General features: G+C 43.4%; 12 protein-coding genes and 1 pseudogene across 31 annotated transcripts in view; 10 read left to right on the top strand and 3 right to left on the bottom strand.

Moving 5' to 3' along the window:
• The first annotated feature begins 7,603 nt into the window (after window positions 1-7,603).
• LOC133910888 (LOB domain-containing protein CRL1-like) lies at window positions 7,604-8,687 on the top strand. Its single transcript, XM_062353126.1, has 2 exons — window positions 7,604-7,952; window positions 8,054-8,687. Exons 1-2 carry the CDS (start codon window positions 7,674-7,676, stop codon window positions 8,483-8,485), a joined length of 711 nt encoding a protein of 236 aa, XP_062209110.1. The 5' UTR covers window positions 7,604-7,673; the 3' UTR covers window positions 8,486-8,687.
• Window positions 8,688-12,149: 3,462 nt separating this feature from the next.
• LOC133910887 (LOB domain-containing protein 16-like) lies at window positions 12,150-13,235 on the bottom strand. Its single transcript, XM_062353125.1, has 2 exons — window positions 12,762-13,235; window positions 12,150-12,611 (listed from the first exon to the last, which is right to left on the bottom strand). The coding sequence occupies exons 1-2, from the start codon at window positions 13,056-13,058 to the stop codon at window positions 12,396-12,398; spliced, it is 513 nt and encodes a 170-aa protein (XP_062209109.1). The 5' UTR covers window positions 13,059-13,235; the 3' UTR covers window positions 12,150-12,395.
• Window positions 13,236-23,770: 10,535 nt separating this feature from the next.
• On the top strand, window positions 23,771-24,331 carry LOC133910431 (zinc finger protein GIS3-like). The gene has a single exon (XM_062352831.1). It carries the CDS (start codon window positions 23,771-23,773, stop codon window positions 24,329-24,331), a length of 561 nt encoding a protein of 186 aa, XP_062208815.1.
• Window positions 24,332-29,565: 5,234 nt separating this feature from the next.
• LOC133911597 (uncharacterized) lies at window positions 29,566-32,087 on the top strand. Its single transcript, XM_062353913.1, has 3 exons — window positions 29,566-29,891; window positions 30,006-30,117; window positions 30,196-32,087. Exons 1-3 carry the CDS (start codon window positions 29,727-29,729, stop codon window positions 31,770-31,772), a joined length of 1,854 nt encoding a protein of 617 aa, XP_062209897.1. The 5' UTR covers window positions 29,566-29,726; the 3' UTR covers window positions 31,773-32,087.
• A 5,381-nt stretch (window positions 32,088-37,468) lies between these two features.
• Window positions 37,469-42,166, bottom strand: LOC133911596 (calmodulin-binding receptor-like cytoplasmic kinase 2). 3 transcript variants are annotated; one of them, XM_062353910.1, is made up of 7 exons: window positions 41,672-42,165; window positions 40,415-40,677; window positions 40,169-40,337; window positions 39,979-40,068; window positions 38,611-38,903; window positions 38,205-38,460; window positions 37,469-37,739 (listed from the first exon to the last, which is right to left on the bottom strand). In XM_062353910.1, the coding sequence occupies exons 1-6, from the start codon at window positions 41,898-41,900 to the stop codon at window positions 38,236-38,238; spliced, it is 1,269 nt and encodes a 422-aa protein (XP_062209894.1). In that variant the 5' UTR covers window positions 41,901-42,165; the 3' UTR covers window positions 37,469-37,739; window positions 38,205-38,235. The 3 variants fall into 3 exon arrangements, with proteins under 3 accessions (XP_062209894.1, XP_062209893.1, XP_062209895.1); XM_062353909.1 differs by lacking the exon at window positions 37,469-37,739 and having other exon boundaries at window positions 37,866-38,460; window positions 41,672-42,164; XM_062353911.1 differs by lacking the exon at window positions 37,469-37,739 and having other exon boundaries at window positions 38,317-38,533; window positions 41,672-42,166.
• A 21,009-nt stretch (window positions 42,167-63,175) lies between these two features.
• LOC133911593 (uncharacterized) lies at window positions 63,176-67,654 on the top strand. Of its 5 annotated transcripts, XM_062353905.1 has the most exons (5): window positions 63,176-65,153; window positions 65,847-65,922; window positions 66,510-66,584; window positions 66,693-66,771; window positions 66,860-67,654. In XM_062353905.1, the coding sequence occupies exon 1, from the start codon at window positions 63,795-63,797 to the stop codon at window positions 65,046-65,048; it is 1,254 nt and encodes a 417-aa protein (XP_062209889.1). In that variant the 5' UTR covers window positions 63,176-63,794; the 3' UTR covers window positions 65,049-65,153; window positions 65,847-65,922; window positions 66,510-66,584; window positions 66,693-66,771; window positions 66,860-67,654. The 5 variants fall into 5 exon arrangements, with proteins under 5 accessions (XP_062209889.1, XP_062209888.1, XP_062209887.1 ...); XM_062353904.1 differs by lacking the exon at window positions 65,847-65,922 and having other exon boundaries at window positions 66,510-66,771; window positions 66,870-67,654; XM_062353903.1 differs by lacking the exon at window positions 65,847-65,922 and having other exon boundaries at window positions 66,510-66,771.
• A 771-nt stretch (window positions 67,655-68,425) lies between these two features.
• On the top strand, window positions 68,426-71,128 carry LOC133911595 (ubiquitin-conjugating enzyme E2 4-like). Of its 2 annotated transcripts, XM_062353908.1 has the most exons (6): window positions 68,432-68,822; window positions 68,913-68,992; window positions 69,311-69,425; window positions 69,522-69,574; window positions 69,709-69,837; window positions 70,817-71,128. In XM_062353908.1, exons 1-6 carry the CDS (start codon window positions 68,779-68,781, stop codon window positions 70,945-70,947), a joined length of 552 nt encoding a protein of 183 aa, XP_062209892.1. In that variant the 5' UTR covers window positions 68,432-68,778; the 3' UTR covers window positions 70,948-71,128. The 2 variants fall into 2 exon arrangements, with proteins under 2 accessions (XP_062209890.1, XP_062209892.1); XM_062353906.1 differs by having other exon boundaries at window positions 68,426-68,992.
• A 902-nt stretch (window positions 71,129-72,030) lies between these two features.
• LOC133910886 (uncharacterized) lies at window positions 72,031-73,831 on the top strand. The gene is made up of 3 exons (XM_062353124.1): window positions 72,031-72,454; window positions 72,539-72,667; window positions 73,416-73,831. Exons 1-3 carry the CDS (start codon window positions 72,146-72,148, stop codon window positions 73,560-73,562), a joined length of 585 nt encoding a protein of 194 aa, XP_062209108.1. The 5' UTR covers window positions 72,031-72,145; the 3' UTR covers window positions 73,563-73,831.
• Window positions 73,832-77,027: 3,196 nt separating this feature from the next.
• Window positions 77,028-78,133, top strand: LOC133910430 (UPF0496 protein 3-like; annotated as a pseudogene).
• Window positions 78,064-80,864, bottom strand: LOC133911592 (uncharacterized). Its single transcript, XM_062353900.1, has 5 exons — window positions 80,698-80,864; window positions 80,352-80,519; window positions 80,164-80,236; window positions 79,914-80,079; window positions 78,064-78,577 (listed from the first exon to the last, which is right to left on the bottom strand). The coding sequence occupies exons 2-5, from the start codon at window positions 80,503-80,505 to the stop codon at window positions 78,470-78,472; spliced, it is 501 nt and encodes a 166-aa protein (XP_062209884.1). The 5' UTR covers window positions 80,506-80,519; window positions 80,698-80,864; the 3' UTR covers window positions 78,064-78,469.
• A 174-nt stretch (window positions 80,865-81,038) lies between these two features.
• LOC133911591 (N6-adenosine-methyltransferase non-catalytic subunit MTB-like) lies at window positions 81,039-86,073 on the top strand. Of its 3 annotated transcripts, XM_062353899.1 has the most exons (8): window positions 81,043-81,176; window positions 82,095-84,071; window positions 84,172-84,255; window positions 84,570-84,674; window positions 84,784-84,892; window positions 85,338-85,489; window positions 85,578-85,763; window positions 85,873-86,073. In XM_062353899.1, exons 2-7 carry the CDS (start codon window positions 82,164-82,166, stop codon window positions 85,722-85,724), a joined length of 2,505 nt encoding a protein of 834 aa, XP_062209883.1. In that variant the 5' UTR covers window positions 81,043-81,176; window positions 82,095-82,163; the 3' UTR covers window positions 85,725-85,763; window positions 85,873-86,073. The 3 variants fall into 3 exon arrangements, with proteins under 3 accessions (XP_062209882.1, XP_062209883.1, XP_062209881.1); XM_062353898.1 differs by having other exon boundaries at window positions 81,039-81,176; window positions 82,156-84,071; window positions 85,578-86,073; XM_062353897.1 differs by having other exon boundaries at window positions 85,578-86,073.
• Window positions 86,074-94,709: 8,636 nt separating this feature from the next.
• LOC133911589 (silicon efflux transporter LSI2-like) overlaps window positions 94,710-102,426 on the top strand; it is a 9,538-nt gene continuing 1,821 nt past the window's right edge. The window contains exons 1-3 of one of the 11 annotated variants that reach the window (XM_062353896.1): window positions 94,710-94,913; window positions 101,115-101,167; window positions 101,312-102,426. The exon at window positions 101,312-102,426 is cut by the window's right edge and continues 84 nt beyond it. In XM_062353896.1, coding sequence (XP_062209880.1) covers window positions 101,362-102,426 — 1,065 coding nt within the window. In that variant the 5' untranslated portion in view covers window positions 94,710-94,913; window positions 101,115-101,167; window positions 101,312-101,361. Of the gene's footprint in view, window positions 94,914-100,260; window positions 100,568-100,887 lie in introns of those variants that run through there. The other 10 variants (XM_062353894.1, XM_062353892.1, XM_062353891.1 and 7 more) reach the window with 10 other exon arrangements.
• Window positions 96,127-96,498, top strand: LOC133910429 (probable CCR4-associated factor 1 homolog 7). Its single transcript, XM_062352830.1, has one exon. The coding sequence runs from the start codon at window positions 96,127-96,129 to the stop codon at window positions 96,496-96,498; it is 372 nt and encodes a 123-aa protein (XP_062208814.1).

Genomic DNA, 102,426 nt, shown 5'->3' with positions numbered 1-102,426 from the left:
GTCGGATGGAATCCGATGAGTTATGTTCTTATATTGTTGGAATAAAATCTAGTAAATAGGATTGCTAGGTTGTTTGAGTCTGTTTTAGCTGAGCATAGTCGCAGTAAATTCCCAAGTTGAACTTTCCTTGTCAATAGCCTGCATGTCATATCTTTCCTCCACTTGCTGGGTACCTTATGTACTCACGCTTGCCTTTTTCCCTACCCTCGGATGCTGCTCAGAAGGTGAAGTCTTCGAGGAAGTCCCGGGCGAGGACGCTGATTTCTAGAAGGAAGAAGGCGTTGATTGAAGACCATGTCCTAGGCTGGTGTTTCCCCCGGACAACGCCTGTGGATGGATGGGTGTTCCGCTGCCAATTGAAGATTTATTAGTATTTTCTTTCAGACCTACGGGTCCTTTTGTAAGGATTGTTTACGTTATTTAAGACACCGTTTATGTTATCACTAATGACGTCGCTGCATGTATGTAAACTTGATCCTGGCATACATGTGGAATACATCTGGTTGTTTCCTTTAAAACCGGGTGTGACACAGAACATTGAAGATAATCAGGAACAATGCTCGTATAAAAGAGCATGACACTGTTGGTATGGTAAAAGCTTGATATATACATTCGTCGCTTGGAACGACGTCACTGTGATCAAGCTTCTTCCATGTTTGAGGGCTTGAGGCTGACTGATCTTGAGAAGTTGCAGTCAGCAAAGCTGGTTCCGCGTAGATGCTGTGCTTTTATCCGTTGTGCAATTACACCGACAAATCTATGTTCTTGGTTAAGATGACTGAGCTATAACCTTTTTTCTGAAGACTTCAAAAGTCCAATCTCCAACTATATATTCAAGCCAAACGACAGTTGGGCGATCTGAATCCTGACGTATTGCATTTTAGGCAGTGCGCTGTCCTTCACTGACAAAGAGGATGCTAAGAACTGAAGTTTCCAAGGCTGAACAATGCGTGGGTGTCCATGCATGTTTCAGAAACAAACAAAGCCTAAGAATTACTCCATCTCCGTGGGTTTGATACTCGTCGACGACTGATACAGTGTTCATTGGCAGAGGCCAAAATGTTTTTATGTCCTTTTCTCATCTTTTGCGGCGAAAGTCACACGCACAATGCACAAACGAGCTGCAGCCACCTGGATTCTGAAGACCAACATTTTGGCTCCATTGTTCTGCGTAGTGGAGATGCTGGAATAAAAAACAGTTACTAATAGCCATCACATAGGAGATTAACGAAACAGCTGCAGAAATAAAAAATCATAAGAAGTGGCGAACCCTAATTTATTCTAATCTGATCTGATGAATACGTATAGTCTTAAGGAAAAGATGTTTGGTTGTTCGTATTCACTATTTTAGCTTGATTCGATACAAGCAAATATACATCTTTAATCTGGTTCGATAGGTGAGGCTTCTGCATCCGTTTATATAGGAGAGTCTATTTGTCAGTGTCATAAAATTATTTTCATACGAATAATCAATCATAATTTTAACTTTTACATTCGCTCAAACTACCTCAAATTCAATCAAACAAATAGAAACTCAACTCAACATATCTAGACAGATACAACCAACCAAACATTTTTATTTTCAACAAAGATAATCCTACTCAGCTTACTCTCACTCAACCAAACTATATGATGCAGCTTAAAAAACTCTATCCCAGAAACCAAATACATCTAGACTGAGGAGCTGGGATCGGAAGCCGGCAATCATGTGGCACGTGCCCCACACGTGCGAGCCCCCGGTTATGTGTAACCGAAATCTCAATTCGGAGGCCGGGCTACGGTTATCTTGGACCACCGACTACCGTTCCACGGACGGGGCCAAATTTGACCGGCCACCCAACCGTTTGGCGCCTTGCAGAGCTTATGCATGCCATGTGAGCCGTGACGACGCTCGCTCAGCCTTAGTTAAACCCTTCCATTGGCTTAGCGGCTTCTAATTCTCCATTTCTTTGACCGGTGGAGATGATCGATGAACATGCTCCCAACTCACGATGATCGCCTCCTGTTTTGTCCATTTTTTATAAAAAGAAAGTGAAACGATCCCCTCCTAGTTTCTTTTCCGGTTGTTCTAGCTGATGAACTGGAGTTATAGCCTCATTAGAGAAGAGATCCAGCAGTGCAAGCTATCGCCATCGTCGATCGATCACGAAGAGCGCGGTTCAGAACAATCTGATTTGATTTGATTTGATTGGATTACTGACAGTGTATTAATTGACTTGTGGAGGATTAAGAATTAAGGCCCTATATGAAACACAGATAATCATGTCTATTTTTCTGCAGGAACTGAACCGTTCTCTGCAAAATTCATGCGAAATCCCTGCGTTCTATACAAATCCAGGAGTTTCTTTTTCTGGCGTATGCACGCATCTGGTCAAGGCGAGCAAGTCTCTGTCTCTATCAGCCCCCAAAGTCTTGCTATGCAAAAACGCTGCAGAATTATCACCGCCACTATGCATCACACGTTGTGGAACAGCAACTTACATCAGCTCACGGTAATGGAGTAATAATAAGCTGAATAATGACTGTGTATTAGTGCACTACTATTGGGTCTTGATGATCGGGTCGCTATCAAATCAATATTCTTCCGACCATTATATGATGATCTGTTCGCTGGTGTGTAGAATATCGAAGGCCGTGTGTTCTACGGATTTCCAGGCAAACGAGCTGAAGCAACGTTCATTTGGAGGACAAATCACACGCTGCTGGCAATCTCATCTCAAGAAGGAAAGATTTTTTCGTCATCTTACGTAACTGCAAAGTTTGCTCAGTCAAGGGTCTTGGAGAGGTTGTTCTAAGAAATGGGAGTCTTGAAGAAAAGCCTTTCTAACCTTCTCTGGTGATTGGAGACACCTAATACTCTGATCAGTAATTGATGAAAAGTAGTGTAGTACTCAATCTATTCAGAAATAATAGGTGTGTTTCTTTTAAACTCAATGTTCGAAGTTAGATTTTAACTAAGATTTTCTCACAAAATATATCATATATAGCTTTTGAATTGTGAATCTAGTTGTATTATTTTTATACACTAGACATTCCTATAATTTGATTAAATATTAGTCAAAATACACCAAGTTTAACTTTTTTAAAATAAATATGTCTACTATTTCTGAGTAGTATATAAACATATATCACAGGTTTGGAAGTGAAATTGAGGAGAACCCAGGCTTCATCTTGTAAAGACTCCGTAAGAAGTTTTTTTTAGCATGAATGGTTATTCGTTCAGTTGATTACAAAGCTGACACATTAGTTAGAGACTGAATGTTCACTAGATAGCAAATTTCAAGATATTCATATATGTATACATATCTGCGTGTAATCAGTACTTCAGTTCAGTAGTCTCTAAAAGCACATGTCGGTGAGCATTTGAAGCTTCTATGTAGAGTAGATTGAATTTCAAAAGCAAACCAAGCCTAGTGCAGTAGCTAGCCAGTGCTGTACTACATGGCATCTGAAACTGACATAACATATACACCAATCCTATCTTGCTATTGGTATTTGGTATGAGTTTTTTCATATGTGTGTGCGCCGGGTCCATGGATGATAATGAGGTCAATACTGTTCATTCAATGGCTTGTGGAGAGCAGGCCAGCAATGAGAGACCCACCACTGAGCTCCCTGTCAGTGCGAAGGCACCGAAACTGCGAATCCCCAGGAATACTTGGGACATGTCCTTTCCCTGCTCCTCATCCGCATAAGCACACAATGCACGCGATGCCAAATCGCCAACCTCCTCAAAGTCTTTTTGGTAGTTTTTAGCCCCCACTTCTCTTGGTTTCCCGGCCGCTTAATTGGGCCCCAGGTCCGGCACATCTAAGCGCTACATGCCACGCATCAGCACAAGTTTCTAAACCATGTCCTGAATTATGAGGACTCATGGAATATAATTTGGATTTTCATCGGCTAGCAGCAGTAGGTACCCTTGATCATGCAAGTACAGACACCATTTCTTTCATTCAGAACTCCTGCTCACTGTTAAGTGATTAGTTCTGTGCAGTGTACTTTGTTAGCATCTCTGATTTGCTTTTGTTTGGAGCTTGTTCATGGACAGAATTTTTTTCTTTTTTTTAAAAAAAGAAAGAAAAATCGGTAGGAGTTGAGCCCTTAAATTAAGTAGAGAATCAGGAGAAAGTTGGATACATGAACAGAATTTTTCATATGTAGCCTTGTGGCAAGTGCAAAAGAAAGGCAGAACCTTGAGGCAGAGATGGAAAGAAAGGCTAGAGAAGAATGAATCTAAAAGTCAGTAGCATGATAGGAGGGTGTGACAGCAAGATGGGCATGCATCCCCGAGAAAAGGTTAGTGGCGATTGATGAAGCCAATCTCGATCAGAATTCAGGACTGAGGTGGGTAAAGTTGCTGGCTCATCGATCACATGACATTCACGTTGCAGGCTTGGTCGGCTGGCTGCTGGAAGATTGATTGGATTGGATGAGGAGGAAGTGACAGGCATCGGGCACGCGCAGGCAGCATTCCAAAGAGGCAACAATCCCATGAGGCCTTCAAAGGTTTCAGGTCCTGCTTGTCCCCTTCTGCTCCTGGGGCTCACCGGTCACCAGCGCTAACCAGTCTCGGCACTGTTCCTTCCTTCCGCCTAGATGCTCGTGCTCTGCTTTTGTCTTGGTTTTACTATTTTGATCTGATGAATGCAAGGTCGAGTTTCCTCTGCAGTGTAGCCAGCCACAATGCAGTCTACTATTCAGTTTCAGACTTTCAGGTCATTCCAAATGTAGTACTGCTACTGTATTGCAGATTGTACAAGCATCTCCTTTGTATTCTGATAACTGACTGCAGCAAGTTCCTAGTCGTGTACACGGCACAAGAAAGTCTCTGACAAACCAATGAAGAAATGGATACCCGCTATAATATGTCAGAAATATATTTGACAGCCGTTTCAAAAGTGAACAAAATAATGAATAGCTAGAATTGTTTCTCTTTTGTTTTGCTCCAATTTCCAAAGCTCGACAGATTAACACTAGTCCCCAGAGAAGGAACAAATTTGCAAGATAAACAAATAAACAATGGGAAAGAGTCGCATTAGTGGTCGTTGCGGGGCCAATAAACCTGCAAAAAAAATAAGCACGACCTACCCTAGCCTTTCCATTTCACTATTTTTTGCCACCACCTATACACGAGTTTGATGTGACACCGAAGCAAACAAACATGTAAAAACTACAACGAGATCCAACGAGGTAGCATGGTGAAGTAGTACCTATAGGTGTTTCTGAGATACCCCTACCCAGCGAATCCAGAGAAATCCACGTACTTCATCGTGAGAAAACCCTATGGCTATAGGCTTATTTGCAATGTAGGAACGAGGAGATTTGTACGCAAAATTTCTGGATAAAAATTCCAAACAGGGCCTTTTACGGATCTGAAAGAATCGCCGGATGTCTAACCGGGATGTATCCAACTCAAAACTATAAATCTACTGTAGGTTTTGTTATTATGGGTGTTGCCCCAACTGCACGCTCTTCATTGGGGGGGTAGGGGCTTGGTGCGGGACAGGAGTCTCGAACTCTCGCCGGTCGGGCTCCCACTTGAAACCTAACCACTAGGCTCCTTGCCCGTCCACTTATTATGGGTGTTACTGGCTTGAGAAACTGATGTGTTAACCTGGTAATAAGCATATCGTCAGTAGTTCGTACGTATTTTATCTGCGAGAGGTTGGCTGCTGAGCTACTACAAGTCTACCTGTAGTTGTTAGATTACATCGATACTGAACGGTAAACATGACTCTCTAGTACTCACAATGTAGTGCAGTTCAAATATTGTACTCTTTTCGTTTAGAAATAGATGTGTTTGTTTTTAGAAAAGTCAAACTTTGTGTACTTTGATTAATATTTAATCAAATTATAAGAATATCCAATGTATAAAAATTATATAACTAGATTTACAATTCAAAATGATTTCACACTATATAAATTTTGTAGCTATAAATGATATATTTTATAAAAAAAACCTTAGTCAAAATCTAACTTTTAAGACCGAACCAAAAAAATACATCTAATATTTCTGAAAGGGGGAAGTAATTACCAGAAGGTGCTGAGGCTATTGTATTCTTGAAAAAAAATACAGGTGAAGATACTTTCCTTTTTTTCGTTTTAGAAAAGATATTTCTCTTTTCGAGAGAATAAGATGCGAAGATACTGTGCAGGTGGAGATCTAATTACCTTGAAGCTTTTCATACCCAAATAACCCTAGTGTTTCGCAGCAATTAGATGTAAAAGTTTGGAACAACCGAACAAGTACACGAGAGAGAGGGGCATGTACTTGTTACTGCTCCATCTCAAGCTCCATCAAACAGTAGTAGTAATGAGAGCATACACACACTATTCCGACTTCTGATGCTCTGGTTGTGGTTTCTGTTATTTCCTCGCATTTGTGATTTGTTTGTCAATAATGAGAATTATTCAGTGCATAAGTGACCAGGTCCACAGGTCCACTAAATTTGGACATATAGAAAGGAAGAGAACAATTGAGGTATTCCTTTCCATCTGTCTTTGTTACTAATTACATGAGCCTATGAATCTAGGGTGCAGTATAGTGAGGTTTACAATCTAATCAGGGATGCAGGAAATGCTAGTTTTGGAATCACCATAATAACGTAATGATAAGCATAGGCCAAGAGGCCAGGACCAACCATCTAATAACATATTAATGTAGGCCAGGCGGCCAGCCTAATGTTGGTTGAGCAAACTCTGCAAGGGTTAGTGGAAGGCAAATGCCTGCTTCTGCTTAGGATAAAAATACCAGTAATCACTCTTCTGAACATTATGGGCAGCAGAGGCAACAGAGTTTCAGAATTTCTGCTGCCCTGTTCCAGTCTTTCATAGTGCAATTGTCATATTTTAGAAATAGTAGATCATAAACTACAAAGTGGTTTCTTCCAGACATATTCAAGCTGCAAATTGGCAGGCCATTGCTAGATTGTTTTCTCAGGGCTTGGACATTCATGTCTACAAAACAAAAATAAATCGATATATTTTTCCTGATAATTAAACGGAGATGTGACACCAGAACCAGTTCTTTCCCATCACTCATTGTTTGCTTTGAATCAGTCTCTCAAAAATAAAAAGAACAAAAATCAAGGGCTCAGAGAGCAGCGACAACTCCACGTCTGGAGCCATCCATAGCCAGGTGATGTATGAATGTATGTACTACACCATACACCGAAATTAAAAATCCAATTAGCTCCAAATTATCAACTAATCTGTGCTTGCTAGTCCCGCAGCATCCGAGCACAACTGCACACAAAAGAAATGGGTGCATGAGCAGGCAGAGAAAAACTGAAGTAAAGTATTAGACCAAACCAAAAACCCTTAAGCAAAAGATTATCAATGATTGCGTCTCCCAGCCCCATTGTCCTTTGCAGAAGTACTCCTGCTAGCCTAGTAGGGTGCCCATGCAATGTGACAGATTAATGGGCATAAAACTTAGCGGCAAGAGGCGAGCGCGATTGGAAGCTCAAAATAATGGAGCTGGTTGCCCATTGGGGAGACACGCCGGATTTGTTTAATCCCCTGGCCCTAATCTCGTCTCCTCCGGCTCCTCTCCTTATAAGCATATCAGGTGTTGCACCCCTTCCTCACCGCGCCACAGGCATTGAAACGCGCAGAAATCACCGTGCTCGATTCTCACAGAGTGATCAGTGATCACAGCTGTGTCTGCCGGGATGACGGGGTTCGGATCGCCGTGCGGAGCGTGCAAGTTTTTGCGGCGCAAGTGCGTGCGCGGGTGCGTGTTCGCGCCCTACTTCTGCCACGAGCAGGGCGCGGCGCACTTCGCCGCGATCCACAAGGTGTTCGGCGCCAGCAACGTGTCCAAGCTCCTCGCACACCTGCCGCTCGCCGACCGCCCCGAGGCCGCCGTCACCATCTCCTACGAGGCGCAGGCGCGACTCCGCGACCCCATCTACGGCTGCGTCGCACACATCTTCGCGCTCCAGCAGCAGGTGCCTGCCTGCCATCTCTCGTCGATCGATATGATCGACTTCTTGCGCGCGCGCGCGCGCCCGTATACATGTTTTGCTGATCCGTGTCGTCCATCGCTCAGGTGATGACGCTGCAAGCGCAGCTGGTGTCGCTCCAGGCGCAGGCGGCGCAGGGGCAAGGCGTGCACGAGGACGCCAAGGGCTACATGGGCAGCGCGGCGGAGCAGCTAGGGTACGGCTACCCCTGGTGCAACAGCAATGGAGGAGGAGGGGGCCCCGTGAGCGCGCCGGCCGCGCAGCCGTGCGCGTACATCAATGGCGGCAACGAGTCCTTGACCGCCCTGCTGGGGTCGGACTACATGCAGCAGTCGCTGTACCACGCGTTCGAGCAAGCCGGTGCGGCCGACGACGGCCGGCAGGCTGCAGTGGCCTACGAAGCGGCGGAGTCGTCGTCGTTCGGGGCGGACGAAAGCGGCTGGCGGCCGTCGTCGGGGTACCAAGACTGCGAGGACCTGCAGAGCGTGGCTTATGCTTACCTGAATCATCGCTCGTAAGAACTAAGAACTACTAGTGCAGAATATATATCACAAGAGATATATATATTCATAGACATATATATGTCCTCAATTCCGGATCATGTTTTGGACATGAGCTTGGGTAATATATGTGCCATTTTCAAAGCGTCGATCTATTAATATTGATCGGTCGATCTCTGCTAGAAATAATTCAGAAGCATGAATGTGGGAGACTGGGAGTTCATTGATATATAGATCTATGGATCAGTGTAGAAATTAAACCTAATTAACTAGACAGGAAAAAAAATCTTGATATGATCATGCTGCTATTTCTGTTAGGAGTTGTGTTTCTCCTCCAGTTCTCTTTCTAACTGCAGCAGTCTGCAGATAAGGTTAGATTTGCCATGCCGGAAAAATGCATGTGCTGCAAGGAATATTGAGAGACACCTGATCGATTCATGGCCACACGTGGAATGGTGGAACATCCAATTAGCCTACTATTTTGGTTGACTCCCTTTACTGAAACTCTTGCTGATGGGACACATCTTCTACATAGCTAGCATAGAGCCTTTTGTCTTACAAAGAATTCAATCTATGGATTTATTATCACTACTTAATTGGTTCAAGTAACTTGTAGCATGCAGTTGATACACTGGTATATGCTAAATAATGATCAGCGTCATCTTTAAAACAATATGATTAGTCCAAACTAGTATCTAATACTATGTGTAAACCTTTTGCGGGACTATATTTCATAAGATTTTTTTTTCTAGGTTTTCCTTGTACACAAATTTGTCAGAAGTTCCAATATGTAGAGATATATATTCATATACTGCCCTTCTAAGTCGATCAAAGGGAGCCAACCAATATGTAGAGATATATACCAACGCGATTCCCTTCATTAAATTCATATACTGCCCTTCTAAGTCTGTAGGGTAACTATGAACATAATTGTAAGGCCATGAATTTTTTCTATAAAATGGGTCAGTACATATTGCTGCAGGATGTAACAAGCAACTCATAATTAAGGAAGATAGATGGGGTCATGGGGCTCAACATGTTTATATATGTGCTGCAGGCCAAATGATATTGCTGCATATATTCAACCATAAAATTAGGCTAAAGACTGTGAATACACCTGAGAGGCTGAGACCAATATAACTAAGCGTGAAGTGCGCCCAATATGAAGTGTGTAATTATTCATCCAAAACTATTTTCCTGTATGAGGTAAGGCCATTGAAAAAAAAAATGAGATGTGTTCCAGTGTGTACCGTAACTATTTTTCCTGTGTCGAGTCAGTGTCGACTGTGTGTAAATCATATATATACAACCCTCCTGAAATGGTACAGAAGCAGTCCTGATGAACTCCTGTACCATCATAGCTGGTGAAGAATACCTACTAGATTTTGCTAGCTTGCAGTTATTTTCATGGAAGAAATTAAACGATACACACATCACCAATCTGTTCGCATGGATTGAAGCATTTCAACTGTATTATTTGTAACTTCCATGATTGCTTGTGGAATAACTTCAATACTAATGTTTTTTGTTTTTGTATATTATGCCAGCAGATGGCATAATATGTGCTTTAGTCATTACTCACTGAAAAAACAAATACAACTCATTTTAACTACTTTGTGGGGGATGAGTGTATTATATATATATATATATATACACCTATTCTATACTCCTAGGAGTATGTACTCCCACATGCAATATATCACCTAAACAAACACTTTATACTCTTTTATTATTTTTAGTATACTCTAATACTAATTCTAAGATACTCCAATATGAGTTGTATGAAAAAAAAATCAATGTTAGCATTTCATTTTTGCTATATACTCTTTTTTATACATAAAAGAAGTATATACACAAATTATGATAAAAATCGTGGAATTTCATAAAAAATTTCGTGGGATTTGTATTGTAGTATCTTATAATTACTAATGAAGTATATTTAAAGTGATAAAGAAGTATAACACACGTGTAAAAATGGTATATGAGAGGTGGGAGTACATACACTCGGGAGTACATACTAGTTTTCCTATATATATATATATATATATATATATATATATATGTATATGTATCAAGACCACTACTAGCTAGAGTACTTCAGTTGAATCGAGATAACCACAACGTGTATTTTCCTTTTGTTGGTTTAAATTAAAATCTGAGACAGGTCAACTAAAGTGGTAAAAGTTGTTTCCAGGAATACTAAAGTTATATACTCCACGAAGTGTATTTTGTAAATTGGCACAGGATCTACACATTGAATTAATGCAGCGACAAGGAAAGTAAAACATAATAAAATGATGCCGCTTTGCATCCTAATTTATCAACAACACAGGCATAACAAGAAACAAGAAACTTAATATTATATCACACTAGGAGATGAAAGCATAAATCATTGTTGTCTTTACAGTGAAGAACAACGCATAACTTTTTCCATATGCTTCCCTCTTCTCAATATATTTTATATGAGTTAATAAAATCGATCTATTTGACATATAATGAACATCATTATATACGACAATGTCTAGGAACATGAATTCCACAAAACCGATATTCTACCTAGTTTCTGATTTATATGCAATTTGAATATCTATAGATGCCAGATAAACATGTCTGGAGGCCCGACCTGGATGCAAATTAGCTTGATATATATATATATATATATATATATATATATATATATATATATATATATATATATATATATATATCTATAGTCAGTTTTTGAGCTATAGGTTTTCAGCGACCGAAGGGGATGAGCGTATCTTCAAAGGAGGGTATGGAAACACTGCATCGCTGGACTTGAATCTTTACACTCCAAAATGTGTACGGGAGTTCCAATCAGAATCAGTTTCTCGTGAACCTTTTTTTTAAAAGAAATCTTGTGAACAAATGTTGGAAGCGTGATGCAAAAAATGAAAGGAAGACGACCTATATATTCTTATTTCCTCTCGCAAAGCTCGTTTTACGGTGTTGCAAATGGACACACCAACATTTCAGCTTATTAGTTACACCATTGGGAGGAATTTGATGCATGCTGCAAGTTGAGCCTGAATTCTGTTAAGATTTGAGTAGTGACTAGTGAGTATGATCTAATATAACCTGAGTGATAAGCAGCACTAGTCCTAGTTTAGCGTATCTTGAAGTTGAAGAACAGGGCCAAGGTCCAATCTATATATACCATGTCCAAAGTAACAAAAAGGGTTTAAACACCAGGGTTTGATTTCAAACTTTTTTGGTTGGAATTGAACTGTTTGTTCTGAATTATCGTAAAAAAAGGAACTGTTTTTTAATGAATACGTGAGTTCCAAACATAATGCATGCCTTTAAACATGACATGACTGAAGCCTGTCAGGCCCATATGCAGATCAAGCGGCCCGACCATGCAGACACATAGCTAGGGCCAGGCGGTCTTGTCGTGCCCAGTCGATTGCAATCCGATGCGCTTTGCTCGAGTCTAGTTGCATGAATCAATCATCAGTCGCAGTCCAATCCTTGCTCTTCCCTTCGCTCGCCTATCAAAGAACCCGGCTCTCTCTTTTGCCATCGTTGTCAATTGGCGGCTCTGCTTTTAACTTTCCTGAATTCCCCCGCTTGCCCCATGAATGCTGCCATGCATCGGTCTGTATAAATCTAATTAACGAGCGACTTAATTATCCATCTGAACAATACGAAATTACGTCATTTTATTTTTTTTACAAGTGAAATTACGTGCATTTTTCTCTCTCGAATCCATATTCTGAGTTGCATGCACCCTTTACAGCTGACACCGGCGAGTAATACAGAGTAATCCATATTTTTTAAAACAAAATACACGATGCAAATTATGGAGAAGCTTTTAGCTAGGTGCATGCTCTTCTCTCTCTCTCTCTCTCTCTTTAGCGCCGGGGAGGAGGGGGTGGGGGTGAAGCGATGAGGATGGATTGCATGTTCATCTCGTGTAGCTGCCTTCCTCCTGCTCGCCGAAGCAGTACATCTCCTGCAGCGACGCCGACCCGTCGCAGCTCGGCGCGCTGTAGCACCCGGAGCTCTGCGTCGACAGCGACTCGGGTTCCATCGGCCACCGCTGCAGGAGAGGGCTGCCCGCCGCCATCGTCTGGGCAACCTGCGCCTTCGCCTGCAGCACCTGCATCTGCAAGGTCGCCACCTGCATATGCACGCATGCGTTCAGGGTTCCACTTTAATTCACCGGCGTCGCGCGCGAGATGATCAGCTAATCTCATGCACATGCAGGAGTGTTGCATTTGCTCGCGGCAAGAACGCCTGCGTGCGTACAGGTAGAGGTAGAGGTACGCACCTGCTGCTGCAGCGCGAAGATGTGGGCGACGCAGCCGTAGATGGGGTCGCGCAGCCTGGCCTGCGCCTCGTACGTGACGGTGGCCGCCGCCTCGCTCCGGTCGCCGGGGGCCACCTGCTGCAGCAGCTTGGCCGCGTTGCTGGCGCCGAACACCTTGTGGATGGCCGCGAACTGCGCCGGCCCGTCCTCCGCGCAGAAGTGGGGCGCGAACACGCACTCCGCGGAGCACTTGCGCCGCAGGAACTTGCACGCCCCGCACGGCGAGCCGGGCGCGCCGCCACCAGCCGAGGTTGCCATGCCCGCCGTTGACTGATGGATCGATCGATCGCTTCTGCACGTCTCTCCTCCACCTCCAAGCCCAGCTACCTCGTGAGGCGATTGCAACTTGCGAGCCGCATGAGGGTAGCTGGCTCGCGCGCTCGAATTTTATAGACGCGGACACGACAAGGGCTGTAAGGCTGCGAGGGGACAAGGCTAGAGAGAAACGCGCACGATGTAGAGGAACGCGAGGGACTTGTGAGGGGCGCTATTTAACACGCTAAGTCTTAAATAATATTTCAATTATCAGCATCTGAACCAGTCCAATTTGTCGGACCGATCCAATAACTTGCATCGAGAAAAAAAAGGAAAAATACACATTATAAAATAGGAAAATAAATGTTGCGAAGTAAAAAAAAACACATGTTACAGAACATGAAAACTTATGTTAGAGTGGGAAAAACAGAATTTTTCACCTACAACTGAAAAATCCTTATTGTAAAATAGAAAAATAAACATTATGAAATAGGAAAGCCAAAAAACATATGTTATAAAATAGGAAAACAACTTTTAAGAAACCAAAAAATACATGTTCTAAAACCGAAAAATACGTTTATTTATTTGATAAGCACCATATATAGAGTACGGAGGAATAACAGTCTACATGATTTCCTCCATGAATAAGGGAACTAATCATGTAATTAGAGAATATTCTTTAGCTAATCAAGGAAATAGATAACAACATGCGAGATTCTATCTCTAAATAAGAAAACTAATCACGTAATCAGAGAAACAATATTCGGGTAATCAAGAAAATTAAAATAGGTAAATAATCAAGTATCCATATATATCATGCTTTCCTGAGTACATTTATTATTTTATTGTTGTGGTCATATATGTGATGCATGAAGCACTTGCTTTTTTTAATCTCATGAAATTATTTGTTTTATTGATATTTATATTGTTTGTTGGTTCTGACAATTATCCTTTTCGATCGAGTAAAAGACGACTTCTGTGTTCAACATAAATATTTCATTATTTTCTTGGTACTTTTTTTCTAACAATTATTGTTTTCAATTGAGTAAAGAACACGAAGATAAAAAAAAATACGAGAAGAACATGAATTGAATGATATGTCCACTCAAAACTGAACCAAACAAAGATAAAATAGTTGTCAAATTCAACAGGTTTCTTTATGTAATACAGAATATTTCAGAAAAATCGCTAACAAATCACACTAATTTAAGATCAAAACTTTATAAAAAAGAAATCTAATGCCTGGACTAAAACCCACGCCGCTACCGCCATTGAGTACGTTGATTGAGTTGACGGTGGAGATTAGAGAAGCATGAACAATAGACGGAGGTGCCGATGGAGATTCCGCGTGTATAATTACGCTTACATTGATGGGCAGCGTCTTGCTTGTTGGTGAACTTCAGAGAGCGAGCACAATGAGATGGGGGAATTCACGTCCCTCTCAAATTGTCCCATCGGTATTAGCTACAAATCAGGATTTGAAGATCTTCGGTGCTTTATGGGGATTAGGGGGAAAGAAGGAAACAACCTCTATTTAAAGACTAGCGAGATGATTTTTGTCTGTTATGGGAATAAACTTTTGGTTTTTTTCTAATGCAGAATGGATGGTGCATTGATTTTCTGGTTGTGGGAGTAAACTTTTGGTTTTCCCATTGCAGAGAGGATGGTGCATTTATTTTCTAGTTGCATAAGTAAACTTTCGGTTTTTTCTAGTTGTGGAGGGGGTGGCGCGTTGAATACTTGTATAGCGCGTTGGAAGTTAAATAAAGGTGATATATATATCACATACTAGCTAAGTGTTCCTACGTTGCAACAAAAATATAAACATTAAACATGGTAAGATCAAACACAAACTCAAAGTATGAAGATGTGGATACACCATGAGAGCGTCACTAAATAAATACATCGAGAGCGATGTCGTAGTTTGATTTTCAATCAGATCCGAAAAAAGAAGACGATATTATTCGCTAATTCTCTTCCTAATTTATTTATTTATTTTTATTAGTAAAACAGATCTATATTTATAGTTGATAAAAGTCAGAGAGACTGGAGGACAAGAGTGAATATCAAAATTGAGTAAACTATTCAATTTTAGAGATTTTTATTAGATAAGAGAAGAATAGGAAAAGAGTGATGTAGAAAACAACCCATATTTTATATAGCAGAGATACAAGGGAATAAAAACATCGTCTTGAGTATCGACATCTCCAACATTGCTGACTCGCACAAGTTATGGCCCATGCATTTCATGAGAGGGATGGACACGTTCGCAATTTATGCGAGCCGGTTACACATGAACAGCTGACACTGACATGTTGGCCTGACTGAGATTCACATTGACTCTGTTAGTGTCAAACTGCCAAATGTCAATGCACGAACTTATCATCTAGCGCAAGTAGCATCACGTCTTGAAGGGCATGTGAGCTTGTCGAGGATCAGGGCAAAATTTTCACCAAGACGTACACGAGAGAAGGGGGGGGAAAAATAGACCTTTGATTAAACAATTTCTGAAACGGAGAAGGTGGCGTGTGATGAGTTCGGCTAAAGTGGCCGAGGCGGCCGCGCTGGGACGACGGAGGAAAGGGGCGGCCATGGCAACTTTTGTCCGCCGAATGCCGCGAGCTTTTGCAACGAGTCTGGGCCGCCTCAAACGCGGACTCTGCTGCCTTTTGCTGTTTCTTGTCCGATTGCTCTGTTTGTTTATCGCTTCACCTTTGGTTTGGTACACCGATGCTTTTGTTTCTTGCACAAAATTCCGGGGTCTACGCTTACGTGTACACCACATCGCACGGTCGACCCATCTGGACACGAGCTAAGCTACATCGACACCAATTATGCATCCGCAAAAGGCGAACAAACTAGACGGTACAGTTTGGTTACTGTACGTGTGCAGATACCATTAAAGAATCAATCTTTTCAGTAATAGATCATCAATTTATTGTATCCATCCAGACGACTTACGATGTTGCGACCTGTTTGGGAATTCACGAAGCTAAAATGAGTTTTGCCCAAATTTCACGCAGAAACAGATTAATTTCCCGTAGGAATTACCAAGAACAATTCACGCATTTCAAACGAGAAACACCAGCTGCCTGTTCCTACTTGACTCGAGGGCGAGGCCGGGATGATGACTCATGATTACGGACACTAGATTGTCCTTAACTATTCTTAACGATTCAGGTTGTTGCAATGCTCACCTCAAGTGCGCCAGCTCTGCGAGCACACAACTACCGCTCGCCCATAAACAAAGCCCGTGCAGCCGAAGAGATGATTAGGATAATGAGCGCGGGCGTCTCTCCGTGCAACCAGAACGCTTAATTTTCCATCAGTGGATGATTAGGATAATGAGCGCGCCAATGCAGCTTGTCTGCTTGCTCTTCTAGCTACTTTTCTTCTTCTTCATCTTCTTCTTTTTATGTGTGCGTGCAAGTTCGCGCCAGAAATGGAGTAGTATATGCATTAAGCAGAGCAGGTGCGTCCGTGTACATGTCCTCCACGACAAGAACACGGGCGACGCCTAGGAAGTGTCTGGGTGCAGGTGCGGGGAACGGAAAAAGAGGAGAGAAATTCAGAGGGGCAATGCCGACATCTTCAGATAGAAATATCAGGATTTGAAAATTAAGAATGTTTTCTTTCTAATTAAGAATGTTAGTCCTCAGAAGATAGAATTAAGAAGAATGGCGAACAGTCGAAGTAGGAAACACGAACCCAGGAGGCCCAACAAAATATGAAGCCGACGAAGCCCAATAGGCTTGTGGCAATACGAGTCCGTGCGTAGCCTACTTTCTCGGATGGACAGCCCAGTACGTAGCAGGAGTACTGTTCGGCAAAAGGAAAGAGTCTCCCTCAACCATCACGAAAGTTCGTTTTCCCTCCTTCAAATGTAATACCAGTTACAGAACCGCTTCCAACTATTAATACTGGACATCATTTCTCGCTAACTCCAGTATTGATATGCGGTGGCACTGAGGTACTAGCGGTTTCATCATGTTATCACGGTGTCAGTTGATGACATTGTGAAAATATGATGGGTCACATATGTCAGCCCCTATATTATTTTCTTGTCTCTCTCTTATTGTGTGCTAATTCGATCTTTTAATGATATGTAAAACCACTTTCAGTATATATAGTCAGAGTAACAAATTTATTAACACTCACCTTATAAAAATAACAAAAAGTTAAATACCCCGGTCATCTTTTTCTGCCGCCAGAGACGCGTGTCGCCCATGTATCTGGCCTTCCTATACAATCCCTACCACTGTGTCGCCCCCTTCCCCTTGTGCGCCGATTCCATGCCCATGGTCTTGGAGCGTGCCATCCTCGTCCTTCCCCGATGACTGTCGCGTCCGGATCTGGTGGCGGTCTCCACAGACCCGTCTGCCTCCGCCATGGCCGCTCCCCTAGCTGGCCGGCGTGCCTCCAAATAGTGCGACCCAAGTGTGCGCGAGCTCGCGTTGATGGAAGAAGCCAACAGACAGCAGCTTCAGCTGGGATGCTGCTGCTGCAGAGAGCTGCTCGTCAACGATGTCGACTGCGAATTGGTCGCCGCTGCTGTGGCCGGCATTTGGAACCGTAGATCATATGCCCTTACTTTGAAAGGAGTTAGGAAGGAATGATGTCCGATATTGTTAGCAGGAAAGCATTTATAACTGATATTGCATTTCAGGGACAAAAAAGAGATTTTTACCCTTAGTCGAGGGTGGCGAAACGGATTTTTTTTTCTCAGCAAAATGCGTGAGCCACAGCGCAACAGCCCACACGGTGCCCACATGGACCGGTTCCTCTGACTTCACCCTCCAGTGTCAGTGGCTTCAACGAGCTGTGAATCATTGATTTGAGATGAACAATTTAGGTTTAATGGTACTGTATTGTGAACAGTAAAAAGACGCTACAGTAATTAACGGATTTGTTGCAACCTGTTACCGTAGTACGTTAGATGCACTGTTCATCATCTCATAAAATACTGTTCCTCTCTAACATCATCTAGGTGAAATCAGAGGAACCGGGTCCGTGCCCACATATGGGGAAACAAGTGAGCATACAGACGCGCGGCTCCAACTGGCGAGAGGCAACGCTTTTGCGCGCCGCGGCACTGCACGCAGATGGCGTTCCAGCGGTGCGCGTAAGGACGCTCAACCGCACGACGGCTGGGAAGTTTTTTTAAATTGGAATCCTTTTCAAGGCCAGAGCCTATATTAGAGACTAAATTAGTGTTGTGCGACACCTAAGAATCAAACTCGGATGAACGTAATCACATCTGTGGCTTTGCCGCTGTACTCCGTGCACCTTCGCACGACGGATGGGAAGTAGCCTCGCGCCGGGCGAGCAACGTTGCGAGACCCCATATTTAGTCGTCACTCCCCGTGCGCATCACGCGTCGAGTACGCACGCGCGCGGCCTCGCCGCACCACCGGATCCCCGCGTCCTCGCACCAAGGGAGCGTGGCGCTGCCGCAGCGGCCACTTTACAAGCGCGTTGGCGGGGGCGTCACATCCTTTCTTGCGCGGCTGCGCCCAATGATAGGACACCTATTCTATACTCCTAGGAGTATGTACTCCCACATGCAATATACCACCTAAACAAACACTTTATACTCTTTTATCATTTTTAGTATACTCTAATACTAATTCTAAGATACTCCAATATGAGTTGTATGAAAAAAAATTCAATGTTAGCCTTTCATTTTTGCTATATACTCTTTTTTATACATAAAAGAAGTATATACGCAAATTATGATAAAAATTATGGAATTTCATAAAAATTTTCGTGGGATTTGTATTGTAGTATCTTATAATTACTAATGAAGTATATTTAAAGTGATAAAGAAGTATAACACACGTGTAAAAGTGGTATATGAGAGGTGGGAGTACATACACCCAGGAGTACATACTAGTTTTCCTATATATATATATATATATATATATATATATATATATATATATATATATATATATATATATATATATATATATATTCAGGGTATATATAAAGCGAGTATCGGGCTCGATTAATGCCTTCTCGTTTCCTGTCTTTGCCCATCTTGAATTGGTGTTGCATTTCTTTTCACCTATCAATATATGGAGTCCAGTCATGAAACTATTTTATTCGAAGGAAATGATTTATTTCAGTCTCGACTTCAAAAATGATATCGCTCAGACAGCCAACATTGCCATAGCTTAGATAGCTAGAGCTCCCATGTCAAAGAAAGAGAGTACTCATTCCAATCCCAAATAAATGTCAATTTTAGGTATCGACATAATCCATAAAATACATATTTGATTATTTTTAATAATATAGTAATATAATAAATTTATATTATTATAAAATAATTTTTCGAGATAAATCTATCGGTATCATTTTTAAATATCTAAACTCAATATATAAAAATAAATTATAGCTAAAATTTAAAAAATATTAACTACACGCAATTTAAAATGATACTTATCTAGGTGTGTTTGATGTTCGCCAAGGATTAGACGTCTGCCTTGCGTTGATTGGTTCATGCTCTTGTTTCGCCTTCTAATAGGTTGAAGGACCGATAAAGACGATTCTATAAGTTGAATCGGAGCTTTACTAAATTTTTATATGATTTATTCTAATTTTTTTACCTAATGTATCTCAAATTAATATGTGGAAGCAAAAAACCAAAAGAAATAAAATACAACAAAAATATCTTAAAAAATATGTCTCTCATATATGAATATGAACTCTAGGTTACATATAAATCAATTCCAAAAGTCACCGTAAAAAACTTACAACTTGATTCACTTAGATTTGAAAAAATAGGCATGAGATGAATAGAGTCTTCATGTTAATGATCTAGAGACAATTAATGATTTAAGACTAACTCATAAATAATTCTTATCCCTCTAGTAACAAGAAAAATAACTCCAACGTGATAGAAAAATTCAGCTCTTCACAATAGAAAATCGAAAGACTCGCAAACTTGCAAGTGAAGCCAATAAAGAGAAACTAGAAAGAGATAAACATAAGAACATGATGAAACATAAAATTTATTTCTTGCAGAAGAACACCATATTTTCAGCATATTACAAAATCTTTTGCTTAAAAAACTCACACATAATACATAGACTAAGCACTCGCCTCTCTCACTTTTAAAATCCCTTGCACACACTCTCAAATGACTAGCTCAAAAAGGATTCAACCAGCTATCCCCCTCTATTTATAGCATAGATTTTTTTTAACCTCTAAGCTTACTAGATTGTTTCCAAAATGACATTATCTTCTGATACACTCTTACCTACTACTAAGGTATTTTTGTTCATCTTTTTTCTCGTCCATCAAACGACTATGGTGCTTTCATGACTTAGCTTCGTCTCGACACAAACTTCACGATGATACCACGTGTACTTCACACTTTCTCACGGTTTTGAGGCTAAACCGCATCGCTTAGAACTTAAGCAAGGCACCCGAGGTCGACGTGTGTACTCTGTCTTGCGATCTTGATCGTCCGCAAATCTCTCCCACTCACGATGCCTCGTGCGCCTTGTCACTTTCACCGGTATCCCTTTCGCTTGACTTTGTCAACATGCCCATCTTCATCCACCATCTCATGCTTTGCTTGCACTCCACGAGTAAATCTATGATCACGCTTCACACCGCCCGACATCCTTGGTCGTCCAACACTAAGACCCCGCTTAGCCTCGATAATCCCACCATCGACTGTTAAGTTACATCTATCACATATACATGATAAGACAAGCACACACGTTTCTCCAATGCCATCTCTGATTAGTCAAACTCACAAATCTCTGTTGAAAAGCTCATCACACAGAAAACGTAAACACCGGATGATCCGATGTGTACAGCCTCTGAACACTGGACCATCCGATGTATACGAGTCATGTATCCTCTAAAATCCATCTAAAAAAAGCTCTATTGAAGCCTCCGGTGTTCACATCATCAATAGCGAGATCATCCGGTGTGTACAACTACACTAGACAAGCCATTTTACAACTTCTTCTGGAAAATACTCCGATGATTGATTCGAAAAGAATATTTGGAGTTGGATTCAAAAGAAATGAATTCAATTGGATCTTCAGATGAAAGAATCTAAGAAATAGATTTGAATTTGAGAGATGTTCAAATTCGAGTAGATCAAAGTTAAATGGATATAATTCAATTGAATAATTGAATTATATATTTGAGCTGGATTGGAAGATCGACTTTCATGGATTGATTTGAAAAAGGAAATTACCGAAAGGAACTAAAACAGATTCGAATTTCGAATCGCCACACAAGAACCATAAAAACAATTAATCCATAATGCATATGATCAATTTATTGCAATTATTAATTTAGAAATTAATTTAGTGATATTTGGAATACTTAGACAAAATTATATATATATATATATATATATATATATATGAGTATATATACATCAAATATACATGCCCTTAATTTTATGTTTGATTAATAATTATTTTTTTAATTTGGAGTGAATTTTGCTATTTTTCTAAAATGCTAAAACCTAGGTGTTACAGTCACTTTGTGAATTGAACATATATACCAAGAGTGTCATAAAGCAATACAGGTACATATGAATATGCAGCACAAGCATGGTCAACTATGATCCATTCAGGTCTGATTATAAAATACAGACCAATGCGCGCACCTTGATTCCAATTAAACAGAATATTAAAAATAAGTTCAAATAACTTCACCATAGAGCACTATAGTTTCAGAATACCTTTGAAATTTTTGTACCACTTCCTACTTCTTGCTTGTTTAGATTGTTTCCACTAAAATTACCGGGGCGGACGCGCGGGCATCAACTTGTTTTGTGTCTTATGGCACTCAATTAATACCTCATGTAAATGTTTGGCTTTCTTTGTGTTGCACGAGCATTTAACTATAAATTTATTAAGGAAAAAATTCTTTATATGTGTGCTTTTGATGTTAGCTTCAATGTTGCATGTGACATTTTCATTTTAAAAATACTATATGTTTTAGATATACTTCATGCCAACCACAACTGATAATGATGATCATGTTAGTATATAAAGCAATCTCACGATTCGAGTCTGACAAAATTGTTTGAATGCTTCACATGTTTCCTTTGATGTAAATTCGTGTGCTCGACATAAGGGTCATGTGCAAAATACACTTTTCATGAAAAATATAAGTTCTCATTACAACACACAGACATGTACCTATATATTATCATATAAACGTTCTAACTTTCTTTGGAAACTTTTCGCTTCATAGATAGCCACTTCTACGATCACTATTTGATTTCTATCCAACCAAACAGCTAGAGGAAAAAGAGAAAGACCCACACGCTTAGACCGCCCCGTTCGGCCGAGTTTGGGCTCCTTGTTTTAGGCTTTAGAAGCAGGCTTCCGAAGAAGGTGGCTCCGGCCTCCGGGGCCTCAAAATAGGTGCCATGAAACAGCCAACGTTTTTCTTCTAGAAACGAAATACTAAAGAAAAATCAGAGGGGCGCGGACTTCCAGAGCTGTTCTCCATGCTATCAGTGAAAGAAGAGACAGCAAAAGAGAAGCCTAAGATCGCTAGGATCTAATAGCAACGCATCGCAATTGCACACCTGCCGTGCCGTACATGGTCTGTCGCGTTGCACCCATTCCGATCCGACGCCGAAGTGCACAGAGAGTACACAGGGATCAACTTTCCAGTCACGAATATGATTCACAGTCCAAATGCCGGGCGACGAAATAATCGCAGTGTATTAATCCACACAAGGAGAAGAATTGATTCCAAGACGAAACGTCGCAGGAAAAATAATTAGCACGCTGGACTTGATGCACAAGGTGTCTGAATCCTGTATCACATTTGCCCATACATGGATAGCAAACCAAGCTCAATTCGATTAAATCAGCTAGAGTTTAAGCATCATAATTCTATAATTGGCAGTGCCGCGTCAGCGCGCGATGCCTTCGAGGATATGACAGCAACACCAGAAGTAGCAGCTGCTGCACCCAACCGAGTGCAAAAACAGCACCAAGCGGTACAACAAAACGGATTGCGTACGTGTGCATCGGAAGAATACTCGAAAGAAAATGCATCAGAGTGAAATTGCCATGCTAGGAAAATATATTATCGACTTGGATTTTACTAATTACCATGCTCTTGAGTCTTGACGCAATGTAAAAGAAATAGTGTGGATAGTGGAGAGCTTCACAGGAACGTGTACAGTGATGCATGTTAGCCAGTAGTACGAATAAAGCTTTTCCAGTCACCCATTTTAGGCCATGTTGTGCAACGTAACCAACCGCAATTCGAGCACTAGTGAAGCACCACAGGGCCGGTACCTCCATCCATGGCTGGTCGGCTGCACCTCCGTCCATATGAAGCACCCTGAAAATGGCTGGTTGGCTGCACCTCCATGCATTCCATGCATTGCAGTGCAAGAAGGACACGCCACAGCTTGAGCTAGCTAGGGCACAGATATAGGTAAGGAGGCAGCTGCTAGGCACCATGGCCGGCCGGCCGGCCGAGCAGCCGTCCTCTCCAAATTAAAACTGGGTTGTCAAAACCGTGTTCCATCTTTTATTCAGTAACCGCTGAGACAGTAGTGGCGATCGATGCTCCCCCATTTGTCACCGTCCTCCCTCTTCTCTTCATATAGCCCCCCGTGTGCACACACTTCGCCATCTCTTCGTCAAACTTTCGTTCATCACCAGCGGGCAGTATTCTCCCAAACCTTCCGAACCATCTCAGAGTTGCAGCATATGGAGCGCGGCAGCAACAGCAAGGAGGCGCCGGTGGCCTTAGAGGGGGCTGGGGGCGACGTAGTCGACGCGGCGCCGGCTGGCAGCAGCCGGCCGTACCATGAGTGCCACTTCTGCAAGCACGGGTTCACCACGGCGCAGGCGCTGGGCGGGCACATGAACATCCACCGCCGCGACCGCGCCAGGCTCCCCGGCCGCGACCGCGACACGCGCACTGGCATGGCCTCGGCGGCGTCCCGGAACACCGAGGGCTACAGCCAGTACCGCCACCAGGGGTATCCACCGGCGCCGCCGATGAGCAGCAGCTACGCCATGTACTACCCTGGGGCGCCGTATGCGGCCGGGGAGACCCTGGGCGCTGGCAGCCCTAGCCCGAGGGAGCTGAGCCTGTTCGGTGCGGGGGGCACTCAAGATCACGACTTGAGCCTGGGCCTCGGGTGGCATGGGCACGGTTGCCAGGGGTCGAGCATGCTGGAAGGGTCGGAGTGGCAGGCCGGCGAGACGCCGGAGAGGAACCTGGACTTGGAGCTCAGGCTCGGGCGCCACCCCGGCTGGAAGTGATCGCATGGTAGTGCAACTCAAACACACGCTGCATATATTGCATTCATGTGTATCGGGTTTAAAGGTATACACATGGTGCTCGATTTATTGGTGTTTTTTTTTAGTTTCTTTGATCTTTTCTGTGTTTCTTTTGCTTATGTACATACGCGTGTGCCTGTTAAAATGCCTTAGCTGTACAGATATATTGTGTGTCAATTTAATTGATATTGTTGATCATTTTATAGGGCAGAATTGAAATCTGTCGCGATCTTGCAGTAATGATATGGGAAGTTTATGCATGCATATTGCTGTTTAATTTCATTGTTGGTGCAAATTAAGCCATGGAGATTGGACGAACAATGACTAAATTCCTATGGGATTAGTCATGACATACTTGCCCGGTCTGATCCGTTGCTTGCCTCTAGCTATCAACCGGCTACTACGTAGCACCGTATGTCTAGACATCGATGACCCTTCGATTTTTTCCGCACCCCTGAAAATTGCACTCCATCAACACTGTATGTCAATAAATACGTAGCACGGTCGATCCTGTGTTCAATATCTTGTTTCTGAAACAGAAAAGCACTGCATATAAAATTACTTCTTATTTTCGAAATTTAAACTTATTTCTTTCTTTATTGCCTTTGAATTGTGCCTTTTCACTTTGCCCGTTCGAACACTCAATTCCTACAAATTTATGGATGCCTTTTCCATTTCTGTATCGCTAAATTAATATGCAGCCATATGAATTTCATGCGGTTTTCCATATTCTTGTTTTTCTTTTGGATCCTTCCTATCCTCCAAACAAGCTAGTTTCAGTAATCTAGGATGCAAGTATCGCTGAAATTTGTCGTAGATTCTACGTATACTTTGTGAAGTTCAATTGGGATTGCGCGAAAGAGCAACATAGAGGTGGAAGGGAAGGATACTGCTGGGTGTAGAGGATGAAATATGTGTGCCTGAGTAGGGGTAGACATTACAACTGACAAGATTTTTTTTAGGTGTAACAGCTGTTTTGCTTCGTGATATACTACTTCTTTGCGAGATTCCTGATACACGCGTCCGTCGCTCGCGCATGACGCGCGGGCCCACAACAAAAAACATTCCATTTTTTTTCTTAGGATAATTGCTCTAATTAACATGAGCCTGCTGTGTCCTTTCTTTTTTTCTTTCCGCTGGCGTCGGCCGCCTCCTTTCCATTTTTGTGTTCCCGTATCCGAGTGGATGAACCAAAAGTGTGGGACCCACTGAAGATCGCTAAACACAAAAGTGTGCTCTTTTACCACTAGATCAACCATGAAGATGTAACTTCGTATTTCCTTTTACCTTTTTTTAATCAAGGAAATTCTCTATTTCAGCTTCTGCACGTTTTTCTTTTACTTAATGTGACTGTGTCTAAGTTCTTTTTTATCCTTGTCCAAGTTCTTTTTTTATCATACTTTTTTTATTGCAACAAAGATGTATCTTTCGATTAGCAAACTTCTTACTTTTTCTCTAATTTTGATTGCAAAATTTCTTGTAGCAAATAGTTTTCTCTATAATTTTTTAGAGAACTTTTGTTAGAGAAGTTTTGTCTCAGTAGAAAATTTGATGTAAATTTTTTAAGACAATGTATTGGAGAAAAGTTTCCCATCAAAGTTTTCTAGAATAGTTTCCCATCAAAGTTTTGAAGCAAAGTTTTCTAGAAAGCTTTTCCATCCGGTTTTCTAGCAAACTTTTACAGAAAAAAAAGTTATGTAACAAAGTTTGCTAGCAAAGTTTTCCATAAAAGTTTTCTAAAACAGCTTCCCAGAAAAGTTATCCATCAAAGTTTTCTAGAATAGTTTTCTATTAAAAATCTACATATAAAATTGTAGAATAGTTTTCTAGAGTAATTTTTAATCAAACTTTTCAACAATAGGTTTGAAACAAAGTTTTCTATAAAACTTGATTTTCTTGAAAGTTTTCAAGCAAAGTTTTCCGAGAAGCTTTTTAGCAATGTTTTCTTGAGCAAAGTTTCCTATCAAATCTGTGTAATGAACTTTCTTCGGAAATTTCGTTACAAAGCTTTCTGGCTGAGTTTAGCGAATCTTTTTTCAGCAAAATTTTCTCATAGTTTATTACAATTTATTTGAAACTTGTTTTGTCTTATAAGTTTGTTCAAAAAAATTCTTTCCGTTGGCGCCCCGCCCGTTACTTACCCCACTGTTCCGTGTCCCAAAATTAGAGCATTCCTTCGCAAAGGGATTTTCGTCCCCTTCAGCATTTCAACGGTTTCACTTCACGGTTCCCGTCACAAAGGGATTATGTCATTCCTTTTAGGACGAGATTATTTCTCATTTCACTTCACGAATCCCTCCAAAGGAACATGTAGGAAAGAGATCAGTGACTAAAGGGGTATGTAAATAGGTGCATCAATAATTTTTTACGAAATCGATGGTCTCCTCCTATTTAGATCACCCAACGCACCTCAAAACTCAAGCAGAAGTAAAAATTGAGACAAGTTTTAACAAGAGAAAATTGAGGGAACATGACACCACGGATAGTATATGAACCATAGGTTCCATTTAAGATCAATCTATACGTCTTAGCACTCGAAAGATCACAACTAGCAAAGAAACAAGAAAAGATGAACACCGAACAATGAAACTCTTCAAATTGATTATATAGAGGCAAGGAAATTTAAGATCCCGTCACATAAGTGTGTGTATGCAAATTTTATGCCTCTAGCAACTGGAAGAATGGTCTCACAAGTGCTGAAATTTTAGCCAAAAACAAAAACAAAAATCAAAATCGGAAAGGAAAGGAAAAACTTACACACAAGGCAAGAGAACCAAGAGAAATAAACTAGAAGGAGTGGAATTCAAGCATATGAAATAAAATAAACTTTATTAATTAAAGAGATCAGTCCTAGTTTAAGCGTATTGTAAAGATTTTTCTCTTAAAACTCTCACATATTACATAAGCTAAACACTCATCCTCCTCTCCAATAAACCCTAACATAATACTCTTATATGGATATTACAAGGGGCTCAAATGGATGGTACAATCTCTCTTATAGTCCTACCCCTCAATTTATAGGCCAGAAAATTTGTCCCTCAAGTTTTCTTATTTTTTTTTTCCAAAATACATCTCTCTTATAATACACTTTTACATAACACCGAGGGTATTTTAGTTCATTTATTCTCCATTCGTCGAATGGTCGTAACACCTTTACGATTTAGCTTTGTCTCGATGCAAGTTTCGTGATGGTGTGATGTAATCCTCTAGTCCTCCCACGATTTTGAGACCAAACCGCGAAACACTAGCACACTTCTCAAAGCGTGACTAGCTACCACTTGCTTCTACCTTAAGCAAGCGCTCCGATGATGACGTGTGTCCTCCGTCTTGCGATCTTGACTGCCGGCAAGTCTCTCCGGCTCCCGATCCCTCGGGCTGCCTTGTCACCTACACCGACATCCCATTCGTTTGATTTTGTCAACATGCCATCTTTATCCTTTTTTCATGTTTTGCTTGACCTTCATGTATACAGCTAGGATCACTCTTGAGTTCTCCAGGCTCCTTGATCATACGGCACCAAGCATTCGATTAGTTCCGATCACCCGCCAAGTTGCATCCATCACCTGCACACCTTGAAACAAGCAAACACATTTCTTCACACTCTAAAATATCTCTAGGTTAGGATAAAATAAAAAAACTTCAACTCAGAGTACATCCTGTAAAAAATGTGAATACCAGATGTTCTAATGTGTTCTGCTCTTGAACACCGGACCATCCGGTGAGTATAACACTATCTGTTCCAGAATTTTTTTGCTCTTTGCAAGAGAAGATCTAGTGAAAACTTCCGGTAATCTCATATCTATCATCGTATAATCTGGTGTATGCTAATCCACCAAACCATCCTCCTACAACCTCACTACAACAAAAGTTTCAGTGCATTCTCTGGTATTCATAATCTCAGCACCAAACTATCCGGCGTACATAATTAAACTTGGCGCAAAAAATTTCCTCTCTGCAGAAAATACTTTGGCGCTCTTAAAGTCTATCACCGGACAATTTGGTGTTTGCTTTTATTTCTGCTTCAGCACTAAAAATACTCCGGTGATACCCTCCGATGTAGCCACCACATTCATTGGACCTTCCGGTGCATTGATCTCCAATTTCGCCCAAAAAATTGCTCTCTGCAAGAAATAGTTCGACGAATACACACTGCCCACACTGGAACTTCCGGTGAACACCGGAACATCCGATGTTCACATCGAACATTCCGGTGTGTGCAATTTTTCTACATACAGAGAAAAATTCGTCAATTCCAAATATCACCAGCTCGAGTTAGATATGAATAAGATCGAACATCTATAAACACATGTTAAACAAGTTCAAGACACATCAATTATTGTTAATACCTCATTATATGCAAACCAAGATACCTTTCCATTTAGTTTCTCAGAAATTTATTGGAGATGAGAGAAAATTAAAAAAATAGAAAGAGAAATAAAAAGAAATGAAATGAAGGAAATATAGTTAGGGATGGTCCGATTATCCGATTTGGGAGGGAAAAGGGAAAATGAAATAATCCGCCACATGCAATCTCGTAGAAGTTGAACCATCCTTGTGGTATGTCCAATGTATAGCAAAAAAAAAAAGTCTTAGATTAGGATCGACGTACAATGACAAGGATAGTAAGTATATAAATGAAGAATTTAAAAAAACTCATTTTTTTCATCATATAAATTAGGATTGAAAATAATTTTATAAATTAGTTTATTATATAAGAAGAATAATAGTGAATTTTTCTATATTTTTGGATTTTATTTGAGGCACTAACAATTGTTAGGAGGTAAAAAATAGTTTTTTGAGAATTTTAGTTTAAATTCTACACAATATCTTTGGATAAATATAATTAAAATGGGTTGCACATGGATTATGGAATAGATACAAAAAGTTCAAGGATTTTTAATGAAAAATAAGACTATTTTTTGATATTAAAATTAGATTTTGTGTGAAATTAATGCACAATACTTGTAGTTTTTGTTAGTAGACATGATACTTGTAGCTTTATGTTACAAATGACACACTATTTATGGTTTTGTATAATTCATTCTAAATATTTTGAAAGCTATTAACAGCTAAAATTTTAAAATTTTGATATAATCTTAATTAAAATGATGAGTATTTATAACACGAGGAAAGTAGAATGACAACCCTAACACTAGCGTAGTAGCGTAAACACTAGCACAAGAGGGCCGAAGCGAAACACAACACAGCAGCACAAAACGGCGCAGTCCGGACGCGAAAGGCACACCTCGCCACTAGAAAATTCTCCCCGCAGGGCCAGGAGCTCCCGGCCGAAATTCCCCAACCCTCCGCGGTCCGTCCGCGCGCGCCCCCTACCCCACCGCCACCACCGACCACCGTCTCGCGGCCGCCCACCGCCATGCGCATCCGCCGCTACGCCGCGCGCCTCCTCTCCTCCTCCTCGGGCTCCGCCACCACCACCACCAACCCCGCCTCGCCCCCGCCGCCGCCCGCCGCGTCCTGGCTCCACGCCGCCACCGAAGACTGCTGCGCCTTCTGCGAGCTCAACCGGTCCGCCCCGCAGGTAAGCCGATCCCCCTCCCTCCACCCTTGCCGCATTATTTCGCCGCGTCGCCGTTAAGGGAGTAGTGTTTTTGCTTGGGGGTTCTAACAGTTGGGGTGTCCGGCGGAATTGCAGGAGGGTCCGAACGCAATCAAGCACAAAGGGCACATTGCCGGTCGGGTGCCTGAACCCGAGGTCAGGGGCGAAGAGCGCGTCGGCCTAGCCCATCGGCCGCCCGCTCCGGAAGGTTTGCACTGTACTGCCATTCGAGGGATCATTTGTATGTGCAATTGTGTTCTTTTTAATGTTCTGCGAACTATTTCAGCTAAAAAATGCAAGATTGATCATGGACCTCATATGAGTGAAGCTGCCGTGGGACTGGTAGTTACAAGGGTTGGTTCTGGGGTTAGCGAAGCTGCCGTGAAGCTGGAAGGTGCAGGAGGATTTACTCTTGCTAGTGAGGTTGATGCTGAGCCTGCAGTTAACGCTGCAACTTTCATTATCAGTGATGCTGCCATTGAGCAGGACGTTACATGTATAACTTCTGCTATGAGTGAATCTGCCTCTGAGCCTGAGGTTACAGGGGGTGATTCTATTGTGAATGGATCAACCACTGAATTAGAATTTTTAAAGGGTGTGTCCATTGCTAATGAAGTGGCTACTGATCCGGAAGTTAAGAAGCGACTTTCTCTTGAGAGTAAAGCTGCTACTGTGCCAGGGGTTACAGGCATGCTGCCAGAAGTTACAGGGGAACCTTTTCTTAACAATGGATCTGGCGCGGAACTGGAAGTTGTAGGGAAAACTTTTTTTGTTAATGAAGCTTCTATTGAGCCAGAACTTATGGAGAGAGATCCTCATGTGAGCAAAGCTGTCACTGATCCAGGAGCTACAATCTCTGTGCCGGAAGTTGCCGGGACAGGAGCTTCTCTTGTGCATGAAGCTGCGAAACTGGAAGCTACAGGGGTGGATTATATTGCTAGTGAAGCTGTTTCAGAATCGGAAGATACTGGCAGAGCTTCTAGCAATGGAGATGGTGATGCTGCTTTAGACGATACATGGCTGCCTGATAGCGATATTGAGTTAGACAATGTGCAGGTCAGAAATGCTAGAGAGACTGTTGCCAGCACAGTGCATCCTTATCAATATGATGCAGCAGATGTTGGTGATTTTGTGAAATCCACAAGCAACGGTCATGTTAGAGCCAAAAGTTCGACTGTTGAGAAAGGAGCACCACATGATACATCTGTTGCACCCAGTGTTTCATGTGTAATAGACATAGTGGCTAGAAGCATCGGTAGGTCAGGGAGAACAGATGTTATATGTTATTCTAGGCGCAGGGGTAAAAGGAAGCTGGAGCTGCTGGAGGTAAAGAAAGAAAACATTGCATTGGATGATGATGTTCTATGGGATCAATGCGAGGAAGAGTTGGCACTGGAGAGAACTGATCCTTGTGAGAGTGCAATGTCAACAGCTGGATCTGCAGATGTTAAACTTGCCGACATAAAGAGAGAACTTGTGGATAATTCAGCCACAAGCAAGGTTAAAAAGATGAAAATAAACAGATTTGAATGCAATATTGATTACTGCCGCATGACATTCAAGACAAGAGCAGAGCTTTCTGTCCACAAGAAAAACATGTGCATGGTCAAGTCGTGTAGCAGACATTTCAGATCCCACAGATACCTGAGGCGTCACCAGAGTGTTCACAACGATGATATGCCTTACAAATGTCCATGGGAGGGTTGCAGTATGGCGTTCAAGTGGTCTGGGGATCGGGCTGAGCATTTCCAGGTCCATGCTGGGGTGAAGCCTTATAAATGCACAACACCTGGGTGCAGCAAGATATATAAGTTTATTTCAGACTTTAGCCGGCACAGGAGGAGGTGCAAACCTCGGGGGTAAAATATTGTTTGATACTACAAAATTAGGATATTAGTAAAGTTTGTGCTTGCTACTGTATATGTTTTTATTTATTTGCTAGAAGATCTATCGCTCAACTGTTCTGACAACTTATAGTGGGATTGTTCGTCTCTTTGTTGAGAAAAATGCTGCAATCTTTAGTTTAGAAACTTTAAGTTTCACAAATATTGGTGTACGTTTGCGGAAGCTAGTTGATAATATTCGCGTTGTTCGTTCGTCACAGTGTGATATATGGAACCTGAGAATTAGAGCTGTAAATAGGAATCTATTTTTTATTTACTTCTATTATTTATTCCAGCAACTTATCCCATGCTTTTTTATTTACTTGTCTTAATATGTTTGCATCAAAGCACAATATAAAGCTTGTTTATTTTGATTATTCAACCACTTATATTTCATAGATGATTTCTGCTACATTCATCTGTATGCTCTTAAGAGATGCAATATCTTTGAATAATCTATGATGTTGTGTGCAATTTTTTGTTGTGTGATTATATAAATTAAGAAAAATCATCAGCCATTTAAGCTTCTTCTGGGTACCCAACAAATTTCAAAGTTGTTCAATCATAACTAATCTGATGTGTCCATTTCATGGCAAGCTCAGATAAGCAAATATCACAACCTTCTATTTGAAGTGCTTCTTCTGTGCTTTCCAAGAAGACAATACATGAATCATAAATAATTGAGGCGTTGATTTCAACCTAACTATTGATGAAGCATTCTAGAATATGCGACGTTGTCAAGTGGGAAATTATGGAAGATATTTCTTTGAGTTTACCTGCTAAGTTTTGAAGTACAATGCTCTGGATTTTACTTGATGTGTACGCTGATTTAGATGATCTTTTTGTTAGGAATATAGAGTTTTTATCATTTAAATATATGTTATTATAGTTTTTTCTCTATACTCTCGTGTACTCTATATATTATCTTATTAAGGTTACTATTGAATATAAGTTGTTATTTCTAACATTTATGAGAGGTATGATTCTCCTCGAGGCACCGCAACACACTCTAAACCATAATTTTTTCCATCGGTTCTCTCTATGCCGACTCTCTCCCTTCCTACCGCGCCGCGCACTCGACTGGCTTGCTCCAATGGGAGTTGCCGCCGGTCTCCACCACCGCCGCTTCCCCTGGGATTGACTCTTTCCCATCAGAGATACAACGCTCAAAGGTCCTCTCCTACTGGATATGCCAACAACTCGTGTTCGATTTGTTGGTTGTCGTTGCTGGTCCTCGTATGTTCGCGTCGATTGCTAACATCGAGATCCTCTCTTCTGTTGTCGGATCTTGCTACCGTGATCTCGTTCCACCGGGTCACCTTGTCATTCACCTGATCCGCCGCTGCCCGATGACAGCTCCTCTGCCGTCGGTTGCCTCACTTGTCGCTCTACTCCTCTTCTACAAGCACGTGCGGGGCCGCACCCCGCACTCGCTCGATGCGCTGCTCTCCCTCGCTGCTAGCTCCCTCGCTGTCTCTCCCGATGGCTCCATCTCTGTGGAGCCATCTGATCACTAGACCCATCTGATCACTAGATTATTCGGTGCGTAAAACTTATCACACCTCTGAAAAACTTTAGAAAATTCTCCGGTGAAGTCTTTGGTGTATTCTTCTATTTATCGTCGGACCATCCGGTGAGTTCAAAGCTCTTCTGTACTGAAAATCTTGCTCCTGAAAAATGCTTTGGTGTGTTCACCAATCAAAGCACCGGACCATCCGGTGAGATCTTCACTTTTCTTCTCTAAGTCAAACACTTCACTGAGTACCGGATCATCCGGTAAGTTCTTCTTTCTGAGCACCAAACCATTCGATGAATGCATTTTTTTTGAACTCGTCCAATTTGACCATTCTTGAGTTCAATTTCGGTGGCTTCTTCATATATTGTATCCATAAGACCTACTAAGACATATACTTGATAAACAAGTTAGTCCTATTAACTATGTCATCATTAATCACTAAAATCACATACATGTTCTAAGAGGGTCATGTTTGCTAAAGGGCTCCATTTCGGCAGATCCACAACCCGAATATCGAGCGGAAGAATCCCGCAGATACCTCCTGAAGCATAACAAAGAAGTCCGATATTGCAAATTTCTCCACCTCCTACCGGCGACTCCACGATCACCGGCCTTGATCGCAACATCAGGGGCAAGTTGGGTGCATGAAACAAACACTAAACCTATGCGAGAGCACGACCAGCACCAAAACCCAAACCAGGGCACGAAAAGCAGGAGAGATATGCAGGTCGCATCGAACCAGTAGCAGAAACCACGGTGGAAATAGCAACAACAGAGTTGGACAAGGGTTAGGGTGTTGGGACGGAGTCTACCTTGGGATTGAGCGCATCGTGATGCGCAGTCCACTGACAGTTCAGCGCGCAAACCACCACAGGCGTATTCGCCGGGACAGTAGAGTCTTTAGCAGCAACGATGGTAGAGCGTGCGGGCGGCGTCGACAGCGTTGGAGGCGGGAGTACAGCCTTAGGCGGCGGCGCCTCAAGCTGCACGGTGAAGAACACCAGGTCCAGTATCCTTGAAGCATTCCGTTAGGTCCGCATGGCTGGATTAGGACTCCGGCAAGTGGCGGAGCGAGTGAATCTAAAGTCTAGGGTTTAGGATCGATTGGGTGGACAAAAGCTGGAAGGGGAAATTTCACTAGCACTTATGGACGTATGGACGTATAGGCTATTAGGATAGTTCATTTATGTTGAGATTCGTGTTGAAGAAGTAGTTGAAAAAAATTATAGAAAAAATGAGAGAATTAATGGTCGGATAAATAGATATCAGATAAAAAAAATAAACGAACCAGCTAACCCGTATATCTACACTCTCATACAGAATTGCCTTTCTCGGCGGAAGCTGGGCGGCGTGGGGTTTTTGTCTGGCTGGTTGTGCTTGCCTTTTGTCCAGCTGTTTTAATTTTCCTCTCTCCATTTCGAACAAATTTGGTGACACTATATACAAGCTTGGACAGTCGGTTTGGAGGTGGGTGCAAATACATTGCCCTTCCCTTTCTCAGAACTTTGTTACGGTGATTTGGGTCTTACGAGGGACATAAGAAGCATTTGTAAACCAAGTATGATTAAAATTGCGTCATATTCCTCGAGTTTTTACGTCATAATTTGCTCAGTTTTCTTGCAAAAGAGATCTTGCTTCGTGTTTCCATATATAATTGCAATGCATGAACTGACGTGTATAGTACTCGAATTTCTAATTTCCAAGTCATTCCCTTAAGAGGATGCATTTATCACCCATTGCATATACTTTAATATCCTCGGGAAAGATATGGTGGGTTAATTACTTCCAGATAGCAGTATGACGTGTGTTGGATCCTGTTTCGGCACATTATTCCGCATGTAGGTTGTGGAGCATGTGGGCAGCTATCTTCTGAGTGGCCCGTGATTTAATATATACGTGTGAGTTGTGGACTAATAACCCATACATGACCAAGTCCCTCGTATACGAAATAGTTTGCATTCTTTTAACTATTACGGATACACGATGGTTATCTCTATAGGTACATATATGGGAAACTTCTATCTATGCCATTTTCTCAAAAATGTATCTACACCACCATGAACCCATCTGTTTGAGCTTCAAGAAAGCCATCTTCCTCTTGAGCTTTGGCGCTGCAATCTTCCTCTAGAGCTCAGCACTTTCTAGTGCGGATTTCTCTTCGTCAACATTGGCAACACCTTCCACACGGTTGCTGCTGTTGTAATTGCTACGTTGCTTTTGAATGGCTGCCATATTAAATTTCCTTATAAATTTGTTTGGAGGCCTTGGATTCTAACAGCTAATAGGATGTTGTGGAGGACGAACCGCTGACTTTCCTGCGGAAATCCGAGCCGTCCAATTTTCTTATGAGAAGTTTGTGTCTATGCCATTTGCCCAAAAAACATTATGTATATGCCACTCAAAGATCGATGGCTATATTATACTGCTCCAAAACTTCATATTTGTTCCTATGCCGCTGTGTACACCAAAACTTTATGTATCAGACCTTTTCAACCGGTTGGGCACCACCTAAAAAGAGGGTTGGACTGGTTAGAGATAGGGGTGAAATCGGATCGGATAATTACCGGCTGACCGACCGAGCGAGCAGGTTCGGATCGAATTTGACTATACATTTTTTGGATATTTGCCGGTTTTGGCATTGGTTTCCGAGTGTTCATATCGGATTCGGTTACAATTTTGTTATGTCATTATCCCTCAGATTGGGATATACCAGAGTCTTTCTCGGATAGTTTCAAATAACAGCTTTCAGATATCTAGCTTTCATGACTCAACAGCCCTGCCTAGTACACATCACACTCCAAGGCAAAATAGCTGGTGTGTATGATTGGTGAGGTCTATGTTCTTTTTTTACCACCTGCCAATGACTTAATACTCGGTACTAATACTTCTAGTTACTTAGTGTGATGTTTATGTAATGTCAGCGTGTCAAATAGTCTTGTGTCGCTAGGGTACTAACCATACGGATATGTGCTAGTTAGACTCCTCGTAAGATGTCATATATTGCTATAGTTATCGGATAGTTAGGATTAAATTTTTGGCATGTTGAATGCCAAATGATTACAGCGTGTCAATAGTCGTTTTCGTGTGCCACCGATAAAAAATTATCCGTTACTGCATCATTTTTTATATGTATTCGATTCATACTCATCACCGATACTATCTGTAACATATTCATGTCCGACAATATCCGTGTCTAACCGAGAAAAAAATATGAAATAGAATTTGGATAGAGTGATATATGTCCAATTCCGAGCCAATTTTGCCCCTAGTTAGAGGGGATATCATGAGGCGTCTTTTAACCAGTTGAGCCATTTACCGGAGGAGAAGAAGAAAAAATAACCTTTTATGGCCAGAACAAAAAAAAAAATAGAACGAATACCCCTCCCTGTATTATTTCCCGGTACTGTTCGGCTTCCACCCTCATCGCTGTACGTGCCGCTCACCGCCCCTGTGGCTGCCTACACCCGAGGCGGCGGCGGCCCCGCCTCCTCCGCCCCTTAATCGCGGCCCCGCCTCCTCCGCCCCCTTAATCGCGGCCGCCTCGCCTCCTCCTTCCCCCGAATTGCGAGGTTGGTGGCGGTGTGGTCCGACGGCGCGTTTTGTCCCAAGTTGGTACACTTGGTAGCTCTGTGCGCGAGAAACTCGACGGCCGGCCGGGAGCGCGGCTGCTTCCAGCTGCCGCGGCTGTCCCGCGGGCTGACCTAGGCAGCCCCTTACGGCGCCTGCTGCCTGCACCACACCACGTTCCAAAGAAACAGCTAGCGACGCTGTTGATACGAGGGTCGGCGGCGTCAAGGTTGGGATGCTTTGATCAACGTGGTCGGTGGCCTTATCGTGCATGCTCCCGTAGATTTTCGTATAGCACACTCTCTACCACACTTTTCACGTCAATCTTACGGCCCATACGTGATCAAATTGATGTCACGAAACAGGGGACGAGGACGAGACCATGCATGGGGCCGGCGCCTCGTTCGAGGCAGCAGACAATAGCGCTGCGTTGAAAGAGTAGTGAGGGTGGAAAATCGGCCGTCGAACGCACAGTCGCTAGTTGTTCCGATGGTTTGGAGACGCACGGAGGTTTTGGAGACCGGCGACGGCGAGGGCTCGGTCTCGGCTAGCGCCGGCGCCATCATGTTCTGCGCGTGACCTCTTGTCGGGCACGTTGTCGCCAACTAGCCATACTCTTTTTCTTAGAGGAGTCAAGCTCGGTATACATGACAGTGTTCTGCATCCTTCGGCCTACCGTGCCAGGAAATACTACATGGCACAATGAGGCCTATTGGGCTGTCCAAAAACTCCACAGTTTGCGTCTTCAGCATGATTTCTCTGCAAAGGATGTGTTTGACACTAGGCCATGCATTGCGCTTCCCTCAGTCTCTCCCGACTTTTTCTGGAGAAGCATAAGCTCCTTTTAGCAGGTGCTTACTGGACCTGCTTTTCAATAAAAGAAAATTCATCAAGAGGTAGAAGCTTTTAATGATAAGCTGCTTGTCAGGAAGTTCTCGTTCCAAAAGTACAACAGTGAGTTCTGCGCATCTGTGTCGTAGACGAGGCACAGAATGAACACCAGGCAAATAAAATACAGATACTGAATATTGTTCATCATACAGAATATGCATTTACTTCGTGGGAAATACATCTACCAGTACCAAAAAAACCTACGAGATACACACACCATTATATACTCATATTCATGTCTATTTGCTCACAGCAACCGTTTACGCACACTGCGTAGGAAGACTTTAAGAAACCCTCTCTGGTTGGTAGCTAGTATACACGCAACATCTAAGAAGGCCATCAGTCCCAGTCACAACTACTTACAGCGTAACTGAAAGAATCCCAGCAATTGGGTGCTCTATAGCGCCAAGCTTTGAAGATAGGCAAACTGGAGCGCACCTTTTCTTTTGATTACTCCAGATGAGCTGCTTCAGTTCATTGCCGAGGTTGGTACAACCAACTCCCTGTAATCTTTGCGTATGCTCCAAAGGATCTCTGCGCAGCGCCTCATGCTCGGTCGGTTCCTCTTTGTCGGAGCTAAGCATTGCAGAGCAAGCTCGTACATCTTTTCGACTGCCAGGTTGATTGCGTCCGTTGCCTCCAGATTTGGATCCAGTGTCTGGATAGCATTGCCCTTCACAAAATTCTCCATTGCCTATACAGACCGTACAATAGTACATGGAGGAAGCAGATTTGAATACTGGTTGTTAAGATATTGTACTGCATAACTGTGTTTTATCCGTTTCATCAGATAATGGAAGTCAATGGAGATGCAAAGATAATGTTTAGAGTGACAGAAACTAACCCATTTTGCGGTAACACGCTCAATGATTGCCCTCTTTGGCTCTATAGGGCGCCTCCCAGTAACTAACTCCACCAGCAGGACTCCAAAGGAATAGACGTCACTCTTCTCATTGAGTTGGTACGTTCTGAGATATTCTGGATCAAGATAGCCTGCTGTTCCTTTGACTTGGGTAGAAACATGGCTAGCATCAGTTGGAGCAAGTTTGGCGAATCCAAAGTCAGCAACCTTGGCTCGACAATTGTTTGTTAGTAGAATGTTTGAGGATTTGATGTCCCTATGGATGACTGGATGGTCTGCATGGATAAATTATCTGAGTCGGCATTAAATCGCTAATGATTCAAGTGGTTAGATCAATGTTCAGAGTTGATTTCTTTAAAGTTACATTTCTGTATTTAAATGTAGAGCTATGCAACAAAAGAAGTCTGCACCCCACCATCCGCAGATCAAGCCCTACAAAGCCTAAGTTCTTAGTATCCAGATTTTGCTTCAAGATATTTAGCATAGAAACTTGCATCTAATGGATATCTGAAATTTTAGCTTAATCTCTTGTAATTAGAGGCCTGGCTCAATGCTAGTCACAAATTTGTGGGCAGGGGGCTTCCAGTTTTAGTTACAAGATATTCTCTTTCATAGAAGAAGTCTTGGATGCATAGCATGTAAAAATATCAAAGATAGTACACACAGTACTATTGTGAGTGTATGTACTGTAGTAACAAAAATAAGAAACAGACATTTATCCAGTGTCATTCATTGCAGGAAGTCTAGTGCATTAGAGCAGGTTACCAGGCACTACCATTCAAATGGGGAATAAATGGGAATAGATGGACATACTAACGAGGGAATTACTCTCACAGAGCAAATGTTTGTTCCTTTCTACTGTTTAAGGACATGATGAAGCAAGTAAAAAATAATATTTGGAATAGAGATATCATTTCTTCCCTGTTAGCATGCCGCCTCTGCTGGTCCAATTATGGGTTGGACAGTTCAGTCCCAATTAAATATTGGCAGCTTTCCTATTCGTATTAGAAATTATGAATCTTGAATATTTGTTATATGAGGTGTTGATTATTCTTGCCATAGCTGTTCCAGCAGTATCCAATGTTGGTTTCAGTCAGCAAAGGTAGACAAGCATAACGCATAACAACCTTTTTTAACTATGAATGCTACAGTATAATTTCTGAACCGAATAAAAATGAAGCGTTGAACTACGCAACTTTTAAAGAATTTTTTTGAATCTGCAGATACATACTAGAACGTCAAAGATTCATGTCCTGACACTATCTAGGAATAAAATACCAATTAATCTGGCAAATTACGGAGCAAAATGCAGCTGAAAGAAGATATAAGAAGTTAAGAACTTCATATTACCTGAGTAGGTATGAAGATATGTAATAGCATGAGCCACATCAATTGCAATATCCAATCTCAGTGAGAATTCCAGAAGTTTACCATTCAGACCTGCATATGGCTAACCTCATGTAAGACACAGATAATACAAACCATTGCACTTCTACTGCAAACGAGACATTGACAGGTCACAGGACCACGGCATTCTTACACTCAAGGTGCTCTCGAAGATTCCCATTGGGAACATACTCAACAATTATCAACTGCTCACCACCAAACTCCAAGTACCCAAGAAACCTAACCAAATTCAGGTGCTCAATGCGTTGCAATGTCTCAATCTCGTTCCGGAACTCACGACCCATATGCTTGTCATACACATTCTGTAAAGAAAGACAACCCATATAGCCTTGTAGCGAGAAACAGCTTACACAACAGAACACAAGAAAAAAGAACAAACCTTCTTGGCCCGTTTGACGGCGATGAGAGAACCATCAGCGAGCTGACCCTTGTATACAGTCCCAGAACCACCCTGCCCAATCTTCAAGTTTGGCGAGAAGTTCTTGGTTGCTTTCTGGATCTCTGTCAAGGAGAAATTTGTGCGGCCAGGGATCTCTTTATCTGAAGAATTCCTGTGCATGGGACTGTACAGTCCTCTACCTGATGGCTTGCTCCCAAAAGTGCTTCCACTGCTAGAACCATGTGAACTTACTGACTGTGAGACTGCAGATTTAACAGAGGTAAGTACCTGAAGCGAAACATATAATAACACGTGTAGCAAAAATAGTAAAAAGTGTTTTACGTGTATTGCACAATGAATTCAACAATGCCCATTCCAGGCAGGGGCGGACCCACCTTCAAAGGTGGAGGTGCACAAGACATCATATAATTTTTCGCTTTTTAGTAATTCATCATATGTATCAGATCTATATAACACTCTCTAACCGACAAGTGTAACATCTGAATCTCTAACCTAATAGACACCTGGTCATTTTTGTTCTGGGTCCTCACTGATTTGAAGATAACTTATGTCTACATCAGTAAGATATTTAATATCATCAGAACTTTGAACTAAACGGGTAGGGCACAATTCACCACCATTTATAGATTCTCAAATTCTCTTTCAATCAGAGAGGAAATTGACAAATGATACCTTGTGGAAAGGGGATTGCTTATATTATGGTGAGTCGTATTAAAAATTGACTGAGATAGGTCCGGGGGGGCATGATCAAAGGGTGACAAATGGAAAACAAACAAATAAGAAAACCATAGAGTATAAACAGGCGAAGAGTGTCGCACACGTCCGATTAAAGTAAAGCTCAGTGTAGAAATAATCTTATTGCTGTAGACATGCTACTAAATGAGTAATGAGTAATGAGTAAAAGCAAAAGTAATCAAAGATCAAGATCAAATCTTTTTACAAAAAAGACAGTACTAACTGGAGAAAAAAAATATTTCGAAAATTGTTCATCGCACGATGGCCCTTTTCCAGCATTATCATCTCAATTAAGTCGTCGTACCATAGTACTCGTTGACCTGAAATAGTTGACGAACAAAGATATTTCCAAAATTTTCCGTTCAGAAAAGATATTTCCAAAAACGCACATAAAAAGGACTAACTTTCACGGCAAAAAATATCATCTTGGATTGAAATAGGCACCTAAAAAATGCAAGACCAGTGGAGAAATGGAGAAATAAGATGCCTGTGTATACGTACGTTGGTGGGAGGGGTGGAAGTCGTCGGACAAGGATGTCTCCGGCGAGCGCGCCTCCGGGGGGACGAAGCAGGAGCGGAAGGCGTCCAGGAAGGAGATCCCGCGGCCGCTATTGACGGAGCGCGCAGAGGCGGACGACGCCGTGGTGTCCACGGAGAAGCAAGACAGGTCCCCGCTGCCGCCGGGTTCGCTCCGCCTCCCGGCCGGGCCGCCGCCGCTGCCGCTCCTCATCTTGGCCTTTTGGGTTGCACTGCACGAGTGGCGAGGCGCCCGCCGCGTGCGGAGACGAAGGGGAGGGACGGGTCTTTGCTGCCTTGATGGCTTGGAAGTTGGAAAGCAGCGGTTTGATCACGAGTTGATGACACGGAGGAGGAAGGAGCCGGGAGAGAGAAGGGTCAGAACCGTGGGGTTTCGAGATCTTGCTTCGGCGCGTCGAGGTGGACTGGTTCGGGTGGGAAGGAAGACCTGGTGCCTTTCGTTCCATGTAGACACAGCATATGTTTTTTCATCTTAAGCTCCGGTTGCATAGGTAAAAATAGAAAAATAGATAATATATATATCACCGTATTTGTTTAAAAAATAACGGATCGATATATTTACAAATCTAATACTCGTATTTGATATTCAAATTTAAAAAACTTTGGAACGGTGGGCTCGGACCATAAGTATCAAATATGGACAATAGTATCGTATTCGACACCTTAAACACCGAATATGGCATGGGCTGCTGCGCGGTCACATCTTGTCTCTGCTTTTGATGCGGTCACGTCGAGTTATCTCACCGTCATTTCGTGTCTCTGTCGTCCCCGGTAATTAGTGATCCTCGCGCTACCATTTTTTGCTATAAAATGAGAGCGCGCTTCTGAAGAGTAGTATTAGCACGAGAGGAGAGCAGAAGCGCAAGGTGAGGAATAGCAGCAGCGTAGCGCACAGGGAGGAGAGGAGAAGCAACGCAAAGTGAGGAGTAACAGTAGCGCGAGAAGATGAGAATCAGCCCGAGACGAGGAGCAGCAGCAACACGATATACAATAAGTACTTAAATTATGTTTTTAATTAGTATTTGCAGCAATAATAGTAATTAGAGTAAGTAGAGTGTTTAATCTATTTAATTACATTTATTCAATTATTTGCTTAGTTTGATTATATGAATATGATTATTTGCTTAGTTAGTGTAATAGTAATTAGCGTCAATTTGTACAATAGTAATTAGCATGATGTTGTATAATAGTACTTATTTTCTTAGGTTAGTAGATTGTATAATAGTAATTAGCACGAATTTGATTAGTCAAAAACCTTGGGTTGGACAGAAAGATTCGATTCAAATCACAATACACCGATAAATTATCAAATTGATTTTTTTAATTAATAGTGGTGTGCATTGGTTTCATTAGTTTTTTTTAATACAATCCATTAAAATAGTGATGCACACATGAACTCCTAGCCTTAGTTAAATAAAAGAAGCAGCTATGAAGTAAAATAGAGGAATATTTTTGGTGTCTTGTACTCACCGTAGACTCAATTACTCCCCTCAACTCACTCAGCATAAAGAATCTATGAATAGATTAATAGTGCAGTGTCAATTTATAATAAGATTGAATATTTGCTCCATATAACTTTCATGTTAGTTTAAATAATATTTTAATTCAATATTGAATATTAATTATTTCATTTTTATTCAATAATAATGATTTAATTAGCATTGTTAATTACTTAAATATTTAGCATGTGTATTGTGCAAATAACTTAGTAGTAATTTTATTAGATGTACCTTTGCTTAGCAGATATGCTATGACTTTCCATATTTATTATTAAGAATGTCTCGTAGTTTTGCATGGGAGGCTCATAACAATTCAGAACTGTCAGCACATAAAGAGTTCGATTGAGGTAACTAACGACTTAGATGACCTGAAATCATATATTATGACCCTTTTGCGTGTAAAACAGCAATCCTATACTATTGTCATGGAGGGTGTGCGGTCATAGGTTGCTCCAAACAGTTCGGTTATTGTCCATACGTTATTCGAGATGAGAAGGAACATCGCATATGCTTTGTACTCACACAAGGTATTGGAGGAGAAGTTTGATATGGGGTGTACGTAAATATAGTGCCACGACTGGTGCATGGTGATGCAGTGACTACCGTGGAAAGATGAGGCCAGCAGGTGATGCATGAAGATGATGGAGGGCATGTAGGGAAGAGTAGTTCTGGTAAAGAGGAAACTAGAGTGGACCCTTTTGATGTAGATGCAGGATGCATGGATGATGAAGCCGGTGGTAGCGGGGATGAAGAAGATGCTGACAATGATGATCGGTGTCGGACGATCTAGTACTTTCGTGATGCTGGTTTGCTAGATTGTACCGTCGTTGAGTATAACACCTTATCTAACTGGGGATACCAGAATAGGGACATCCAGATCTAGCAACAGTTTCGTAAAAGGGGGAAGGTCATCTACTTTATTAGCAACTATGCTGTAATGACAAGAAGAGACCACAAGTGCGCCTGATCTAACCCTACGGAGTATGAGGTCAGGTGTATCAAGCATCCGATTTGTCCTTACTTCGTACAAGCACATAAGCCGAAATATGAGAACTATTTTGTGATCAGCAGAGACACCCCACGTACATCCAGCAAAGAGGCTATTAGGAATATGAGCTACACCGTTGATGCGAGGTTCATAGCCCAACTCCTCATCACCTTTGTTGGCGCGAACATTTATTTGTCTTTAAAATCCATTATGGAGGAGATGCAGACTAAGACGGGTATGCTAACCAATTATCACATCGTATGGCGAGAGAAGCAGAAGGCGTTGAAGATGTTGTTTAGAAGCTTCGAGGAGTCTTATAACTATGCTCCGAGACTACTGCAGAAGATTGCCATGATGAATTTAGAGACAGTGGGCGATGGCGGATGAGCCGATCAAACTAGAGAATGGGTCATACAGCACCACTGATGGATACCTCATTAGGTTATTCTGCTCCTTTGGATAATGCATTGAAGCTTTCAGATATTGCATACCGATTCTATGCGTCGATGCCACATTTTTGAGTGGCAAGTACTATGGTACCTTTATGACAGTGATGACGGTGGATGCAAATAATCAGATAATTTCTCTCGCTTTTGCAATGGTTGAGAGTGAGGGCAATGATAGCTGGTTGTGGTTCCTCACTTTGTTGAGGACACGTCTCGTGGGCAATAGGGAACGAGTTTGCATCATCTCTGATCGCAACAAGGGCCTTCTGCATGCGTTGGACGTATTGCATGATAGCACAAACTACTCCATTGCATGACCTGATGTGGAGAGAAGGTGGTGCATGCGCCACTTGGGAGCAAACCTATACAGAAGATACCGTAGCAAGTCTCTTGTAAAGAAATTCGAAGGTTTGTGTCTGTAGAACCAGCATGCGAAGTTCAACGAGATATGAAGAGAATTAAATGAGACCACTCACAAGATGATGATAGATCAACAAGAACAGGAGGACCATCTGCGAACGTAAATAGTTAGGGGACAAACTATCATTAGCCGTTCACGTGCTATGTTTAGCCAGTGGATAGTGGGGAAGCCCGCGGAGCGATGTGCCATAATCCATGACACTCACAGTGCTAGGTTAGCACTTAGAATTTAAATGATCATATTGAACAATATCTTATACAAATAGGCATTCTAAATTTTTTTTATCCCATGTTAGGTACACCATCATGACAATAAATATAGCAAAGGCGTTCAACAATGTCCTAAAGGAAGTACGGGGCCTTCCGTTGTGTGCCATCATTGAGCTCATATTCTATAGAACGGCGGTTCGCACCTAAGGTGGAAACAATCTTATCCAGAAGGAAGAACAAGGCATACTTTCATCGAATGAGAATCTACGACATGGCCAAGAATGACTTCGAGGTTATGTGCCACCATAGGGTATAGCGCAGGGGACTCCATGCAGCAATGTCAACTTGGGCCTCACGAGGTGAAGTGCACATGCAATAAGCTAAAACTGCATCATATCATGTGCTCGCATATCTTAGCTGCTGCAGGGACATAGGTGATAATGATGGATCCCAGTACGTAGTACCGTACTTCATGATAGATGCATTGAGGAGCACATGGCTTCCAAATATACGGTCCTTCAACATCGAAAGTAGCTACAAAGTGATTGAGAGGCCTATGTGGGTACCTTATCCCCGAGCACGACACACGGATTCTAGAAGGCCTAGATTCACAAGGCTGCAAGGTGACATGGATAAAATAGATATTGTTGACAGTTTAAGCAAATACAAACTTTGCAAACAACCTAGCCATGACAGGAGGACATGCCCGACCCGACAGTAAACTATCATGCACTATCAAACTGTAGTGTTTTAGAGTTGTTGCATTTTATTGAACCATGAAGCTTGTAACATATTCTAATTTGGTATTCGCATGCTTATTGAACCATGAAGAGTGTAGTATATTCTTTTTTGTTATTCACATACGTATTGAACGATGAAGCTTGTAATATATTCATATTTGTTGTTCACCTACTTATTGAATCATATAGCTTGAAATCATTGTCATGGCTCATGCTGGTTTTCCTGAGATTCTTCAGTAGCGGTATGACGAGAACCATAGGGGACAGATGATTTTCACAGGGCAGCAGGTACCACAATTATATGTGATTTTTAATTCCAAGATAATTTGCTACTGACTCAATACATGTATTTGATACCTTTTGTAGTTCCTTCCATTGCGAGCACGGAGTGTCCACACGATTAAGGAGTTGAACTCTCAATTCCACGAGCCACTCTCACGAGCAGGCTTACTACCTTTCGCTCTCATGATGGCTGGAGCTCCCATGGCGGGTGGTGGCAGGACACCTCTCACGTCAATTGAGGAACCACTGCTAGCGGACAGGTCTCGTCGACCGGTGGTGTCCTGAGACGTACACATTCCATTTTCCTTTTAGCGAGATGGCCGTAACATTGAGAGACGTGGTCATGCTAACTGAGCTGCCAATCAGGGACGCCCCATTAGTAGTTCGCGACCAGCGAAGGAGCAGTGGAAGGGTTACGTTGAGGGCATGTAATTATTTTTTATATACTGCACTTCAAATATTGTAGTGCTATTCAAGCTTCATTGACCATTTGCATCTTGTAGGTTTGGTATACCATATGAAAAGATGGATGTTGGCTTCTCCATGTCCTGGATTTATGGGCTGTCATAGTTCGGTTCATGCCTACCAGATGCGGACGATGCTACAGTTATACAACACTATAAGTTGTACTTGTACGTCCTGCTGGGAGGCATCATGTTTTGCAACACGACAAGCGATTATGTCGTTCCTCATATTGTATGGTTAGCGAGTCAGCTCACTCACATCCTTATGAGCCGACATCTTACAGTTAGGGATATATTGTACTGGCTGCCACCTACAGAAGATTGTATGATACAACCCAACGATCAAAGAAGAAAGAATCCGTAACAGGTTGCCTACACCTCTTATAGCTATGGAGATGAAAGTACCTCCCGATTTGTCGGTCTTAGGTGCTCAAGAGCTACTATCTAGTCCACATCTCTAATGGCATTGCAAATGACATGAGGACTACGATGGGGTATCGGTGGGTGCATGCTAGGCTGAGATAGAGTCAACAATAAGACTATGGTAGCTACTCTCGGGTGATCAATGATTTGGACGTCCTTAGCGCAGATCTCGTGGAGTGGGATCCATGACGTATGGCACGAGTGGCCGAAATTGCGACTGGCGGGCTCATCGCATCATATAGTTGGCGTGACTCAGGCTTATGAATGACCAGATGCTTCTTGTTGTACATGAACAACGTGGAAGTGTATTCGCCTGAGCATGTACGGAGGCAGTTCGGGTACCGGCAGGTGGTACCAGTACCTCCCCCACGGGATGTCGGTCAGGCGCACGAGTAAGTGTGTTGTTGTAGGTAGCATTAGTATCTTAGGTGATCAATGTTAATATATTATAACTGTGTATGTCACGTACAGGAGAAGCGCACAGGGGGCCGGAGGCATGTGGGACTAGGCATCCTTGAATGTCGAGCACATATAGAGGTGGACAGAGTCAGCCGTAGTGGATATCGTCGTTCCCGCTGGACAATACGATGATGGCACCTACTGGGAGTATCTTTCGTGGTACCATCCACGCACGCATGCCACCTTACTCAGCAGACTTGTACAGCCGGTCACCAGACCATTCTCCGAGAATCGTGCCCGCCTTCTTCATGTTGTGGTAGGTGATGCGGTACTCATAACGATTTCCATTGGTTAAACCTCCGTATTACTAACATGACCCTCATCTTATACAGACCGAAGAGGCGTACGCGGTGCATACGCAGGTGGAGCAAGCTTGTGGGGAACCAAGCGTGTCATCAACACAGAGGGATCGGAACCCTCTCCGAGAGTACATGAGGATGAGAGGGTCCCGTTTCCTATCCGCTATACATGGTCTAGGTGGTTGTGACCCGCGTTGGAGGGGGTATGACATACCAGTAGTGGACTCGTCCCGTGCCTCCCACAAAAGGCGCTCGTCCAGTGCTCGCGATGAACCTGTTCGCGCACAGTCGTGGGAGGCACCTTCGGTTTCAGAGCATCATGTGTCACACCCGGTGCTGAGGACATGGAGTGCATGCAGGAGTCTAAGCCCAAGTAGTGTACATTGGGTTCGCAGGCCCCCAGTGGACACAACCTCCTCATACTACGATGACACATTCGCTTGCAACTTCGATACATCATGAGAATGTTGTTGACTGTACGCAGCAAAAACCTAACTAGAGCGGTACGTATGATTTTGACTGGGTTGTTGCAATGCAGACCACAAGCTTCACCGATCTCCTCAGCGGCACCCCCAATATCCCAATGCACCTAGGGGTTCACATTGATACCAGCAGGGCGAGCCTTCGGGACACCGAACTCCATCAGAGCACGTTCTAGGGGCGTCGACACTTCCTTATGAGGACCCGTCATCATAGTACATGCAGTGCTGAGTTAGCGGCTCTGGATACACGTTCAGTAGGGGTCACATAGGGCAGGACGATGATGATGACAGGCAAGGGGACATGAGGCAGGGGCCAGCGCAGGCAGCTGGGATGAGGGCCACACACCCGCCAGACGCTTACACTCCTGAGGACTGCGTGCGTAATCATCGTCATCGTTGAGGAGGCAGTGTTGTTGTTCGGTGTACTTGTAATTCTTTATGACACATGTATTATTCACTATAATATAGTAGTCAGTCATATTATGTCTTATTCATTGTATTGTTGTTGTAATTACTATTCATTTATCTAATATTTGTCAAATAATTTTAGCATATAACTTTATTTAGTAGTTATTTCTTAAGCATGGTTACATTTCAATTATGATATTTAATATTAGTTTAATGTTTCTTAAATAATTAGGGCTTCGTGCTTTTGTGCGGAGCTAGAATTTTGCAGTCAAGTATCAATAAATCAAGGGGCAAATCCTTATATGCCATCGCTAAAACTCACAAATCCCTTATATGCCATCACGTGTCTATGACATGCGGGGTCACCACAGACAATGACACATGGGGCCTAATGACATATCGGGGATTTAAGTTTTAGCCATCGGCATATAGGGATTTATCCTATAAATCTATGGTAGGATATTCTACTATATGCTTTCTATGGACACCTACAATGATCGATATAGCACTTAATGCTTCATTGCTGTTGTGCGTGGAGGAAAGAAGACCCCTTCAAGGAAAACAACATAATCCAAGCCACGTCCAAATTGCATGCAAGACCATTCTGCTATGCGTTAACGGCTCCACTCCAACATGTAACCACTTACGACCTTAGGGCCCTCTTGCACGAGCGTCGTCAAGGGTACCTAAGGATGTGCGAACTAGCCGATCATCCTTTTGTGCTAGATTTCTCTAGGAGGCAAAGAAGGATATTAATATTGCCCAACCAGTATGCATCCCACACTCAGATTCATTTTCTATTTGATTTCTATACTTACCTTTTTATTATTATTCGAATGCTCCTCTTTTGCGTTAGGCGTTCCCGGAAGACGCGGAGTTGATCAACCAAGAAATCCTAAACTTCTTCGCATAGAAGATGATGAAGATCAGTGAACCTAAGAGGTACAAGGCCGACCTCTATTATTCACGTAGAAAATGATGAGGATGATGCGGATGATGATTTCATGCCACCAATGTCTCGACGTTCAAGGAGCAATACAGAAGAAGGTTCAAGAAACAATACAAGAGGACGTCCACACACCTCATCGAGATGGCATAAGAACAACATCAAAATAGGACATGCTCGTACGGTGATCGCTCAAGATGATCACGATGACGATGATTTCATGCCACAACGACGCCTCCCTCTGAGGCCTACATCTCTGAGAGACACTGATGACCCTGAAGATGATGGTGGATCTGCTTGTACCCGTCATTACAACTACCCATCACCACCTCAGAGATGACAACCATCTTACCCTGACAGTATTGACTGGCACAATGAGCATTCTTCCACTATTTTTCGTAGATACTTTCCTCCGCCATCTTGAGATGATCTAGGTATTCAGCATCTATCCACTATGCACTATGAACTATGCAAATGCTCATGAAAAGTCACCACTCTGTATATATCATTTCCCCTCTATGCAAATAAACATGTACGAATCAATTATTGCTGCTGAGACACGTGACCTTATCCTTTCTTCTATAAAACCACGCATCTTTCTCTCTCTGTTGTAACATTGTTCAAAGCATCACATGCAAACACAAACTGCTGCAACCACACTCTACTGCCAGCACAACACCTCTGTCATGAGTCAAGCTTTAGACATGAACAACACAAATGGCTTAAGCATGTCATTAAGCATCATAAACATCATTGGCATCATGCTTAATTGTTTTGGTGATTTATGAGCATGCATTTTCAATTAAACATAAATTGTGAAAATCAATGTTAATTGGTGCATTGTTAAGAAACTCAAAATATTTCTATACAACATAGGGTTGAAAACTATTTTAGAAATTAGTCCCTGTCATGTAAAGAATATAAATGAATTTTTCCAAATTTTTGGGAATTATTTTGAAGGCATAAAAATTATCACAAGTTAGAAAAGGTTGCATATTTGGTGAATTTTAGTTTGAAATTGGATCAGGCATTTTGGGTCAAACCAGTTAAAATAGGTTGCACATGAATTGTAGTTTCACACAAAATTTGTCCCATGATTTTTCAAGCAAGGGAAGATATTCTTTTGAATAGAAGAAGTGGAGATGATATTTTCTTTAGTCAGTCACTGTTCATCGGCCCCACGTGCCATCCCTCTCTCTTCCTCTCACCTCCTCTCACTCGCCGGGCTCTGCTCTGGGGCGGCTGCCGATTTCCTTGACTTTGGAGGCCAGCCACGTCGTCAGTCGAGTCGAGCATGGCGCCGTGATCCTTCCCGAGGTGCTGGCGTCGCCCTTATCTCCTCCCCCTCGCTCTCTTTGCTCTCCTCTCTCTCTCACTCAGCCGCCCAGTCTAGAGCAAAGCAGAGCGCCTCGACACGGCTGCCGCCCAAATCTGCAGCGCTCGAGCATGAATCCGTCGAGCCCGAGCTGCAAGAAGCAAGAGAGAGAGAACCCAGGGAGCATCACCGACCGCCTCTCACGCGAATTCCACCCTTCTCCGGTCGGAATCACCACGCGGGCGTCGTTTTCCTCGGCGCCGGCCAAGTGACTCCACCCCTCACCGTCGAAACCGCCAGTCTGAAGCTTCTCCGCCCCGACCAATCATGCGGTGAGCTTCTCCTCGCTCACCTCTTCCTTTTGCGCGCATTCGTTTCATTTGGGCCCGACGCCGGCGTGGCTCTCCGCGAGAGCCGAGCGCCGCCGCCCATGGCCGCACGTCGCCGGTTGTGCTCCGGTCGGACCCACGGCCGATGGGCACACCGTTGAGTCCACATGTCTGCGTTGATATTGTAGGAGTGCTCGGCCAGGTCGATTACGCCGCCGTTTGGCTGCCGGTGTGCTTGACCGAGCCGCCGTCGTTGATTGCCGCTGTTTGTCGTCGATGGCAGCCCTCCGATCGTCGCCGGCGACAACACGTCCCTCAATCGAGTCCCCCCATGTCACACTGGTGCTGCCGGTGCCCCCCGCTGACAGCGTTGTGCTGCCGTTCGCCGCTGGCGAGTTCGCCGTGCCGTCGGTACTATGCCGCCCTGCGCTCGTTCGATTTTGACCCGTGGTCAAACCGGCCACTTAGGTCTGATTGGGTACCATATAAAAGCAATTTGGTTCGATAGATATATATAATTAAAAACCATATTTAATTATTTATATGCACGGTTTCAATTTTGGCCTAACGGATATAAATGTACGCATGTAACCTGACTTGACAGATGCAGGAGTCTGCATTCTCTCATACAGACAGGTTCACTTGAGAGTATCATAAAATCATTTTTATACGAGTAATCAATCATAGTCTCAAATCTAGCATCCGCTCGTATACCTCAGATTCAGTCAACCAAACAGAAACTCAACTCAGTTTATTCGAACAAATACAAACAACCAAACACTCTTCTTTTTAATAAATATAACTACGCTTAACCTACATATATAATATATACAATCAACATCTATACGAATAACTAAGCACACACTTAGGTTCCAACCCTGGCAGTCGTGGTGCTACACAGCACTCGTTAGATTTGCTTGGTCCCTTTGTTGGAGCGGTATTGCGATTCAGATCCAATGTTGCCTGATAAAATTGTTTTATATGCACTATTAATACTCCTTCCGTTTCGTGATATTTGTCTATGGTCTTGGAGTATATATCTTAAATTGTTTGTTTATTGCGGTAACTAAAGATGTTTTATGGTCTATTTTACTGCTATGTCCTTGAGTACATGCATGCCTTTACTCCAATACTGGTGAGTTACTTGCTCTCATCCTTGCATTGATTAAGGGTAGTATGATCATCTCATTGTATTTTTTTACTCGATTTTAGTATTTTTTTTGTTTGTATGTAATGGTGTGTGTTGATAAATATTGCGAGACGGAGGGAGTATAAAATTTCGTGGATTATTACTATGCGGTTAATTGCATCCATTTATTGCTAATAAACTCAATATTTTGTTATTGGAGTGAGCAATGATAGGCTGTCGGACCTCGGAGCCGGAGAGCAGTAGTGGTAGTGTGATTTTTTTAATATATTTTTTAAATTTAAAATTTAAAAATATATATGTTCGTTTTTAAATTTTACAATCCTATACCCTGTCGCACTTTTGCAATATAGACATATATATTTATAACCTTTTGATTTAAAAATAAAAATAAAAAATCACAGTGGTCCACCTGTACTGCGTCACATCGGTGGGACCAAGCGTGCTTAGCCGTGTGGAATTCGAAAATCGAAATGTCGGGAGTGCAGTCAAAGTCAATCTTTTGGCTCATTTGGGCCATGCCTCAGTTTGACCTACCTATCCGGCACCGACACTCTATGGCAAGTGGGCCGAACTTCAGTAGACCACTGCAACGGCCCATGCTTGTCAGGAATAGGCGAGGCTAACTTAGGTAGAAACTACTCGAAAGGTAGCAACTCACGTCGCAGTCAGTGGCAGCGACCGGCGAGTGAGTGGTCAACAGCATGTCGGCAGGCAGGCCATGTTTTCCACTTACAGCTCTGGACCTTCTGGCACAAGTTCCACGGTCACAGCAGCCTAAACCTTCCGTGCCGGCGTGGCATCGCTCAGCACGCGGTGGCCCTGGCCGGACGGCGACGAGCGCGGTTGGCACACGCGTTCCGCTCGAGCCAGCGCGCGGTTCACTGCACCCCGTGCTTTTTTTTCTCCCGGGCGTTGGCCGTTGGGCCAAGCGACGATGCCTTGACGTCGTGCGCGCACTGCGCATCAGAGCATGTACTCACATGAGATGCTTATGTCCAGTACAGTAATATATGTATTTAGGTAAAGTTTAATGTGTTTACTTTAACATCGTTATTTAATTATATTAATGTTAATAAGATAGCTAATCATTTTTAAGTATATATAGCCTTTTTATTAAAATTTATAATTTTTATATAAATATTTAATATTCTCTTTTTTAAAACACCTAGCCATAGCACCTATCTGGAGATCGGAAGAAGGAACTGCCTTTGTGGGGTTTGTGACCACCGACCAGCGAAGCATTGTTGACATACAAGATATCTGGTCTCGGTGGGCTCCAAGAAACTATAGCTATGATGAAGGGCCATGGCGCGCATAGCCACGCTCCAGCATAAATCTGTTAGTTCTACGGAAGAGTCTGTTACTCCTTGCAGCAACACATAATTGCAAGCCTCCTAGGTCGGATGGACAATATGAGATCAGAGCAAACTCATTATAATATGTCCGTAGGAATAAAACTGAAACTTTTTTTAAACGACTGGGCACAGTAAATACCGGTTTCTATTAATAAAGAAGAAATAAATACAAGCATAACCCTCAAATGCTGCATATAGAAAAAGATAAAGGCAATGACTTAATTGGCGGAACGACCAAAAACTAGCAACACTTAACTACCACAGCAGTGGGACAAAGCAAACCACCACTAAAAGCAAGATCAAAGTGACCTTGCCTCCTCACGACTCGTGATTAACTGATTACGTTGCAAAGATAGCACGACCACGATATTAGCAATCTAGCTCTTAACAGGGAAGTATGACAACTCATAGCCTCACGTAAGTTTGAAGGCTGACAGCGAAGATGATTCGAGAGAGCTCCTTCGGTGACAGTGGTGGAGATTACAGTGAAAATGGCCATATTATATAATGATTGTAATTTTAGTGATTAATTACAACATAGTCGATAGGACTAACATATTTATCAAATGTATATTTTAATAGGTCTCATATATGCACTACATAAAGAAGCTACCGTAGCCAGGATAAAGTTTGGTTGAATTAGAGAAGTCCCAAGAAAAATATACTCATCGGATGGTCCGGTGCTAAGGAATCTACACGTTGGAGCAATTCTGATAGGAGATGAGGAATGACTTCACCGGATGATCCGGTGTTCAATTGGTAGTTTACATCGGAGCATTTTGCTTTTGTGCAGACGAAATTCAATGAAACGGAAGGTTCGGTGATCAGTGAGGATGCACGATAGACTATTTCTTGTAGAGAAGAATCTAAGCACAAAAGAACGAAGATCAACGCACCAGAAGGTCCGACGTCTGTGTTATACACACTTGATTCTTCACACCGGAGTATTTCCTGCAGAAGCATTTTCAAGAGTTGAAGATAGAAGAATACCTCACCGGATGGTCTGGTGATAGATGATGTGTACACCGGATACTTACAACGGAGCAATTTACATAGAGAGACTGCAGAGGCTCAGATAGCTCAAATGTACTCACCGGATAGTCCGGTGATAGAGATGAAATATACACCAGAGTGTCTGATGTTCATAAAGGCTTTGAGTGGGGGTTCCAACAGTTAGTTTCTGAGGTTATACTCATCCGATGATCCGGTGTTAAAACTACTGTTCTCACTGGATTATCCGGTGTTAACCGCTTTTCTAAGCTGTTGAGAAAATAGTTAGTTGGCAGGTTTAAGGCTATAAATACCCCTCCACTCAGTCATTTGAATGGGCTGGAGTCCAGAGAAACATAGAGACACTTGAGAAGATATTCAAGCTACCAAACTTCTTAATGTGATCATCCAAGGCAATTAAGCACACGTTTAGTGAGTGATTAGCGCTTATAGGCCTAGAGAGAGTGTTGCTAGGTGATTGCTGCTTAGAGAGTGGATCAAAGAGTGATCCTCTGGGTGGTACGTTGGCGCTTTAGAGTCTTGGTGACTTACCGGTACCTTGAGCCGAAGTTGCCCAAGCTTGTTGACCCTCCTACTTGATGTGGAGTGACGATAAGACACGTGTTCGGGGATGCGAAGACTCTTGCCTTGGAGGCTCAAGCTCTGAAGTGAAGAGGACGATAAGTGATCGGGAGAAAGGCTAGTGGTGAGATCTTACCTTTGTGGCTTGGTGTTTTATCCGGGTTGAGACCTTATCTTTGTGACTTAGTGACTCAAGAGCCACGACTGGAAGAGTCTTGATGACTAGGAGCATATCCTTGGTGGAGCTCCAACGTGGACTTGGAGTGGTATTCATGCCATCAATACCATGGGATAAAAATCTTTTGTGCCGAGCTAGTTTTCTCCACTGTCTTGACGCTTTCGCATTTACATTCTTTCAATCTACCTTTGTGCATTTACTTTCCTAGAGTAGTTTACTATCATTGATATAGGTTGCAAATCTTTTGAGCGGTAGAATAGACACACTAGATAAACTTAGATCATATTTAGATAGAAATTGATATAGGTTTATCTTGTGAAGTTTTTAGAGTCAATTAGATTAATTTTTAAACATCCTAATTCACCACCCCCTCTTAGGATGTCATCGATCCATTTAAAGATCCATCAAATTTGACTTGAAACTTCAAAGCAAGGTAGGCACTGCGGCGAATCAATGACCTATCATAAGACCTTTGTTGATGTCTTGTCGGTGCCGTCAACAGCGGTAAAGGCTATAGTTGAGTGGAAGGGGCTCCGCGACAGAGCCCTCGACGACGGACTTCACAGAGAGTGGGTGCTTAGTCATATTGGCTAAGTCTAGAGCAGGCACAACAGGGATATCCAAATAGCATTCCAGAATCTCTAAGAGGTAACCTTCAGGTGGTTGCGCAAAGTCATCAGTGGTCAACTGGGCAACATTAGCCACAACTGGGGGCATGTGGTAGGGTGATGAATTGGAGCAATGTTTGCTCCACAGGCAACTCTTGGTGCTCGTATGCATCAGAGGTCTATGAGGGCATTGCATCCACCTCATTGATGACCGGAAGCTCACAATCATCTAAAATTGCAACAGACGTAGATGCAGTTCCGCACGACAACTACTTCATGGGTGACTCATGGTGCTTAAGTGCAACAGAGGTTCTTGAGGACACCACATCCACCTCATTGGCGATGGGAAGCTCACAGTCATTCTGATCCGCTGCGACCGTAGACGCCGCCATGTGCAAAAAAGGACCCCTAGAGGGCGTGCAAGCCACCATGAGTGCAGCGAAGAAGGATATGGTCGGTGAGCATCAAACTGGAGAAGAAGGGCCAAAGAGCCCAACCATGTTGGTGGCAAAGGGATAATCGCTTGACACCTACATGTGCTCTGGGTGATTGGCCACACGTGCTAGCCGCAGTTTGATTATAGAGACCTCTTCTCTGAGGGTGCATACTGCATATTCCAAATGGGTTGCAAGCAATTCCCAGAATTCTAAGCACTTCACTTCCTTAAGGTGAGACACGATCAGCGGTTGGAGGTTTGAACAAAGTGACTCCACCAGAGGCGCAATCACCGATTGAAGACTTGTGGTGGGAAAACCATGTGTGGCATAGCAAAGGCCACCACCGGTAGCATTGGAGATGACGTCACCGCCACACCTAGCACAGTGGCTAGGCGAAGGTAGCAGTGGAGCACGATGCACACTTGGTGGGGGCATAGCCACTATGTCCGCCCAGCTCTGAGCTTGCTGAAGATGATGAGGTTGGGCGGACGGGGAGCGAGAACCCAGGCAGTATAGGGAGATCGGAGGTGGCAATATCACTCCCTATGCTTGGGTTGACAACAACATATGCAGTGGAAGGAGTCTCGACAAGCGCTAACTTGATGGTCACGGGCAAGACAATGGTAGCATCTACCTTGAGCCCACCTTTTGAAGGGGAGACTACGCTCCGCCTGCATCTTGGTTGGTGGTGAAGATGATTGCACGATGCGGCGCGGAGATGAGCCATTGGGATGGCGACCCTCTGCCTGGGCCCCACAGGGGTGGTGCCTCACGAGGAGGGGGACGACATAACCCCACCTCACATGCCAACTCAGAAGCAAATTAGGCGACGAGGTCGATGCGTTCAAAATGGCGCTAATTACCCAATAGGTAGTGGCGCTAGATCTTCAAAGTGTGCACCATTGCAGTGAGCTCTAAGTCATGGGTCGGATAGTTCTCTTCATGGCACTTGAATTTTTGTAAGGCATAAGCAACGACTCTTCCCTCTTGCATAAGGACACAGTCAAGGCCGATGCAGGAAGCGTCGCAATAGAAGTCAAAGCCCTTGTCCACATCAGGCTGAGCAAGAACGGGGGCGGTCGTGAGCAGTTTCTTTAAGGTCTAAAAAGCTGACTCACAATCATTTGACCACTCGAACACACTTCCTTATTTCAAGAGCTTAGTCATGGGTTTGGCAATCTTGGAGTTGAGGCTATTGACAAAGCAGTATTGCTTTTGCTCGTCGGTGTTGACCTCATCCGGAGCATATTATGCAAGATGGTTGAACACCTGCACGTACTCCATCACCGCTCTGCCTCCTTGCTTGAGGTCCATGAACTCCTGTCGCTTGATCTCCATAAGGCAATAAGGAATGTGGAAACCACAGAATGCCTGGCGGAATTCCGCCAAAGATACCCAGTGATTGGTGGGGTGCACAGCAAAAAAATTGGACCACAACACGCCCGTCGCACCCTGGAGCTGATAGGCGGCAAAGAGCACCTTCTCGTGGTCTTTGCATCTGAGGAGAGAAATCCGAGAAGTCGTCTTGGCGCCCGACCCCACCTCCTCCTTGAGGGGTCGTGTTGCGCACGAGAGCCTCGAGAAGCGTCGTCTGAGCTTGACAATTCTGCTCAATTTGCATGAGCACATTCGCCATACTTGATGGTGGGGGCGGTTGAGGGTTGTTCTCATTGGAACCCTCGGGAAGGTCACCAAAGTTTTTGCGGGTTCTCATCTGTTTCAACAATAATACGGAGAGGGAAAAGTCAAATTCTGACATAGCCTAAAAGCATTCACCGAATAACATTTGCTTAGACCTGTAATACCATGTATATGGAAATATGCATTGACATGAGCAACAGGGAAAAATGAATGCACGCTCGATTCTTGTCTACCATTTCTTTCTCGAGTGCATCTCTCCAGAATAAACATCAAGATCACATGCAATTGTATATATTCAATGATTACCAAACATCACCCTTCACGCGAGAAAGAATAAGAGGCGCGAACGATGCTTGTACATCATGCCACACAAGCGACAATTCATACGTTGTTACCAACGTATTCACTTCTTGTACCGTCGTATTACGGAACACCTCATGTAAACGTCACATGAGTAGACGACCATATCTACCATCATATGGTCGATGTTCATATGTTATTGTTAACGTATTCGCTTCCCGTACCATCACCGTACGGAACATACCGAGCCCCTGCCTCGCACCAGTTAAGCCCTCAATATTAACCGCCATCAGGAGGTGTTTCTTACCTTCTTTGTCGATGCAACATAAACCATAAATGCATAAAAATGCGAAAACAGCACTTAAGCGCCACTCATATCAACATATTACACTTAGAGGTATAATATAGCATTTCCATACATATTGGTAAGAGTAGGCACATGTAAACTTTAGTGAGCTACTTAGTGAAGTTAACACACTTACTAAACAACGTCTTAGTCATGTTTAGACTACTTAATTAAACTAAGCTCTAATACTATGTTGTGAGGTACCGTCCAAATAATATTTTAATTAATCATCAGAAGGATCATTATTCATAATCACAACCTCGACGATTAATCAAAATATCATCTCGGTAGTCCCGGCACATGTTTTGTGCCCAAGATTAGAACACGTGTCTTTCCAACATAAACAATCATAAACAAGTTTAATAAAGAGCGAGTAATTAAATCATATTACAAGTTCTTAACAATTTATAAGTTTAACAATTTACAGTAAAAGAGATCTAGGAGGATACTAAAACTGATCATCTCCTAGCCAAAAGAGAAACTACGCAGCAGAGACAAAAGCTAAAGACTGCAAAAGATGAGTGAAACCATATGCCCTTAGGTTTCACCTTAAAAACGCGACATCTGAGTAGTTGCTTACTCATTCCCGCCGCTAGCATCGACGGACGTGAAGTAGACAAATACCACATCTTCCTCACCAGCAAAACCTGTAGAGCAGTTGAGGATAAATGTACTCGTAAGACTTAATCCATATAAGGTACATATAAATAACCTGACTCCAAGGATTATGTATTGGACCATTAGCAAGAAAAAATACCACAAGTTTGATTAAAACATATGCGCCTGCAACCTAGACATATATGTGTGAGCATCTAAACATAACCAACAACAATACAATTATACCCTACAATTACTAATTGTACACAAATGTAACTGGAATCATCATAAACAATATGTAACACGAATCATCTCCACCATGACCAATATATCCAACTATAATCCACAACTCGTGACTCTACGATGATGTGCATGGATAGAAGGCATACTCATGACTGAGAGTGTGGCAGTTTGAACTATTTTTACACCTTGTAGGGGATACTCCTTTACCCACACGATATGAGAACCATTCGGCTTGTGCCACCCGCTAAAGTGCACATAAGGGGTATTCATTATAACCTTTTTCAATAAGCCTTAACCATTTGGATCGTGCATCGCTCGGCGCGGGGATATCTAGAACTACTCCCGGAGCAAACAGATATCCCTACAAGTCCGCTCGCTGACACCGTTGATGTTCAGGCCCAAATGATCATAGCTACAAAGGTATTCAGCTCGCCTTACCATTAGATCAGTATGTGGTGAGTACGGTAAGTGCTAAAGCCAACGGTCGGTGCTTAAACGATGCAAAGCAGTCTACGGTGTTCGGGTTCCTCTCTCGAACTACCCCTAGGACTCCTCCTGAGCAGAAAACACCCCTAACACCGTTCATATCTCATCTCATACTCACCACTCAGCTAACCATCTCAACATCATAAAAGTATTTGTAAACCATAAGTGAGCCCTATGCTCACGAACAACGGCATCACCGTCGCTTGACTTCTATCGAGGACGTATGCATTGCTAAGCATGTCGAACAACTATTAAGCTAGACATCAACAACATTATCGAGGCGACAAGGATGAGGATAATCAATAACTCAAGGTAGAGGATATGCAATTCAACATAGATTATACCCGAATAAGCCCGACACTTGACTCAATACATGTAAACATACATAAAAGCATAGTTTATCAACTTAGACTCCATTCAATTGAACAAAGGGTGTAATATGCTTAGATGCTTGCATTGTTGCTTTGTCGGTTGCCAGATACTACATGCATAGAACTCACAGAAGTGCGGTAGACCGACGTCGTCTTTGCTTGCTTGAACTGTCAGATTGACGCTCTCTAAAAGAAACATAAGTGCAATGTATAATTAAACGAACAATACAAAAAGGATGCAATATGCATGCTCAAGTAATAGTAGAGCGCTACGACTCAAAAATATCTGCTTAGGATCGCTAAAGGATTAGGGTTTTGAAGTTTGATAAGCTAACCTAGCCTCACCTTAGCCTTCACAGGCTGGCGGTCAGACCGGCCTTGGGGTGGCAGTCAGACTGCCGGCATGCAGAAAGAAGGTTTTAGCCTCTAGGAGCCAGACCGCATGCGAGCTAGCGGTTAGACCACCCACTAACGGTCAAATCGACCCAAACCATGGTGAGACTCCCAAATACTGATATTTTGAACTGACCTACTGGTGGTCAGACCGCCAGACCCTACCGGCAGCGCCTTTGCGAGGCCAATGGTGAGGATTCCGGTGACACCTTCGGCAATGGAGGGCACCAATGTACTCCACTAGACCAAGGGGACATTTTACGTGGTTGTTCGGACACCATGCATGGTCTGAACACATAAAATCCTAAAAAGTAGATCTAGATCTAGGGTTCAAGACGGGTTTCCTGGCAACAATTGAAATGACGACCGGATTGAGCTAGGAAACAATGGAAAGATGGTATGGGGATGTTCAACTTGGCATAGGAGAACTTTGTAGCTGATCGGTTTCCTCCGGGAATGCCCCGATTTCCGGATTCGGCTTCTGGAGCGGCGATGAAGCTCACAAAGGGAGAAAAACAATGAAGAACCGCTTTCTAGCGAGGGGAAGGTGGAAAGAGCTTGGTGAAGCCCTTCGAGAAGCTTGGGGAAGTTCCCACCTCCGATCTCTGGCCTTGGAACACGACGAACAACGAAGTCTCACTCTTTCTAGGGTTTTGAGGTGTGAGAGAGGGAGACAGTGAAATGAGGGAGAGGAGGGAGAGAGAGGCCGGTTGAGGCCTTAAGTGACGCCTCTGCTGTGTTCTGGCGGTCAGATCGTGCGGGGCTCCGGTCAGACCGTGGGAACACACGTGGCAAGCCCACGTGGCTGGACATCTAGCGATCAGACCGCGGGTATCCCTGGTCAGACCAGATGAGTGTTTTGTGCTAAAATTGTCTAAGTGTCCCCTCTCGCCATATTTCTTCGCTTCCAACGTACCTAGGGTTTCTCTAAGTGCCTCAAAACCATCTTTAAGGTATTTTGAGACATGTTGAACCCCTTTTTAACAGGCAAACACGCAGATTCACATGCGATAACGATTAAGCTCCTAACTACATGATTAACTTTTTAGGATGTGATATTGTCTACCGCGGGAACAACGCTTCCTCGTTCCTCCTCTTTGCCTATAAAGGGAAAAATTAAATCTACAAGAAAATGCAGACGAAGAAAATTATCTAGTGAAATCAAGGACGTAGAAAAAAAAAGACATTGCACCTCTTTATGTTGAGCTCGTCGATGGCTTCCTCGGTTTCCCCCCTCGATAGTCTTGAGAACAACAACATCAGTGGACCGAGGAGCATGATGACGGAGTCAGAGCTAGGGTTGGGGAGAACGACAGGGCAACCACACGAGAGGACCGACGAGGGCAAGTGGCGAGCGCCTGGGCGAGGATGCAATGGTGAAGAGGGAGCACGTAGAAGAGCTGCAGCCCATGTGCGTCCTCTTCCTCCTAGGCGTGCATCTCATCCACACCAGTGGGCACGACAACCGCAAGTAGCCGTGGAGGCACTGAACTGGTGGAGGAGGCTAGCGGCGGTAGCGGCATTAGGAAGCAAGGTAGGGTGGTGTGGTGGTGGGAAGCGACACAGAAGTGAGCGGTGAAGGCAACGAGGATTTAGGGATCGGGGGATTGGGAGGGGCGATGGCTGCGTTGCGTGGAGAGGCTCGTGAGCAAGCGAAGGAGAAGAGGGAGGTGACGGGGATTTCTAGGGAGGGGATCGTTTGGATCGAGAAGAGTAAGGGACATTCTTTAGGCTATGAGATGCTAAACGGCAGGATCGTTTTTACAGCGCGAGATCAAAAAGTAGAGGCAGGTGAACAGAAATAGTTGGAGAAACAGTAAAACAATGAGTATGATAGGAGGAACTAAAGATTTCATATAATTATTCTGTGGATAAATATTTTGAAATGTATTCTCCCGAGATCACCGACAAATCTAGTGAAACGGAAAGAGTACTACGGACTGCGTTGTGAAATCAAATACTCCTGTCATTTTGACCTTTCACCAGTCCGTCTAATCTCGCCGCAGGACGCGGTGTCCACCAAGATCGATCCAAACACAACCGCACGGCACTATCAACGCGTACGGTGGCGAGTGAACGCACCGCCGGTGCCAGAACCGATGCCCGGAGCGGCAACCGCAGGTGAAATTACTGCCCCGCCGCGAGTCCTGTGACCGACTGGCTGGAGCGAGCCCCACACTCCCGCTCCCCCCTATAACTGCAGCTGCGCAGCCGGGCCAGACGCGCCGGCGCGCACGGACCATCCATCCCGGTCCCTCGCCGCGCCGCGCACATCATAACGTGCTCCGCGCCCACCGCCTGATCCCCGGACGCCGCGCGGGGCGAGTCGGTCGCGGGTGCGTGCGTGCCTGGCCGCCTTGGGCTCGGGGCGATTTCTGGGGTCGGCTTTGCAGGTGTCCCTCCTCCTCGCGACAGATCGAAACCCCCAGCCCCCCCCCCCCCACTCGTCCGTCTGCCGGCCCGCCCCTCCCTCCCCGATTCCTCGTCTCGATCCCGTCCGCCTCCGCCCCCAAACCCAAAGCCCCGTACCTTTCCTCCCGTTTCCCCACGCGCTCCGCTCCCAGAACCCAAAAGTCGCTTTTCGGGTTGCTCGCTAGGGTTTTTTTTTTCCTGGCCATGTCGCACCCGCTTGTCCCCGCCTGACTCGACTCGATCGCCTGCTGCGGCAGCCTGCGTAGCCGGTTTCCGAGTTCCAACCCAATGGAGGAAGACGAGCAAGCGCAGCCGGAGGGGGAGACGGAGGAGGTGGAGCCGCCTCGGTGCAGGAGGCACCCATCCCAGCTCCTCACCGGCATCTGCCCCTCCTGCCTCATGGAGCGCCTCTCCTCCGTCCGCGACCGCCCCGAGGCCGAGATCGTCGAGGTCGGCCCCGCGGAACCCGGCGAGGGCTCGGGCGCGGACCCGAGCAAGCTGCGGAAGACGCTCATGCTGCTCTTCCAGCTCGACGACTCCAGCGGCGGCAGCGATGTCGCACATCCGTCAAAAGGGAAAGGCCCCCCAGTAGCGGAATTGGAGGTGGACTCTGGAGCAGGAGGAGATCGAGGGGGCAAGTGGAAGGGCGGCTCGTGGCTCAGGTCGATTTTTCCGAGGAGAGGGATGCGGTGGAGGAGGAACGGAGGCTCTTGGAAGGAGCCGTCGGTGGATCCGAACGGCGGCGGTGGTGATGCGCAGGTGGAGCGGAAGCCGAGCTTCCGGCGCTCGTGCGAGTGGAGGGTGTGCCGGGAGCCGAGTAGAGGCTCCCTGGAGCCACCCCGGCACTCGTGGGACGGGTCGATGGTGGGCAGGGCCTTCCCTTGCTCATTTGCCTGCTTAGAGGAGCCCCCGGATGAGGTGAGGAGGGCGAGGCAGAACAATGCAGAAGAAGCGGTTGGGGAGACCCGTGTCGTGGTTGCAGAGAGCAGGAATGGGGGGCACTCGGCTGATGTGGGCAGCGAGGGGCGGCGTTTCAGCGGAAGGAGTTGCAATGACACCGGCCTGGAGATGACTGTCTCTGGTGTTAGAAGGCGGAGATCCAACAGGTGGAGCAGGGTGTGGGATCGCAGCATAACGAGTCCACTCAAGGAATTTGTGAGGAAAGGGGAGCATGTTCTTGAGCGGTCCCTCTCGGAGTCGAGGAAGGAAATCCGGAGGGGTAAAAATGCGGAGGCAGCAGACATCAATGGCGAAATTCAGTCTGGTCGCAATGGACATGGTTTGAGCAGAGCAAGCCAATGCGCAATCAGAAGCTCACAAGCTGCATCCAATGGGGATGCACAGAACTTCCGTGCAGATTGGCTTAAGAATAAAGAATGCAAGATTGGCAGAAGCAGGAGTGTGCATTATACATCTCCTGGGAATTTGGACAATGGAATGCTGAGGTTTTATTTGACACCAATGAGAAGCACCAGAACCGTGAACAGGGGGAGGAGGAGAAATTCACGCTTGTTTGCAAGAGGACTTTTCGGTTTCATATGAGTGGCTGAAGTAGAATATTAGCCCATGCCATGTGTTTTAGAAGATGGCAGCAGCAGAAGCAACTTTTCTTTGCAAACTAGTTGGTTTCTAAGGATTGGCAACATCGTAAGTCATTCCACGACATTCTTTCTTGTAGGACATCGTTAAGTCCCAACTTAGACTCATGAAGCTTCACTATTAGTTGCAGATTTGCTGCTCGGTTCTTTTAAGATGTTTCATAGATGGAATCTGGACAAACCTGTGCAGATTAGTATCACAATGTAATTATTTACCTTGATAATAATATTTGCATTATTTGTTCTGAGAGGTTTGAATTGTTCTAAATTTTTGCTGTTCTGATATATTGCCTCCTCCTAATCATATGCATGCTTATCAATGGTTGAACAGATTTAACCATGATAATAATATTTGTACTATTTGTTCTGAGATGTCTGAATTATTCTGATTTTTTGCTGTTCTAATATGTTGCCTCCTCCTAATCATATGTATGTTTATTGATGGTTGAACAAATTTACAAGCCAAAGAATGTTCAAGTACTGTTATATGTGATTAGCATTTAGCCATTGGAAATAACAAGACGTCATAGCCCAAATTGGATCTTGTGGGTTTCATCTCTAGCCTACCCCAACTTGCTTGGGACTAAAAGCCTTTGTTGTTGTTGAACGTTGCTTTTGAGCTGCTCTTCCTCTTTATGTTAAAAAAAAAATCTTTCATATATTGCTTGTCTTTGAAATTACCGCTGGTTGCATTTGTGTTGTTATTATATTATAACTGCTGGTCCGTGTTGTTCTTTGGTAGCCTATAAATGGCATGGCTAGGCTTCGCTCATGGGAGCTTTTATCTCTTGTCATCATTTTCAAGGGAATTCTCAGAGGTGGGGTCCTTCTTCTGTGCATAATGCTTCCATCTGGCCAATCCAGTGCACTTTCATGCTGAACTAGTCTAAGTAATGGATCAAGTATAAACTGCTCATGCATTTGCGTAAGGCAATTCTTCTTGTTTAGTCAAGGTTGAATTGTTGTTTATGTTTACTCTTGCTGGATCTAATATGATAGGCCACTTGTTTAGGCATTTGTGTAAGTCAATTCTTCTTTCTGTAGTTCAATACCTAAATGATCCTTGATGATCTTTGTATATATTTTTTAAACAGGACTACATTGTATTACAAATTTGCTGTTTAATTCGATTGTTTGTGATGATAGTTCATCTCTGCCCGTCTTATATGTTAAATCTGGTAAATTCCTATCAAGATGTAAACATGTGCCACACTTTATATATACAGAATTATCAAAGTATATAAATCTAATGAACCTACAAGACTCCTCATTAACTTAAATTTTGTTGCTAAGTATGCTACTAACTTACAGTCGACTGGCACATTAATAAAACAGGACCATTTCTCTTTTGGAGTTAACTGTCAATAAAATTTGTGCAACTACTCTGTCCATGACATTTTTGCAGGTTGCAGAGAATTCTCATCCTTCAAATGTGATGTGCACTCGCACATTCAGTCCCCTCGACCTTCTGTTCCGCATGGTCCGTGGAGACTGTAAATGCCAGAAGCATCCTCTTAGCTGCATAGTCATACTATGCAGTTTCCAACTAACAGTTCTGTTGTGTCTGTGTGCTTCCTGGTTTGCACAGTACTTGGAGAATCAAACTGCGATATGGTCATTTGGCGCACCCTATTTCTCCCGGCACCTGAATGCTACTCTGCTATCAGGTAGAAAAATGTCTGAATAAAGTCAGAACACAACCAGATGATCCAATCATTCTCGGAGCAGTCTAATTTATTTTCATTACATTACAAGGGAATGCCAGATGCAAAAGTTCAGGTAAAGGCCAAGCGGAAGTTTCAGAGTGGACTCGCAATCCTGACTCCGTTGATCCAGACAGACTGATATACACGGGGAAACCAGTTTTACCTCTACAGAAAGAAGATCTACCACTGGTCCTTAATGCTGGATCAATTGGTATAAGCAGGCCACATGAGTGTGTGTATCAACTCCCAGGTTCCTTGATCATGTTAAAATTCCATGTGGCGCAGGAAAGAATTGAACTTAGTGCATACTTGGTTCAGCATTTCATGAAATGGAATTCGACAACATGGGTGAGAATGAAACAATATCATGGACAAAGGGAGAAGAAGCGAAGTTCATTGCCATTATTGAAACGAAATTGCCTTCTTCAAAGAATAATTTTTGGGATGAGTTGTGCCGTGCCCTTCCTTGCAAGAGTAGAAGTACTATCACGAGTGGCTTGTCCAAGAGCTCACCAGGCATACTCCAGATTCCATCAACAGTGATGATGAGTCCATTGAGCCTACCTTTCTAAATTCCCTTCCTCGAGGAGAAGGGCGTCTCTATTGGAAATGGAGAATATTTAGATTGAACCCTCAATGCCCTTTCAGGGGAGAGCGGAGGTGGTGAGCTTTAATGCTTTGTGTATGTAATTGCTATAGTGATGTACTCGTTTGGCTCTGTTATTTCTTCCTCCATCAACCTGAACTTTAATGTTAGCTTAGCTGTTATTCGTCCTCCTTGAGACCTTGAACCTTGAATATTGATACATTTTGGCATTATTAGCATTTAAGTTTTTGTTCTGAAGTTCCACCATCTCAGTTTTGTATTTGATATGAGTAGATAAATCTTACAATACTGCAACTTTTGTAGATATTATATACATCTGGTGGTCTTCTATTTTCTTTGACTAAGTTACACATAACTATACGTATTCTGACACAACTGCACAGCTATAAGAAAACTGTACATTTCAAGTTGCATTTTGTAGAACCACATATCCAACTATTCCAATAATTCAGTCATCTTCTCGGAATCTGCCGATGAATCCCTGGCAGTGTAATTGGCATTTGAGACCCTCCTACGCATGATCAAATATGTGGTAGTCTTAAAAATGTGCAATTTTATGATGTTTGACATGATATATGTAGTTTTGTGAAACTTAACAAAATATAACCAAAACAATACCAACTGGCATCTGCTTGTTTTGATTTTATGGGGATACTTCTACAATCTGCATAACTTCCAGGTAAGCCCCAAAAGCTATTTTGCAGTTTGCAAAATAATTCAAATAAGTACGGAATATCTCATAAAACCATGAGAAATCGAGAAAAAAGGTAATAAATTCCTGGAAACTTGAGGGAAGCGACTTCGAGGTTTTGGGTTCACGAATCTGCAAATTTTATTGCTGAAAATAAATACTGACGTTGCACACAAGTTGTGGATTTTGCATGGAAAAAGGGGGAAAACAGAAACAAGAAAGTTGCTGTGCCGGGTCGTTAATGCCACACGACTTTATATGGTAAATGTGCAACTGTTGCATAAAAAAACGTGGCCCGTACTCCACTCTCCCGGAAAGAAGTTCCTTTCTCTTGGTGGGCAACTGAATTCCACATGAGATTAACCTAAGAGTGAAATCCAGCGATCATCACTAACGATCTACTTAACCTGCTAAATTTCTTCTGTTCCTCGAACACCCTCCCTGGTCTGTATTCCTTTTCCGTTTCCCCCTTCTCGTTGTCCCTTTCCTCTGTGCTTTACTCACCTCCTGGCCTGTCCCCCTCTCCGGCTCTCCCCTTCGCCCATCGCAATAAAAACAAATCAATAATAGAGAGGAGGTAGCAACAGAGGCTGCTTAATCTCTTCCTCTTATCTGCAAAAGCTCGTCTGAAGAGGCGGAGAGGAGCGGCAAATTCTTGTCTTTGCCCAAGATGTCTTCTCCAAGCAAGCGCCGGGAGATGGACCTCATGAAGCTGTCAGGATCTTGGGGTGTTTCAGAGATTTTCCTTTGGGATTTTGATGGGGATTCCTTGATCCGGATTTCTGTGACTGTTGATGCTTGCAGGATGATGAGCGACTACAAGGTGGAGATGGTGAATGATGGGATGCAGGAGTTCTTTGTTGAATTCCGTGGGCCTAACGAAAGTATGGTTTCTCACAAAGACGATTTGATTCTGTTTCTTGGACCGATTATCCCGTAGCTTCTGATTTCTGATCTACATGGACCGAAGAGCAAGTTAAAGAAAGTTCGGAGTTTTTCTTGATCATTATGGCCTTTAGCTTCCACTGCTGTAGCTCAAGAACAACTATGATCAGATCCCAAATTTAACCATTTGTTAAGCTGCTTTTGCATTTCTATGTTACTTTTAGTACTTCATTGTTGTACATAAGCTTCGGTCTTGTCCATACCAGTTTAATAAGAGCAACTGCACTGTCTGATCCATGTTTTGCTGAATTTAATAGGCATTTATCAAGGAGGTGTATGGAAGGTTAGAGTAGAATTACCAGATGCATATCCTTACAAATCTCCATCAATTGGTTTCATCAATAAGATATATCACCCAAATGTTGACGAGATGTAAGTGTTTCTATATTCAGTAGTGTTTTGCTTTGTCAATTCAGACCACAAGAACATTCTAGTTACTAATCAATTTCAGATGAATGCAAAATGTAGGTCTGGTTCGGTCTGTTTGGATGTCATCAACCAGACATGGAGCCCAATGTTTGGTAAAATATTGATCTTTCCATTTCATTATTTAGACAGCCAGTTAATTTTCTCTGTTGTATAATCTGTACAATAGAGTTCCTTGCATTGTAGTTATATCAATGTCAGCTTTGAACCTATGTGCCATATTTTGCAGATCTTGTCAATGTGTTTGAGGTCTTCCTTCCGCAACTGCTACTATATCCAAATCCTTCTGATCCGTTAAATGGAGATGCTGCTGCGCTGATGATGCGTGATCGCGCTGCTTATGAACAAAAAGTGAAAGGTGGTCAAATTTGTGTACTATATGTTTATTCTACCTATCTTGCATCCTTCTTGGCTTACTTAATGTACTTAACAACCGTTTAATAGTTGAGATGCTATCTACTGAATTCTCATGGCACTCCCCTTGTTCCTTGTAAACTAGTAGAATGAGAGGCAATTCATCTCCTTCGTATAAATGACAGTTTTGCAATATTGACTAATCCATTTAATTTACTTAAATTCATTTATTTAGATGATAACCAATCTTAAGTAATAGAAACATGTTCAAGATCACTTTCAGGCAGGTTTTAGGTAAGAGCTTCCGAATAATGTTGGTTTATTATAGTTGCTCTATTGTGTAGACAACTATTAGTAGTTCAAAAAGATGCGTAAATTACCTGTTAGGTTCTAATATATATTCTTGATTAGAGCACTTCTTATGCCTAAGGCTTTATTAGATATTACTTAGATATTTTAAGCTATGCATGTGGTCTGATTTGATTTTGTATCTGTAAGTTCATATTGTTTATTTGCCTGCATGAGCACTTCCCTGTAACAGGATGGGATGGCACAGGATGTCCTGTATCTTTTTGATGGGATCATGGGACAATGCAAACAAGCAGGTTTTACTGGTGTGATCATGGAAGGCCTCTATATCCTCAAGAAGTCCATAAAATCTTGTAAAATATGAACATATCTACACAAGGAATTCTATGGTCGGGAAATTTCGTTGACTTGCCACCATGTGCACTGTGTATTTAGCTGTTAAGTGCATAATTTTTTCCCAGTTCTTCCCGGTCCCAATGCATTCCTGAATTAACAACTTATGTTGATACCATGTAGCCGCCTCCTCTACTAGAATATTGTTCCTCTCAATCATTTTTCAAATGAAATATACAGTGATTTGTTTCGATGTATTCCTTAGCCGTTTTCATGTTATTGGATTGTGCTCTCTTCCTCGGTACTTGAAAGCTGAATTTCCCTTGCTTATGTTTCTGCAGAATACTGCGAAAAATATGCCAAACCAGAGGATGCTGGTGTAATCCCAGAAGACAGGTCCAGTGACGAAGAGCTGAGTGAAGATGAAGACGACTCCGGTGACGAGGAGATACTGGGCAAACCAGACCCGTAGTCAAGTTGGAACGTATTTCCCCGACTAATTCGAAAACAATGTTTATTGCAGCAACTGCAACTAAACATATTGCAGCAACTGCAACTAAACAGTTTCTGAATGTCTCAGTGAAGTCTGAATGCCATGTAAATAAAGTGCAGTTTCATGTTCTCTAATGTTAATTCCATCCTCAGTTGATCAATTGGATTTCCGGCAGCACTAAATTTCCCGACGTATAATGCTTTGTGCAGTTTTTAACAGAAGCAAATTGCAGTGTCTGTGCCTAGCTAGTGCAGGCTGTTCACCGTCGCTTCTTGACACATTGACTGACTCTGCAATCTACTTTATATCTGCATGCATTGACTGAAAACTTAGATAGTCTCGTCTCTTGTTTGGGAGATTAGCGCTTAAGTGCATCAGTTCTGCAATGATGGCAGTAATATAAACGTCCAATTCATACGATTGGATGTGCTTGTAAATAGTACTACCTCTATTTTCTTTTACTTGTTTTGTTTAGAATATTAACATGGTCTCCAATAAGCATGATTAATCATTATTTTTGATAACTAACTATTGATAAAAATTAGATGATATTAAAGTATTTTTCATGACAAATTCACTATTATCATTTAAATGTGTCAAATTCTAATAGTTTTGTGTATATTAGGGTTAAATGTTTTAAAATTTGCCTGCACGTATTTTAAGATGATATCTATTTAAAAACTGATGTAGTAAGCAAGAATAATAAGTGCTTTTCTCTTGGAATGGGCAGATCAGAAAGTGAAGTTGATACTTTCTCCGTTTTTCATTTTTGACCATTTTATTTTTTTTTTCAAATACTTGTCACTTCATATATTTCTTTTAGATGCAGTTTCCAATTTTATCCCTATAAAATATTTCTTATCCACTTATTTACCGTAGATTCTAGAATATTTTAGCTAGTTTTTAAGAACATTTTTATCATTTCACATTTAAAATTTGTCTTAGTATATACATATTTGATCAAAAGTGATAAGTATTGAAAAACAGAGGGAGTAGTTTTATATACAAAATTATTATGGTTTCCATGCAACTCTGGTTTGGGGGTGGGGGAGGGGGATCCCAGCACACCAATGTCGATACTGGCTTGGATCAAGGAGTTGGCGTCGTGCCGTCCTGTGACAGTGGTAGTTTGGTTAACCACGCTTGGGCCGTTGGGGCGCCCGAACCGTCACCTCACATGGCGAGAGTGGCGTGGCGAGTCGCATTCTTCGCCGCCGTCCTCCTGTGCGCGGTCGCGGGCACGGCGCTGGCCGCGAAGCGTGTGTCCATCCCGGACGACCTGCGCGACGTGGTGGACGACGAGGAGGACGAGGACTGGCGGCACTGGGGCGTGGGCTCCGCTCGGAGTCGGGGCCCTGCCGGCGACGACCCGCCGCCGGACCTGTCGCGGATGGATCCGGCCGCCGTCCAGGCCGAGCTCCTCCACCGCCACGCCGGACCGTCGTTCGGCTTCGTCAAGCTCCGCCCCGGCATCCCCCGCTCCCAGGTGCGGATCCCTCGATCGCCTCCCGCGCTGGCTGGGTTTCGTTTGCCCGTGGCGTTGAAATTCCGGACTTTCTTCTTTATTCAGGAGGATGTGGTGGGGGTCGCGACGAGGTGGAGCAATGTGCTGCGGACCGGATCGGTGGAGACCAAATTCGTCGCAGTTGACTTTGGAACGCTCATGTTCACCATGGAGAGAGGGCGAGAGGTTCTTGAGGTAGTTGCTTGCTTCCTTTGGATCGATCATTTTCTTGAGCTGTACAATGCTGGGCTTGATCTCACCTATTCTCCCAAAAGATCAAGTCTGTGAGAAAATGTGAGCAATATAGTTCAACTCTACCGATCACATTGAGGCTCCACTAGTCCAAAAGCTAAGTGATGTATGGCAAAGTTGAGCAATATACCTCGACGTTGTTTTCTATCATTAAATTGTAGTACTAGCTAAGCAGCTAGGTCTCAACTCAGACCTTTTTTTTGCTCTAATACCGTATTGAGACCAGTTCATCTAAATGTTATGAATTATGGTTCATCAGAGTCTTCCAATTGCCATAAATCATGAGCTTGTTAAGTGTTCATGCTAAATCTATGCATAGTCCGTGGTTAAGTCTACACATGCCTACTTATCCTATGGTTCTATTGTGTTTATAGCTAGACTAGACCAGTATCTATCACATTTGAGTGTGATCGCTCAATGCCAAAGACTCCACATTGTCATCGTTATATGTGAATACCGAAACCAAATAGGTAACATATATGACTCAAGCTGGTGGTGAGAACTGGACTCTTTAGCCTCTGAAAGAAGAGAACTGGGTTAAGGGGTCTGCCAAGAACTGATTGCAGTCATAGCCAATCTTTCTTTTTCAGAGCATAGCATGTGAAATTGAGGACTCATACTATGTGGGATTCAGCTAGGCTTGACATTCCCTTTTCGATATTCTGATTTATTTATTCTATTTTTGTTTCAGCTGAAAGAGTTTATCTTGAACCAGCCAGATGCCTATGAGTTTAAGATTGGTGATCAAATTTTCCGCAGACCTGGAGACCCACCCCTGGACCAAGTTCTTGATAAGCTACAGAAAGAGAAGAGAGACAAGTCTAAAGACGAGCTATAGGTTCATTTGCTAAATTGTACTGCATGTTGTGTAACAGAAGTTCCTTTGACTGTTCGTTTGTGCATTCTGCCGTATTCCTTTTTTTTTAAACAGTTTTTCTTGAGTAGCAGCTAGCAATTAGTAAGAACAACAAGATACTAATCGTTACGATCTTACATGGTCAAATGATTTCTCTATGCCAGAAAGATTGTTCCAAATACTTTGAGGAATTGCTGGAATACGGCAATCACCATGTTATTTCCCTCCTTTTGAATGAGAGAATGAAATCGTCTTTCATCAGAGTCCTCAATCTTGCAATTTCCGAGATACTGCAAGCTAATGTCCCTTTGTTGTTTTTCGGTTCATTTGTTGCTGTCTGGTGCTTCTGTGCTTTTTGTCCAACGCGGTCTAAAAATTCCATCTCCATATGCATGTAGTCTTTGTAAATTGGGTTATTTGCTTGTAGCGCACTGTGAGCTATGTGACACTAGATAATCAACAATGTATGAGCCTTGCAGAAGCAAACTTTGGTGGATTTCAATCTTGACCATTTCAGGCCGAATCCACATCTATAGAAGAAGAGTGAAGTACAATCATCACCGAACTCGGCGAGCCACCCGAGCAATGTCCGATTCTCTGGCGTAATCAGCGACCAACAGCGACGCCATTGCCCGTCAGCGAAGGCTAGTAGCGTGGAGTCCACATGCAAACAGTGGCGCCATTGCCTATCCAACGCGGTGTCAGGCAGGGCGTCCCCTGCCCCTTTCTGTGGCAGGGCCACGAGGGAACGTCAGATTTCCGCAACCCGTTTGAACGATCCACAGTATCACATCCGCGTGGGCACTAGAAGATATTCCGGAGCATGCGCTGACACATAAATGAACCGTTCGGACAGGGGAGACCGCGACATGAATTATTAAGATTTACTTCAAATTCAAACGAAGTTTAAAAAAATTGTCACCAGATACGGATACGGGTATCAAAATTCAACTCAAATCTCCAATTCGGTAAAGAAAATTTGAACACGTGAAATACAACTCGAATTCCGACATGCTTACATTCAGAGTATCTGTTGGTGAATCAGGAACCAGGGGTCCCCGAATCCCGAGGCCAGGCCAGCAATCCGCCACGTGGCGTCATCCCGCGGAATCTCCTTCGTGAGGTAAAAAAGATTAAGTCCCGGGAGAGAGCGCTCGGGGCCACAGTTAGTGGTCCCCGAGTACCCAAGTTCCCCGATGATCTGCGAAGTCTAAATTCCAGAAAGAAAGTGCTTTGGGAGGTATACGGCGACCCCCGAGCACCCGAGTCCCTCGACGATCAGGAAAGCTAAGTACCGGGAGAAGTGTGCCCGGGGCCGCGAGCGATGCCCCCCTGGGCACCCAAGTATCCCGAGGACCCGCTGAAGGAAGTTCCGGAAGAGAGTGATCGGGACTGCAAAGAGTGGCCCCCGAGGATCCGTACAAGCGTGCCCGGGAGAGAGTGCTCGGGGAGGTGAACAGTGACTCCCGAGCACTCGGTTCCCCGACAACTCAGAAAGCCCCCTGTCAGTGGCCCCCGCCGGGGTCCATTGATGAGGTGTCAGTCAGTTAAAGGCCTAATGTCGCATTTAAAGAGCATGCATGGCCTGTCACCTCCAACTGCTCCCACCACGCTCGGTGTCAGTTTCTGCCACACTCTGGTAGAAGGCCGTGGGGTCATTAAATGCATAGATCCCGTCCCGTGCCATCCGGCCCGTTTCGGGATAACGTCGTGAGAGCCGAGGCGTTCCGTCTGCAGCGCTGCTGTGGCAGGAGAACAAGACAGAGCGGGCACACCGGGCCGCTCTGCGGCTGCCCGATGGGCCTTCTCCACGGCGTCCGTTGCCAGTGTATTTATGGTGACAGACGACCGGACGTGGGGCGTATTTTCCACCCCCGGTCACTTCGCACAGAGGCTATGATGACGCCCTTTTCATTTATGGTGCCTTGGGACTCGTGCCCTCCCGTTCGGGGCACGCTGCTGCCGGCGGGTATTTAAAGCAGCCGGCAGCACGAAAAAAGGGGAGGGCGAATGGAAAAGAAGGTTGGAAAATCTCAGAGGAAGTAAGTAGGAAAGAGAAGAGAGGAGAAGATCGACAGCACTCAAAGCCAACAGATACGTATAAATTGAAGAACAAGGAGCCCCAGGCTCTATGATAGACAAACATTTTTGTAACCAGCAACACCCTTGAGGAACATTCTCAGAGCATTTATAGTATCAATACAGGAGTATGGTGTTACGCCTCCGTACGGCCCGAACCTGTCTAAACACCAGTGCATTTACTTCGTTCCGCACCAGATCATTCCACCCCGCCGGCTATCGCATTCATACCCATTTATTTCTTCGGCAAACATATTCAGGATCATCCCCGGTCGAATCTCTAAAAATAGGTCACTCAGGATCCCTACGACAGGAGTTAACCCTCCGACAGTATCCGATTAAGAAAAAAATTAAATACGGATGTACATTGATTCTGGACCACACGCTTCGGCCAAATCGGAGGGCCAACCTAGCACTGGCAAGTTGGAGATCGAAAACTTGTCTTCGTGCCCAAGGCCGATTTCCACGGCGTACGAGAAATCTTCGACGGAGCCGGCTGGCCGGCCGGCCAGGCTTCATAAGCGCCTCGGTCCCGGGCTCGTCACTTTGACCGGAAGAAACGAGCTGCTAGCTATATAGCTTGCTGCATATACGTAAATACGCGCATCTCGGCAAGATCTCGAAACGAAACATTTGTGATTGCTGCTTGTAAACAACCGGCCGGCCGGCTGTGGAGACGGGAACAGCCGATTGAACTCGTCGTCGGCCGCGGAGCTAAGCTTGATCGATCATCCATCCATGAGCGCCTCGTTCGGGTTCCGCATGTGGTTGTAAACACACGTTATTTGTTGATTTTTATCTTATATCTCTACTTATTTGTTGATTTTTTATTTATCTTATAATTTTTTATCTATTCTTTTAATACAAATCTTAATATAAGTGAACAATCATAAAAACTCATGCGAAATAGCTAGCAGAATTTTCGGAACCGGAGCCGGTCAGCCGGGTTGCGTCCGTGCGTGCATGCGTGTGGCAGCACGGAAAGACAAGCCGCGAAACCCGTTAACGATGTTGTCGCTTCGCTTCGACACAGCAATATATACTGCAAGTCTGCAATCTTACATCAATGATCATTTCTGCGTTGCTAAGAAACTAACTTAATCCACCATACAAAAATGCACCTGCACATATCCATTCACGAAAAACCTGTTGCACTACTGGATCAGAGAATAACGGGTGGCAGCATGTTCGAGTGTTTCGGAGCATGCATGCATCAGCATTGTCATCAAGGTAGCAGCAGAAATCGATATATCCTTCGATCGATGCGTGTCTCATCTAGCTTCTGTACTTCATTGTCTCATGCTTGATACGCATAGTATGGATGCATGGCTGTTTGCTAATCTTAGTTTCGCTCCTTGGTGCTTTGGCATGCAGCGGTTCACGACCCCAAGCCCCTATGACGCCGTCGTCGAGCTTCGACTTCCGCGAGGACAGGGGGCCGAGCACCTCCTCGAGCCGGACCAGCGCGCCGTCCGCGCGGCCCTCGCGGCCGCGCGCAAGGGCCGGCTCCACCCCGACGTCTACGGCCTCCTCGCCACCTACTACAACGAGACGGCCAACACCTCCTTCCTGTGCAGCCACCTCCTCAAGGACATCGAGCAGATACGCCTCCGCTACCGCCCGCTCAAGAACACGCTCCGCAAGCTAGCCCGCGACGTCGGGGTGTCCAACCTCGCCGACGTCTCGGCCGCTCTCGGCCAGCCGTTCACCGCGCTGGCCATGACGCTGGGCAATCTCCGGCAGGTGCAGCTCAGCTCGGCCGACTTGCTCAAGAGCCTCGACTCCAGCAGGAAGAAGGCGCGCCTCCGGATCAAGAACCTCGCCCGGCTCAGGCAAGTGCTCTCGGTCTCGTTCATCACGGTCGTCGCCGTCGTGGCTGTCGTCGGCGCATGCATCGGTGTGCAAATCCTGGCCGAGTTCGCGGCTTTCCCGATGATGTCGGGGCGTGGATGGGCCTTTTCTCCGGCCGGACGGTGCGGCGAGCTCGGGTGCAGCTCGAGGCTGCGGCCAAGGGCACATACATACTGAACCGGGACATGGACACCATAAGCCGGCTCGTGGCGCGGGTGCGCGACGAGGGGGAGCACATGCTCGCGCTGCTGCAGCTGTGCGTGGAGCACCGCGCGGCGGCCGGCGAGAAGGGGAGGCTGGTGCAGGAGGTGTTGAGGCAGCTGTGCAAGAACGAGGAGAGCTTTAGGCAGCAGCTGGAGGAGCACCTGTTCCTGTGCTTCATGATCATCAACAAGGCCAGGAGCATGGTGATGAAGAAAAAACTTGTGCACGCCAGAGTTCAGGTTGACCAAGGGAAAGAAAAACATTTAGGACAGACATTACCCTGTGTACAGATATACTAGTTTTCTTTCTCAATATAGAAAAAAAGGGGGGAAAGATAGACAAAGATTTCTCAATTCAGGCCTTTCTGTTTTTATTTTTTCTCTGCATATACACTTAGTATTGCAGAATTCGAAATAGTAGCCGCTCCAGCAATTTTTCAAGAGTTCAGAATACAGTATCACAGTGCATCCACTGGGGCTTTATTCATAGAGCACCATGTGCGTATCTATGCATCTACAGAGCATATGACTCGATGCGAATTGTCCCAACTGGGAGTTCTCCACTTGAACAATTTAAAAATGTAAGTCGCTTACACAAGTAATAACAATAGCATGTTCAAAATAAATGTAGACAACAATGTGGCCAAAACTTGAACAGTTCAAATTTCCATCTACACTATTACCAGCCAGCTATCTAACTAGGCAGGTTCATTGGCCCATTGGAATTAATATTATCTGATGTCGTTGGGAGTCAAATCAAGCAGGTGAAATTCTCCCTTGAGGCATCTTTCTCTCCACTCGGCCAATCCTTGAGGGCGGCCAGATGATGTGGGTCACTGTCCCATTAACTAGACCTAGGGGAATCTGAAAAACAACACAAATAAGGAAACAGATCATAGCAATGAAGTGTACTTTGTGTTAACATACCATATCGGTTTCTTATAGTTATTATAATGCATTGCCCTCAACTATCGCAAGGGATTCATTCTTTGGGAAATAGTCAGACGCTCAGAATTTGAAGCCAAGAAGTATTGTACGCCACCAACCCATTTCAAGAAGGCCCGACCAATGATAAGTGACACAGACCTCAGTGTCTGTCTAAACAAGCACACTACAAAGCTCTTGCAAGCACCTTTAGGACCCGATAATTCATACTTGGCAGTCAGTACAACAACAATTGATACGGACCAAACCAATTTCATTTCCAGTTTCTTCGCCAAGCAAGATTGTAACACAACAACATAAATAGGACGACAAAACTGCAAGTTGTCAAGTCCTTACTGTTCTCTCTTAACACACAAGTGTGCGCCCCTGACCTCATGCGCATTAATGTATTTGTCTGTTCTGATAAAGGTTATCCTGACTATCAAAATTTTGCTTTGTTCTTTTTTTCAGCTCCTGCTTCTGTTTGGTATCTAGTTTGTGCAGTTCGGTCCACAGCCCACAGTGTTCCCATAGGGAGGTGCTGAGAACTTTCGATGACTACAAACTACAGTGGAGCTTATGGAGTATTGATTTTATTTCTAGGCACACAACTACAACATAAAATGTAGAATGCTTTCCAACAGGCAAAAGAGATAATTTAGCAATTTGCAATAACCCAGACTCCAGGAGACCTGAAATATCAAATGCTATAGTTTGCTAATTAACCATGTAAGTCTGAATGTTCTAACCTATAATACCATACAACACTGTTAGAAGAGATCCCAGAAAGGATGAACGCGATATCAATTTTTATTTACTAGTATGTTTGGCTATGTGCTAGGATCTGTATCACCTAATGGTTAATGCCATTTCAAACCCATAAGCATATTCTAGGCACCTAGACTCAATTAAAAATGGGGGTGATATCTCTGAACTTCCCTACAAAAGAAACACTTCCAGGAGTTTCAAATTTTATAATAAGAAGGTAAGCCTAAAATGCTTTGGACAAGTACCAGTGCTGGTTACTATCCTCTTTAGTTTTAAAATTCACACAGCATTATTAAGAATACTGGCCCTCAGGATCAAGGCAAAATCCAACTACAGTAGAAAGAGTCCCCAAACCCATCAATATTCGACACTAAACAAGAGCACTGGATTTATTCCACACTAAACAAGTTTCACTCAAACAACTCGAGTTGAACGTTACCATCCCAGTCAAGGGCACTCAATAAGTTGTTGATGTTAAAGGGAAAAAAAAGGAGCACGAGTAACTTACCGGGCCAAATGCCCTAGAATCCCAACTACGAGCAGCGTTATCACCTTCAACCCAGCAATGCCCTTCTGGGATCTTAATTATCTCAGGGGACCCAGGGAGCTGTATCCACTCACCAGGTAGCGCAATCAATCTCTTCACAAACAACTCCTTATGATTGCTAGGGCACCTGCAGACCACACAAGGAACTATTATACTCGAGACATGGAACAAGTTACCCGCATCACTCTTTCCTCAAATGCACCATCCTTACTTGAACAAAACAACATCACCATGTGAGAAGTGGTACTTCTCAAGGCAGCTTCTTTCTGCCAACACAAAATCACCTGGTTCCAATACCCTGGTCAGCACAAATGCGAAGACCGAACTATTTGAATATGGACTGTAGAATAACACAACTGCCCATGCCTACTTGATATGTACAATTCGAAATCACAATACCTCGCAAGACACTATTGGCCGCTGTAAACGTAGGATGCATCGATTCACCGGTCACCGAGACGAAAGTCACATAACGATCAGAAATGGTGATGCCGAGTGCAACCGCCATTACGTTCTTCTTTGCAATTGACCAAAGATGGCTGTAGGTTCCCATATCCAAGTATCCAACTATCCAGTCATAAGGATAGCAACAGTGAGTGGAGCAGTGCAAGTGAAAATACTGGGTAAAATGTTGTGCATCAATACAGCCAATCAACCGTGCAACTAAAGCCAATTAGTGACGCATACAAGAAGTGCGTGCCTCCCACAGAGCAAATTAGGAGAAAGTGAAATCAATCAGACTTACCAAGAAATGTAAGTACGGATGGATCTCCAGTCGGGGGACCGGGGAAGAGCAGGCTAAGCGCTGAGAGGGGCTCCAGTACTGTTGTTACGGAGGAGATCGAGGTTGGTCGGAGACTGCAGGGGTGCTTCCGTGGAGGCCCCCCCGAGAAGAACGGCTCGGAGTTGTCGTCGTCGTCGGCAGCGGCGGCGGCGGCGGCGCGGGGTTTGGCACTAGTCGAAGAGAGAAAGGCCAGACAGCCGTTGGATCGCGAAACAACGGTGCCGGTACCGGTCTGGTTCGAGCCCGAGGTGACACCGCAACAGCCCAAATAGTGACTAGGTCGGGTCCGACCCGCACCCGAGGGAGAGCCCCTGCCACCGTCGGCGGCGGCGCCCACTCCATCCGCCTCCGCCTCCGCCTCCGCCTCCGCCGCGCTCGTGCCGCACGGCCGACTTTTCGTGCTCGCTCATCCCAGCCGAACCCTCTCATCCCCCGTCCTGGTAAGCCCCACCCCTCCCCCCTCCTCCTCCTCCGCGTCCCTTTTCCGTGCTCGAAGCCTCCGCGGAACCTGTCTTCGTGGGCAGCGGCTCGACTAGGGTGTAGGATCTTGCGTTTCAGATCGGGAAGTTCCGGTTCGTCCCTGGTCCGTGATGTTGTTGTGGTTTTAGATATTTACCAAGGATCTTAGGGTTTAGAAGATGGTTTAAGTATTGCCCTCCGTGCTCCGTCATGAGGCCAGGGTTTGGCAGTCGGATCTCCGTGGGTGATCTCTGTTGATAAGTTAGTTAGGCGCGAATATTGATTGTTTGGCAGCGCTACGTAGCAGATTAGAGATTAGAGAATGCCGTAGATCCTGAAGCCTCCTATGCACAAATTATCCACTTGTTGGGATTTTCAACCGGTTGGGATGCCTGTTTCAGTCTGTCCTCTTGTTCGGTGAGTATGTTCTCAAAGAGGACTGTGCAGACTTGGGCCTATGTCTTCTCTGTTCTGTGTTTTAGTTTCATGATATTTGATGTTATGGCATGAAATTGGATTGGGCCAGTGAATAATCAGCTGTGCTAGCCAATTTATATTTTCTACAAGTTGCTTGTTTTTCCCAATTTCACTTTAGACTTTTGACCTTATGTTGCACTTCTGTTCATCTATTAATTGCTGCATATTACTTGACCCATTATAGTTTAAGGATCATAGAAGATGTTCATATTTCAACAGTTTTGTCTCTAGAGGTTGAATGTAATGTTGGAATTTGTATGCTTATTGCCACCTATCAATGTTAAAACCACAGCAATACTAGGTTTGTTTTTTTTCTTTGCATTGGAGACCTTGTTCTGTAGTTCCTTCACTTGTCCAATACTGATGGTTTCTATGCTATTGTATAGCCTTGATGTGATATGGTTGAATTTTCTTGTTTGTAGAGGAATTTTAGCTCAGTTGTATTATTGGGTAGCGTGACAGTTGACTGACTGTATGCTATAGGACTCACAATGGAAGGGTCGGAATCTAGTAGAGATCACAGCAAGCAGGAGGTTGACGGAAATGTTGATGCAAGGAGCAGTTGGAAGGAGGAGCAGGAGAATGCAGACAGCAGAGACTATGCTGGCAGATCCAGAAAGCATGCATATGAATACGAAGTTGGGCATCGGAATGATGATGGAATGATTATACCTTCTAGTGAGAGGAATGAACCGAGAAGGAACTCAGCTAGAACCTCAGGCCTCATCGGCAGTGCTGACGACGATGTCTATCATGTGGGAAGGGACCCACGATCACCCAAAGTTCCAAGGAGAAGCCCTGATGACTCCAAGGATAGGGACTATGATAGAAGGAGGGGAAGGGAGGATAAGAATGATTGGGACTCTTCAAGAAGATATAGCCCAGATGCTTCTGCTTATCCTGTATCCCATAGTACAAGTAGAAGCAAAGCGGAGGGTCCACATGATGGTGAGTCTGAGAGACTTGAGATGGGTGCAAGGAGTTCGGAAAGGAGAGAGAATAGCAGGGAGAAGCAAGGACAGCGGGACCAAGAGGAAAAGACTTCACTCAGGAGGGCGGATGAGATTTATGCCGATGAAAGTGGTGGTTCTCTTAGAGTTGACACAAGAGAAGCCCATAGAGATGATAAATCAGACAGAGGGAGGGACAGAAACTGGAATGAGAGAACCCGAGAGCTTGAAGGGTCTAAGGACTATGGAAGGAACAATCAATTGCGAGATACTAAGGAGGCAAATGATGCTGAATGGAGGAATGCACAGGAAAGGCTAGATGGTGGGGGTTTCCATGGCCGGGCTGGGTACCGCAGAGACTCTAGGGGTAGATCTGAAAGTGTTAGAGGTCCGTCAACCTATGGAAATAGGTATGACAGTTCTGATTCAATAGAGATCCGGCCTAATAGTAATCTTAATTTTGGAAGAGAGAGCTCTGTTTCTGGAAGAAGATTTGAAGTGGGAGCACATTGGGAAGTTCCTGGAGGAAATGACAATAAAGGTGTCGATCATCCTGAAGCAGATCAAAGTGGTAGCACGAGCATGAATTCTCCATATCCTCAACAAGGGCCAAAAGGCGATAGGCCCTCTAGAGGAGGAAGGGGGAGACCAAATGGAAGGGATTCTCAAAGAATTGGAGTTCCAATGCCAATTATGCCTCCTCCATTTGGTCCTCTTGGTCTGCCACCGGGACCAATGCAGCATATGGGACCAAATATTCCCCATTCTCCAGGTCCTCCTCTTCTGCCTGGGGTTTTCATGCCACCATTTCCAGGACCCCTTGTGTGGCCTGGGGCACGAGGTGTTGACATGAATATGCTTTCTGTTCCACCCAACCTTCCCATCCCTCCTCCAGTTGCTGCTGATCATAGGTTCACTCCAAGTTTGGGAGCCGGATCTGGCCATAATATTCACTTAAATCAAATAGACGCCGGGATAGATGCTCCATCAGATGTACCAGGATTGGGTTTCAACCATATGGGCACACAGAGTCGTGACATGCTCCATGATAAACCGTCTGCAGGTTGGACACCACATAGGAACAGTGGACCGAACAGAAAAGCTCCTTCAAGGGGTGAACAAAATGATTACTCACAGAACTTTGTGGACACTGGCATGCGGCCTCAAAATTTCATTAGAGAACTGGATCTTACAAGTGTAGCAGAGGACTATCCAAAGTTGAGAGAACTCATACAGAGGAAAGATGAAATTGTTGCTAATTCAGCTTCACCACCGATGTATTATAAGTGTGACCTGCGGGAACATGTTCTTTCTCCAGAATTTTTTGGTACGAAGTTCGATGTTATTCTTGTGGATCCTCCATGGGAGGAGTATGCTCATCGTGCACCAGGAATCACAGATCACATAGAATATTGGAATTCCGAGGAGATTATGAATTTGAAGATTGAGGTTATTCCCTTGTTTCATCCTTTCTCTTTTGGGACTTGGGAGTTCATTTTATGCTGCAGAATTAATATGCCAAAGTGCATTTTTTTTAAATAATCAACAGGCTATAGCAGATACACCCTCTTTTGTCTTCCTTTGGGTTGGCGATGGTGTAGGCCTTGAACAGGGTCGTCAATGTTTAAAGAAGGTAACAGAGCCCGCCTTTTTATTATTTAATTCTGGCGCAATTATTCTTTCTGTAGTGGTATCCAATTTTTGGGGGCGGGAGCATGAAATCAGTGCACCGAAGGCCACCTGGGCTCCTGTAGCATCTCTGAGAAACTTACTACAGTATGCAGTATGCTTCATTCATGTATTTGATCATTGCTATTTCATGTACCGCAAGGATGTAAGCAGTTTCTTCTGAGGGAATTCATCTAGATGTCTTTAAATTTTCAGCTGCTGCTGAAATGTTGCAATAAACTAATAACATGAGCCTGACTGGAACTTCTCTCTGTCCAGTGGGGATTTCGTAGGTGTGAAGATGTTTGCTGGGTAAAAACCAACAAGAAAAATGCAACACCAAGTCTGAGACATGACTCTCATACACTGTTGCAGCATTCAAAGGTAGTATCGTAGCTGGCTAGTATGTTTCAAATCATTCAGCTGCTGTCTTTATATTTTCTTCTCCATTCCCCTGGCTTTCTTATGAAGTATGTACACTTTCCATGTGCAGGAGCATTGCTTGATGGGCATAAAAGGAACGGTACGCCGTAGCACTGATGGTCATGTCATACATGCAAATATTGACACAGATATAATAATTGCTGAAGAACCAACTGATGGTATTTTTCTCTTAGGTTCTTATTATAAATTTTTACTCCTGTTCTGCATATATGCTTGAATGCTTGGTATCTTCTAAATTGCTATATGACCTGGGCTATCATTTTCAATGATGGGTGCGTTTACTCAGTAAACTCATCTTTTCTGTTATGTGCATCTTGTTGCTGGCATTTGCTTTCTGACCTGCCTAGCTGTTCAGGTGAAGCTTGATGTCTTGATCTATGATCATTGAAATGCTGATTAAAAATAAAAAGTAAATCATATGGTGTTGAATTGTTGATTATCCTGAAACTTCCAGCAAGTATACCTGTAGGTCTACATTTCTTAGTAATAATATCACTGAACTCCCACTATGATCCTCAAATCATATGCATGATTTCAAAGGTATTGCTTTCATTTTCGATATGGTTAGCAGCATGTGACATCTTGATGTTTTTTCTTTTGCAGGTTCAACAAAAAAGCCTGAGGACATGTACAGGATCATTGAGCATTTTGCTCTTGGAAGGAGGCGGCTTGAACTCTTTGGTGAGGATCACAATATTCGTCCAGGTTGGCTTACTCTTGGGAAAGGTTTATCTTGCTCCAACTTCAACAAAGAGGTAAAAGCTGGAAGCAAGCATTTCCATTCCATGAGTTTTGCAGAACTATCTTTTTACATTGTCTCTGCTATGAATTTCACTCTGACAGGCATATATTAAGAACTTTGCGGACAAGGATGGGAAAGTATGGCAGGGAGGGGGCGGGCGAAACCCTCCTCCAGAGGCTCCTCACCTTGTTGTGACAACTCCGGAGATTGAAAGCCTCAGGCCGAAGTCACCCCCGGCAAAGAACTAATAGCTGTAGTCAGTGCTGCAATGCTGGCTACGTTTTTCGGTACTGTAGCTTATGCATTTCGAGTCTATGCGAATTAGTTTTTTACTGTAGTTCTCCGGTGCTCAAAGTGGATGGTTGCCGATGTTTCTTTTTCTTTCTCCTCCAATAGATCTATGAAGGGTTGAAGGCCATGGTCTTCCTTGATGCTGGAAGTGAAAGGTTGCAGCCAGTATTGTCCGTGCTGCCACAAAAACACTTGAGAAAATCGCGATTGATGCTAAATTTGATATTGACATTGTACGGCACTGTTATGTCATATCGTGCAACAGAGGGTTTATTTATATATCAATTATGTAAATCGTGTCTGGAAGGCTGGAACCCTGCCTACATGATTGAAAAGATAAAGCCATTAATCACGATCCAAGGTTTAAATAAACACAACATTTTACAAGGTACACGTCGAAATTCTCTCGGGGTCCTGCACGCGTATGCTTTCAGACAGCCAACCATTCGACAAACCTGGATGTTGACAAGTGTTACGGATTATTCTCTCTGGTTTTATATTAGGTGTCGTTTTAGACATGATTTAAGATATTAAAATGGTTTAAATAAGATTTTTTTTTACCTTTTACCTATTATAATTTAACTATGTAAGAGTCATTCAATACAGCAGCAAGGGTTTGAGGTTTGAGTCCTGGTTGCGGTAATCATTTTTTTTTCTTTTGAGTTCCCTTGCCCCCTATTGTGACTTTTTGAGCATGTTTAGTAAAGCTCCAGCTCTTAGTTGTATGTCAGATCTTGTATTTATAGTATAAGATAAAGTAATTTAAATTGTTATTTTTAAATTAAAATAGAAATAAAAATTATTCATTCAAATATCTTCGGTATACCTACAACTCTAGCTTCATAAATTTTTAGAGCTAAGAATTCTTAAGCTGAAACTTTATCAAACGAACTCTTTATCTACCCAGTGTGGCGCAAATTTTTTAACCTTTTTCAATTTGCAGCAAAATCGACACCATGAAAATGGAAACGTTACCTTGTTCTCCCAAATTCTGCACGCTCTGCTTATTTTCTTGCTTCTCCTTGTACTTCCAGTGAATGATGGTGAGTTGAGATTAATAAGATTGCTCCCTCTGTATAGGGCAAAAAGGAGAAATAGTACTTCTGCTAGTACTCCCGAGATGAATAGAATTAATGGTGCATACAAGTCTACCTAGTCTTAAAAAGTCAGGTTGAATGAAGTTCATGGTACATTTAAAATTGAAGTAATTATAAGGATAAAATAGGTTAAATGACACATAAAATCTTTAAACGATGGTTTTTCAAGTATGCCACTCACTCTAACGACGCCTAATATTAAATCGGAGGGAGTAAACAACTTCGCAAGGCTGCACTGCCTTTGTCGTTTTAATCGTCTGCGACGAAGCGAGTTCCATCCGTGACGGAAGAAACGTACACGCTCGATCGCATGCAGGAGCAAAATCGGATCAGCTCGTCGCCGAATGATTGCCGCGGTGAGTTGTTTCTTTCGCTTAGGCAGGCATCCAGGACGTTAGGACGAGATCATTCCGTTCGATAATGAACTGAAACTTTTTTAAAAGTCTTGCGCGTTGTCTCTGCCGATGGAATCGTGCAGGGGTTGGAGGCTTTGCCGAGTGATTGGGGGAGCCACGACGCACGTCCCATTACTGGTTTGCACACACGAGATCAACTTTTTTGGTCTGGTTCCAGGCACAATTATTCGCCAAATCTTCCAGTGCATCCTAATTTGGTGGATTGTGAAGCTGAGTAGCTGGAGCTGTTTCTTCACCAATGGCTCGTTAAACCTGCTCTTTTGTTACACGTTTTAATTGGTTCATCTCCTGCTACAAAAGACTGATTTTTATTGGTTTTCAGTGTTCGGAGTATTTTGTGGACGAAAAAGGTAAAAGGAAAAACGTATGGCCTGGCATTCTGGCTAAAAAAATCCTGTACGAACAGTGTCTCCCTGTCCCCTCTCAGGTCATTGTTCTGTTCTGCACTCCTGTTCTTTTCACCACCTTTGCTTAGGATCTTAGCAACATAGCCACCTTTCTGCGATATCCCTTGTGAGACAAATCCTCCATTAATGACAACAGTGATGGATAAAGCGTGGAAATCTGCCATCCATTCTCACCATGATCCCTATCCACTCATCATCTCACAATACTTTGCATCAGGTTAATATTAGCATATATTTCACTAATTAGCCTATCTTATTTATCTCTACTATATAAAATACGAGTTTATTTCTCGTGTCACATATTCTTCTTAGAGCAGCTCCAGCAGCGTCCGCAAAACTCAGCCGCAACCCTGTACAGCTCGTTTTGCCGGCTGCCGCTCTCTCCGATGGATCCCGTTTCCAATGCTACAGTATTGCGGCCGCAACACTGTAGCCCTAGGAGAACGGCAAATTTGCCAATTGTTTTAAGGATCTGCAACACTATTTATGTGTATGACTATGGGTTTGAAAGTAAAAGGTGAGTAATAGAAGGTAGGAAATAGTGTAGCTACTAGAGATGAAAAAAATAAAAGATGTTGTAATAGTGTTATAGGTGATGAATTTTTAGAGTATCTGTTGGAGATGATCTTACTCTCTTCCTATCTAATTAAAAACCTCTAAAATTCAAATAATTTACCCACTTCCCGCTTTGTTACTAGTTATAGATATAGGACATATTTTACTAATAAAAATAAATAAAGAATTTATAAGGAAAATTAGTAGATAATCTCATCGTTATTTTTCGGATCTCATCTAAAATCAAACTATTATATCACTCAATAATACTCACATGTCGGATCTATATCTTTATATCTTAAATTTATACTTGATGTTACATTATTTAATGTTTATATTTTTTGGTAATGCACCCTCGCTTAGCTAGTGGTACTGTGTGATTCAGTATTGCAGCAGAAGGTTACAACCACGTCTTTTTCCTGCCTTTCACCGTGACACCGTGTCATCTCTCTATGTGTACCACGCCGTCAGCTATCAAGAAAAAAACGACTGAACATTTGCTCGGGCATTGACTTCAACCTGCAGGGAAAATGATGTGTTTGTTAACTTTGTGCAGGATCTGAACGGTTGAATCCTGTTCAAGCATGCCCATTTGTACATATTGTAGCTTGAAGCCGGTCTTCGAGGAAAACATGCGAGAGATCCATCACATTTCATGCACGCATAAATCGATTCTGGGCCAAGAACTGGTGAGGGCATCTCAATGATTATTGTCTTTTATTTAAGTGAGTATATTTTTAAAACTTATACGAGTCTTATTATTTATAATTCTTCATAACTCATATATAAGAGATAAGATGAGATGATTTGTAAGTATCACTCTTCGTCCCTTTTCTATGAGGTATAAAAAAAATTATGCTAGTCAAAATATTGGAAAATATACTTAGATATGCCAAACATTAGAGATGCCCGTACTGCACCATCCAGGAGTGACGCGATCGACAGTTGACACGAAAAATGGACGTGTTTTTGTTGGTTTGGTCTTCGGTGTGACGCGTTCTGGATTCTGATGTGCAGCTGCTCCCAATTTGGTCTTTGGTCTACGCGCTCCCAATAGGGAATCGTACGAGGGTACCAGCTGCTCCACATCGTCCCGTTTCAGCATCCAGCGGTCAGTGATGCGCAGTGAACTGGACTCCCCTGAAGAATCATATGCCTGTCTAAAAACGGCTCAATTTCCCCTCCTGTCTAATCATGAAGAAAAGGAGAAGCATCTTCACTAACAGTAGGTAGCATGTAGATTACTTGATTCATTTATAGAAGTGGTAGTAACATTCGCGGCCATGTCGTGTAAGAAATCTCCTCAAAATGGAGGTTGGAATCGCAGGGTCTGAATCGTGAATTGGATGGACCGTGTTAATCCAAACTAGAACGTATTCTGCATCTGATTTTATCAATTGTGGATGGAGGGAATGGGTTCACATGTTAAGACCCAGCATACGGATATAAGTGAGTACTTAGTAGATAGTTCTAAGTTATTATTTAGTTTATTTTTTCTTAATTTAATTAAATGGAAGTAAATCTTTAATTTATTTTTTAGTTTGGATTAACACGATTTAATGACATAAATATATAAAACTTGTATCTCTAATGGCGGAGCTCGTCCGTGATCCGAGGATCGTTCCAATTTCACCTAATTCATCTTGCGTACCATTCAAACAAGTACGGCGCTATTTTCCAAGAGACATAATGCAGGTCAATTGTCCATAATAATCACATGATCAAACCGGACAACCCTAATCATGAAACTTTGGGAGAGTGGCATGCCCATGCTTGTCAAGAATCCTAATGTTGAAAATTGGGTACTACTCACACGTTGCCGGAAACAAGAAGAACACAATTAAGCTGAAAAATGCATGCAGACCAGATTTGTCAATGCGTGCTGCTACATTTTGATTGTATGGAGAAATGGTTAGCGACAGACAATAAGGTCAACAAAGCGAAATCATCACAGATAAGGAATCGCTGTGTGCTTTACTCAAGTGCTATCATGACTCATGAGTAACGAACAGAAGTCGTACGTGCATACTAATGAGTGTCATCTGAAAACGGCAGAACTTTTGGTCTATCCGTCTATGTACATGTATATAACAGTAGATCTATACGGAGGCGAGGGGCTCAATCCCTCTTAACTTTCGGAGCCTCAAACCTATGTGCTCTCTTTAATTTTTGGTATGAAAGAAGAAAAGCTTTTATTTTGTAGTTTTGGATCCGTCACTATATACATCGTCCAAACCGTAGTCTCCAAATTATAAAGGTAGATAGATAGATAAGCAACCATTCGAATATATTTAGTAGCAAACTTTTTTCGATAAATAAAACTTTATTACCTCTCATTGTCGTAATAATTACATAAGAGTGCGCTATGAGCTTATCTATTACCACCGATGATCATAGACCGAAAGACAAAAGAAGAAGAAAGCGCAAACCAAACAACCTAAAACCTAAAGAATCCACAAATCATAGGCAAAGCCTCGAAACAGACCACATTCAGCAGCAAACTTGTACGTGAAGCCACAATATTAAGTGCTGGGAGAGCGAGAGCAGACGTGCTGTGTGTGAAACGCCCGGAAGGTTTCGCTCTGTAGATGCAGCAGCTAGCCGACGTCCAAATCAGGACCTTGATGGCTTGTGAACATACTGAATGCGCGGGACAACATCTACTACTCCCCTACCTTGATGCCTAGCTGCTGCATTGACGGATCGTCGTACCTGCAAATCACCATCAAACTCTTCTACTCACAGCACTACCTACACGTAGGGAAGCACACGCCAAACACGACGGATCCATCGATCGATCCGTACGTACACCTCGAAGGTAAAAATCTGGTGTTACTATCATCTGACTTTAATGTCAAAATAATTTTGTCGCTGACACGTAAGACTAACGACTCATAGTACCACGTGTCAATGATAAAGTCACGATCACGATAACATTGAAATCAGATGATACTGATCGAAAAATCTGGTGTCAATAATACATGACAACTACAGCTCGAACAGTCAACCTGTGAAATATATATACGAGCAAGAGAGAAAAGCTACGATACACGACGAGGAGGTTGATACCGGCCATGACCACGGAGGTGAAGTCAATATAGGTCGTCACGATCGGTACCCGTAGACAAGAAACGCGAATTAAAACTCGTGGGGGACGGCCCGCATAAATGCCTTCCCATCTGGACAAGAGCGGTGAACTCGTCCGGTAGCTCTTGGCTCCTTTAGATTCAAGGCATCTTTCGTACGCATGATTTAGAAACGCGGAAATAAGACAAATAAGATTAGAAAGTTCTAGCACTTTAAATTATATATATAATAAAAAACACAGAAAAATTATAGTAATTGCCGTTTAGATGAGCGCAGAAAAACAGAAATAAGATGAGAGAGAAACGAGTGAGAAACACAAAAGGAATTTTTCATGAGGTTAGACCTCATGTTATAATTTCTCCAAAATAACTATGAAAGAAGCTATTTTATTAGATTTTTGTAGGAATACCACAAGTCCATTCCTTTATCCCAAAAGTCCCTTATAAGAAAAAAAAAATCCTAAGAATTGGAATCCTCCAAAATTTCTATAAAAACCCTATCATCCAAAGAAGGCCTCAGCGATTTAGGTAAGGTCCTAAAACTGTTTCTCGGAGCAGAGCTGAAACGGCAATGATCTCCGAGTGCACCGTGAAGAAGACGCGAGAGCAACACAACACACATGTGTTGGCTGTGGCTGCAGCAGCGCGCGTTGGAGATAAGAACCCTCGAGAGGTGTCGATGAATTCACTCACTTGAGCCATGCTAACGTCATCCCAAACTAGTTCCTCTTCATTTCATTTCATTTCATTTCTGATTCTCTTTCTTATTCTAATTCTTTTTATTTTTCCTCATTTCTAATAGTTTTACTTCTAAGTAATTTGTAAAGAAAAAAAGAGAGAATTTTATCTTAAAATAAATAATCTTAAAGAATTATAAAAACGTTGAAGGAAAAAAAATTCTTCACAGAGATATTCTAGATCACGAAAGAAATCGATTAGGTATGATCAAGTCCACAGGGATGAAGAAAGGATGAGGTCGTGACGTTTGATGTCGTCAGACGACGTGCCAGCATTGTTACCTAAAAAAAAGATCAGTAACATATTTTTTTTTTAGGAAAGCAAGGGAGCAAACGCAACAGATTCTGGAATGAATGATAGCGGCCAATAGCAAACTTAAGATGTGCACAATGAGGTCGGTATCACGTAGATTATTTATGGAGTAACCAAAGGAATCAACCATGGCATTTGCACAGGCTATCTAAAGCGATAATGGACAAGATCATAGAAAACTAAAGGTATCAATTTCGTACTACAAGGCTATCACATTGGAACAAAATCAAGCTACTACTTCGTGCTCCAAAAAAGGCTGAAGCTTCCTACGGGATACTTTTCCCTTATTACATTTGCACAGAGGAAGTCGTGTTTAATATGCTAATCAATTATGAACAGAGACGGGATTGGTAATAGTATTGGACTATTGGTAGATGATCGCCATCTCAACGGTCTCTTCTCTCCCGCCGTCCTTCGCACACGTCGGTCGAGTCTTGGTCGATCAAGATGCTGGTCGTACTTGGATAAACATGCATGCTGCTTTTCTACGTTATATGTATATACATCGACCGATCGAACTCACGATCAATAATAATAATATCAAGACATGATTATCAACAATCGTGAAGACATTTTACTGCATAAGCAGCCTTTTCCAGTTCGTCAAAACATCTAATCACGGATCATCGTCAGAATCGTGTTTACATTTTACTGCACAAGCAGCCTTTCTCCGTTCTTCAAAACATCTAATCACGGATGATCGTCCGTCTGACTTTTTCGATGCGAAACAGATGTCGAACTCTCATAGGCTCTCTCCACTTTTTAGAGTTTTACCACTAAATTACAAATCCGTTGGCAACCGTCTGATACAATATTATCATGTTGCTTTGCAAGGAAAAAAGAGCAGGAACTTATTTACGATGTAAACGCTATTTATGGATGAAAATGACCGATTCATCCGTCCAACGATGCAGTCACCGATTCATCTTCATCGCAAGATCCACCGTTGCGTTGCATCATCCCCTGTTCGCTAGCTTGAGTTCAGTCCCCACCGAACAAAGCAAAGCTAAGTGGATGGAGCCTGGTCCATCACGATTAGTTAGGCAAACCATGCGTTGTTAAACTTTAATGAACCGGACTGACTTTTTTTCACCACCACGTTCGGTGCTCGCGGTGCATACACGCTGACAGGATGAGATGGACGGAGCGGACAGCGACGAGCCAACCATCTTCTTCCGCGGCGATAGGGATCGGATTCATACTAGCTTTATCGGCAGGCAGGGCATCCAGCAGTAGCGGAGCTAGAATTTTTTAATTGGATAGAGACTCTAATTAATCAATATATAAGTAAAATTTTTAAAGACATAATACAAATGTATTTAAATATATATCATAAATTTAACAAAAAAGTTCAAATTTTGCAAAAAAAAATACAATATAAATTGTTCAAATATAAAATAATGTCTTATATAAATAGGAGATAATACTACTTTAGATTTTCACTTTATGTTTTCTCATGGCCATAGAAGTCTCAATTATATCATGCTCGTTTACTTTAGAGAAAATATCTAGCTCAATAAATATGATTTACCTATATAATAGTTCAAAGTTTGGCATAAGCCACACAATCTAGTTTCAAAAATTCTACTAATTAAATATCATATGAATAATCTGAATAATAAAGAAAAATAATAGCATCGATATCTGTCAAATAAATATTAAAACAACTAATAAGATCAATCAATAAAACTAATACTCTATTGTGCAATGTATCTGATCCAACTGCTGCTAACTAGTGCTACTTTCTTCTCTCTTTTTCCCTTTTTCTACACAAAGTACTTAATTTTTTACAAAAGGATAAAGTAAATAGTAAATTACTTCTGGTTAAGTTCTTACTAAATTTTATCAATAACATAAAGATACATTCTCTTCAATAATTATCATGAACCGTTTGTACCAGATAAATTGAAGTTTACATCATTGCAATTTTGAAAATCACAATCAATATTAAACATACAAAACTACAAGATCAATTAAAGCTCACGATATTGCAATATTGAATCTCAAACATTTATGCTGACTGAGTGCTTATGCTGTATACTCACAGCCTCACGCTTCCTAATTCTTATACATACCTGCACAAAAATAGATTGGATCGTAGTTCTAGACCCACCTGTGCTACCCACTGATCGGCCTATGCATCCGCTGCGCTGCGAAGCTGCGCCGTCGCCGTCGGCCTTGTCCGGGCGATGGACCAGTGGCGTCCGTACCTCGATCACGTCTCGTGAGAGCTGGCTGGTCCGCATTAGAAAAGCGCAGCGAGCCTTTCATGGCCGCACACCTCGCCCGGCCACCGCCTATTTAAGCCGAGCTCCCCCCGGCCGGCGTCTGCCTCACTTCTCCATTGCATCCACCGGCCTAGCCAACGCCGCACGTATATAAGCTAAGCCGAGCCCGCCTCGTACCGCACCGGCCGAAGCACCCGCGCGCGCCGAAAGTCTGGTGGCGTCGAGGCAAGCGAACGGCCGGCGGCGGCGCCGAAAGTCTGATCGGAAGGATATCCAAGAGCTGGTGGGCGCGCGATCGGGACATTGTGTAAGTTTCTTTCTGAATCCTGATCATATGCCCTGGTTCTTGTTGCTTGTTTGCTTTCACGCATGCACACATGGCGCGGCATGTGATCTTCGGAACGCATCGTACCTTGAGATGTTTACGCATGCACATGCACTTGTTGGTGAGCAAGAGATTGATTAAGTTTTTCTGACGTCTCGTGCATTCGCCGGACCTGTTGGTCTACAAGTAATCTTCGGAACGCATCGTACCTTGAGATGTTTACGCATGCACATGCACTTGTTGGTGAGCAAGAGATTGATTAAGTTTTTCTGACGTCTCGTGCATTCGCCGGACCTGTTGGTCTGCAAGTAATTCACGTGGTGTGGTTTGAACGTGGATAGTAGTACTAGACGACTACTACTGTACTTGCGAGAAGCAAGGAGCTTTGCCATGTTTGGAGAAGGTCCGGACTCCGGAGATCATCCCTGAACATAATATATTGGATGTATCTGATAAAATTTAAATAAATTTAGTAAATATAGTAAAAAAATTATCGGAGTCTATCGGATATACCAAGTCAATTTATTTATTTTTTGATTCGGAGTCCAATACAAGTTGCTGGATTAACATTAGTTGAAACATTGAAACGCACGTGTGCATCTAAGCCTAACTGTAATCACTGTGTGACTAGGCTAGGCCCAACTATAGTTCAGAAGGAGAAGAGTGCATGTGCATGTGCGAACACAGTAGCGATATTATAACTAACTAAGAGGTATCTCCAAGAAATCTCCTAAATGACTCTTATAGCTAAATATAAGGAATTTGACCCTAAAACTCATCTCTAACAGCTTTTCTATCTCACCCTCTATCCTTATCGAGCCCTAAAAACATCCCTCTCGCTCGCTACTTCTGGAGAACACCCCCACTCCGTATCCGTCCAATAGCCCCTGGCCCAGCCGCTCGTCCTCTTGCCCTGCCCCCTGCCGCACCCTGTTGGCCTCTGTCTCACCGCTGCGACACCGCCACTCATAATCCTTCTTCCTCCATCGGCCCCGTCGACCCAGCGCTGCCCAACGCGCCACCCCACCATGAGCTTAGCCTCCACCTCCACCGCCGCGAGCTCAGCCTCCAACCCCTCATCCGCTGCGAGCTTAGCCTTGGCCTTCGGCCCAAGCTTGGCCTTCGCCACAGCGACATCGACTTCCACCACAACGCTGAGCACGGAGTCGACGCCCACCACTTCGCTAAGTTGCTCATGTCCTCCGGCATCGTGCTCAATGACTCTGTCTACTGGGTTACCTTTCACGCCGGATATGACTTTGGGTACCTACTCAAGATCCTCACTTGCAATAGCCTCCTAGACACGCAAGTCAGGTTCTTTAAGCTGATGAAGATATATTTCCCAATTGTGTACGACATCAAGCACCTCATGAAGTTCTACAGTAGCTTGCACGGCGGGCTAAACAAGCTCACCGAGCTCCTTACTGTAGAGCGCGTTGAAGAGTCCCACCAGGCCGGGTCTGATAGCCTAGTCACATCCTGCGCATTCTGGAAGCTTAGGGACTCATTCTTTGCTAGCTCGATGGAGAAGCTCAGAGATTCATTCTTTGCCCCACAGCAAGCTTAGCCTCCACCCCGCCAGGAGCTTGGCTCCGCTCGCCTAGCCGTCGCCCGAGCCATCCGCCTCCGACCCCATTGACCGCACACACATTTTGATCTGTCGGGCACGGAGAGGAATACAACCACCCATCGAGTGTTGCTTTGTTTGCTCGTAAAGAGGAAAGGGGAGAGAGAAAGAGGAAAGGTGGAGATGAACGGTAGGGTCCAACTGTCGATGACACATAAGAGAAAATTTAGGGAATAGGATAGTGAGAGTCAGTTAGAGATGAAGAAGATTTTAAGAGAAAATATTATTAGGAAGTCTCCCTATATGGAGATATAGGAAGTGAGTTTTAGAGAGTATTTTAGAGATGTTCTAAAGCCAAATCACACTTATTAGTGGATAGCTAGTACAAAGTTGAGTACATATATGCTTGGCTTGTACAGTAACTTGTAAGTACACTTCTACTCCATCCGGTCAAAAATACTTGACGTTTTGGATATAGCATGGTCTTCGAGACGTATATTTGACCATTATTTTCAACTATAATATATTTATATAATTCAATAAGCTTACGATATTATAAAAGTATTTTTAAGACAAACTTACACATATAAATTTTATGTTTTGAAACTAAATATTTCAAAAGCTATTGATAGTCAAAGTTTCAAAATTTAACTAGACCTTGTTCAGGATGTCATATATTTATGATAGTAGGGAATACTTGGTTTGACCGTTTGAGGTCAGCAACAGACGAATTTGGCGTGCTTGTTACCAAAGTTGTAGTGAGTATATCATGCTGCTCCTGCTGTACTTGTCTCTCTCATCTTTTTTTTTTTAATTTTACCGGTTAGTAGAATAGTAGTCCGACAATAGAGAGCAGCATGCAGTTGGGTCATTCACCAGTGTGTCCCCAGGAGCAGGCAACAGCAAATTGGGCTGGCTCTTGCACGGCAGCACGTACTCATGGCAGCGAGGGACTTGGAAGAGCGATCATTTCTCACAATTGCAGGGCCCAACCACGTGCATACATGCCAATTTTTTGCAGCAGCCCGCAAGTAACATGTGACGCATTTGATATAGAGCTGAATATATCAAGCTGGACGACTTTCCGTACACGGCCTAAGCTGGACGACTTTCCGTACACGGCTTAGCTGATATAGCAAGAGAGGCATAGATAGTTGGCGACCAAACGTTAAATAGGGAGTGTTTCCTGAACGTATACCACACGATACTGTCAGATTGTGTTGGCCATACACATATGAAACCCATCAGTCACCAACCAAACACTGCAACATCATCTCTAATCATATTTCTTTCATTTTATTTTCTTTCTGATTCTACTTTCCATTCTTATTCCTTTTATTTTCTATTATCTCTTATAGCTTTCTTTCGAAGGGATTTGTGGAGGAAAAAAAAATAGAATCTCGTATTGAAGAAGATGACTTTAAGAATCTCTTCATGAGTGGAGTGAAACCATTGAAAAATTGAAAGGAAAAAAATCTCTTTACAAAAGGATTTTGATCTCCGACATGAATCCTTTGAGATGATCTTATCCCTGAAAGAAGTTGACAAAACGGCACTTTCTTTCGCCGCCGTGTTCCTTGAAATTGCACCCGACGCTTTATAGCTCGCAAAGCGAGGGCGAAGAGGAACCTGAGTACCTGACACGATCTTATCTTCCGACGCGCGCAGCTCGTCAACCCCGGCCAAAAAGCCAGTGGTTGCCAGGGAGCTTTCGCTCCATCCTCTCCGTATGATTGCACGGAACGTAACGTGCGCTGGCCCTGCCCGGCGGCAGGGGACGGCTGGACGGCTGGGTATCGTCCCGTGGAGTAGGTCGAACGGCGGCGTGGGTGTCTTGGCAGCTTGTAGGTGAATCGTCCCTTTCTAATGTCGTTACGCCGATGACACATCACATGAGTCGTTCTCATGACAGACGCAGCAGGCGATCGATTAAATTCGACGTCGCCTTCCTAGCTAGGAGAGCTCAGAAACCTGATTAGGAGTATTGCCTTTTTTTTTTAAAAAAAGTACAACTTCCTATTTCTATATGACATGATATCAAATATGTATATATGTATACACACGTGTAATATACACACATATATATACTATTATGTGTCTATGCGCAGTTGCTATTCGCACTGCGTATATCCCCAGTTATAATCTAAAATACTGTGAGTTACAACTTATTATTCGCACTGCGCACATTCCCCAGTTACAACCCAAAACACTATAAGTTATAACTTGTTAGGTAGACAAATTACAACTTCACATTTAGAAATGCATAATTGCAACACGAGAAGCTAACACCGTGAGTTACAACTTGTTATTTGCACTGCGCATATCCCCTAATTATAACTCGAAACACTGTGAGTTACAACTTGTTAAGTAGATCAGTTACAATTTTTCGTCCATAAATACATAATTGCAATACGAGAAGTTAACACTGTAAGTTACAACTTGTTATTCGTACTGCGCACATCCTCCAGTTACAACCTAAAACACTGTGAGTTACAACCTGAAATACTGTGAGTTACAACTTATGGGATATGCACAGACATAAACTACAGTAAGTATACCTGCAGAATATATATATAATATATATATCTGCAGAACTTTAACATGGGTGAGTAGTCATTTTATAAATGTGAACTTCCGTTCCAAATATAGAACTTTAACATGGGTGAGTAGTTTCACCATAAGTCCTTTTGATTGCCAGTGACTCTTCATGGTGCTAGCACTTTAGCTCTTCTACACCACACGTCCTTTTGATTGCTAGTGACTCTTCATGGGGTTAGCACTTAGCTCTTCTATCTTCCATGCAACAGTGTTCCGCTAGGCTTTGTGCCCTCTCTTGGTTTAGACGAATTAGGCCTTGTGTTCTATAAATAACTTATACCTAGTAGTGTAGTACTATATATATTATTCAATTATTGGTCGGTAATTAGAAAGAGAACCTTTTGCCACCCTCTAATTAATCTATGGTTGTCCGGAAGTTTCTGGACCTGTGGATCAATCCTCCGCCATTATTGAGACTGGGAAGCCTCATCCAGTGAGCACCGGCGAGCAGGCAACATCTGAGGCAGTATTGCATACTGTAGTTGGCCTAATGGATCTTTAAGAGCTAGATCGGCGGCCTAGGGTTTTGTCGCTTGAGCCGGACGCGTTTCTTGGATCTGAAGAAACAGGTAACATCAGTCAGTTGGCCGCCGTACACGTCTCAGACTCCCACGCGCAAAATCCAAATCAAACGAAGTCAAAATCACAGTTCCGTCTCTAATCGTGGCTACCTCCCGAATCGAATAACGGATTTCCTAGCAACGGAGAAATGCTAACTGTACCCTGTGGTCAAGATCCGATGTAACGCTCTTTTTAAGACCTTACTCTATAGGTTATGTTCAAATATTAGCAGGTTAGTTGACTCACTAGTTGAATAGAGAGAAAACGCGGTAGAAATACGACGTCTTTATATTATATCTTACACCAATTGAATAGAGGAAAAAAACCGTAAAAACATGACGTGTTTATATTATCTTACACCATATTCTATGTAAAAATTAGTGAAAGTATGTCAGTACTTGATTATAATTTGATTTGTGGTGCTTAACCTAGTAAAATTGGCTCAAATGGTTGCTCGCAATCAAGGTTTCCATGAGGTTAGTTACACAAAAACTTGACCAAAGAGTCACTTTTGAGTACACTGATTGTTTGATCCGCTTGTAATCTAACTGGCCCAGATAATAGCATAATCATTTTTATTTGTAATTCAGACTAAAAACATGCTAGCAATCTTCTGACGTAATATAATAACTCACAATCTAGAAAATAGGAGATCCACCCGTGTGCGCATAGTAAAATGCCATCCTGGGAGCCCCACCTGTGTGTGGGCCCAACCCGAGTCGCCTCGTCATCATGAAAGCTGAGGCCCGCCCCTTCACGGTGGCCATGGCACCTATTTAGCTGCCCCCACTTCATGTCTCCTCCACCACTCGGCTACTGCTTCAGTTTCCACCAATCCACCACCTCGTCTCCCTCGCTCGCTCTTGCCACAGCACTGTGGAGTAACTATCCGGCCCGCCCCTACTCCGAGGTAAGCATTCCCCACCGATGATAATTTCTCTAGTCACTACCCGATCGTAGCGCAGCACACAAATACCCGTTCTTGGCACCGGTGCGTGCAAGTATTTCCGCTGGATCTTTCTGGTAAGCCCGGCTCTAATCCACTGCAAAACACGGTTGATCTGGACTGAAAGCCTAGGGTTAGCACAACCTTGTTTCGGCGTGTAGGGTTTACTGGCTTATTTTAGTAGTAGCAGTTTGCCCAAAATCTTGGGAACTTTTTTGACTTTATTTGGATTGGTGAACTGTGTGAATTGATAAGGGTTCTTTTCTTCGCTTGAATTGTTGCAGGATACACCGTGAGTAGGCGTGGTGGTGCTTGAAACCAATATATGTCCCCCGTTTTCATGCAGTCTAACACCGTTTCTTGCTTACTCGTTTTAGTTTAAGGGATCAAGAAACTATTTTTATAGAGGATCTTTGCACATCTCTTCGCTTTCCTTTACTTTTTGCTAAAGTACCTCCTTTTAACTTTTGGATTAATGTACAATCTTTGTTTCTTTGCTCCAATTTCGCAGGATCTTGAGTTAAATTGGGAATGGGGGTGGTTGATTCCAACAGGATCTTTCTTGTGAGCATAGTCTGACCGGCCTTGGTATTTGGGGTTTTTTCTGTACTCTTTTTACTTTGTGAGTTGTGACAGGTTCTTGAAGTGCAATTGTTAGAGTTTTAGTTGTAGAGGAAGAGAGAAAAATTGCTAATATGGCGTTGGCAGGGACCTCCAAAGTAGTGCTGGGATGTGTCGCCTTTGGGATTTTCTGGGTGATGGCCGTCTTCCCCACCGTCCCGTTCATGCCCGTTGGACGGACGGCTGGGTCCCTCCTTGGTGCTATGCTAATGGTCCTGTTCCGGGTCATATCACCGGAGGACGCATATGCTGCAATTGACCTGCCGATCATCGGCCTGCTCTTCGGGACAATGGTTGTCAGCATCTTCCTTGAGAGGGCTGACATGTTTAAGTACCTCGGGAACCTGCTCTCATGGAAGAGCAGAGGTAGCAAGGACCTGCTCTTCCGAGTTTGCATCGTGTCCGCGTTTGCGAGCGCGCTTTTCACCAACGACACATGCTGTGTTGTGCTCACTGAATTCATCCTCAAGGTTGCGAGGCAGAACAACCTGCCACCGCAACCTTTCCTCCTGGCCCTTGCTACCAGTTCAAACATCGGCTCCGCTGCGACGCCGATCGGTAACCCTCAGAACCTTGTCATAGCTGTGGAGAGTGGGATTTCATTTGGTCAGTTCTTGCTAGGGATTTTCCCAGCAATGATTGTCGGGGTTCTGACAAATGCTGCTATCCTCCTTTTGTACTTCTGGAAATACTTGTCTGTGGAGAAGGATCAGGAGGGTGGGCAACCTACAGGACCAGAAGTGGTTGCCGACGATGAGGTTACTTCACATCGGTTCACACCGGCTAGGATGTCACATGTTTCCTCTCTGAATCCAGATGATGTGGATTGCATCAGTGAACCAATCATCAGGAGCAACAGTGTGAGGTCCAGTGTGAATGAGAACCTGAGAAGCAGAAGCATCAGTTCTGAGGCCGACATTCAACTTGCAATCAAGTCTCTGCGGGCATCGAGCATGTCGCATGAGATGGTAGAGGTCTCGACGCTTCCTGATAGGAGAGATGAAGGTGCATCCTCAAGGAAGTTCACAAGAACTGCTAGCCAGCAACGGAGTGTGATAATAGAGGATTTGCCACCCTCCCTAGACACAAATGTGGAAAAGGAGAAAGAACCTGAAGTTGCAGAGAAGAGATGGAAAGTACTTGTGTGGAAAACAGCTGTTTATCTTATAACTCTAGGTATGCTCATTGCACTTCTAATGGGG

This window comes from Phragmites australis, chromosome 3 (genome assembly GCF_958298935.1).
Source record: "Phragmites australis chromosome 3, lpPhrAust1.1, whole genome shotgun sequence".
In the NCBI taxonomy this organism is placed as follows: Eukaryota; Viridiplantae; Streptophyta; class Magnoliopsida; order Poales; family Poaceae; genus Phragmites; species Phragmites australis.
Note: the sequence above shows the minus strand (reverse complement) of the source record. Positions and strands in the feature narration are given on the sequence as shown.

Excerpts from the sequence above, each read along its gene's own strand:
- LOC133910888 (XM_062353126.1), top strand. The coding sequence starts at position 7,674 with ATGACGGGGTTCGGATCGCCGTGCGGAGCGTGCAAGTTTTTGCGGCGC. Across the intron at positions 7,953-8,053 it reads TCTTCGCGCTCCAGCAGCAG|GTGATGACGCTGCAAGCGCA; the intron begins GTGCCTGCCTGC and ends TCCATCGCTCAG.
- LOC133911591 (XM_062353898.1), top strand. The coding sequence starts at position 82,164 with ATGGAAGGGTCGGAATCTAGTAGAGATCACAGCAAGCAGGAGGTTGAC. Across the intron at positions 84,256-84,569 it reads GTCGTCAATGTTTAAAGAAG|TGGGGATTTCGTAGGTGTGA; the intron begins GTAACAGAGCCC and ends CTCTCTGTCCAG. Across the intron at positions 85,490-85,577 it reads GCTCCAACTTCAACAAAGAG|GCATATATTAAGAACTTTGC; the intron begins GTAAAAGCTGGA and ends TCACTCTGACAG.
- LOC133911592 (XM_062353900.1), bottom strand. The coding sequence starts at position 80,505 with ATGGGAACCTACAGCCATCTTTGGTCAATTGCAAAGAAGAACGTAATG. Across the intron at positions 80,237-80,351 it reads GGCCAATAGTGTCTTGCGAG|GTGATTTTGTGTTGGCAGAA; the intron begins GTATTGTGATTT and ends TATTGGAACCAG. Across the intron at positions 80,080-80,163 it reads GGTGATGTTGTTTTGTTCAA|GTGCCCTAGCAATCATAAGG; the intron begins GTAAGGATGGTG and ends TGTGGTCTGCAG.
- LOC133910887 (XM_062353125.1), bottom strand. The coding sequence starts at position 13,058 with ATGGCAACCTCGGCTGGTGGCGGCGCGCCCGGCTCGCCGTGCGGGGCG. Across the intron at positions 12,612-12,761 it reads TCTTCGCGCTGCAGCAGCAG|GTGGCGACCTTGCAGATGCA; the intron begins GTGCGTACCTCT and ends GTGCATATGCAG.
- LOC133910429 (XM_062352830.1), top strand. The coding sequence starts at position 96,127 with ATGTCCTCCGGCATCGTGCTCAATGACTCTGTCTACTGGGTTACCTTT.
- LOC133910431 (XM_062352831.1), top strand. The coding sequence starts at position 23,771 with ATGGAGCGCGGCAGCAACAGCAAGGAGGCGCCGGTGGCCTTAGAGGGG.
- LOC133910886 (XM_062353124.1), top strand. The coding sequence starts at position 72,146 with ATGGCGAGAGTGGCGTGGCGAGTCGCATTCTTCGCCGCCGTCCTCCTG. Across the intron at positions 72,455-72,538 it reads CCGGCATCCCCCGCTCCCAG|GAGGATGTGGTGGGGGTCGC; the intron begins GTGCGGATCCCT and ends TTCTTTATTCAG. Across the intron at positions 72,668-73,415 it reads GAGGGCGAGAGGTTCTTGAG|CTGAAAGAGTTTATCTTGAA; the intron begins GTAGTTGCTTGC and ends TTTTTGTTTCAG.
- LOC133911593 (XM_062353904.1), top strand. The coding sequence starts at position 63,795 with ATGGAGGAAGACGAGCAAGCGCAGCCGGAGGGGGAGACGGAGGAGGTG.
- LOC133911597 (XM_062353913.1), top strand. The coding sequence starts at position 29,727 with ATGCGCATCCGCCGCTACGCCGCGCGCCTCCTCTCCTCCTCCTCGGGC. Across the intron at positions 29,892-30,005 it reads TCAACCGGTCCGCCCCGCAG|GAGGGTCCGAACGCAATCAA; the intron begins GTAAGCCGATCC and ends GCGGAATTGCAG. Across the intron at positions 30,118-30,195 it reads TCGGCCGCCCGCTCCGGAAG|CTAAAAAATGCAAGATTGAT; the intron begins GTTTGCACTGTA and ends GAACTATTTCAG.
- LOC133911595 (XM_062353906.1), top strand. The coding sequence starts at position 68,779 with ATGTCTTCTCCAAGCAAGCGCCGGGAGATGGACCTCATGAAGCTGTCA. Across the intron at positions 69,426-69,521 it reads CACCCAAATGTTGACGAGAT|GTCTGGTTCGGTCTGTTTGG; the intron begins GTAAGTGTTTCT and ends TGCAAAATGTAG. Across the intron at positions 69,575-69,708 it reads GACATGGAGCCCAATGTTTG|ATCTTGTCAATGTGTTTGAG; the intron begins GTAAAATATTGA and ends CATATTTTGCAG.
- LOC133911596 (XM_062353910.1), bottom strand. The coding sequence starts at position 41,900 with ATGAGGAGCGGCAGCGGCGGCGGCCCGGCCGGGAGGCGGAGCGAACCC. Across the intron at positions 40,678-41,671 it reads CTTCCACCCCTCCCACCAAC|TCTCACAGTCAGTAAGTTCA; the intron begins GTACGTATACAC and ends TTAAATCTGCAG. Across the intron at positions 38,904-39,978 it reads ATATCTTCATACCTACTCAG|ACCATCCAGTCATCCATAGG; the intron begins GTAATATGAAGT and ends TTATCCATGCAG.